The sequence below is a fragment of the Coregonus lavaretus genome (assembly GCF_964263955.1).
Source record: "Coregonus lavaretus genome assembly, chromosome: 20".
NCBI lineage: Eukaryota > Metazoa > Chordata > Actinopteri > Salmoniformes > Salmonidae > Coregonus > Coregonus lavaretus.
Window position 1 is genome coordinate 24946379 of NC_140007.1, and position 119801 is coordinate 25066179.

The window sequence follows — 119801 nt, forward strand, 5'->3', positions numbered from 1 at the left end:
AGTTACATCATTTAGACATGAGCCTCTAAGTAGTAATCGGTTAAAATTAGTTACCACCAGTTTTGTAATAGTAATTAGTTGAAATAAGTATCCTAATACCAAATTTAACAACTGTTACCATGTAATATGTAAGTAAATACCAGGCAACAGACGTTTTATGCCTATGTTCCCGAAGAAATTAAAGAATACATGTTAAGTAACCACTGATCCACAAGATGATCAAATGTCATGACAAAAAAGGGAAACTGATGCTTACAGAGGGAAAACAACAGAAAATAAATAGATAGGAAAGAAGTAGAGTTTAGCCATTTCAGGTATCGAGTGTCTGGAATGCCAACTGTTGACTCAACCCCTCCTCTTGCTTTCCTCTCCCCGGCTCTCCCTCTCTTAACCTCAAACCCACATTGTCCAAACTTTTCCGACCACAGACCCCCCCCCCCCCCCCCCTCTCTTTATCTCTCTCTCTCACACACACAGGAATAAAAAAAACTGTTGGGCTCCACATATATAAGATCCTGTGTGTGTGACTGACTGGCTATGCTCATGGACAAACGTAACCGACACACTTATCCAAAAGACGGACACAGACACATCTTCAAACAGTGGGAAAGAAAACATAGCATCTTACAAACCACCTGACAGGAGGGAATATTGTTCAACTGACAGAGGAGAAATATTCATCCTTCTTCTGGATCTGCCCATCCTTCACTTTCCCTCTGATGTAAACTGAGTGGACTGGGCCAGGACTGAACCACTAAAAGGATCTCCTCTGTTTCTTTCTCTCTCCCTTTAAAAAGCGGATACTTTTCCCACCTCTCCGGCAGACTTAGCCATCAATGAGTGTGACCAACTCCTCTGCCCACCGATCGGAGTGCAGCTTCCAGCAGACCTCTTCCTCCTCCTCATCCTCCAACAACCCATACATGGAGAAGAGCAGGGGGCTTTTTGCAGAAGACTTTGGCTCTTTCATGCGTCCTGAAACGGATGTCTTGGGATTTCCCAGTGAGTTGATTTGACATGAATTCCCAATTGTGGACCAGCATTATTATAATCGACTTATTCCATACATACAGTATCAAATTCCATTTCTGAGTGAATTTGTCTGTGGATAATTCATACTGTAGGAGATGTTCTTGTATGTTGGTTTGAACATACATGTACATTAAAACCAATCATTCTAAAAGACAGAGGTGTGTTTGTGTCTCTGTGTCTGTGCCACGTACATGTGTATTGATGTGTGTTGATTGCCTGCTGAACTCTCTATAAGGCTCTGAGCAAGTGCTTGATCCGACGGCTTCGCAACAGGGCAAAGGGGAGGGAGGGTTGGTTGTTGGGTTGTAGCAGTAGGGCAGAGCAGGGTATTTCAGTGCTGTGATTAGTATGCCCATGCCTCCGGGAAAAGGAGGAGATTGCTGGTGATGGAGAGAGGACAGGGTAGGATGGGAGGGGCTAGGGGGCGTCCACCCGTCGGGAATATTGGACACAGCCAACGCCGTGATCTCACACAAAGAGAATGACTGGGACGACGCCTGGGAGATGACAGGCCAGACTGTTGCATAGCAACCAGCATACACACACACTGTGACACTGGGTGTCATGTAGCCAAATCAGACATATACCTGTATGTTAAGTAAGAATCACCCAGGCATCTCACACAGTGGAATGCTCATTTCCAATTTGAGGACACGCCTTCTAACATCGCTTTTTTCTAATCAACAGAGACGGTAGACAAGCCCAGCAGGGTTTCATATACTAGACAAACCTTTGGACTGTGTGTGAATGTATTGTGCATATACATGTATTTAATGTGCATATAAGGTTAAGTAAGAGTTATGATCTTAGTTATTAAGTAAGGATAAGACTGATTGGGCTGCACTCCCCGTCTGTAGAAAATCTATTTGTCTATAGGTCAAGAAAGGCTAGCTCTCAGTAAGCACATTACCTGCTGAAACTTCAAAATGTCTTGGTTGTGTTTCTAGATCAGACGAGGACAGCAGGGAAGATCAAGACAATGGGAGACAGCTACCAGTTCACAGTGGACGTCCAAGACTTCTCTCCAGAGGACGTCATCGTCACCACCTCCAATGACCAGATCGAAGTCCACGCAAAAAGGTGGGCAAAACCCTTTTTTAGTGAAACTAAATTCTCTATGATTTTGAGAACTCTATCTAAAATGTCTGAGAAATGTATGAGATATGCAGAATATCTTGGTCATTTTCTCATGTTTATCATCTCTTCAACAGTTGGCGGCGGACGGTACAGTGATGAACACTTTTACCCACAAGTGCCAGCTGCCTGAGGATGTGGACCCCACCTCTGTGACATCAACATTGGGCGCCGAGGGAACGCTTACAGTTAAGGCCCGCAGACACCCATCCAAGCATGAGCTCACACATACCTTCCGCACTGAGATCAAGATCTAAGACAGACTGGACTCTCTCATGACCTCTGCTCCCTCGCTGCCTGTAATGTGTAATGCTATATACTGTGTTTCCCATTTCCTGTCTTTACTATTACACCTGTCCATTTTGTACGTATGTCTTCCTCTTCTGCCATACTACCTCCTCCCATACATATCGCTGCCTTGAATTGACAATAGTTAGCCTACTTTGTTCTTATGTTTTCACACATAGGGTTGCAAAATACCTGGAACTTTCAATAAATTCTGGTTTTCCAGAAAACCTGGTTGGAGGTACCCGGATTTCCTGCTTACTCCCTCCTGTTAGGGGGGGATTTCGGGAAAACCAAGGAATTTATTGCTACCCTAATCACACATCACCTCCAAGTGTGTGTACACGCTATCCCATCCATCAATGAAGTATTGCTTCTTCTTCTGAACTCTACAGTACTTCGTTTTGTGAATAAAGTAGTTGATTGATAATACATTATTTCCAATTTTGAGAATATAAACTGTTGTGTACATCAATGTATGGTGTTTGTCTATTCATGGCTCTGAAGTTCTAGGCCAGTGACAGAAAGAAAAAACTAATTCAAAAGTGCAAAGAAATGCCCATCGCTACATTTCTCACTTACCCCTTTCAAACATTTACGCCAGAGCTGTCCATTATTTTAGCATGTCCTTATGAGCATTAGAAGCACATATTATAAAAGTTTAGGGCAGCACAAAGTAGTAGTGAGAGAAGTTTATCACTGTGTCGAGAACCACATTGGAGAAGCATCTTGAATACGATCAGGCATAGTGCGCCATCGCGTGGCCATTTTAAAAACCATTCCATACGCAGGAATAAAACTGCGCCTGCGCAATATGTAAACTATCCACCCGGCCACTATCAATCGATCAGCGAATGGAAGATGGTGGTGAATCGAGTCTGTGTGGCTAGATCGATCACCGAAAAACTCGATTGAAGGAATTCAACGGATTGTGGGGAAATAGTACAAAACAACACCATAACAAGCGTTTGGAGCGGGGAACTCAGCTTTCTCAAGAGGTATTTTGAATGTACTTCTTTTGAAAGATGGCGTATGCTTTAAGCACACAAAGAAGCTCTAAGCACGGGCATAAAGGAAGGCCCCTCTTTCGCCAAACGCCATTTGTTTGTCCAAAACATGCATGTCTAGGCACGCTAAATTAATCCCGGATAGTGAATGTAGAAGGATATAGGATTCGTAATCAATCCGCTGCATCGTCACCCCAACAAAAATGCATTATATTCCTTGAAAACGTCAAACAATTTCATAAACATTATGTCTCGTCGGTGATTAAGCTAGGACTCTGATATTAATAATCGGTAGGCCATATAGGTGGTATAGGCCAACTCTTTTGATACATTGAATTGAGCTAATCTATAAATTGAATATTTAAAAATCTTTGTCCATAAAACAACACCACATCTTGTGAGCTCCCGAAGATTTAGTTGTCAGGCTATGTAAAATTATGAAATTGCATGTGATAAGTGGCGCAGTGGTCTAAGGCGCAGTGAGTGGCGCAGTGGTCTAAGGCGCCGCATCGCAGTGCTAACTGTGCCACTAGAGATCCTGGTTCGAATCCAGGCTCTGTCGCAGCCGGCCGCGACCGGGAGACTCATGGGCGGCGCACAATTGGCCCAGCGTCGTCCAGGGTAGGGGAGGGAATGGCCGGCAGGGATGTAGCTCAGTTGATAGAGCATGGCGTTTGCAACGCCAGGGTTGTGGGTTCGATTACCCCAGTATATATTTAAAAAAATGTATTCACTAACTGTAAGTCGCTCTGGATAAGAGCGTCTGCTAAATGACTAAAATGTAAAAAAATGTATAAATCAACCAGGAATACAACTAGCCGTAGGTGATTATACTATATCATCATATTAGTCACATTTTAAGTGAGAATCCCCTCCAGTCATGGCTTTTTACATTTCCAAACATTTAGATAAATTTGACAGTGGTAATGTGTTACCTCACCTGATTGACTAAATCCAACACAACCCATATTTACTCAGTGGTGTAAAGTACTTAAGTAAAAAATACTTGAAAGTACTACTTAAGTAGTTTTCTTGGGTATCTGTACTTTACTATTTATATTTTACTTTTACTTCAATACATTCCTAAAGACAATGATGTACTTTTTACTCCATACATTTTCCCTGACACCCAAAAGGACAGGAAAATTGTCTAATTCACACACGTATCAAGAGAACATCCCTGGTCATCCCTACTGCCTCTGATCTGGCGGACTCACGAAACACATGCTTTATTTGTTAATGATGTCTGAATGTTGGAGCATGCCCCTGGCTAGCCGTAAATAAAATAAAAACAAGAAAATGACGCCGTCAGGTTTGCTTTATATAAGAAATGTGAAATTATTTAGACTTTTACTTTTGATACTTAAGTATATTTTAGCAATTACATTTACTTTTGATTCTTAAGTATATTTAAAACCAAATACCTTTAGACTTTTACTGAAGTAGTAATTTACTGGGTGACTTTTACTTGAGTCATTTTTGATTACGGTATCTTTACTTTTACTCAAGTATGACAATTGGGTACTTTTTCCACCACTGCCCACTCTCACCAGGATGGACTTTCCCTGGCACAGTAGCAAGGTTTTGGAGCAGCTCAACCACCAGCGCCAGCTGGGCCTGCTGTGTGACTGTACCTTCGTGGTGGACGGGGTGGACTTCAAGGCCCACAAGGCTGTGCTGGCTGCCTGCAGCGCCTACTTCCACACCCTCTTCCTGGACCAGAAGGATGTGGTGCACCTGGATATCAGCAATGCAGCAGGTACATCCCACTGGGCACTAACTAGTTGAATCAATGTTGTTTCAACTTAATTTGTCATCAACATAAACTTGTTTTGAGGGTGAAATTTCAACCACAGGATTATGTCATCATGGTGACCAAATTTCAACACAGACAAATCTTGTATAACATTTTGAATTTGTACCTTTAAAACAATGTCAGATTTTCAACATTATATCCGCTATAAGAAATAAATACAGTAGACTGGACAGCACCTCCTACTGGAGAATTGATCTGTCTACAGCTACCCTTTGGTCTCCCATCCAATGATTTAACCAAGCCCAGCTTAGCTATGATACTTGTCAATGACTATTACCAATGTGCTGGCGTGAGAATGATTGTTGAGAGATCTCCACTTAAAAACAACACTGATTCCAAAGGGTAGAATAAACAGAGCAAATGAAATGTGACCATACATTATCAATCATCAATGATGCTATTTAGGCCTACAGTATATAGCATTTGCAAAGTCATCAACAGCAATTGAGCCCAGAATTCAGCTAAAAATAGACAATAAAATAGGACTAGGGTTTCCAGCTCTGGTTGATTTCAAATGTAATGATATTTAGTGATATTGAATTGTGTTTGGTTGTGAATGCAACCAAATATCAACATTTGAAGGAAATGTATCTTCTGCTTGGACAGTTCCATTTGTGCCCCTGACTTAGTCTTGCTTAGTTCCAGTTTATCTACAAATTAATAATTTATGTTGGATTTCACATCTTCATCTCAACCAAAAATCTAAGTTAAATAATGTTTTCTTTTATCTTTGTTTAACTAGACAAGTCAATTAAGAACAAATTCTTATTTACAATGACGGCCTACACCGTCAAACCCGGACAACGCTGTGCGCCGCCCTATGGGACTCCCAATCACGGCCGGTTGTGATACAGCCTGGAATCGAACCAGGGGGTCTGTAGTGACGCCTCAAGCACTGAGATGTAGTGCCTTAGACCGCTGCGCCACTCGGGAGCCCATCTACAGCGCACGACCGACATTCTTGTCAGCATGTCTTCCATCTTAGGGTTAATTTATTAACTCGGGAGCCCAGTAGGCCTAAATAGAATAGGGCTAAATCAAATCAAACTTGATTTAAAGTGTATTTAAAGTTTGATTTGATTTATAAAGTGTTCAAGATAGCATGCATAGGTCATCAGAGATCTGTGGAGATCTTCACAATTGCTGTTATAATCTGTGCAGGATCTTGAACTGCATTGATCATGTGCACCGTGCACTTTTAATGTAATCTAACTGCAGTCCAGGCCATTTGGTTCTGCTATTAGATGAAGCACAGTGATATCACATTAAGCTGTTGTATAAACAAACAAATTATCTGACATTGTATTCCCATTTGAACTTTGCTGTGCTTTTAAATGGTTGAAAGCACAGTCATAGACATTTGGGTGACAACTAAACCAAAAATCAGACATTGTTTTTCCATTGGAATTTGGTTGTGCTTTTAGATGGTTGAAAGCATAGTGATAACACATTGGAAATTCAACTAACTTTTAGCTGTCTTTTTGAGTGGGTGAATATAGGTTGTAATCGCATTGATCAAAGTGTCAACCATATAATACCCAATTATCCACGTTGAAAATACGTAGTGTGCCCAGTTAGGATGTCTGCCATAAGTGGATGCCTGAGACTCAGTGACCCCACCCCCACGCAACACTTGAACAACATCTTTCCAACTTATTTGTTGCTGTTGCCACCTAAAAGCCTTGTTCGAAAATGTTAACACTATAACAAATTATGATATTCCCCTGCATAAGACAAACATATAGGGAGGGAAAACACTGAACTCTATTTGCTTTACCTTAATATCCAAGACCATGTTGAACATCATGCTTGGGTTATCTGCCTCACAGTCACAGCAGGGCTCATGGATCCATCCCTGTGTGTATTCTGTAGGTCTGGGCCAAGTCCTTGAGTTCATGTACACGGCCAAGCTGAGTCTGAGTTCTCAGAATGTGGAAGATGTGGTGGCAGTGGCCACGTTCCTTCAGATGCAGGAGATAGTCAATGCCTGCTCTGCCTACCAGTCTCTGGCAGTCTCCACAACATCCCAGACAATACAAGACTTCAATGCCAGTGAGTACAGTACAGATCAGTACACAAACAGTGGTTATTAGTACACAGAAATATCCATCAATCATTAGTATGCTTGCTTTAACAAGCCCACTAATGTTATCCGTCATACTTTTGCACAGCTGAAGCAAGCACACTGATTTTCTTCAGGAAATGTACATTTTGTAGTCTATATTGTTCTCTCCCATAATCTCTTCCAAATCATAAAGACAAGATTGAGGAAGGAGAGCAGAACATGGAGAAGGAGCCATCGGAGACAAGGTCACATGACGAGGAGATTCTAAAAACCTCAGCAGAGGACGGAGGGTATAAGGGTGTTCAGGAGGACCCGAACGAGACCACCCCAGACGATGGACAGATGGACAGTAAGACCCCCGACAAACCCACCCCACAGACCCCGGGGAGAGGAAGAACCCCCAAAACCTCCACCCCACCAAGAAAAGCCGCAGCAGAGAGAGCGGAGATGGAGGTGGAGAACCCTGCTAAAGATGTGCCTGAGTTTCAGGATGACCCCTCGGATGCGGACTACACGCCCAGTCAGTGAATTGGTCTTCGTACTTTTCATTGGTGATCTGTATGTTTAATATTGCTGTGCGGATAAAGATGTATTTTGTTCTTACAGAGTTTCCATTCAAGTCTGCAGCCGGTAGGTCTTACATGAGTACCAGGAGAATAAGGACAAGGAGAGCTCCTCGTCGCAACCACTCACAGGGTAAACAAACAGCTTGACTGACCTTCCTTCCTAGGAGTAATCACTAATCTGCCATGCTTTCTCCTATCCAATCATGTTGGATCAGTGACTACTTCGAGGAAGGGAAGATGGACGGCTACATTTTCTAAATATTTGACTGCAGTGGGTCACAGTGTCTGATGGTTATACAATTCCTCTTCATAGATAATGACTCCGATGAGGGGAACAGCGCATCAAAGACGGTAAATGAAGAGAAAGAGGTTGAAGAGGGTGAGATGGAGGAGGATGAAGAAGAAGAGGAGGATGATGAGGGAGAGGGAGAAGATGGCCAGGGGACGGAGAGCGGAGAGGAGAAGAAGCAGCTACAGTCAGGTGCCATCACTGACCGCACAGAGTCACGGTCCTACGGCTCTGTGACGCACAAGTGTGAGGTGAGGACCGTGTTTGCGTGTGCTAGCTTGAGTGTGTGGTTACTTTGCACACTGCAATTAGAAATGGAAACGATTTAATGTTTTTGGATGACCCATTCCCTATTAGAGGAGTGCTTGAACTTTGTATGTATCTTTTCCTAAACCATCAAATAGGCAAAATTGTCTTCAAAAACAAAGGAGGACCAAGGCACTCTTTGTATAATTAATTAAAATGCCTATATGTATTGTTTTTGTCAATGGAACCAAGATTTCTTTTAACTGACTTGTTTCGGTTGCATGGCCTTTGTCAGGGAGTACGATGATACAATGTCTTCTTTTGAACAAAGCATTTTACAATCAACCCTGATTGAAGAGGGAATGGTTACAGAATAGTTAATAGTCACTGGAAAACACCACTGAACAAAAATATAAACGCAACATGTAAAGTGTTGGTTCCATGTTTCATGTGCTGAAATAAAAGATCCCAGAAATCTTCCATAAGCACAAAATGCTTATTTCTCTCTAATTTTGTGCTCAAATTTGTTTACATCCCTGTTAGTGAGCATTTCTCCTTTGCCAAGATAATCCATCCACCTGACAGGTGTGGCATATCAAGAAGCTGATTAAATAGCATGATCATTACACAGGTGCACCTTGTGCTGTGGACAATAAACAGCCACTTTAAATGTGCAGTTTTGTCACACAACACAATGCCACAGATGTCTCAAGTTTTGAGGGAGCATGCAATTGGCATGCTGACTGCAGGAATGTCCACCAGAGCTGTTGCCAGAGAATTGAATGTTCATTTCTCTAACATAAGCTGTTCATTTCTCTAACAATGTCGTTTTAGAGAATTTGGCAGTATGTCCAACCGGCCTCACAACCGCTGACCAGGTGTAACCACGCCAGCCCAGGACCGCTGACCACGTGTATGGCGTTGTGTGGGCGAGTGGTTTGCTGATGTCAACGTCGTGAACAAAGTACCCAATGGTGGCGGTGCGGTTACGGTATGGGCAGACGTAAGCTACGGACAATGAACACAATTGCATTTTATCAATGGCAATTTGATTGCACAGAGATACAATGACGAGATCCTGAGGCCCATTGTCGCGCCATTCATCCGCCGCCATCACCTCATGTTTCAGCATAATAATGCACTGCCCCATGTCGCAAGGATCTGTACACAATTCCTGGAAGCCGAAAATGTTCCACTTCTTCCATGGCCTGCATACTCTCCAGACATCACCCATTGAGCATGTTTGGTATGCTCTGGATCAACGTGTATGACAGCGTGTTACAGTTCCCGCCAATATCCAGCAAGCAATTAAAGAGGAGTGGGACAACATTCCACAGGCCACAGTCAACAGTCTGATCAACTCTATGCGAAGGAGATGTGTCGCGCCGCATGAGGCAAATGGTGGTCACACCAGATACTGACTGGTTTTCTGATCCACACCACTACCTTTTTTTATAAAGTATCTGTGATCAACAGATGCATACCTGTATTCACAGTCGTGTGAAATCCATAGATTAGGGCCTAATTTATTTATTTCAATTGACTGATTTCCTTATATGAACTGTAACTCGGTAAAATCTTTGAAATTGTTGCATGTTGCGTTTATATTTTTGGTCTACTAGAGGATATTGCATTCACATTCATGTATTCGGGGTTGAGCATATCTAACTCACTATGTTGCCATGTATTTTCTAGGACTGTGGAAAGAAGTTCACCCACACGGGTAACTTCAAAAGACACATCCGCATTCACACAGGAGAGAAACCTTTCAGCTGCCGTGACTGCCACAAGGCCTTCTCAGATCCGGCTGCCTGCAAGGCTCACGAGAAAACACACAGGTTAGTATCAACCTCATCATCTGTCTTTCTGTGTCTCATGGGCCCAATGCCAAACTAATCCCTTAGTGTTCAATAACACTAGACGATACACATTTGTGGAACACGTCCTCTTGTAAAATAGTTATTAATTGATAATAACAATGATCAAATTTATAGTAAATTAAAATTAAAACAGTCATAGGAATCACAGTTTCATAGCATCAACATCCTCTCGAACCTCAGCAAGTAGCTATATCTTACTTAAATATCTTATGTCTCTCTCTGTAGCCCCCTGAAACCCTACTGCTGCTCCTCGTGTGGGAAGTGCTACCGGCAGATCAGCCTGCTCAACCTGCACCGGAAAAGGCACACAGGTGAGGCCCGATACAGCTGCAAGGACTGCGGCAAGCTCTTCACCACGTCTGGCAACCTGAAGCGCCACATTCTGGTGCACAGCGGCGAGAAGCCATATCACTGCGGCTACTGCGACCGGGCCTTCTCCGACCCCACCGCTAAGATGCGCCACCTGGAGACCCACAACGCCGACAAGGGCCACAGGTGTCCACACTGCGATAAGCGGTTCAACCAGGTTAGGACCTCTTCTACACTGACCAAAGTATTGGGGATAGTAGGGAGAATTTCACCTGCATGTAAATAGTTTGGAGATAGTGTGGCTATCTTTTTTTGTGTTTGATCAGTGGTGGAAAAAGTACTCAATTGTCATACTTGAGTAAAAATATAAATACCTTTTTACTCAAGTAAAAGTGAAAGTCACCCAGTAAAATTATACTTCAGTAAGTCTAAAAGTATCCGTTTTTAAATGTACTTAAATACAGTGGTGGAAAAAGTACTCAATTGACATACAGTTCAAAAGTTTGGGGTCACTCAGAAATGTCCTTGTTTTCGAAAGAAAAGCAATTTTTTTCCCCATTAAAATAACATCAAATTGATCAGAAATACAGTGTAGACATTGTTAATGTTGTAAATGGCTATTGTACCTGGAAACGGCTGATTCTTAATGGAATATCTACATAGGCATACAGAGGCCCATTATCAGCAACCATCAGTCCTGTGTTCCAATGGCACGTTGAGTTTGCTAATCCAAGTTTATCATTTTAAAAGGCTAATTGATCATTAGAAAACCATTTTGCAATTATGTTAGCACAGCTGAAAACTGTTGTGCTGATTTAAAGAAGCAATAAAACTGGCCTTCTTGAGTATCTGGAACATCAGCAATTGTGGGATCGATTACAAAACTTAGTTACTTTACACCACTGTGTTTGATTTCATGAAATTGAAAGAAGTAGCCCTAATCTGTACAATCCAGTATGTAGTTGCTCTCTATCCTTGCATTGAAATGGTGAACTGTATCTAACCTGGCTATTCCTCTGTCTGGACAGACTGGAAATCTAAAGGCTCACCTGAAGATCCACATCACAGACGGCCCTCTGAAGTGCAAAGAGTGTGGCAAACAGTTCACCACCTCCGGTAACACCAGACAAGGACTTCCGGGCCTATATTCATAAAGCATCTCAGAGAGTAGGAGTACTGATCTAAGATCAGGTCCTCGCTGTCCATGTAATCTTATTCATTATGATCTAAAAGGCAACACTGATCCTAATAAGATTAAATGGACAGGGAGGGGACTTGAACATAGATCAGTACTCTTACACGCTTTATGAACACAGGCCCTGGTCTCTCTGTGTGTTGATACAGTGCCTTCGGAAAGTATTCAGACCCCTTGACTTTTTCCACATTTTGTTACGTTACAGCCTTATTCTAAAATTGATTAAATAAATAAAAATCCTCAGCAATCTACACACAATACCCCATAATGACAAAGCGAAAACAGGTTTTAGAATCTTTTGCAAATTTCAGAAATACCTTATTTACATAAGTATTCAGACCCTTTGCTATGAGACTCGAAATTGAGCTCAGGTGCATCCTGTTTCCACTGATCATCCTTGAGATGTTTCTACAACTTGATTGGAGTCCACCTGTGTTAAATTCAATTGATTGGACATGATTTGGAAAGGCACACACCTGTCTATATAAGATCCTACAGTTGACAGTGCAATTTAGAATAAGGCTGTAACGTAACAAAATGTGGAAAAAGTCAAGGGGTCTGAATACTTTCCGAAGGCACTGTATATAACTAGTGTCTGGTCTTCGCATTGGTATATAACTGTAGTCTTTGATTCCCAGGGAACTTGAAGAGACACCTGCGCGTGCACAGTGGGGAGAAGCCCTATATCTGTATGCACTGCCAGAGAGCTTTCGCTGACCCAGGGGCACTGCAGAGACACGAGCGCATACACACGGGTAACAGTCCTGGAAATGGATTTAAATGAATATGTTCACATTGACCTCTTTCTTTGTACTGTGAAGCCTAAATATGTGCAAAAAGAACAATGCCTGTGCATTGCATCATAGGTTGGAGACTGTAATGTAATTGTTGTGTCTGTCCGCATGCTTGTGTGTGTGTCCTGTAGGGGAGAAGCCATGTCTGTGTCTGATCTGTGGGAAGGGGTTCACCCAGGCCAGTTCACTCATCGCTCATGTCCGCCAGCACACCGGAGAGAAGCCGTATGTCTGCGACCGCTGTGGCAAAAGGTAAACACACACACACGCACACTATAATCCTATTGATATAACAGAGACCTTTTTGTCTTGATGTCCTCTCTTCAACTCCAGGTTTGTCCAGTCCAGTCAGCTGGCCAATCACATCCGTCACCATGATAACATCCGGCCACACAAGTGTCACATCTGCAAAAAGGCGTTTGTCAATGTCGGGGATCTCTCCAAGCATATTGTCATTCACACAGGTAGGAAGACATGGAATGTACAACTAACTGTGAGTGAGAAAGTAAGGTTCCCTGGGAGTAGTGGATATTAATGGTTGGTCAAAAAAAAGAGTCTATAATATAAGTCACCATGTTGTGGAATATAGGTATCTTGTATATATTTATCCAGTTAAGAAAACAAAGCTGTTGGGTATCTGGGTACATTATTTCCCCTTTAGCTTTAGTGTGCCTCCAACCTCCTTCCCTTGAGGTATAACATCAACTGCATTAGTCTACATTCACCCTTCAAGTAATTCTCCCCCACGGGTGGTGTCAGAGGTATCGTGTGTGACTAATGTATTAATTGGTCAAATAATTGGGGGGGGGGGGTCCCATTTCACACATGTAAAAGTGTGTAACCTGGCCACTAATTCGATACAGTTGACAATTACCCACGCACTAACCGCGGCAGGTAGCCTAGCAGTTAGAGCGTTGGGCCAGTAACCGAAAGGTTGTTAGTTCGAATCCCTGAGCCGACTAGGTGAAAAATCTGTTGATCTGCCCTTGAGCAAGGCACTTAACCCTAATTGCTCCAGGGTCACCGAGCATTAAATCACATTTATTGTCCCCCATGATGAAATCATGGGGAGGGGGACGGACGGACTATGGATCCGTAAGTCACACGCGATATCAGACACCACTGGCCCGATTTTTGACTAAACTTACAAAATTACACTGATTGGCCTAAGGGGGGTGCTGCATCATTCGTGGGGGACGGCATGTTTACTGTTGCCTTGTTCTCTTTTTTTTAACCATCCCCTAGGAGAGAAGCCCTTCCTGTGTGACAAGTGCGGTCGCGGGTTCAACCGTGTCGACAATCTGCGCTCCCATGTAAAGACCGTACACCAGGGTAAGGCTGGGATGAAGCGCCTGGTGGTTGCCGGGGGTGACAGCGACGACGGGGGTGACGGGTTCCACGGCGGGTCGGCCTCAGAGATGGACGAAAATGAGATCAACATAGTCACTGTCACCACCGAGGACATCGTCACCCTGGCGACGGAGGCCCTTGCTGGCAGCACCGTGTCCCAGCTGACAGGTCAGATGGAGCACATGCTGGGTAATGTAGTTCAGACAGGGGTGGGAGAAGGGTAGTATGCAATGGATGTGACTGTAAAAGGAAGAGGATGAAAAGAAGGTGGCTGTGTAAGAGTAAGAAGGAAATGGACTCAGAACAAAGGGAATAATAAAGAACATTCTCCTGCCGTGTGTTTATATGGGATTCTGTCTGTTTCCAGTGGTGCCTGTGGCTGCATCACTATCAGCAGACGAGACAGAGGCTCTGAAAGCTGAGATCACGAAGGCTGTGGAGAAGGTGCAGGAAGCAGGTGAGACTGGCCACACACAGCGTTGAATAGCTTTTACTATTCATAACTTCCCTCACACATCCTCACTGTCAATCTCTCCCTCCCAGACCCCAACACTCAGATCCTGTATGGATGCGACTCATGCGGTGACAAGTTCCTGGACGCCAGCTCACTGGCCCAACATGTGCGAATCCACACGGCCCAGGCCCTGGTCATGTTCCAGGCCGACTCTGACTTCTACCAGCAGTACACCACTGCTGCAGCTGCCACCGCCGGGGGAGAAGTTGTTACCACAACCTGGCAACCCACTTCCGAGCAGGTCATCCAGGGAGGGGAGCTCGTCTTCCACACCCGCGAGGCCGAGGCGGAGGGGGATGAGGTGACTCATGAGGAGGGAGGAGAGGGAGAGGTGGTGGCCCAAGCTGACCCCCAGCCAGAGGGGAAAGATGAGGCTGTGACAGAGGGATAAGGAGAAGAGATGAAGTGTGGAATATGCAGTGATGTTGCACTCAAGAATAAGAATAAAATGCAAAGCAGTCAAGACCATACTGGGGTCTAACTATACCTTATACGAAGCTGCCTGTCAGTCTCTGGGACTAGAGTCTCTGCATCAGTGACATGAACATCTGTGTCCAAAGTTTGGGAAGAAGCTGTTTGGCTTGTTTTTTGGACATTGTATAAAGTAAAAAAAAAAAAAGTTTAAATAGCCTATTTATGCAATACGCATTGCATTAGGCCTAGCTGTGTGTTTTACCTTGAAAATATGCGTTTAGAGTTAACTAAGTTCGTTATTTGGTGTGTGGCCCGCGATGCACACTGAAATTGTCAATGTGGCCCCCCGGTGAAAAATATTGCCCACCCCCCCGCTTTAGAACATTCAAACTGGAGACCTTTGAATGTGGGGGTCGGCAACAAGCAACAGCAATATCTTTTGGCCTCCCAAAGCCCCCCCATATTATTATTTTTAATGCAAAATGTCCCAAAAGTAATGTCCCAAGAAGGAAGTTAACTCATCTAAATAATGCATGTTATTTTAACTGTAGACAGCCAACTAAAAAGGCAAGTGGGAAGACAGCTTTGGAGTGCTGAAACTTGAAGCAGTGGCCGTGACATAATCAGAGGTGGACAGCAAATGGTGCTGAATCTAATTCGAGTAGCCTAATTAATTTCAACAATTGTCTTCATTAGAATTAGACTTCACTAACAACAAGAGGTCTTTGTTGGAGCCTATGTCTTCCTATTTAAAAAAGAGGTATGCTATCTGACACTTCAGTTGTAATTAATTAATTGAAATAAGAGTAGATGACATTGTGGGGACTGGGCAGGTGATCAATGTGGGGACCCAAGAGGAAACTCCTTATTTGGGTATCAACAGGAAGTCCCATCTGGGGACCAAGTTCCCACCAACTAGTGCCATCTGGGGACTAACTAGTGTAGGCTATTGTTTAGGGGCACAAGGGGAAAGATGGATTATAATCTAGATAACTGGCAAAGTTTGTATTGGTAGTTGAAGCCCCTCAGTTATTTTGGGTCGTATAAAATAAGGAGATATAGCTTTTCATTAACAATATGATTTTAAGTTAATGTATTTATCCAGCTCAACTTCAAGAAAGAACCTGAAAAAATGTACTTCAAATGCCAGCAAGACACTGAGAAAGCTCTGGACACAACCAGACCAAGTCAGTTCAGTGCTCTGAGCTTTGTCAATCAGCGGCCACTAAACTAAATCAACCAGCAGAGGTCACCCACCTGATCCAGACAGCAATCAAGGTAATGGGTGTGAGTTAGCACCATCCCTTCAGACTGTTTATGAACAGACAGAGACGAAAGAAGAAACTGAGACACTCCAGTCATACATTATTTTTGGGTTGGGGCGGGGCCATGATCTGGTCTGCTTATTTTCCCTGCCCCACAGAAAAGGTGCCCTTGTCAAGGGAACCTCCTCTGCGGGGCGGGATATCTTTGTTATCCATAATCTTTGAAACAATCATGAGACAGGCCAATCAAATCATCCCAGACTCATCCCATATACTCCACCCAGAGTTCCATACGGTTCTTCTATGGACAGTTAAAAGACCAGTATTCATTCATTAGTATTTGATTTTCTGTTTGTTTCTTTAAATAGAAGTAAGCAGACGAAGTCATGTGGACACAAAATTGGTAAATCTAGGAAGTCTAGATATTATTGTTACGTATTCGGTACATAATATAGAGAATGCAAACAAATACTGCATTCAACTAATCTGTGCACAATTCAAAGTTGCTTAATTTGGCTACAATTTGTTAATCAAAGTTGATTTAATGAACTTGCTGGTGGTCCAATATGATGCGTCAGCTTGCCTGCCTGTCGTCCTTCTGCTTGTCAGTCAGTTTAGCTGCGACTACAGCTGACCAGTGGTTCCTACAGATTGCCTTCTTGTTATGCTATTCATGTACTCGAAGATAGAACTCTAGGAAACCTTGAAAATAACTGCAGTAGTGAATAACACATGGTAAAGTTAAAAGAAAGCCATCATGTTTATTTGTACAACAGTTCTTGGCCTACATTTCACGAGTGCATAAAATGTCTTGCGTCGCAGAGGTGCCAGGCTATGGGTGTAGCCTATACTCTCGTATATTCTTTACAGCAAATGTACTGCAAAATTCAGACAAATACATCAGTCTACACCATTTAGGAAGAAAAAGTTGTGACCAAGATGTTTGATTTAGTTATGAATTAGATTAGACATTATTATTAGTATCTTTGGTAGAGCACGCATGCCTTGCCTCGCTCCGTCCGACAGTGCATCAAAGTAACAAAGTAACAAAGTAATATAACGTTACTTTCTATGCAAAGTAATATTGTAACATAACGCATTACTTTAGTTACATGTTCAAGTAACTAATCACAACACTGCCTAGGACTAAATACCCTTAAAAAAAAAAAAACATGTTTGATAAATAAACAATCTGCAAATTATGAACTTTTACATTATTGGGGGTAATTGTGTGAATATTAAACATTGTACATAATATCCTATTTCGTCTTGATTACAACTAGGGAGTTAGGAGGCACTGCATTTCAGACAGGCAGAGGCACAGACTGACAGGCAGAGGGACAGAGGCAGGCAGGCAGAGGGACAGAGGCAGGCAGGCAGAGGGACAGAGGCAGGCAGGCAGTCAGAGGGACAGAGACAGACAGGCAGAGGGACAGAGGCAGGCAGGCAGAGAGGCAGAGAGGCAAAGGGACAGACACAGGTAGGCAGACAGACATGCAGGTATGGGAACAGACAGAGGCAGGCAGAGGGACAGACACAGGTAGGCAGACAGACATGCAGGTATGGGAACAGACAGAGGCAGGCAGAGGGACAGAGACAGACAGGCAGAGGGACAGACACAGGTAGGCAGACAGACATGCAGGTAGGGGAACAGACAGAGGCAGGCAGAGGGACAGATAGACTACATCCTTTTTTGGTAGTCCTGCTCACATGCTGTAATTCTGTTCTTGACATAATACTTCACTGCACGCCAGTCCCGCTCTCTGAGGGCTTGTGGCGCTGCCTTGATGCATGCAAGAGTCTGCTTTCCCTGGAGTAGCTCCAGAGTCCATGATTATTATAATTTTTTCTTCCACTGCCCCTTTCTCCTCCTCACTCCACTTCCTCTTCTTAGAACCTTAGGACAAGTAAACACAACAATTAAAAAATATTTGAGGCATTTAAGAGCACTTCCATTCTGATGCTGCCTGACAATGCACATCCTTTCTGCTGCATCACCATACATGTTTGTTGTTTGAATTTTATGCATGTGCTTTTGCTGCTTAACTAAAGTCATGTTATAATGTTGCATGCTGTTTACAAACTGGATACTAAATGCTTATTTTTTTTATTAAATTTTTTAACATTTTAGTCATTTAGCAGACACTCTTATCCAGAGCGACTTAAAGGAGTATCTACAGATTTTTTCACCTTGTCAGCTTGGAGATTCGAACCAGCAACCTTTCAATTACTGGCTCAACGCTCTAACCGCTACGTTACCTACCGCCCTTTTTGTTCTGCATCCCCTACCTCCAGTCTCCGCCTGCTTTGGGTCTGCTCTATCCCTATGGGGAATGAAGATTATTCCATTCTCTACCTATTGTTTCGTTTAATTGTTAACTTTTATGATGCTTTTGTTGTAGCTAGTACCCCGAAAGGAGCAAAGCCAATACTAAATATATTGCCATTTATATTTGATTCAATAAATTGTTAAATGGCCAAATCTTCTTAGTTTTCCTTACAGAATTAAGTTTGAGCCTGTAGTTTTGGAGATCTCAGAATAGGAGAGACTATAGAGGAGGCCATGGCCTCCCGTATCCTATGACATGCCGTTTGCATGCCGTATACAGGATCTATTAAACTGTCTACTCATATCTTACCTGCAGAATCGTTGTCTGAATTGTATGATGTGTTGTTCTCCACTCCTGAAGCCCCTGAAACACATTTCCTTGCCAATTATACACCACCAAAGGAGACAGTGGTGTGACATATCTGGAACTGAAGATTAATTTCTCCAACATGTTTAGAAAAAGAGGGGGTATGAGCAACTGTAGGCACACAGATTACATTGTCACTGGGATGGCATAAGCCCACCCACTGGGGAACCAGGCCCAGCCAATCAAAATGAGTTTTTCCCCTCAAAAGGGTTTATTACAGACAGAAATACTCCTCAGCACCCCCATCAACCCAGCCCTCCTCAGACGATCCCGCAGGTGAAGAAGCCGGATGTGGAGGTCCTGGGCTGGCCTAGTTACACGTGGTCTGTGGTTGTGAGGCCGGTTGGACATACTGCCAAACTCTCTAAAACGACGTTATGGTAGAGAAATGAATATTAAATTTTCTGGCAACAGCTCTGGTAGACATTCCTGCAGTCAGCAGGGTGTTGTGTGACTAAACTGCACATTTTAGAGTGGCCTTTTATTGTCCCCAGCACAAGGTGCACCTGTGTAATGATCATGCTGTTAATCAGCTTCTTGATATGCCACACCTGTCAGGGTGATGGATTATCTTGACAAAGGATAAAATGCTCACTAACAGGGATGTAAACAAATTTGTGCACAATATTTGAGAGAAATACGTTTTTTATATAAATGAAAAATGTCTGGGATTTTTTATTTCAGCTCATCAAACATGGGACCAGCACTTTACATGTTGCGTTTATATTTTTGTTCAGTGTAGAAACAATAATGTTTACTCACTCTCTTACTTTCATGTAGGCTATTTTTGCTTTGAACACATTCATTCGGATGCGGTCTCTCGCGTTCCGCAACTGCGAGTTGTAGTTGCTATTTACCAATGGGAAAAACAAATGCTATTTGTTGAGTATTAGGAGTACAGTAATACTTCTGGCATTTCTGTTATTTACACCCTTGATGGTTATGATGGTGAGAAAAATGACTGATATGTGGTTGTCCCACCTAGCTATCTTTAGATGACTGCACTACCTGTAAGTCGCCGTGGATAAGAGCATCTGTTAAATGACAAAAATAATATTACATTTAAAAATGGCTGTGATTAAAACTACACTAAAATTGTCCAGTTTTAGTAGATTGATAATAACTAAAACTAACGAGAGATGAAATGACTAAAATGTGACTAAGACTAAAAGACTAAAACAGCTGCCAAAATGAATACTGGTCTCGCCGCTTGTTTTGTCCGTGACGTCACATCAATGAGTCTCCCTTTAAAAATTGGAACATTGCATTTTCAGAATGTAATTGTTGGAGCATGAGTAATGAAATCACGAGTGTGTGGATTACTTGTTAATTTTTAGAACCACAATTTGGGACTCCTTCAGCAAAGTGGCTGAGTACCACTTACTAAAGAAAAGAGCTGAAAGATCTGGCTTGGCAGGAAATATAAACCACAAATTCACAGACCACAGTCTACATGCAAGGACTAATATGTCTATACTAACACTTTGTGGTAGTAAACAATCTAGTGTAAAACTATTTTGATATGACTAAGTGCTGGAAATGCATGCAGACAACAAACACAACAATAAGATTCATCTGGGCAGTTTCTTTACCTGATCTTCCTGCCATGGCCTCCCGTGTCCTCTCTGGTGAGCCAATGGAGACACATGAATACAAATTCCTAAATCCCACGGGTCAGTATTGAAATCCTACGACATGCTGTTTACATATACAGTATCAATTAAACTGTCAGCCCAAAGGTACAGTATGTTTGTGTCATTAATTAATATGTTATGGCTGGAAATGAAAATTGAACAAGTTTCTAAAACCTGCTGTGCCTTAAATACTTTCATTCCACATCAAAATGTTTACCTTGTGGCTCACATGACCTTCCAGGAGTTTCTTCAGTGAAGTCCGTATCACTCTCTTCATCCAGCTCAACACACTCTGAAATACAAGCAAGCAAGCATATCACTTAGCAAGGAGGGAGAAATAGACAGGTTGCTCAGAAGATGTCACCATGACAGGGTTGAGGTACCAGGTTCAACTTCATTGACAAATTGTTACATACCCGCTGGACTGATGTCTATCTGGTCAAGACCTTTCCCCTTGAATTCGTTTAGCCTTCCCTGCTCCATCGCCATGAGGACTTTGGTGATTTTTGCCAGCTGAAGTGTTCCCTCAGGTAACCTGTAATATTTCCTGTCTATCCGTAGATCATGTCCCAGGAAATCAGCTAGCTGGTCCATGTCGGTGTCATTTAAGTTGAGTACAGTAGACATCGTGGTGATGCGTTTACGCAACTTGGTGGACGAGAGGGATTCTGGACATTTAGCCCCACACTTCTTGGCAAAGAGACGCAGGCAGTCTGATCCGCTGAATGATGTTGGACAGCCTGGAATGGCGAACATATATATGTTCTCCTTCAGAACGCCGCAATGTTCGCGCTTCTCCGCAAGCAGCTCCATTGATTTGATCATTGTAGGTGATAGAAGCACTGCGACTTTTCTTGATCGCTTTCCACTTATTTCTATGTGACTAAAATGTTGGCATAGTGCCCGTTCAACATCTGAGAGGGAGTTCCCATAATCGTCATGTAAAGCAGTTTTGTCTCGAGACACGAATGAGGCCACTGTCATCAGGGAGGCTTCCCCTAGTCTTTTTCGGTTAAAGACCGTCATTTGTGACAGAGTGACTTTAGCGAGCTGTGCCCACGTCTTCCTGTTAGGTTCTTTGGAAAGTTGGCTGTAGCATGTTTTCTGTTTTTCTTCAAGGTGGATATGCAGTTTCTTGACATCTTCAGCAAATGGCAAGATCAGTGGAGCGCTGAACTTATTTTCTTCAAATGATTTGTGAGCATGACACGAGATGTGCTCTCTCCAGCATGTCTTATAGATATGTTTGAAGTCCTCCACCTTCTGAGCCTTTTTCTTGTTACCGGAGACCCTAGCCTCACAACTAACTATGTCTGCGACCTTCTGAAGGCTATGGCCAAGTTTTAAGGCTAGTGAAGGTGTCTTTAGTGTGTTCTTTTCACTGTCAAAGCCACAAACAGCTTTCACTGCACTGATTGTGAGGAAGAAGTTGGCTGGATCAATGTATTCATCCAATCTCGTAAGAGGTGACACCTGCTTCCCTTTCAAAACCAGTCTCCCCAGCTCACGCATTTTCTGCCGTATCAATTCATGATTGGCACGTCTGTGTCCCATGATGTTGTAATGTTGCTCCCCGAACTGGATGATACATTTGTCTCTCTTTATGACATCTACCACCTCATCTTGTGTCATATCATTGACAAGTTTCCACAGTCCCTTGCTTATCCCATCTGGCACAGGTTGTGCATGGGCACAAATAGCCTGCACTCGTGTTTTACCAGGTTTCAGACGTACACCTCTCAGTGGGCACCTTTTCATGTGTTTCCATAGGAATTTTCTTTTAAAGAGTCCTTGGCAGTTTGCACAGTGCAAGAAATCTTTTGGATTTCCATTTGGGGAACTGGTTTGTTTACAAGGAACTATAACACCTTTGCCTTCTCTTATGACTTGCATGTTGTGTGCTCTGTCCCCTCGTTTTCTCAGTATAGTCAGTTGGAGCTTTCTGTCCTTGGAGTTCTTTGGGAAAGAAAGGGCCTTTGCGACTTCAGCTTCACTTTTATGAATCATTTCCAGATGCCGGGCTATTTTTGATTGTGGTTTCTCACAAAAGAGACAGTAATGTTTTTTGGTGTATCTTCTTGAGCCATCTTTAGTCTTTGTAACGTGCATGACTTCAAGTGAACTTGTGGATTCTTGCACAGAGGTGTCAGATTCTGTATTTCTATGTCTCTTATAGGTATTTTTTGGGCCATCTTTAGGAGCAGATCTTGCTTTGGTGGGGCCTTTGTTCTTCAATACAGTGCAGTGCTCTAAGCTGCTCTCACTGCCACTTTCTGTTCCTGACACACATTCATCTCGTGTTATTTCTGTGCTGCTGATTGAGTCTTCAGAATTATTTCCAAGCATGTCTTTGTCAAGTTGGCCAGCTTTAGGTGCAGATCTTGCTTTAGTGGTGCATTTGTCCTTTAATGCAGTAAAGTCCTCTAAGCTGCTCTCACTGTCACTTTCTGTTCCTGGCACATATTCATATTCTGGCACATATTCATATTCTGTTATTTCTGTGCTGCTGATTGAGTCTTCAGAATCATATCCAAGCATGTATTTGTCAAGTTGGCCAGCTTTAGGTGCAGATCTTGCTTTAGTGGTGCATTTGTCCTTTAATGCAGTAAAGTCCTCTAAGCTGCTCTCACTGTCTGTTCCTGGCACATATTCATATTCTTTTATTTCTATGTTTCTGATTGAGTCTTCAGAATCATATCCAAGCATTTGTTTGTTGAGCTGAAATCATAAAAACAAATCAGAATTGATACTTTGTTTTACTAAATGCATTGTCTGATCACTGAAAACCTGAACTGTTTTACTCCAACATATCAACTCGTTTACTAAACCAATAACTGTTCAATCATGTCTTGATTATTCTGAAAATGCCTATTTCATGCAATCAAGTAATAAATAAATAATGCTCATTCCTTATTTGTAATCATTCCATTACCTGTTCTGTATGCTAGTGTACAGAGTAAAACATGTATCAGGTCTCTAAGTTCCTGATTAACTCCACAGCTAAAGGGATGCTGGGATACTGAGACAGATTTGGTCCTTGTGAAAGGAATGAGACCAATTTCATCCCTGTATGACGTCCATAAGTCAGAGTGGCCCTAGAAATATGAATCCACAGTATTTTGGCCTCAGCTCGGTCTTGCTCGACCTCTCCGGACTGTGTCACAGCCAGAAATATCAACTTCAGACCTTAAAGTTTCAGGAATGGTGACTTGCCCAGGTAGATACATTTTTTAGATAGGCCTAATTGAGACATTTAGCTATGTAATACATACAGTAACCTAAAAAATGGATTGGCACCCTTGATAAAAATGAGCAAAAGAAAAGACTGTATAAAATAAATACAAACACTGAGCTATATTGTATGCTCCAAAAAGTTTGATTGTATTGTATTATTTTATACTGATACAATTGCTCAGTGAAAGAGATTTTGTTTCAATAATATTTTTTCCCTTAAAAAGATAGGGATAAAATTAGTCAAAAGTTTAGTATTTAGTCCCATATTCCTAGCACACAATGACTACATCAAGCTAGTGACTATACAAACTTGTTGCATTTCCACTTTGTTTTGGTTGTTTCAAAAATCATACCCTTAAGACATGCGAACCTCACCATTAGCAGTAACAGGGGAGGTTGGCTTTGATCTTTGTTCCTCTAACGTTCTCACTTATTATTCACGATTCATTCAGGATTATCCGTAATCATGGTAATATCCACATTAATGTAGAAGTGTTTAGAAACATATTATATTCTTATTTACAATCAAAGTGACTCCAAAATGACAATACATTATTTACCTTTCCATTTCTACTGGGCACAAAATAATCTGAAACACAATCAAAACAAACTGCAAATGCATCCAACAAGTTTGTACAGTCACAAGCTTGATGTAGTCATTGCGTGCTAGAATATGAAATAAATACTGCTTTGACAACAGGGGCTGCCAATAATTTTCTTTGAGAAAAAATATTACTTGTTAAACAAAATATTTTTCTCTGAGCAATTGTATGACTATAAAATAATATAATTTCCCAATTTTGGGGGTCATACAATATAGCTCAGTATGTTTTATTTTATAGTCATTTTTCCTCATCTTTATCAAGGGTGCCAATAATTTGTGGTGACTATACTGAACAAAAATATAAAAACGCAACATGCAACAATTTCAAAGATTTTTTACTGAGTTACAGTTCATATGACGTCAGTCAATTGAAATGAATTCATTAGGCCCTAATCTATGGATTTCACATGACTGGGAATACAGACATGGATCATGCAGCGCAACACATTTCCTTCGCATAGAGTTGATCAGGCCGTTGATTGTGGCCTGTGGAATGTTGTCCCACTACACTTGTTGCTCGATATTGGCAGGAACTGGAACACGCGGTCCTACACGTCGATCCAGAGCATCCCAAACATGCCTGGTGAGTATGCAGGCCATGGAAAAACTGGGACATTTTCAGCTTCCAGGAGTTGTGTACAGATCCTTGCGACATGGGGCAATGCATTATCATGCTGAAACATAAGGTGATGGCGGCTGATGAATGGGCCTCAGGATCTCATCACGGTATCTCTGTGCATTCAAATTGCCATCGATAAACTACAATTGTGTTCGTTGTCCGTAGCTTATGCCTGCCCATACCATAACCCCACTGCAACCATGGGGCACTCTGTTCACAACGTTGACATCAGCAAAATGCTCACCCACATGACACCATGTGGTCTGCGGTTGTGAGGCCGGTTGGATTTACTGCCAAATTCTATAAAACGGCATTGGAGTCGGCTTATTGTAGAGAAATGAACATTACATTCTCTGGCAACAGCTCTGGTGGCATTCCTGCAGTCAGCATGCCAATTGCATACTCCCTTATGGTGGCATTTTAGAGTGGCCTTTTATTGTCCCCAGCACAAGGTGCACCCGTGTAATGATCATGATGTTTAATCAGCTTCTTTATATGCCACCCTTGTCAGGTGGATGGATTATGTTGGCAAAGGAGAAATGCTCACTAACAGGGATGTAAACAAATGTGTGCACACAATTTGAGAGAGACGCTTTTTGTGCATATGGAACATTTCTGGGATCTTTTATTTCAGCACATGAAACATAGGACCAAAACATTACATGTTGCGTTTATATTTTTGTTCAATGCAGTCGGAAAGTATTCAGACCCCTTGACTTTTTCCACATTGTGTTACATTACAGCCTTATTCTAAAATTGATCAAATTGTTTTCCCCCCCATCATCAATCTACACACAATATCCCATAATCACAAAGCAAAAACAGGTTTTTAGAAACTTTAGGAAATGTATTTAAAAGTATTCAGACCCTTTACACAGTACTTTGTTAAAGCACCTTTGGCAGCAATTACAGCATGGAGTCTTCTTGGGTATGTATTTGGGGAGTTTTTCCCATTCTTCTCTGCAGATCCTCTCAAGCTCTGTCAGATTGGATGGGGAGCGTCGCTGCACAGCTATTTTCAGGTCTCTCCAGGGATGTTCGTTCGGGTTCAAGCTGGGCCACTCAAGGACATTCAGAGACTTGTCCTGAAGCCACTCCTGCTTTGTCTTGGCTGTGCGCTTAGGGTCGTTGTCCTGTTGGAAGGCGAACCTTCACCCCAGTCTGAGGTCCTGAGCACTCTGGTGCAGGTTCTCCTGACTAGTCTCCCAGTCCCTGCCGCTGAAAAACATCCCCACAGCATGCTGCCACCACCATTCTTCACTGTAGGGATGGTGCCAGGTTTCCTCCAGACGTGACGCTTGGCATTCAGGCCAGAGTTCAATCTTGGTTTCATCATACCAGAGAATCTTGTTTCTCATGGTCAGAGTCCTTTAGGTACCTTTTGGCAAACTCCAAATGGGCTGTCATGTGCCTTTTACTGAGGAGTGGATTCCCTCTGGCCAGTCTACCATAAAGGCCTGACCCACTTCAATTTGCTTACCGCCCGAATAGATCCACAGACGATGCAATTGCCATCACACTGCACACTGCCCTATCCCATCTGGACAAGAGGAATACCTATGTAAGAATGCTGTTCATTGACTATAGCTCAGCATTCAACACCATAGTACCCTCCAAGCTCATCATCAAGCTCGAGGCCCTGGGTCTGAACCCCGCCCTGTGCAACTGGGTCCTGGACTTCCTGACGGACCGCCCCCCAGGTGGTGAAGGTAGGAAACAACATCTCCACTTCGCTGATCCTCAACACTGGGGCCCCACAAGGGTGCGTGCTCAGCCCCCTCCTGTACTCTGTTCACCCATGACTGCGTGGCCAAGCAAGCCTCCAACTCAATCATCAAGTTTGCAGACGACACAACAGTAGTAGGATTGATTACCAACAATGACGAGACCTCCTACAGGGAGGAGGTGAGGGCTCTGGGAGTGTGTTGCCAGGAAAATAACCTCTCACTCAACGTCAACAAAACAAAGGAGATGATCGTGGAGGGTGCACCACCCTATCCACATCGACGGGACCGCAGTGGAGAAGGTGGAAAGCTTCAAGTTCCTCGGCGTACACATCACTGACAAACTGAAATCGTCCACCCACGCAGACAGTGTGGTGAAGAAGGCGCAACAGAGCCTCTTCAACCTCAGAAGGCTGAAGGAATTTGGCTTGGCACCTAAAACCCTCACAAACTTTTACAGATGCACAATTGAGAGCATCCTGTCGGGCTGTATCACTGCCTGGTACGGCAACTGCACCACCCGCAACCGCAGGGCTCTCCAGAGGGTGGTGCGGTCTGCCAAACGCATTACCGGGGGCAAACTACCCACCCTCCAAGACACCTACAGCACCCGATGTCACAGGAAGGCCAAAGATCATCAAGGACATCAACCACCCGAGCCACTGCCTGTTCACCCCGCTATCATCCAGAAGGCGAGGTCAGTACAGGTGCATCAAAGCTGGGACCGAGAGAATGAAAAACAGTTTCTATCTCAAGGCCATCAGACTGTTAAATAGCCATCACTAGCACATTAGAGGATACTGCTGCCTATTGAAATCACTGGCCACTTTAATGTTTACGTATCTTGTACTACTCATCTCATATGTACAGTGGGGGAAAAAAGTATTTAGTCAGCCACCAATTGTGCAAGTTCTCCCACTTAAAAAGATGAGAGGCCTGTAATTTTCATCATAGGTACACGTCAACTTTGACAGACAAAATGAGAAATAAATTCCAGAAAATCACATTGTAGGATTTTTTATGAATTTATTTGCAAATTATGGTGGAAAATAAGTATTTGGTCATTAACAAAAGTTTCTCAATACTTTGTTATATACCCTTTGTTGGCAATGACACAGGTCAAACGTTTTCTGTAAGTCTTCACAAGGTTTTCACACACTGTTGCTGGTATTTTGGCCCATTCTTCCATGCAGATCTCCTCTAGAGCAGTGATGTTTTGGGGCTGTCGCTGGGCAACACGGACTTTCAACTCCCTCCAAAGATTTTCTATGGGGTTGAGATCTGGAGACTGGCTAGGCCACTCCAGGACCTTGAAATGCTTCTTACAAAGCCACTCCTTCGTTGCCCGGGCGGTGTGTTTGGGATCATTGTCATGCTGAAAGACCCAGCCACGTTTCATCTTCAATGCCCTTGCTGATGGAAGGAGGTTTTCACTCAAAATCTCACGATACATGGCCCCATTCATTCTTTCCTTTACACGGATCAGTCGTCCTGGTCCCTTTGCAGAAAAACAGCCCCAAAGCATGATGTTTCCACCCCCATGCTTCACAGTAGGTATGGTGTTCTTTGGATGTAACTCAGCATTCTTTGTCCTCCAAACACGACGAGTTGAGTTTTTACCAAAAATTTATATTTTGGTTTCATCTGACCATATGACATTCTCCCAATCCTCTTCTGGATCATCCAAATGCACTCTAGCAAACTTCAGACGGGCCTGGACATGTACTGGCTTAAGCAGGGGGACACGTCTGGCACTGCAGGATTTCAGTCCCTGGCGGCGTAGTGTGTTACTGATGGTAGGCTTTGTTACTTTGGTCCCAGCTCTCTGCAGGTCATTCACTAGGTCCCCCCGTGTGGTTCTGGGATTTTTGCTCACCGTTCTTGTGATCATTTTGACCCCACGGGGTGAGATCTTGCGTGGAGCCCCAGATCGAGGGAGATTATCAGTGGTCTTGTATGTCTTCCATTTCCTAATAATTGCTCCCACAGTTGATTTCTTCAAACCAAGCTGCTTACCTATTGCAGATTCAGTCTTCCCAGCCTGGTGCAGGTCTACAATTTTGTTTCTGGTGTCCTTTGACAGCTCTTTGGTCTTGGCCATAGTGGAGTTTGGAGTGTGACTGTTTGAGGTTGTGGACAGGTGTCCTTTATATTGATAACAAGTTCAAACAGGTGCCATTAATACAGGTATCTTGCTTGTTTGTAGGTGACCAAATACTTATTTTCCACCATAATTAGCAAATAAATTCATTAAAAATCCTACAATGTGATTTTCTGGATTTTCTTTTCTCAATTTGTCTGTCATAGTTGACGTGTACCTATGATGAAAATTACAGGCCTCTCTCATGTTTTTAAGTGGGAGAACTTGCACAATTGGTGGCTGACTAAATACTTTTTTCCCCCACTGTATATACTGTATTCTATAATATTCTACTGTATCTTAGTCCATGCCGCTCTGTCATTGCTTGTCCATATATGTATATATTCTTAAATTCCATTCCTTACTAGATTTGTGTGTATTGGGTATATGTTGTGAAATGTTAGATATTACTGCACTGTCGGAGCTAGAAGCACAAGCATTTCGCTACACCTGCAATAACATCTGCTAAACACGTGTATGTGACAAATAACATTTGATTTGATTTGCTGCAGAGATGGGAGAACCTTCCAGAAGGACAACCATCTCCACAGAGGAACTCTGGAGCTCTGTCAGACTGACCATTGGGTTCTTGGTCACCTACCTGACCAAGGCCCTTCTCCCCCGATTGCTCAGTTTCGCTGTGCAGCAAGCTCTAGGAAGAGTCTTGGTGGTTCCAAAGTTCTCCCATTTAAGATGGATGGAGGCCACTGTGTTCTTGGGGACCTTCAATGCTGCAGACATTTTTTGGTACCCTTCCCCAGATCTGTGCCTCGACACAATCCTGTCTCGGAGCTCTATGGACAATTCCTTTGACCTCATGGCTTGTTTTTTGCTCTGACATGCACTGTCAACTGTGGGATCTTATGTAGACAGGTGTATGCCTTACAAATCATGTCCAATCAATTGAATTTACCACAGGTGGACTCCAATTACGTTATAGAAACATGTCAAGGATGATAAATGGAAACAGGATGCACCTGAGCTCAATTTCGAGTCTCATAGCAAAGGTTCTGAATACTTATGTAAATAAGGTATTTCAGTTTTTTATTTTTAATAAATTTGCAAACATTTCTAAAAACCTGTTTTCGGTTTGTCATTATGGGGTATTGTGTGTAGATTGAGGAAAATGTTTTATTTAATCAATTTTAGAATAAGACTGTTACGTAACAAAATGTGGAAAAAGTCAAGGGGTCTGAATTCTTTCCGAATGCACTGTATATACACCAAATGATTGGCTGAACATACCGTGCCTTGAGAACGTATTCATACCCCTTGGCTTATTCCACATTTTGTTGTGTTACATCCTGAATTCAAAATGGATTACATTTATTTTTCCTCACCCATCTACACGCAATACCCCATAATGACAAAGTGAAAACATGTTTAGAAATGTTTGCAAATGTATTGAAAATGAAAAACAGATTATTATTATTCACACCCCTTTGCTATGACGCTCCAAATTGAGCTCTGGTGCATCCAATTTCCTTTGATCATCCTTGGGAGGTCACTACAAATTGATTGGAGTCCACAGAGCATGTCAGAGCAGAAACTCTACCATGAAGTCCAAGGAACTGTCCGTATCTCTCCGAGATAGAATTGTAATGAGGCATACATCTGGGGAACGGTATAAAACAATTTCCAGATTGTTGAAAGTTTCCAAGAGCACAGTGGTCTCTATCATTGGGAAATTGAAAAAATATGGAACTACCCAGACTCTGCCTAGAGTTGGCCGTCTGACCAAACTGAGAAACCGGGCAAGAAGGACCTTGGTCAGGGAGGTGACCAAGAACCCAATGATCACTCTGACAGAACTACAGAGTTCCTTAGCTGAGATGGGAGAACCTGCCACAAGGACAACAGTCTCTACAGCAAAAAGGCATGTGAAAAGACAGAGCATAAGGCAAAAGATTCTGTGGTCTGATTAAACAAAAATTTAACTTTTTGGCCTGAATGCAAAGTGCTATGTCTGGAGAAAACCAGGCACAGCTCATCACCTGTCTAATACCATCCCTACCGTGAAGCAAGTTGGTGGCAGCATCATGCTGTGGGGATGCTTTTCAGCGGCAGGGACTGGGAGAATGGTAAGGATAGAGGGAACAATGAATGGATCCAAATAAAGGCAAATCCTTGATTAGAACCTGCTTCAGAGTGAAAATGACAGACTGGGGTGAAGATTTCCATTCCAACAGGACAGTGACACCAAGCATACAGCCAAAGCAAAGCTGGAATGGCTTTAGAAAAATAATGTGAAAGTCCTTGAGTGGCCCAGCTAAAGCCAAGATTTGAATCCCATTGAAAATCTTTGGAAAGACTTGAACATTGATGTTCACCGCCGCTCCTTATATAACAACAGAGCTTGAGAAAATCTGCAAGGAATAGGATAAATCCCTAAATCTAGATGCGCAAAGCTGATACAGACATACCCAAGACGGCTCAAAGCTGTAATCGCCGCCAAAGATGCTTCTACAAAGTATTGACTCAGGGATGTGAATACTTATGTAAATTAGATATTTATGCATTTAATTTTCTATAAATGTGCAAACATTTCTAAAAGCATGTTTTCACTGTCATTATGGGGTACTGTGTGTAGATGGGGAAAAAATAAAATAATTCAGGCTGTAACAAATCAAATCAAATGTTATTCATAACATGCGCCGAATACAACAGGTGTAGATCTTACAGTGAAATGCTTACTTACAAGCCCTTAACCAACAATGTAGTTTTAAGAAAAATAAGAGTTGAGAAAATATTTACTAAATAAACTAACATTTAAAAAAAAGTAACACAAAATAACAATAATGAGGTACCGGTACGGAGTCAATGTGTGGGGGTACAGGTTAGTCGAGGTAATATGTAAAGTGACTATGCATAGATAATAACAGCGAGTAGCAGCAGCGTAACAAAATGTGGAATAAGTCAAGGGGTATGAATACTTTCTGAAGGCACTGTATGTCAAGGGTTTTTGAAAATCAGGAAGGCAGAAATCTCTGCAGAATTGCAGTTCACAGTCAGCCTAAAATATGGCATAGTTGCTGCTGACACTCAATGGAAGTGGAACAAGCTCCAAAATGGCTATTGTACAAGTATCCCCAAACATTTTTCCCCAAACACAAGTGGTTAGAACTTGTGCAGGACTGAAATAATATCAGCCATTTTGCATTGTGATATACAATGATACTTACAAATACACTCTCTGTTCTTTGCAGTTGAGGAACCACTTCTCTGGTTGAAGAAGATGTATTGTCCATTTCTGAGCTTGACTGAAAAGAAAATCTAATAAGAACCATTTCAGGTAATGAAATGACCACACTCATATCAGTGACTTGCATCTTATGAGAGGTTGAATTAACTGTCTTCCAAAATAAAAAGGAGGCAAAGCTCCTTACTAGCAAGAGTGGCACAGACAAGCTGAAATCTTGGAACACATTTTTCAACATCTATGTTAGGGCTATTCAAATGGTGGCCGGCGGGCAAGATGCGGCCTGTTTATCAATTTAGAATGGCCCTTTGATCAATTCTGAACATTCATTTAAAAATCAGCAAAAACATCCATGCAGAAATCTAATGTTTAGTGCCAAAATGAGCCCTTGTTCAATATTCTCTAATGGGAGAATCTGTTTTCCTATAGTCCTGCCCATTAAGTGCTGTCAATCAATATCACTAACATACCAGTTACAGCCAATCAGAGCTGCAAACAGGGGTACAGGGTCTGTCTGCCCGCCTATAGGTGGTATGGACTCTTTCACTGCAGATAGAGAGACTACACTGCATGAGCGTGCTTTGCGCTTAACTCAGCGGTGAGTTAAAGAACGCAATGGACTCAGTTATGGCTATCATAAACTTTATCCGATCAACATTTAGCCTTCAACATTGCTTGTTTCTTAGTCTGCTGAGCATCATGATTCAGTGGTTAAATAAGGGTAGGCCTAACGCTCTCGAGAGTATGTGAGCTTAGGGAGGAGAGAGTTGCTTATCGCCGCGATTGCCGTCACAAGAAACCCATTACATCACATACTAGCGAAAATGCTTGATGAGTTCGTAGCTGAGGTTTGTTTTTTTAGTGATATCTTCAATCACTTGAATGGACTTAATTTGAGACTACAGGGGAGGGACAAAAGAGTTAGACATAATTGAAAAATTGACTGCTTTTCCAAATAAATTTGGGTAACACTTTACTTGACACCCAGCATCATAACACGTTATGACACGGTCATAACCATATCAAAATATTTCATAACAGCTGACATAACTGGTCATAAAATGGCTCATATATGTACACCTGTTGTGATATATTGCATTATTTTATGGCTGGTTATGACACCTACATAAGAGTGCCAAAACCCACATTTATTCAAATGTGTTTTTTCCCTGCCAAGAACTTTCCTTTCATTTGACAGTTTGTTTCTTAAGTTCTTTGTTGTTGTTGTAATGAATTATTTAGTCATGTTTTATTTCCCATCATATTTTAAATAACTTGTAGAAAATACACTTTATGACACTGTCATAAAGCATTATGACCATACTGTGTCACTTTACTTGGACTAAGAAAAGGCACTTTATGACACTGTCAAGAAGTATTATGACCATCATAATCATATAAGCCAGATAGGCCTATCACATACATTCCCTTATGTCAGTCATCAGTCAAAAAGAGGGTGTCTTGTCCTGCTCCTTAAAATCTGCTCCTGCATGCATCCCAGTCATCAGCAACAGAGCATTTGGGTAGGTGCATGTCTGACATCAATGTGTGCACAATTACAATGATAATTTAATATGGTCAATTTCAGAAAATGTTTGCTAACATAAACATACTATTGACAAGTAGGCTATGGTGTAATGAAATGTTTTGCTTTGTGTGGTAGGTTTTGTGGGTTTTGGCACTCTTATGTAGGTGTCATAACCAGCCATAAAATAATGCAATATATGTCACAACAGGTATAAATATGCCAGGTTATGACAAGTTATGTCAGCTGTTATGACATATTATGACATGGTTATTTACATTTACATTTTAGTCATTTAGCAGACGCTCTTATCCAGAGCGACTTACAGTTAGTGAATACATATTTTTTTATACTGGCCCCCCGTGGGAATCGAACCCACAACCCTGGCGTTGCAAACGCCATGCTCTACCAACTGAGCTACATCCCTGCCGGCCATTCCCTCCCCTACCCTGGACGACGCTAGGCCAATTGTGCGCCGCCCATGAGTCTCCCGGTCACGGCCGGCTGCGACAGAGCCTGGATTCGAACCAGGATCTCTAGTGGCACAGTTAGCACTGCGATGCAGTGCCTTAGACCACTGCGCCACTCAGGAGACTGCATTTCATAACGTGTTAGGATGCTGGTTGTCAAGTAAAGTGTTACCGAAATGTTGTATTTTCTCCTCTGATATGAGCCCAAACAAAATGCTCAATTTCCATACACTGCGCAACTATATTGAGTCATCATCAGCACAGATCACTCCTGTGATGTCAGAGTTTTAGATAAACTGAAAGCTAACTTTGCAACGAGATTTGGTGAGTTTAATCTCCCCACAGAGGTGATGCATTTTGTTAGGGACCTGTTCTATACTGATGTGGGGGGGGACTTCTATGCGAAAGGTGCCGATGTCACTCTTATCTGAGGCAGGTGCTTCAGTCTGTGGGCTGTGCAATGTTTTGGACTGAGCATATTACTGCAGAGTAATTCCCAAACATGACAGCATTGGTATTTTTTATTTTAACGATGTTTGGATCAACATACACATGTAAATCCAGCTTCTCGCACATGAAAATGAACACTGTTCTTCCCTGTCAAATGTGCATCTTCATCCCTGCGAGTTGCCCTGAATTCCTATGTGCCAAACTTCTTTGCTCTTTCACAATCTAAAAAGTGCATCCAATTTGGAATTTTAACTCGGAAACTCTGGCATCTTTCTACACCTCAGACTTTCCGACCTGAAGATTACTGACGTTGTGATTTGACCTTGTTTTTTTCCCCAAGTTCCCAGTTGTCTTGAAAGCACCAGTATTGTTTCTGCACTTCAATGTGCCATCATTATGCAGTTTTACATATTCATAAGCTTGATCATTTTATACTTCAAAACATTTTCTTCATAACAATTATCAGATTATCTTGAACCATCATCATAACATGGCCTGTACATTGTCACAGAATTAATAAACCCTTACATTATTATTGTCAGGTTAATAATTTTACTGATAAAAGTCTTTACAGTATGAGTAGAATAACTTTGCCTTTTATTGACAACTATCTGTCAAATAGGACACAATGCGTGATTTCTGATTGTGTCTAGTCTAGTTTTCTGGATATTACAAAAGGTGTACCACTGGGATCAGTATTGGGACCGGTTCTCTTTCCCATTCACATAAATAATATTGGTCTCTGTTAAAACTTGTAATATTCATCGGTATGCAGACGAAACTTATGTATGCCATTGTCCCAACTGTTGACCAGGCTATATTAGAGCTGCAATCTGACTTTGTTGCCTTACAGAAAAGCCTGGTTGGTTTAAAACGTGTACTTAATGCGGGCAAGACTCTATATGTTGTTCTCTAATTCTTGCAACAACAACAATCAGATAGACTACATATTTATTCATTGGATGGTTCTCCCATCGATCTGGTTCCTGCCAATAAATATCTGGGCATTTGGATTTACAAAGATTTAATGTTTAAAAAACATATGGATGAGCTAGTTAAAAAACTAAGATTTAATGTGGGCTTCTTTATAGAAATAGATCTTGCCTCTCCCTAAATAGCAGGAAGCAGATTGTACAGTCAACTTTCCTGCCAGTTCTTGATTATGGTGACACTATTTACCAGATTGCAGCAGCCATTACTCTTAAACCTTTGGATGCCGTGTCTATCAGAGCACCCTTCGCTTTATCACAGGTGACAGCTTCAATACTCACCACTGAATCCTGTATCAAAAGGTTGGCTGGTCCTCATTAAAGTCCTGATCACTTCATTACTCCCTTTTTGTTTACAAAGCTCTACTACACAAGCTTCCGACTTATCTAACTTCACTGTTAAAATATAAAAACATGAGATGCCAAACCCGTTCACAAGGTTGGTTGAATCTTGAGGTTCCTCGGGTCAATCCGCTTTTAGTTTTAAAGCACCTCATTGCTGGAACCAACTATAAAATACATTACAATTGGATGTTCTGGTGCCACTCTGGCAATTTAAAATATTGATTGGGGACCTGCTTATTGAGGAATGTAATAGTTTTTCTTGAATATTTGTGTAGTACTGTATTTTATGTGTTTTATATTGTATTTGATTTTAGATTTTGTCTTATGAAATGATATATAGAGGGCTCCCTTGTGAAAGAGACCCTGGTCTCAATGGTGACTCCCTGCTAAAATAAAGGTACAATTAAATCAAATTAACTGGCAACATTGCCCAGCCCCTCAACCCAATACAGAGAGAGGTAGGGAACTGACAGTAATCAGACACTGAATGCATGTATTCACTAGGAAACAACATTAATAAATGTAGCTAAGGATGCACAACAACATGAAGCAGAAAACAACTAGCTGAATTTCTAATGTTTTTAATCAGATAATGTTACAATTTCTTACCTCCACAGCAGTCGGGAAAGAGTGCTTTGTCCTGCTAAAGAGTCAATTGGCCTGTTTAGTCCCTGAAAGAAAAGATTGAAAAATATGATTTGCAACATTTTCCATTAGCTGGCTAGCCAGATCACCAATTCAGGATTTAAAAAATGAGCGGTTCTTCGTAGTTTACATGAATTTGAAAATTAACTAGTTAGTTTAACTTAGGTTGTTTGTCTAAACAGCTGACAAGACCGCCTGCTGGCGATCATTAGGGACATAAACGTTCAGCCTGCTGCACACACCCTATCTATGGTCGCTCTAGTCTAGAGCCCTAGTTAAATTGTGTTTAGGAGCATTTTTTACATCTCTAAATGGATAAACTTGTGAGAAATATGTGATTATTTAACAAATCTGTGAGTTTGCTTCAGGTACTATCATCCTAAATTAAGATATTGAATTATTTTGCCATATCTAATTAATGTATATTACGCTATTTTCCATGCTGTGGACAGTATATAAACTATATGTGTTACTACATTACACAAGCTGACGTTTTGACCACATCGAATTGGGGGGGATTACACATGCTTTTTACCTCAGATTGGTGATGTTAGTATAAAAGTTTATCGTCAACACGATGACAAATGATCAATTGCTTAAAAAAGCATGACTTAGAACGCTACTAACATTTTTTTTCTCAAATGGAGCAGATAATTCGAGGCAGTCTACATAAAAGTAGCTGGCTACACACCAATACACAAACTTGAAAGTCTAACTATTACTTAAATAGCAGCCAACCGTTGTCAATGTTGATACCTTATGGCGGGTCGTGATTCGTTATAAATTAACTAAACAGAAAAAGTGGTGTATTCCCTTTTCTATGATGGCAGCCTCCCGAAATCAACATCCGCTATTCCAAAATATAGACAGAAGCCTTCTACAAATGATAATCTAACCAACCATGTATAGGTTATTCCAAGTTTCTGTGTGGCCTTTGAATAGCGTTAGCCCCCTGTTCTATTGATTTCAGTATGATATTGATGGCAGTGATTAACAGAAAAGGTGTTGTGTTACACTTACCTCGTTGGCGACCCACTTGAATCAAAATGCAACACTTCAAAATGTAGCTAGCTGTCTTCTACAAATTGTCCTCTAACCAGTGATTATTCCCAGATTCCGTGTTGTTTTTGAGTGTGAGATTTAACAGGACGTGCAACCTCATCTCCCCCCTCTCGCGCAATTGATTTCAACATGATAATCGATTGGAGTGATTATATCCAAATGCAACATTCCAAAATGTAGCTGACTGTTGTGAAGTGTGTCCTCTAACCAGTGATGTAAAAATATTTCCATTTGCCATGTGATTTTTGTGTTGTGGTAGTTTGAACAGCTCATACCCCCCCATTGAATTATGTATTACCACTTGACAAAACAGAGTTTTTGGTGCGTGTGCAGTTTATAGGGTGCTCGTTTAAAAAAAGACAAGTCATATGATTACTATTGTTGCACATGTATGTGTAGATAGTAAATTGTATGTTTAGGTTTTCAATATATCACGAACTGTTTCTGCATATTAGTTATTGATTTGGACACTTTAAAACTGTTGGACATCGGGCTATTTATTAATGTCTTGTAAACAGGAAGCAGCGACTGCATCATTTTCAACTTAAGTTAGAGGAATATAAATTGAACTTTCAACATTAATTTAATGGTATTGTACCTATTTTAGGTACAAACTGCTGAATGAGTCCAAAAACTTGCAGTGATTTATTTTGATGATATACCAAGAATCACCAAAACGGGTTTTTCCTGCCTACGTTACTATTCGGACCGTAGTGTCCAACAACGGTAGCGTTAGCTAGCTAGCTTGGTTAGTGGGCTTATGTCGAAAACACACTCGGCGTTGCATGCCCCAATGGTCGAATTAAACATTCAAATGAAAGTCATTTGTTGAACAGTTTAACATAATTTGTTGAATAAATAAACGTTATACTCACATTTCATGAAGTTGTTCTTTATTATTCTAGCTAGAAAGCGTTCTCCCAAGAAATCTTCTTCTTCAAATTAGTATTGGCGGATCACAACCAACTGATAGGTGCATACACCGCCACCTGCTGTACTGGAGTGTGAGCCTCCCTATTCATCGAGGCTATTAATTAATGTATTTCTCTTATCTAGGCCCTGTGTTTCTGCCTACTGTTCTGGAATGTGAATTCATTACACTTTGTGACAAAAAGGGAAGGGAAAAAGGACTAACCCTACACCCATAAAACCGCACCACTATTCCACTACTTTGCCCTATCTGATCCTACACCAAGCCGGCAGCCTGGGGGACGCGGGACAACTATAGTTCAATATGAGTGTAACGGCAGCGTTTGTAGGTTTTGTCTAGAAGGGATAGAGCTTTTGTCAAAATTGACTTTTTGTAGCAGGTTTAGGAGAACTAATAAAAAATACGAGGTCAAATCATGAAGTCAGTGATTTTGAGGTCGGAAAGTCGGAGCTCTAGAAAGAGGCCCGAGTGGGATGACCTTGCAAAATGATGTTTTTCCAGTCGGAGCTGGGGGGTTTTCCGAGTTCCTAGTTGTCGTGAACGCACTGAATTCGGAAGTCGGAGATTTCCCGAGTTCCCATTTGTTTTGAACAAGCCATTAAAAGCGCCAACAGATAGCGGTGAATGAGTGAGGTTTCTTGCACATTGTCATCCCAAACCTGACATTTTTAAAGAGACAGTGTACAATGTTCTGTGTAATGCATCTCAATAATAATATAGTGCTTTAATAAAATGTAGAAACCTAAAATTCCACAAATGATTTTGTAATTTAAATAACAGTTATTCGTATCAACATTTTGGCCTTTATAATAAGCTGATGTATTTACAGTGTTACATATTTGTTTCTAGGGCACAACATGTGCTTCAAAAGTAGCTAGAATTCATAGAGTCCCAAAATAGGCTGTATCTCTAAAGAAAAATCGTATTTTCTGGTGCTCCTAAATTTCATGTGGGGCTCCTAACCTTCTTAAAGAAGGGAGCACCAGTGCTACCAATATATAAATAAATAAAAGTAGAGCCCTGAATGCAGCTATAATTTTCTTTCTCAAATAGCACAGATAATTTGGGGCGGTCTCTCTATAAAATTCGCTGGCCACACAACAATGCACTGATTTGACAGTCACACTATCACTTAAATAGCAGCCAACCATTGTCACTGTTGATATCCTATGGCGGGTCGTGATTAGTTGAAGTTAACTAACAGAAAGAGTGTTTTAAAATCAAATCACATTTTATTTGTCACATGCGCTGAATACAACAGGTATTACAGTGAAATGCTTACTTACAAGCCCTTAACCAACAATGCAGTTTTAAGAAAGAATACCAAAAATAATCACAAAAAAATACAATATAAAATAATACGAAGTAAAATAACAGAAACTAAAAAATAACAAAAACTTAAAGAGCAGCAGTAAAAATAACAATAGCGAGGCTACCGGTACCGAGTCAATGTGCGGGGGCACCTGTTAGTCGAGGTAATTGGGGTAATATGTACATGTAGGTAGAGTTATTAAAGTAACTATGCATAGATAATAAACAGAGAGTAGCAGCAGTGTAAAAGAGGGGTGGGGGGCAATGCAAATATTCTGGGTAGCCATTTGATTAGATGTTCAGGAGTCTTATGGCTTGGGGGTAGAAGCTGTTTAGAAGCCTCTTGGACCTAGACTTGGGGGTACCGCTTGCCGTGCGGTAGCAGAGAGAACAGTCTATGACTAGAGTGGCTGGAGTCTTTGACCATTTTTAGGGCCTTCCTCTGGCTGGTATAGAGGTCCTGGATGGCAGGAAGCTTGGCCCCAGTGATGTACTGGGCCGTACGCACTACCCTCTGTAGTGCCTTGCGGTCGGAGGCCGAGCAGTTGCCATACCAGGCAGTGATGCAACCAGTCAGGATGCTTTCGATTGTGCAGCTGTGGAACCTTTTGAGGATCTGAGGACCCATGCCAAATCTTTTCAGTCTCCTTAGGGGGAATAGGTTTTGTTGTGCCCTCTTCACGACTGTCTTGGTGTGCTTGGACCATGTTAGTTTGTTGATGATGTGGACACCAAGGAACTTGAAGCTCTCAACCTGCTCCACTACAGCCCCGTCGATGAGAATGGGGGCGTGCTCGGTCCTCTTCTTTTTCCTGTAGTCCACGATCATCTCCTTTGTCTTGATCACGTTGAGGGAGAGGTTGTTGTCCTGGCACCACACAACCATGTCTCTGACCTCCTCCCTATAGGCTGTCTCGTCGTTGTCGGTGATCAGGCCTACCACTGTTGTGTCATCTGCAAACTTAATGATGGTGTTGGAGTCGTGCCTGGCCATGCAGTCATGGGTGAACAGGGAGTACAGGATGGGACTGAGCATGCACCCCTGAGGGGCCCCCGTGTTGAGGATCAGCTTGGCAGATGTGTTGTTACCTACGCTTACCACCTTGGGGCGGCCCGTCAGGAAGATTTTACTGAGTTACAATTCATATAAGGAAATCAGTCAATTGAAATAAATACATTAGGCCCTAATCTATGGATTTCACATGACTGGGAATACAGATATGCATCTGTTAGTCACAGATACCTTTTTTTTTTTTTAAGTAGGGGCGTGGATCAGAAAACCAGTCAGTATCTGGTGTGACCACCTTTTGACCACATCTCCTTCGCACAGAGTTGATCAGGTTGTTGATTGTGGCCTGTGGAATGTTGCCCCACTCCTTTTCAATGGATATGCGAAGTTGATGGATATTGGCGGGAACTGGAACACGCTGTTATACACGTCGATCCAGAGCATCCCAAACATGCTCCATGGGTGACATATCTGGTATGCAGGCCATGGAAGAACTGGGACATTTTCATGCTGAAACATGAGGTGATGGCGGCGGATGAATGGCACGACAATGGGCTCCAGGATCTCGTCACGGTATCTCTGTGCATTCAAATTGCCATTGATAAAATGCAATTTTGTTCATTGTCTGTAGCTTATGCCTGCCCATACCATAACCCCACTGCCACCATGGGGCACTCTGTTCACAACGTTGACATCAGCAAACTGCTCGCCCACAGGATGCCATACACACTGTCTGCCATCTGCCCGGTACAGTTGAAACCGGGATTCATCCGTGAAGGGCATACTTCTACAGCATGCCAGTGTTCATCGAAGGTGAGCATTTTCCCACTGAAGTCGGTTACGACGACGAACTGCAGTCAGGTCAAGACCCTGGTGAGGACGACGAGCACGCAAATGACCTTCACTGAGATGGTTTCTGACAGTTTGCGCAGAAAGTCTTTGGTTGTGCAAACCCACAGGTTTATCAGCTGTCCAGGTGGCTGATCTCAGACAATCCCACAGGTGAAGAAGCCAGATGTGGGGGTCCTGGGCAGGCGTGGTTACACGTGGTCTGCGGTTGTGAGGCCAGTTGGACGTACTGCCAAATTCTCTAAAGCGACGTTGCAGTCAGCATGCCAATTGCATGCTCCCTCAAAACTTGAGACATCTGTGGCATTGTGTTGTGTGACAAAACGGCCCATTTTAGAGTGGCCTTTTACTGTCCCCATCCCAAGGTGCACCTGTGTAATGATCATGCTGTTTAATCAGCTTCTTGATATGCCACACCTGTCAGGTGAATGGATTATCTTGGCAAAGGAGAAATGCTCACTAACAGGGATGTAAACAAATTTGTGCACAAGATTAGAGAGAAATAAGCTTTTTGTGCATATAGACCATTTCTGGGATCTTTTAATTCATCTCATGAAACATGGGACCAAAAATATGTTGCACATTTCCCTGAGATCAAGTAGCACAAGCACCATCCTGTGGTAGGAGAGATCAGGAGCAATCAGCCTACATAATGTACTTTTAGGACTGACTGAGAGATATGTTCTGTTTACAGAGATCTGTTGTGTAATTATCTTATTGCTCACTTTATAGGCAGCTCAGATCCGTGAGCCAGTGGACCCAACCATAGAGAGGCACATTGAAAAATGTGTATTGGCTGGTGCTAGGAAAGTGAGTGAAGTCAGACACATCTCCATCTTTGTATCTTGAAATGTTCAGAGGAGAGGGTCCCCCCTCCACCAACAAGGAGGAGGTTTTACCCCCTAGATTCTCAAATGACTGCCTCGCCTGGTTCACCAACTACTTCTCAGATAGAGTTCAGTGTGTCAAATCGGAGGGCCTGTTGTCTGGACCTATGGCAGTCTCTATGGGGGTGCCACAGGGTTCAATTCTTGGGCCGAAATTTTCTCCGTGTATATCAATGATGTCGCTCTTGCTGCTGGTGACTCTCAGATCCACCTCTACGCAGACGACACCATTTTGTATACATCTGGCCCTTCATTGGACACTGTGTTAACAAACCTCCAAACGAGCTTCAATGCCATACAACAATCCTTCAGTAGCCTTCAACTGCTCTTAAACACTAGTAAAACTAAATGCATGCTTTTCAATCGAACGCGGCTAGCACCCGCCCACCCGACTAGAATCACCACTCTCGACGGGTCTGACCTAGAGTATGTGGACAACTACAAATATCTAGGTGTCTGGTTAGACTGTAAACTCAACTTCCAGACTCACATAAAGAATCTCCAATCCAAAGTTAAATCTAGAATCGGCTTCCTATTTCGCAACAGAGCCTCCTTCACTCATGCTGCCAAACATGCCCTCGTAAAACTGACTATCCTACCGATCCTTGACTTCGGCGATGTCATTTACAAAATAGCCTCCCAACACTCTACTCAGCAAATTGGATGTAGTCTATCACAGTGCCATCCGTTTTGTCTCCAAAGCCCCATACACTACCCACCACTGTGACCTGTACGCTCTTGTTGGCTGGTCCTCACTACATGTTCGTCGTCAAACCCACTGGCTCCAGGCCATCTATAAATCACTGCTAGGCAAATCCCCGCCTTATCTTAGCTCATTGGTCACCATAGCAGCACCCACCCGTAGTCTGCGCTCCAGCAGGTATATCTCACTGGTCATTCCCAAAGCCAACACCTCCTTTGGCCGCCATTCCTTCCAGTTCTCTGCTGCCAATGACTGGAACGAATTGCAAAAATCTCTGAAGCTGGAGACTCTTATCTCCCTCAATAACTTTAAGCAGCAGTTGTCAGAGCACCTTACCGATCACTGCACCTGTACACAGCCCATCTGAAATTAGCCCGCCCAACTACCTCATCCCTATATTGTTATTTATTTTGCTCTTTTGCACCCCAGTATCTCTATTTGCACATAATCTCTTGCACATCTAGCATTCCAGTGTTAATACTATTGTAATTATTCTGCACTATAGCCTATTTATTGCCTTACCCCCATAACTTGCTACATTTGCACACACTGTATATATATTTTCTGTTGTATTTCTGACTTTATGTTTTTTTTTTACCCCATATGTAACTCTGTGTTGTTTTTATTGCACTACTTTGCTTTATCTTGGCCAGGTCGCAGTTGTAAATGAGAACCTGTTCTCAACTGGCTTACCTGGTTAAATAAAGGTGAAAAAAAATAAAATAAAAAAATAGATAGAGACATCGGGAACATAGTCAGGAAGACAAAGGACAGAACGAGGCGATCAAGCATTGACCACGTCAATCTGCAGGTAACCATAGCTTTTGGTAGATGATTTTATAGGATTGAAACAACATTGGAGAGAATGGACCCTTGCCTTCTGGCTGATCCATATGTGGTGTCAGGATGGGTGAAGAAGAGGTTGGGGACTGTTGAATCTGTGAAATTAACTTGAAGTGGACTTGTGAAGATTTCTTTGGTGTCTTCCATCCAGAGGGAGCAGGCGCTCTGCACCACGTGCCTCGGGACAAGACCTGTGACTTGCTCTGCTCTCTGGAGCAGGGTGCCATTGAAAGGAGTGATAACTGGAGTGATGTTAAGTGTTGAGGAGGACCAACTGAAATGGAAGATTCCCGGTGTCTGTAATGCTCGCCGTTTGGTGCGACACAGACCCGGTGGAGAGTGTGGTGAAACAGAGAAGACACTGTCTGTCCTGCTGAGTTTTGATGCAGAGTGTTTACCTGACAAAGTCAAGTTGGGATGTCACTTATCCCGTGAGAGCTTTTATGCTGAACCCATTACGGTTCTTTAGGTGCCAAGCTTATGGTCATGTTGCAACAGTGTGTAGGAGGGAGATTCCTAGATGTGAGAAGTGTGCAGGAGGGCATGAGACAAAGGAATGTGTAGTATTGGTGGAAAAAGCTGTGTGTGTTAACTGTAAGGGTACCCATGGTCCTGGAGATCAGAAGTGTCCGGTGAGAGAAAGGCAGGTCGAGGTTGCCAGGATCAGAGTAGTTCAGAAGGTGTCGTATGCTGAGGCAGTGAAGAGAGTAGTAGAGGAAGATGTGTCCAGGGCAAGGGATCCTAAGAAGCTCCCTGTGAGTAGGCTGAGGCCAATAGAGAGTGATAGGAATAAAATGTGTTTCATAAAGGTTGGCTTCTTAGCTTTCATAGCCATGGTTATCAACTGTACTGCAGAAATGGAACGCAAATCACAGAAAATATATGTTGTTTTGGCAGCTGCAGAGAAGTACTTGGGTGTACGAGATTTTACTGCAGAGGAGTTACAAGGTGTGTTGAATGATAGTGTCGGATCAGATAGGGCCAAGTAGTGGAATAGTGGTGAGGTTTTAATGGGTGTAGGGTTAGTTGGTAGGGCAATTTTTCCTGTCCCTTTTGTGTCACAAAGTGTAATGAATTCACGCTCTATAACAGTAGGCGGAAAACACAGGGCTAGAGAAGAGAAATTGATTAATAGGGCCTCACACACTCCAGTATAGTAGATGGCGGTGTGTGCACCTTTCAGTTGGTTGCGATCCGCCAATACACATTTATTTTAAAAAGAAGAAGAAGAACGCTGACGTCGACTTCTTCCTGAAAATGGCGAAGTGGACACCAGACATGCAAATGAATTGGTGCAGTTCTACGTTATTGTTAAAAAAACGGACAGTAAGCATGGCTCAGACAAAATCCAGATTGTTGGGGAACAATTTAATTTTATTCTTGATGATCTCGTCCATGATGCACATGGCATTGGCTGACGGAAAGACACTCGTTTTGTTGGACAACCTCAACATCAGAGACACCCATTCAATCTTCTTCCGCAGTCTGGCAGGTGGAAGGAATACGTGTTGTTTTCTCAGTCATTGGCTAGCTAGCTAGCATATTTACAATTATACGTTTCATTTTATCCATAACAAAAATGTGTTTTCATTCATTTGTTTTCGTTCAGTTAGTAAGCTAATGTTAGCATAGTTAGCGCTCGTAACTGTCAACCACTAACGTTAGCTAATCTTAGCTAGCTAGGTTGCCAACGCAACGTTGCATAGTAATAGGTGTCACTCCTGGGGCGTGTGGCATTGCTTTTGGTCAAAAATAGAAGCTAGCTAGCTATCATTGTCAATGTTGAAGGCGAAGAAAGGTCTTATCAGCCCACTTGCACAGCTACGTGCCTGGGGCACATTAGAATGTTAGCTTTTGCATTGTGATTTTACTACTGTTCTTCCTACACATTTATCAGACCCTACTGCGCATGTGCTGTTACATGGTGTATAACCCAAAATGATGCATTACATTTAACATTTTAGTCATTTAGCAGACGCTCTTATCCAGAGCGACTTACAGTTAATGCATAAGTGTGTATTGTTTGTACGCTCTAGAAATGCTGTGTTAACCCATCCTAGGGCATCAAAATAGTGTAAAACAAAGTAACTTAGCCGACTTATTTCCACATCAATTTCCACCAGGCTGATGTAGCTTTATGTTCCTTTTTGCAGATCGTGGCTTTGACCTTTCATTCAAGACTGCAGATGATCCTTCTCTTTCCCTGATCAAATATGGCCAATTTCTCTATGACCACCTCATCATCTTCTCCCCATCTGTGGAAGGTTAGTTACCTAACATTGCAGTTATAATTTTTTACATTTCTTATCTTGCATCAGTCATTTTTGTTACAACAAAGTACTAAATATTTAATGCAACTTTTATCCTTTTAAGACTTTGGTGGCAACATTAATGTTGAGACAATCACTTCCTTCATCGATGGTGGAGGCAATGTCCTGGTTGCTGCAAGCTCTGATATTGGTAAGTGCAAAATAGATTATTCTTACTCGTGTAAAAACCACAGACTTGGTTTCTACTACATTTACATGCAGACCAAACTGACCAAAACGTTGCAAAATAAATGTACACATGTTATTTAATCATTTAATCCAAACTGCTTGCACACATCAACAAACTTCGTTCTATTTTAGTTGCTTGACCCGCTACAAGTCCCGCCTCTCCCATGTATTCATTGGTGTTTAGGAGCATACTAACCCACGTGGGTGATTGAAAGATGAACAAGGTCCACACTCCAGTCCAGTTGGTGGCGGTAATTCACCTTAAAGTTGGTTGCCAACCGCCATATAAAATCCACAGAAGAATAAGAATGAACGAGGAGAGATTAATCAAAGAAAACTAAAAACTAACTAGGTTTCCCCTTTTATCTGTGGATGAATTGTCAGAGTAGAGAACACACGATTTTGTGTGACTCAAAATGGGTCAAAATTCTATAGATCCAGCAGAAAAAGGACCATATGCATTTCAGGTAAAATAACAACCCAATGTTTATCTCCCAGGACAAATTAGCTAGCAACAGCAAGCTAGCTAAATGTCCATGAATGTTTCATGTGTGTTTCGACCTGTCCCCAAATGAATATAGTTGGTATTTTAACCTGCGTGTCATGAGCACGTCTGGTGGGGATAGGCAAAACATTTGTGCGCTGAGTTGGTTTGGTCAGCATGTTACACAATAACTAATGCCATTGTTCTGTAATCTCCTTTGCCCTAGGTGACCCTCTGAGAGAGATAGGCAGTGAATGTGGGATTGAGTTTGATGAGGAGAAGACTGCTGTCATTGATCATCACCATTACGATGTGTCAGACCCCGGTGAGGTAAGCAGAAGAGGAGAGAACATTCTAATGTGAACCTTTTAGCTTTAGTTTTTGCAATTGCTTACAGAGGCATGTGTCAATGCACTTCTGTCTAATAATGTAGAATTCAAATCAAATCAAACTTTATTTGTCACATGCGCCGAATACAACAGGTGTAGACCTTACCGTGAAATGCATGCTTACAAACCCTTAACCAACAATGCAGTTCAAGAAAGAGTTAAGAAAATATTTACCAAATAAACTAAAGTAAAAAGTAACACAATAAAATAACGAGGCTATATAGGTACTGAGTTAATGTGCAGGGGTACAGGTTAGTCGAGGTAATTTGTACATGTAGGTAGGGGTAAAGGGACTATGCATAGATAATTATTATTATTATTATTATTATAATAGACAGGGGGGGGGGGTCAAAGTAAATAGTCCGGGTGGCCATTTTATTAATTGTTCAGAAATCTTATGGCTTGGGGGTAGAAGCTGTTAAGGAGCCTTTTGGTCCTAGACTTGGTGCTCCGGTACCGCTTGCCGTGCGGTAGCAGAAAGAACAGTCTAAGACATGGGTGACTGGAGTCTTTGACAATTTTTTGGGCTTTCCTCTGACACCGCCTAGTATATAGGTCCTGGATGGCAGGAAGCTTGGCCCCACTGATGTACTGGGCCGTACGCACTACCTTCTGTAGCGCCTTATGTCAGATGCCGAGCAGTTGCCATACCAGGTGGTGATGCAACTGGTCAGGATGCTCTCGATGGTGCAACTGTATAACTTTTTGAGGATCTGGGGACCCATGCCAAATCTTTTCAGTCTCCTGAGGGGGGAAAAGGTGTTGTCGTGCCCTCTATACAACTTTCATGGTGTGTTTGGACCATGATAATTTGTTGGTGATGTGGACACCAAGGAACTTGAAACTCTCGACCCGCTCCACTACAGCCGTGTCGATGTTAATGGGGCCTGTTCGGCCCGCCTTTTCCTGTAGTCCATGATCAGCTCCTTTGTCTTGCTCACGTTGAGGGAGAGGTTGTTGGCCTGGCACCACACTGCCAGGTCTCTGACCTCCTCCCTATAGGCTGTCTCATCGTTGTCGGTGATCAGGCCTACCACTGTTGTGGCGTCAGCAAACTCAATGATGGTGTTGGAGTCGTGTTTGGCCACGCAGTCGTGGGTAAACAGGGAGCACAGGAGGGGACTAAGCACACACCCCTGAGGGGCCTCAGTGTTGAGGATCAGCATGGCAGATGTGTTGTTGCCTACCCTTACCACCTGGGGGTGGCCCGTCAGGAAGTCCAGGATCCAGTTGCAGAGGGAGGTGTTTAGTCCCAGGGTCCTTAGTTTAGTGATGAGCTTTGTGGGCACTATGGTGTTGAACGCTGAGCTGTAGTCAATGAACAGCATTCCCACATAGGTGTTCCTTTTGTCCAGGTGGGAAAGGGCAGTGTGGAGTGCGATTGAGGTTGCGTCATCTGTGGATCTGTTGGGGCGGTATGCGAATTGGAGTGGGTCTAGGGTATCCGGGATGATGCTGTTGATGTGAGCCATGACCAGCCTTTCAAAGCACTTCATGGCTACCGACGTGAGTGCTACGGGGCGGTAATCATTTAGGCAGGTTACCTTCGCTTCCTTGGGCACAGGGACTATGGTGGTCTGCTTGAAACATGTAGGTATTACAGAATCGGTCAGGGAGAGGTTGAAAATGTCAGTGAAGACACTTGCCAGTTGGTCTGCGCATGCTTTGAGTACACGTCCTGGTAATCCATCTGGCCCTGCGGCTTTGTGAATGTTGACCTGTTTAAAGGTCTTGCTCACATCGGCTACCGAGAGCGTTATCACACAGTTGTCCGGAACAGCTGGTGCTCTCATGCATGCTTCAGTGTTGCTTGCCTCGAAGCGAGCATAAAAGGCATTTAGCTCGTCTGGTAGGCTTGCGTCACTGGGCAGCTCGCGGCTGGGTTTCCCTTTGTAGTCCGTAATAGTTTTCAAGCCCTGCCACATCCGACGAGCGTCGGAGCCGGTGTTGTAGGATTCAATCTTAATCCTGTATTGACGCTTTGCCTGTTTGATGGTTAGTCTGAGGATGTAGCAGGATTTCTTATAAGCGTCTGGATTTGTGTCCCGCTCCTTGAAAGCGGCAGCTCTAGCCTTTAGCTTGGTGCGGATGTTGCCTGTAATCCAAGGCTTTTGGTTCTGATATGTACATACGATCAATGGGGATGATGTCGTCGATGCACTTATTGATGAAGCCGGTGACTGAGGTGGTATACTCCTCAATGCCATTGGATGAATCCCGGAACATATTCCAGTCTGTGCTAGCAAAACAGTCCTGTAGCGTAGCATCTGCGTCATCTGACCACTTCCGTATTGAGCGAGTCACTGGTACTTCCTGCTTTAGTTTTTGCTTGTAAGCAGGAATCAGGAGGATATAATTATGGGCAGATTTGCCAAATGGAGGGCGAGGGAGAACATTGTATGCGTCTCTGTGTGTGGAGTGAAGGTGGTCTAGAGTTTTTTTCCCCTCTGGTTGCACATGTGACATGCTGGTAGAAATGAGGTAAAAGATGAGACATCTCTTGGTAGATAGTGTAGTCTACAGCTTATCAGAAGGTACTCTACCTCAGGTGAGCAATACCTCGAGACTTCTTTAATATTGGACATCGCGAACCAGCTGTTATTGACAAATAGACACACACCCCTGCCCCTCATCTTACCAGACGTAGCTTCTCTGTCCTGCCGATGCATGGAAAACCCAGCCAGCTTTATATTATCCGTGTCGTCATTCAGCCACAACTCAGTGAAACATAAGATATTACCGTTTTTAATGTCCCGTTGGTAGGATATTCTTGATCGTAGATCATCCATTTTGTTTTCCAATGATTGGACGTTGGCCAATAGAACGGATGGTAGTGGAAGTTTACTCTCTCGCCTATAAATTCTCAGAAGGCATCCCGACCTCCGCCCCCTTTTTCTCTGTCTTTTCTTCACGCAAATGACAGGGATTTGGGCCAGTTCGCGAGAAAGCAGTATATCCTTTGCGTCGGACTCGTTAAAGAAAAAATCTTTGTCCAGTGCGAGGTGAGTAATCGCTATTCTGATGTCCAGAAGTTATTTTTGGTCATAAGAGACGGTAGCAGCAACATTATGTACACAATAAGTAAAATAAATAAGTTACAAACAACGCGAAAAAACTAACAAAATAGCACAGTTGGTTAGGAGCCTGTAAAACGGCAGCCATCCCCGCCGGCGCCATTATATCCCAAGTTTAGTCTCAAGAAAAGGCGTGAAATGGGTCTTGAGTGACCATTTTGAATTGCAGAGCACTTGAGGTGGGTGGATGAGGTGAATCATAAGAGGTAAACTTTCTCCCTCATCTTTTCTTTCCCCTCTTCCTTCCCCTAGCATACCCTGATTGTTGCTGATCCAGAAAATCTTCTGAAGGCTCCCACTATTGTCGGGAACCCCAGTGACAAACCCATCCTCTTCAAGGGTGTTGGGTGAGTCTACCATACAGTTGAGAACAAGTATTGTCACTTCTAAACAAGGGAGTTACTACACTGGTATTGGGTTGTTATTCCCCTATGTACAAAGTTATCTATGGTAAAGGATTGTTATCATCTTCTCACCTTCTCCCAGCATGGTGGCAGACCCAGATAACCCCCTGGTCCTGGACATTCTGACTGGCTCCTCCACCTCCTACTCCTACTTCCCTGACCGACCCATCTCTCAGGTAATACTATCACTGTTTCCTTCCTTATCAATCATTCTCCTTTGAAAATGGACTAACTTATGTGTGTGTATAAGGTGTTTATAACTGAAACTTTCTGGACAGTACCCCCATGCTGTTGGAAAGAACACTCTTCTGATCGCTGGGCTCCAGGCCAGGAACAACGCCCGAGTGGTATTCAGTGGCTCACTGCACTTTTTCAGCGATGCCTTCTTCAACGCCGCTGTTCAGAAGGCTACACCTGGCTCCCAGAGGTAACCCTCTCTCTCATTACATTTTACATTACATTTTAGTCATTTAGCAGACGCTCTTATCCAGAGCGACTTACAGGAGCAATTAGGGTTAAGTGCCTTGCTCAAGGGCACATTTACGTCATTTAGCAGACGCTCTTATCCAGAGCGACTCACCAATTGGTGCGTTCACCCTATAGCCAGTGGGATAACCACTTTACAATTTTTTTGGGGGGGGCGTTAGAAGGATTACTTTATCCTATCCCAGGTATTCCTTAAAGAGGTGGGGTTTCAAATGTCTCCGGAAGGTGGTGAGTGACTCCGCTGTCCTGGCGTCGTGAGGGAGCTTGTTCCACCATTGGGGTGCCAGAGCAGCGAACAGTTTTGACTGGGCTGAGCGGGAACTATGCTTCCGCAGAGGAAGAGGAGCCAGCAGGCCAGAGGTGGATGAACGCAATGCCCTCGTTTGGGTGTAGGGACTGATCAGAGCCCGAAGGTACAGAGGTGCCGTTCCCCTCACTGCTCCATAGGCAAGCACCATGGTCTTGTAGCGGATGCGAGCTTCAACTGGAAGCCAGTGGAGTGTGCGGAGGAGGGGGGTGACGTGAGAGAACTTGGGAAGGTTGAACACCAGACGGGCTGCGGCATTCTGGATGAGTTGTAGGGGTTTAATGGCACAGGCAGGGAGGCCAGCCAACAGCAAGTTGCAGTAGTCCAGACGGGAGATGACAAGTGCCTGGATTAGGACCTGTGCCGCTTCCTGTGTAAGGCAGGGTCGTACTCTCCGAATGTTGTAGAGCATGAACCTGCAGGAGCGGGTCACCGCCTTGATGTTGGCGGAGAACGACAGGGTGTTGTCCAGGGTCACGCCTAGGCTCTTCGCACTCTGGGAGGAGGACACAGCGGAGTTGTCAACCGTGATGGCGAGATCATGGAACGGGCAGTCCTTCCCCGGGAGGAAGAGCAGCTCTGTCTTGCCAGGGTTCAGCTTGAGGTGGTGATCCGTCATCCATACTGATATGTCTGCCAGACATGCAGAGATGCGATTCGCCACCTGGTTATCAGAAGGGGGAAAGGAGAAGATTAGTTGTGTATCGTCATAATGCTTTTCATATTCTGCTCTGCAGTTGCCGGCCCTATTTTTATCCTGATTTTCATTGTCCAATAATCACCCTTATATTTTAAGAAACGGAATAACTGTGTTTTAATTCCAGTCTTGGATCTCTTGCAGGTACGCTCAGACAGGGAACATGGAATTGGCCGAGGCTCTGTCCCGTTGGGTGTTCAAGGAAGCTGGTGTACTCCGGGTGGGAGCCGTTACACATCATCCTGTGGGGGAGAGCGCCCCTCCTGCAGCCTACACCATCACAGACCTTGTGGTGAGTCACTATTTAATCCATCAACATCTCGTGGTGAGACATTATTTTATCCATTATGACAGTATTTAGCCATTTTTCTGCTTATTTAACAAAACATTCAAATGTGAAAATATGCCAATTGAGCTCGTGAATGAAAAAAGGCATGAAGATATTTGTTTTTTCTTCACTCCATGAACTGTGGCCATTATGTTGTTTCTGTCCTTTTCCTCCGACACAGGAGTACAGTGTTGTTATTGAGATGCTGTCTAAGGGCAGCTGGGTTCCCTTTGATGGGGAAGACATCCAGTTGGAGTTTGTGAGAATCGACCCCTTCGTCAGGACGTACCTCAAGAAAAATGGTATGAACATTTCAGAGATTACTATTTTTTCATGATTATTTACATTGGTGAAATTGATTGTTGTAAGCCTCATAATAAGGGAAAACAGTTTTCCATGTCAACCAAATCAAAGAGTTGTATTTCCCTTAATAGGAGATAAATACAGCGTCCAGTTCAAGTTGCCTGACGTGTATGGAGTGTTCCAGTTCAAGGTGGACTACAACAGGCTAGGCTACACACACCTGTACTCCTCTACTCAGGTGAGAGAACTGTTTCATGTTTTCATTTGTTTTGAAATGGAAGGCTCTTGAGTATATCAAGGGCTACACCAGCTAATTCATTGTACGTGTCACATTATAAGCAAACACAGTATAGTACTCAATTGCTAATGTGTACATGTCCTCTCCCATAGGTGTCGGTGCGTCCTCTGCAGCACACCCAGTATGAGCGCTTCATCCCCTCAGCGTTCCCTTACTACGCCAGCGTCTTCTCCATGATGGGAGGACTCTTTGTCTTCAGCATAGTCTTCCTTCACATGAAAGAAAAGGAAAAGTCAGACTAGGGAGATAAAACGTTTAGAGAAAAGCTTATTATCTGGCAGAGCCTGCAAGAACAGTTGGTGAGAATTGAATATGTTCCTTCTCTATTGGTTCTGGGGGCATTTAATGAGGGCTTTGCAGGCAAACTAACTCAGCTGTGGCTGAGAATTTTTGTACTTCTAAAAAAAATAAGTCAGGAATTGGATATGGTTGCTTCGAAATTTCAATATCAGATGGAGCACTTGTTTGGAAAACTCCCATGAATTTATGTTTTTTCCCACCCACTTGTATGAGGATAAAAACATCTTGATGTGGTACATGCACTGAATATTTTTGTTTTGTCTGATCAAATAGTGTTTCTATTGGTAAGACTAACATATTTGCTTAGAGTTACAACTCCTTGGAAACTACCAATAAAATGTTGACATTCCACTCTGTAGAAGTCTTATAAGTCTCCTTAATATAATTGAGTAACCTGCAGCTGGATCGATTGTGTATATATAAATCATTGAGCTGGATAGGGTAGAGAAAATGTAGCTACTACTATATATATATTTATTTTTATTTTTTGGGGCGTAAAACTACAGCAAAAAAAATGTTACTCACATTTTTTGAAGGCGGTGATATTAGTGGGTCACGAGCTCGTTGACAGGCATTTAGTGACGTATTAGTCAATTATATAACTTCATTTGGCTAGCTGCTAAATTTAGCCAAAGACAGTACAGTATGAAGATGGGCAGTAACTGCTTCTCGAATAGAGATACCCGATCACGCTAGTAGGCCATGTCATGGCGACGTTGGCTAGCTAAGCTCATGCACAGAAACACGTCTTCGGCTCGAACGTTCGTCTCACGCCGAAATGCGCATGTACAGGCCGTCAACTCAAAGGCACTCCTTCAATATAAAGTACTTTTTGAAAAAAATGAAAACGTGTCAGTTTGTGAATTTCACGAGGTTGGAGTAATAACGTGTTCAATTACATAAGAGATTGGCTCAAATCTAGGTTGTGTCTAGATTTCTAGAAAAGTAACAACTAAGGAATAGTTTTTCACTTCTCTCATTGACTTCTTAAAACTCGGTCTGATCTGCTTGCTCTGTTTCGCAAGCGTTCCCAGAAGTCTCGCGATGTTGCACCTCTGGGTTTAGAAACTGGTTTAGCATTGTCTGGAATTTATTCCTCCGGACTAAACATTGAGTTTATTAAAACTTTGTCATGGTTTCTACATTTTACAACGAAAAGTTGAACTACAACAAAAGTAAGTTCGAACAAGTTGACAATTCGGCTATTAAAGTACTAGCTAACTACACCGAAAGTAAAAGCTACCGGCTACGACGACAGCAGGATATTTATTCTCTACTTGCGCTGACGCTAGCTAACGTGCTAGCCAGTTCAGTTGACTAACGTTAGCCATTCGAAGCGTAGGAGGACTAGTATGCGGGAGGACGACGTTGCTAGTCAACGTTAGTAGCCATGGCCATTGTTGTCTTGTGCTAGTTGTCGTTACATTACCTAGCCAGCTGCTTGTTTGATGTTATGTTGAAAATATATGGATGGCTAGCTTTGGGAACATCAACAGCAGACAACATTGAGACCTCTGGAAATCAGCTGACAGCTGCAGGCAGCCAAGGAGACCAGTGATGGATCAACTGAAAGTCATGGACCGAATATTGGAAAACATTAATTTGTCTGTCAAGAAGGTAAGACTGATATCAAGTCTATGCACATAGCTAGTTAGCTCCTCTTCATGTTAGTAAGATCAGCTAGCTCTAACTTATTTGAAGATAGTAAACATGAGTATTACTCTGCTTGCCATGATAAGTGGGCCTGACTCATGGTAGAAAACAGTTGCTGACTATCTGTAAGGTCCTTGAAGATTGTTTGTTGTTTAGCTAACGTTAAACACATGGATTACGTTTGTATTGTCATGGGTGTTTTGTTTACTAGCTAACGTTATCTAGCTAGCTGACACTGTTGTATTGGCCAATGCTGTCATGTAAACAAACACTATTTCTTGCTACTAACATTCTGAGTCACGGCCAATTCAGCAACCCTCGGGTAGCTAGGTCTATTTGAAGGCCAAAATAACTTTTGTTGCTTATAGCATTTGACTTATGGGTTACTTAATAAATTAGGCTAAACCCTGTTTGAATGTTGACATTCATCCTTTGCATAAACCTGTGCGGTGTTAACGTTCAGTCCCATCCTTCCAAAGTATTTGCACTGTGCAGACTGACAGTGTTTAATAGACCTTGCCTGGTGTGATTTTCTAGTCCTCTCTTACTTATATTCTGTTTGTTCCTGTTCCCAGTCTAATGGTCACATGATCATCATCAGGTGACTGGAATTTATTAAGATTCCACATTCCTGTATATTCAGTCAGTGCTGTTAAACTAGTATTTTCAGAGGTTACGAACAAAAGTCTGATTTAATGCTTTTAAGTCAGTCATAGTAATACCATTTAGTGGATCAGATGTACTGTAGCATTTATCCAATTTCAGGCTCCATGCTTGTCGAGATCTGTCAATATTTGATGTATGAGGTACTCCTCTCAACATCTCATGAAGAAGATATCCCCATATTTCTAGTTCGGCTGTGGGCCTAGTACTCTTATCAGCGCCACATGTTTTGTGCCCCGACTGCAGTTGCAGAGCTACTTTGCTGCCTGTGAGGATGAAACTCCAGCCATCCAGAATCACGACCGGGTCCTACAGCGACTGTGCGAGCACCTTGACCATGCTCTTCTCTATGGGTAAGAAGACTGAGAGCCAAATCTGCACAGTGCTTTAATACATCCTAACTCTGAACTCTCATGTTCTGTACATTGCAGGCTGCAGGATATCTCCTCAGGTTACTGGGTACTGGTCCTACACTTCACCCGCAGGGAAGCGGTCCGGCAGGTCGACGAGCTCCAGCACATAGCAACCAACCTTGGGCGAAGTTAGAACAACATAATTTTTACAGCTTTCTTACGCACACATCAACATACATGGTCAGTCTTGTGGGCAACCTGAGAGACAAACGTTTCACAGCAGTAAACCCTAATACACGCATACATGCCATTTCTGTCAATCAATTCATACACCTCCATTTACTGTGATAAAGTGAATTACAATTGTTAGCCAGTGGTTTGGCAAATGTAAGTTCCTCTTGTGTAACATGCCAGAAATGTAGCACAAGAGAATGTTGTTGTTTGAGGTCAGGATTACAGTAATTACCATTGGGGTTTGCACATGTATGTTTCTCCTTTTACAGAGAGGTTTCTTTGCAGGCCTACTTATTTGCAAGTTCAGGCAGGAAATAAATAATACATGGTACAAGTAAATATGCCCACGTTTGTTTCTATTTCTTTTCTGTGCAGGTCGTGCCTGGCTATACCTAGCACTAAGTGAGAGCTCCTTAGAAAGCTACCTCCGTCTCTTCCAAGAGAACCAAGGATTGCTGCAGAAGTATTACTTAAAGTGAGTGTTCTTACACAAAGAGCGCTATATTATGCATTTAGACTAAAATCGAATCAAATTCTGTCACGTGCCGAATACGACGGGTGTAGACTTTACTATGAAATGCTTGCTTACGAGCGTGTCCCAACTATGCAGAGTTAAAAGATAGTAACACAAGGAATAACAAAAACACAATAATTAATATATATATATATATATATATATAAATATACACATACACTACCAGTCAAAAGTGTAGACAAACCTACTCATTCAAGGGTTTTTCTTTATTTTTACTATTTTTTACATTGTAGAATAATAGTGAAGACATCAAAACTATGAAATAACACATATGGAATCATGTAGTAACCAAAAAAGTGTTAAACAAATATATTTTATATTTGAGAATCTTCAAAGTTGCCACCATTTGCCTTGATGACAGCTTTGCACACGCTTGGCATTCTCTCAACCAGCTTCATGAGATAGTCACCTGGAATGCATTTCAATTAACAGGTGTGCATTCTTAAGTTAATTTGTGGAATTTCTTTCCTTCTTAATGCGTTTGAGCCAATCAGTTGTATTGTGACAAGGTAGGGGTGGTATACAGATGATAGCCCTATTTGGTAAAAGACCAAGTCCATATTATGGCAAGAACAGCTCAAATAAGCAAAGAGAAATGACAGTCTATCATTACTTTAAGACATGAAGGTCAGTCAATCCGCAAAGTTTCTTCAAGTGCAGTCGCAAAAACCATCAAGCGCTATGATGGAACTGGCTCTCATGAGGACCGCCACAGGAAAGGAAGACCCAGAGTTACCTCTGCTGCAGAGGATAAGTTCATTAGAGTTACCAGCCTCAGAAATTGCAGCCCAAATAAATGCTTCAGAGTTCAAGTAACAGACACATCTCAACATCAACTGTACAGAGGAGACTGCGTGAATCAGGCCTTCATGGTCGAATTGCTACAAAGAAACCACTACTAAAGGACACCAATAAGAAGAAGAGACTTGCTTGGGCCAAGAAACATGAGCAATGGACATTAGACCGGTGGAAATCTGTCCTTCGGTCTGATGAGTCCAAATTTGAGATTATTGGTTCCAACTGCCATGTCTTTATGAGACTCAGAGTAGGTGAACGGATGATCGCCGCATGTGTGGTTCCCAACGTGAAGCATGGAGGAGGATGTGTGATGGTGTGGGGGTGCTTTGCATGTGACACTATCAGTGATTTATTTAGAATTCAAGGCACACTTAACCAGCATGGCTACCACAGCATTCTGCAGTGATACGCCATCCCATCTGGTTTGCGCTTACATTTCTGCACAAATCGTCTCAGGGAAGCTCATCTGCGTGCTCTGTGTCGCCATCCCATCTGATTTGGGCTTAATGGGACTATCATTTGTTTTTCAACAGGACAATGACCCAACACACCTCCAGGCTGTGTAAGGGCTATTTGATCAAGAAGGAGAGTGATGGAGTGCTGCATCAGATGAACTGGCCTCCACAATCACCCGACCTCAACCCAATTGAGATGGTTTGGGATGAGTTGGACTGCAGAGTGAAGGAAAAGCAGCCAACAAAGTGCTCAGCATATGTGGGAACTCCTTCAAGACTGTTGAAAAAGCATTCCAGGTGAAACTGGTTGAGAGAATGCCAAGAGTGTGCAAAGCTGTCATCAAGGCAAAGGATGGCTACTTTGAAGAATCTAAAATCTCAAATATATTTTTTGGTTCCATATCTGTTATTTCATTGTTTTGATGTCTTCACTACTATTGTACAATGTAGAAAACAATAAAAATAAAGAAAAACCCTTGAATGAGTAGGTGTGTCAACTTTTGACTGGTAGTGTGTATATATATGCATATGCATGCATACGTACAGTGCATTCTGAAAGTATTCAGACCCCTTGATTTTTCCTACATTTTGTTAACATTACAGCCTTATTCTAAAATGGATTAAATTAGGTTTTTCCCTTATCAATCTACACAAAATACCCCACAATGACAAAGCAAAAGAAAAAAACTGGAAATATCACATTTACATAAGTATTCAGACCCTTTACTCAGTACTTTGTAGAAACACCTTTGGCACTGATTAGGACTCAGTTGGTAGAGCATGGCGCTTGCAACGCCAGGGTTGTGGGTTTGGTTCCCACGGGGGGCCAGTATGAAAATGTATGCACTCACTAACTGTAAGTCGCTCTGGATAAGAGCGTCTGCTAAATGTAAAATGATTACAGCCTCGAGTCTTCTTGGGTATGACGCTACAAGCTTGGCACACCTGTATTTGGGGAGTTTCTCCCATTCTTCTCTGCAGGTCCTCTGTCAGGTTGGATGGGGAGCGTCGCTGCACAGATCTTTTCAGGTCTCTTCAGAGATATTCGATCGGATTCAAGCCCGGGCTCTGGCTGGGCCACTCAAGGACATTCAGAGACTTGTCCCGAAACCACTCCTGCGTTGTCTTGGCTGTGTGGTTAGGGTCGTTGTCCTGTTGGAAGGTGAACATTTGCCCGAGTCTGAGGTTCTGAGCGCTCTGGAGCCAGGTTTCCTCCAGACGTGACGCTTGGCATTCAGGCCAAAGAGTTCAGTCTTGGTTTCATCAGACCAGAGAATCTTGTTTCTCATGGTCTGAGAGTCCTTTATGTGCCTTGCAGGCTATCATGTGCCTTTTACTGAGGAGGGGCTTCTGTCTGGCCACTCTACCATAAAGGCCTGATTGGTTGAGTGCTGCAGAGATGGTTGTCCTTCTGAAAGGTTCTCCCATCTCCACGGAGGAACTCTGGAGCTCTGTGAGAGTGACCATCGTGTTCTTGGTCACCACCCTGACCAAGGCCCTTCTCCCCCAATTGTTCAGTTTGGCCGGGTGTCCAGCTCTAGGAAGTGCCTTGGTGGTTCCAAACTTCTTCCATTTAAGAATGATGGAGGCCACTGTGTTCTTGGGACCTTCAATGCTGCAGACATTTTCTGGTGCCATTCCCCAGATCTGTGCCTCAACACAATCCTGTCTCGGAGCTCTACGGACAATTCCTTCGACCTCATGGCTTGGTTTTTGCTCTGGCATTCACTGTCAACTGTGGGACCTTATATAGACCGGTGTATGCCTTCCCAAATCATGTCCGATCAATTGAATTTACCACAGGTGGACTCCAATCAAGTTGTAGAAACATCTCAAGGATGATCAATGTAAACAGGATGTACCTGAGGTCAATTTCGAGTCTCCTGGCAAAGGGTCTTAATACTTATGTAAATAAGGTGTTTTCTGTTTTTTTCCAACCTGTTTTCACTTTGTCATAATGGGTTATTGTGTGTAGATTGAGGATTATTTAATAATTCATTTTAGAATAAGGCTGTAACGTAAAAAAGTGGAAAAAGGGAAGGGGTCTGAACTTTCCGAATGCATCATTACATACATATGCAGGGAGTATACAGTACCGGATCGACTGGGATATTCTGTAAGGATGTCAGTGATCACTGCAATTGCTTGTGTTAGAAATACAAAAATGACAAAAGGCATACCCAGTTATATTTTTTTATTACATTTTAGACAGTTTGATGAGCAGGCGTTCTTACATGATCTGTACCATAATATTGACAGAGTAAGTCTGATTCCCGATGTTGACACTGCCTGGGACTATTTTTATATGAGATTTGTGTCCATTTGTGATAAGCATGACCCTGTGAAGAAATGTGGAATCGGTGGAAGGGACAGTCCCTGGTTTTCAGATAACTTGACAGAATTAATTAGAAAGAGAAATGTCTCTTGGGCTCAAGCTAAACATACAAATGCTCCTGTTGACTGGGCCTCCTTCAGAGCGCTAAGAAACAAATGTACAGGATTGATCAGGAAGTCTAAATCAGATTTCTATCTAAATGCAGTCACAGAGAACCTAAACAACCTTACCAAGTTCTGGAAGCTATTCAAATCAGTGTCAGGTCATAATGTATTCTCTGGCCTTCCTGACCATTTAATGATGGATTCTAATGAAGTGAAGGATAAAGCTGATATTGTAGGGGTATTTAACAAGCACTTCATGTCTGCTGGTTCAGTTTTTGATAATGGTGGGGCCCAGGCCTCTAATGTAAGCGCTGTTACAGTAAACTATGATATAGGCCCTCATGTGAACCATTTTAACTTTGAGCCTGTTTCTTATGCTAAGGTCTATAAAGCACTAAAGGCAATAGACACTAAAAGGTCTGCAGGCCCAGACAACCTGGATCCCTACCTCTTTTAAAGACAGCAGCTGGTATTAATACTGAACTTGTAGCTCACATTTTCAACTTGAGTCTCTTGACCAATTCCATACCCAGCATATGGAAATCGGCTTATGTCCTCCCACTGCTAAAGGGTGGAGATCCCTCAGATGCTAATAACTGTCGTCCGATCTCCAAACTCCCTATCCTGGCCAAAGTCTATGAATCCCTAGTGAACTCACAGTAAAAAACGTCTTAATTGAAAATAGCATACTGAGCGGGGTTCAGTCTGGCGTTAGATCGGGGCACCACAACTGCAGCTATCGGGCCTTCCCATTCTAGAGAAACAGGCGCCTCACAGGTCCTCAACTGGCAGGTCCTCAATAGTACCCGCAAAACACCAGTCTCAACGTCAACAGTGAAGAGGCGACTCCGGGATGCTGACCTTCTAGGCAGAGTTGCAAAGAAAAAACCATATCTCAGACTGGCCAATAAAAAGAAAAGATTGAGATGGGCAGTCTGAGATATGGCTTTTTCTTTGCAACTCTGCCTAGAAGGTCAGCATCCCGGAGTCGCCTCTTCACTGTTGACGTTGAGACTGGTGTTTTGCGGGTACTATTGAGGACCTGCCAGTTGAGGACCTGTGAGGCGCCTGTTTCTCAAACTAGACACTAATGTATTTGTCCTCTTGCTCAGTTGTGCACCGGGGCCTCCCACTCCTCTTTCTATTTTGGTTAGAGCCAGTTTGCGCTGTTCTGTGAAGGGAGTAGTACACAGCGTTGTATGAGATCTTCAGTTTCTTTGCAATTTCTCACATGGAATAGTCTAATTTCTCAGAACAAGAATAGACTGACGAGTTTCAGAAGAAAAGTATTTGTTTCTGGCCATTTTGAGCCTGTAATCGAACCCACAATTGCTGATGCTCCAGATACACAACTAGTCTCAAGAAGGCCAGTTTGATTGCTTCTTTAATCAGCACAACAGTTTTCAGCTGTGCTAACATAATTGCAAAAGGGTTTTCTAATGATCAATTAGCCTTTTAAAATGGTAAACTTGGATTAGCAAACACAACGTGCCATTGGAACACAGGACTGATGGTTGCTGATAATGGGCCTATGTAGATATTCCATAAAAAACCTGCCGTTTCCAGCTACAATAGCCATTTACAACATGAACAATGTCTACACTGTATTTCTGATCAATTTGATGTTATTTTAATGGACAAAAAAATTGCTTTTCTTTCAAAAAGAAGGACATTTTTAAATGACCCCAAACTTTTCAACGGTAGTGTACATAAAAGCAGGGTGACTAGGCGTAAGGATAGTTCATAATAAGAGTAAGATAAAGAACAGAGTAGCAGCAGCATATGATGAGTGTGAAAGTGTGTATGACTAATGTGTGTAACTAGTCCCCTTATTGTAAATAAACCATCTGCTTTGAATCTCTCCCCCAGAAATGCATTGGTTTGCAGCCATGATCACCTCACACTCTTCCTCACGTTGGTTTCGGGACTGGAGTTCATTCGCTTTGATCTGGAGTTGGTCAGTATTAGACAGTGCTTTGAAACAATTAGAATTCATATTAAATCACTTCATTTACAAAAGTCCAACAAGAAAATGTAAGAAGAAAAAAAAAAAAAGTACCATCATGCTCAACCAAAGAATCTAAACATAGTCTTTGGATTGTGTGTAAAACCAATAAATAATTCAGTCAAAAAGAGATATGTAATGTAACATCAACAACACTCTCAAACCCCCATTGTTTTCTGGGTGTTAGGATGTCCCCTACTTGGATGTGGCACCCTACATGCCGGAGTACTACAAGCCCCAGAATCTGCTGGACTTTGAGGAGTGCCTCCCCAGCTCGGACAGCCTTTCTCTGCACTCCTTCACCTCCCTCACCTCTACCAACCTGGAGTGGGACGACAGCGCCATCGCCCCGTCCAGCGAAGGTCAGAGGCTCCACCTCTTCTCTGTCTTATGCTGTGTCACTAGCTTAATTCATAGGCTGGTTTGTCAAGTAATGGAGTATTGATGCTAAAGTTGGATCGATTAGGAAGACACTTGTGGCTCATGGGTTATTATGTAGAAATAATAGCCTAGCACTCACGTTGAAGTGCTGTTCATTGAGCACATAGCACAGTATATGAGCTCCATTGTGTGAATGCTTTATCTCCTGTCACTTTCCATAAACCATTGAGCCACATTGAGCCCCCATTTATGTGTAGTTTTCTGTCTGCCTTGCCATACCAGTAACTGTTCTCATCATGTGTATCATATTTCTCTCATATGTCACATTTTCTATGTATGTCTCGGGCCTTCCCGTTCTAACGTTGAGTCTTATCCCTCCTTTTTTAGATTATGATTTCGGTGACATCTTCCCCGTGTTGCAGCCAACTGCAGACTGGGAAGGTGGGACATGGTACCCCTCCCCTATCCTCCCTTCCTCCGTTCTCAACTCTTCTCCACCCTCCCTCCCCGCTCACAGCATCATGCATGTCCTCCATCCCACAGTGTGTGCTGAATGCATGCTGGTCCTCTGTGTGTAGTCAGTGGTTTAATTTGAGTATCTTAATTGCAATATCAATACTGATAAAGAACAAGCAGCTAGCTAATGCTAAGAGGGAAATGGTAGAGAAGGCAATCAAAGGGCTTCTGATTTATGCACTTTAGTTTATTGGGAAGTAGGCTAGATGGATTTGTAATAATATTAAAATCCACTGTCGCTGTGCTTTTACACTTATCTTTTAAGACACTACTGAATCAAACGTCAATTGTCCTCAATATTACATGTGTAGAGTATTAAGGGATAAATTGCATAATGATGCTTAGTTGTAAAAAATATTTAATTTTAGGGGCATTTTTGGCTCACTATGCAAGAAAATATGATGTGGCACTATTGCCAACATTTCATGCGATTTTATTGACAGGTAAGTTACAGTGGGGGAAAAAAGTATTTAGTCAGTCACCAATTGTGCAAGTTCTCCCACTTAAAAAGATGAGAGGCCTATAATTTTCATCATAGGTACACGTCAACTATGACAGACAAAATGAGAAAAAAAATCCAGAAAATCACATTGTAGGATTTTTTATGAATTGATTTGCAAATTATGGTGGAAAATAAGTATTTTGTCAATAACAAAAGTTTCTCAATACTTTGTTATATACCCTTTGTTGGCAATGACACAGGTCAAACATTTTCTGTAAGTCTTCACAAGGTTTTCACACACTTTTGCTGGTATTTTGGCCCATTCCTCCATGCAGATCTCCTCTAGAGCAGTGATGTTTTGGGGCTGTCGCTGGGCAACACAGACTTTCAATTTTCTATGGGGTTGAGATCTGGAGACTGGCTAGGCCACTCCAGGACCTTAAAATGCTTCTTACGAAGCCACTCCTTCGTTGCCCGGGCAGTGTGTTTGGGATCATTGTCATGCTGAAAGACCCAGCCACGTTTCATCTTCAATGCCCTTGCTGATGGAAGGAGGTTTTCACTCAAAATCTCACGATACATGGCCCCATTCATTCTTTCCTTTACACGGATCAGTCGTCCTGGTCCCTTTGCAGAAAAACAGCCACAAAGCATGATGTTTCCACCCCCATGCTTCACAGTAGGTATGGTGTTCTTTGGATGCAACTCAGCATTCTTTGTCCTCCAAACACGACGAGTTGAGTTTTTACCAAAAAGTTCTATTTTGGTTTCATCTGACCATATGACATTCTCCCAATCCTCTTCTGGATCATCCAAATGCACTCTAGCAAACTTCAGATGGGCCTGGACATGTACTGGCTTAAGCAGGGGGACACGTCTGGCACTGCAGGATTTGAGTCCCTGGCGGCGTAGTGTGTTACTGATGGTAGGCTTTGTTACTTTGGTCCCAGCTCTCTGCAGGTCATTCACTAGGTCCCCCCGTGTGGTTCTGGGATTTTTGCTCACCGTTCTTGTGATCATTTTGACCCCACGGGGTGAGATCTTGCGTGGAGCCCCAGATCGAGGGAGATTATCAGTGGTCTTGTATGTCTTCCATTTCCTAATCATTGCTCCCACAGTTGATTTCTTCAAACCAAGCTGCTTACCTATTGCAGATTCAGTCTTCCCAGCCTGGTGCAGGTCTACAATTTGGTTTCTGGTGTCCTTTGACAGCTCTTTGGTCTTGGCCATAGTGGAGTTTGGAGTGTGACTGTTTGAGGTTGTGGACAGGTGTCTTTTATACTGATAACAAGTTCAAACAGGTGCCATTAATACAGGTAACGAGTGGAGGACAGAGGAGCCTCTTAAAGAAGAAGTTACAGGTCTGTGAGAGCCAGAAATCTTGCTTGTTTGTAGGTGACCAAATACTTATTTTCCACCATAATTTGCAAATAAATTCATTAAAAATACTACAATGTGATTTTATGGATTTATTTTCCTCATTTTGTCTGTCATAGTTGTCGTGTACCTATGATGAAAATTACAGGCCTCTCTCATCTTTTTAAGTGGGAGAACTTGCACAATTGGTGGCTGACTAAATACTTTTTTTCCCCACTGTATTTTCTAAGCAGACATTTCTATGCACTGGTGAATTGTTAATGTTGTCAATCATGTTTTAATGAACCACGCAACATGTTTCTCTTTGGAGACATGATCCTAAAGCTCACGCAGCATTGATATGGAATAAAACTAGAGAACTGCAATGCCTGATAGTTAGTACTCACTCTGTTTGGTGTCTGCTGGCATATATGTGGAATGTCCTCTATTTCTCTTTGGAACCATTGGATTGCATGGCTTTGTTCAAGGTTCAACCCTGCCTTTATAGCTTCTGTCACCAACTGTAGCATGTACTGTAGCACTGTCACTGCATTCATTTGACATAGTTTAATGTACTGCTGATATGTCGTGTTGATAGACTTCAACAACACCAATAAAGCACCTGTTCGAACAGATAATAATAACAAATCCTTAAACAATTTGACAGACTGTGTGCCCTATATGAACGTGTAAGCTATGGTAGGAAGGTTGAACCAAGGCGTATGTCACTCAACAAGCTTGTCTTTTTTTCTGCCTGCCTGTCTTTGTCCTGTGCATCCTGTGGGAAATGTGTGGTTAGCCCTCACCCCTGTCCCTGTCAAAGGACCACCAGTATCCATTCTCATTTATTTGGACACAGTGTGTACAGTATTTGTGGCATACTGTATGTGTGATTGTTCTGCTATTTTGATTACCGTGTGTGTTTCTCCCGTCCTGCCACAGAGGGTGATCTCACCGACCCGGTCATCTGTCCTCGCTCCAGCGCCTCAGACTCTCAGACGGTCTTCAACGACTCTGTGATTCTCCGGGCGGCCGCTGCCGTCATCCCAGTGAGGGGAACGCCCCCGCCCCGCTGCCCCACCTTCAGACTCAACCCCTTCAACGAGGACTCGGACACCAACACCTCGGCCGACATCACGCCCGTCCACACGGCCAGCCGCCACCACCACGACACCACCACCACCGTGGATGACACGGAGAGCACCAGCAACGAGCTGGAGGTTATCAGGTACAGCACAGCACACACTCCTAACATTAGCCTCTGGCTAAAACTCCATGATATTTAGCCTAGTTAGCTGGTTAGCCACTAACTGGTTATCAGGTTTAGGTTGCCCTCACTTTTTCTCAGCCTCAACACACAGAGCTTGGAGTTCCAACTTAATTTTAGCTCACAGACATCGAGGTTATCAGATCAAGCGAAGCCCTCATTTATTGGCACACTCATACAGGTCAACATGTCCCCTAGCTTTTTGGCTTGTGAAATGTTATGAATTTATACAATGGACCTAGGAGGAGTACACATGGACTAACCATTATGACATGCTGCTTTCCATTCCACCAGGATGGCCAGACGAAGGAAGCCAGCCAAGAAGCGCCGTGTTGTGAAGGGCTCCAGTGACTCCACGGTGTGCGGTGAACAGAACACAGTGGCCTCCGAGCAAGCGGAGGTAGACGACGGAACCCAGGCTGGGTGTGAGGGAGAGGGGCTGGATGGAGACTCCTGGAGCCCCTCTGTGGGGCCGCCGCAGGGCTCAGGGGCCGAGACGGTGAAGAGAAGGAGCAGGAGAGGGACGGGTGAGAAGGAAGGCCAGGAGGAGGAGGAGTCAGAGGGTCTCCTGCGGCTGCCGGAGATGACGGACACCTCCATGGACAGTGTGGGCCAGCCCCTACATGACGTTATGGACCTGCTCAACGGAGCTCTGGACGGGGGGGGGGCCTGGTGGCAACCAGACGAAGAGGAAGAAGAGGGGGAGAAGACCCATCAGAGATCCCTCCCAAGAAGGTCCTCCTCCGCCAGTCCTGAGGCCAACTCCTATCCCCCGGGGCAGAAGCCTTTTCGAGGGGATTCGATTGTTGAGCCGCCTGATCCGGAAGCCGGGCCCCCCCCCCTGCTGTGCCCTGCTCTGGCCTCGAGCCCAAACTTCCTGCAGGCCCCTCCGGCCCCTGCAGACTTTTACTGCTTTATCCCCAACAGTCCAGATGCTGGTACCACTCGTGGTGGCCACCTTGACGCTGCAGGGCATGGCCAGCCGCAGGCTCTTCCTGGTGGCCATGAAGATGAGGGAGAGGCAGAGGCACCACCAGGACAGGACCCCTTCTTAGAGGAGGAAGAGGAGGCAGTGGTGGTCGAGAATGGATTGGCTGCTGGAGAAACTGAAGAGGAGGCGGAAGAGGACAGGCTCAGTCCAAAAGAAAACTGCCATTCTGCAGAATTCAAGTGAGTTGGGTGAAACATGAATGAAACCTTTTTAATACTTAAGAGTCTAAGCTGGGGGGGGGGGGGGGGGGTCTACTAAGCTAACATATAGAATTGTTTTAAGATGGTCATACCAAGGATAATTGAGCTATTTCATTTAGAATTGTAGGACCTATTTAGGTATCAAAAAAATATATACTTTTTTTATTTGAAACATTGAATTTGGTCTTAGTGTTATTAGCCCATAGAAACACATTGAATATCAGATTAATACATGGAAAAACAGATGGTCTGTCCTATATCTGAGCGATTATACGAAAAATCTAGATTATTATATATAATTTTTTACCAATATTTAACAAATGTTTTGGGGCACTAAACTACTTCCATAATACACTGAGTGAACAAAACATTAGGAACACCTGCTCTTGACCAGGGGAATCCATGTGAAAGCTATGATCCCTTATTGATGTCACTTGTTAAATCCACTTCAATCAGTGTAGATGAAGGGGAGGAGACAGGTTAAAGAAGAGTTTTTAAGACTTGAGACATGGACTGTGTATGTTTCAAGTACAGTGAAATGCCTTTCTTGCGAACTCAAAACCCAACAATGCAATAATCAATAATAATGTAATACTAGTAAAACACACGAGAAATAAGAAGGAATATGAAGAACACAATAACTAAGTAAGCATACTATATACATGGTCAGTTCCAATACCATATTTACAAGGTGTAGGGATACTGGAGTGATGGAGGGTAGATACAGTATGGATAGGGGTAAGGTGACTAGGCAACAGGATATAAGATAAACAGAGTAGCAGCAGCTTGTATGTGAGTGGGTGTGTGTGTGTATAATTGTATGTGCATATTATGTGTTAGTGAGCAGATAATGGAGTGAGTGTGTAGGGCCTGTGAGTGTGCGTATAGACAGTGTAAAAATAAAAGGTCAATAAAGATACAAGGTTAACTCAGTCCGTGTAGCTATTTTGTTAGCTATTTATCAGTCTTATTGCTTGGGGATAGAAGCTTTTCAAGAGCCTGTTGGTGTCAGACTTGATGAACCGGTACCGCTTGCCGTGCGGAAGCAGAGAGAATAGTCAATGGCTTGGGTGGTTGGAGTCTTTAACGATTTTCCAGGCCTTCCTTCCACACCGCCTGATATACAGTGGGGGAAAAAAGTATTTAGTCAGCCACCAATTGTGCAAGTTCTCCCACTTAAAAAGATGAGAGAGGCCTGTAATTTTCATCATAGGTACACGTCAACTATGACAGACAAATTGAGAAAAAAAATCCAGATAATCACATTGTAGGATTTTTAATGAATTTATTTGCAAATTATGGTGGAAAATAATTATTTGGTCACCTCCAAACAAGCAAGATTTCTGGCTCTCACAGACCTGTAACTTCTTCTTTAAGAGGCTCCTCTGTCCTCCACTCGTTACCTGTATTAATGGCACCTGTTTGAACTTGTTATCAGTATAAAAGACACCTGTCCACAACCTCAAACAGTCACACTCCAAACTCCACTATGGCCAAGACCAAAGAGCTGTCAAAGGACACCAGAAACCAAATTGTAGACCTGCACCAGGCTGGGAAGACTGAATCTGCAATAGGTAAGCAGCTTGGTTTGAAGAAATCAACTGTGGGAGCAATGATTAGGAAATGGAAGACATACAAGACCACTGATAATCTCCCTCGATCTGGGGCTCCACGCAAGATCTCACCCCGTGGGGTCAAAATGATCACAAGAACGGTGAGCAAAAATCCCAGAACCACACGGGGGGACCTAGTGAATGACCTGCAGAGAGCTGGGACCAAAGTAACAAAGCCTACCATCAGTAACACACTACGCCGCCAGGGACTCAAATCCTGCAGTGCCAGACGTGTCCCCCTGCTTAAGCCAGTACATGTCCAGGCCTGTCTGAAGTTTGCTAGAGTGCATTTGGATGATCCAGAAGAGGATTGGGAGAATGTCATATGGTCAGATGAAACCAAAATAGAACCTTTTGGTAAAAACTCAACTCGTCGTGTTTGGAGGACAAAGAATGCTGAGTTGCATCCAAAGAACACCATACCTACTGTGAAGCATGGGGGTGGAAACATCATGCTTTGTGGCTGTTTTTCTGCAAAGGGACCAGGACGACTGATCCGTGTAAAGGAAAGAATGAATGGGGCCATGTATCGTGAGATTTTGAGTGAAAACCTCCTTCCATCAGCAAGGGCATTGAAGATGAAACGTGGCTGGGTCTTTCAGCATGACAATGATCCCAAACACACCGCCCGGGCAACGAAGGAGTGGCTTCGTAAGAAGCATTTCAAGGTCCTGGAGTGGCCTAGCCAGTCTCCAGATCTCAACCCCATAGAAAATCTTTGGAGGGAGTTGAAAGTCTGTGTTGCCCAGCGACAGCCCCAAAACATCACTGCTCTAGAGGAGATCTGCATGGAGGAATGGGCCAAAATACCAGCAACAGTGTGTGAAAACCTTGTGAAGACTTACAGAAAACGTTTGACCTGTGTCGTTGCCAACAAAGGGTATATAACAAAGTATTGAGAAACTTTTGTTATTGACCAAATACTTATTTTCCACCATAATTTGCAAATAAATTCATTAAAAATCCTACAATGTGATTTTCTGGATTTTCTTTCCTCATTTTGTCTGTCATAGTTGACGTGTACCTATGATGAAAATTACAGGCCTCTCTCATCTTTTTAAGTGGGAGAACTTGCACAATTGGTGGCTGACTAAATAATTTGTTTCCCCACTGTACGTGTTAGTGAGAGTCTCACCTTTCCATAGAGGGGTCATATTAGTGTGTATCCCAAACTGCCCATGCAAAAAGCCCATGCAAAAAAAATAAAGACTGATTTTGATGGTGATTTTTGTTATTATGCTAATTCGATTTCCTCATGGGGCGCGGAAATCGATTCTGGCGGGTTTTAAAGGCACAATGTCTTGGAAATATGTTTTTCTTGAATGTCCGCCTGATTTCAGTTTGTAACATAACAAGCAGTGTAGAGAATCATTGTACCATCTTTTTCAATAACAAAAAATATATATTGGCCTATATCTAGTTTAGCTGTATGAGTTTTATGTACAAAACTGAATGTAAAAATAAATAATACATTAAACTTACTGAAGGGAAGCAATCAGAATTACAGATCTATAACTAGCAGTCGGATCGTACACAATTACATAATGGACTTTTAAGCCTTTTTTGGGGCAATTGTGATTCTGTGTGGCTTTTTCAGGGTGGACAACAATCACCTGCTACTGCTCATGATCCACGTCTTCAGAGAGACTGAGGAGCAGCTCTTCAAGGTAAGCCTAGTATATTATATTGGGTGGAGGGGGGTTGTAAGGGCATATATTGCGATACAAAACATGAGATAATAACAAACATTTAAGGATATGTTGTTTTTTACAACCAAATCTATATTTTTGATGTAAATGGCATGTTATATACAACTTTTTTGTGATTTCACGTTTTTGAGAAACTTACCCCAAACAGCAAATCCTTCGTCATCCTCGTTGTGTAGAAAAAACATGAACAAAGGCTCCAAAACCCCCCCAAATATATCATTTTAGAAATGGCAACGCTCTCAGTATAGTGATGCAGGTCTTTAGATGTTGTACACATTAAATTGTGTCATTCCAAACTTTATCCGCAACGTTATATTCCATTTGGTTGCGACTCGAGAGATACCTCTCCGTCCATTCTACAGGTAACTGCCAAAATAAAGGAAAAACTTGAGTAAATGAGGGATAAAATGTATATTGAAGCATGGGGTACTCCCACACAGGAACGCCCTATTAAGACACTGTGTTTCCTTTTTTTTGGGCAGTTACCTGTAGCAGCAGGCTACACGGAGAATCAAACAGCTGGATAGGGGAAACGGCTAGAGTCGCGCAAAAGGGAATATAACATTGCGGATAAAGTTCTGAATTAAACAATTTCATGTGTACAACATCTAAAGACCTGCATCACTATACTGAGAGCTTTGCCGTTTCTAAAAGGACGTACAGTGCATTCGGAAAGTATTCAGACCCCTTGACTTTTTCCACATTTTGTTACCTTACAGCCTTATTCTAAAATTGATTAAATTTGTTTCCCTAATCAATCTACACACAATACCCCATAATGAGAAAGCAAAAACAGGTTTTTAGAAAAAAATAAATGTAAATATCACATTTACATAAGTATTCAGACCCTTTACTCAGTACTTTGTTGAAGCACCTTTGGCAGGGATTACAGCATTGAGTCTTCTTGGGTATGACGCTACAAGCTTGACACACCTGTATTTGGGGAGTTTCTTCCATTCTTCTCTGCAGATCCTCTCAAGCTCTGTCAGGTTAGGTGCGGAGCGGTTCTGCACAGCTATGTTCAGGTCTCTCCAGAGATGTTTGATAGGGTTCAATTCCGGGCTCTGGCTGGGCCACTCAAGGACATTGAGGCTTGTCCCGAAGCCACTCCTGCGTTGTCTTGGCTGTGTGCTTAGGGTTGTTGTCCTGTTGGAAGGTCAACCTTCGCCCCAGTCTGAGGTCCTGAGCACTCTGAAGCAGGTTTTCATCAAGGATCTCTCTGTACTTTTCTCCGTTAATCTTTCCCTCGATCCTGACTAGTCTCCCAGTCCCTGCCGCTGAAAAACATCCCCACAGCATGATGCTCCCACCACCATGCTTCACCGTAGGGATGGTGCCAGGTTTCCTCCAGACGTGACGCTCTGCATTCAGGCCAGAGTTCAATCTTGGTTTCATCAGACCAGAGAATCTTGTTTCTCATGGTCTGAGAGTCCTTTGGGTGCCTTTTGGCAAACTCTGTGCGGGCTGACGTGCCTTTTACTGAGGAGTGGCTTCCGTCTGGCCACTCTACCATAAAGGCCTTATTGGTGGAGTGCTGCAGAGATGGTTGTCCTTCTGGAAGGTTCTCCCATCTCCACAGGGGTACTCTGGAGCGCTGTCAAAGTGACCATTGGGTTTTTGGTCACCTCGCTGACCAAGGCCCTTCTCCCCCAATTTCTCAGTTTGGCCGGGCGGCCAGCTCTAGGAGAGTCTTTGTGGTTCCAAACTTCTTCCATTTAAGAATGATGTAGGCCGCTGTGTTCTTGGGGACCTTCAATGCTGCGTACATTTTTTGGAGACCCTTCCCCAGATCTGTGCCTTGACACAATCCTGTCTCGGAGCTCTACGGACAATTCCTTCGACGTCATGGCTTGGTTTTTGCTCTGACATACACTGTCAACTGTAGGACCTTTATATAGACAGGTGTGCCTTTCCAAATCATGTCTAATTAATTGAATTTACCACGTGGACTCCAATCAAGTTGTAGAAACATCTCAAGGATGATCAATGGAAACAGGATGCACCTGAGCTCAATTTCGTGTCTCAGAGTAAAGGGTCTGAATACTTATAAAAACAAGGTATTTCTGTTTTAGAATTTTAAATGTGCAACATTTTCTAAAAAGCTGTTTTCACTTTGTCATTATGGGGTGTTGTGTGTAGATTGATGAGGAAAACATTTTATTTAATCCATTTTTAAATAAGGCTGTAATGTAACAAAGTGGAAAAAGGGAAGGGGTCTGAATACTTTCCGAATGCACTATATTTGGGTTTTTTTTAGTGCCTTTGTTCATGATTCTTCAGGGCCTCCATACTACAGGATGAGGAAGTTATTTGCTGTTTGGGGAAAGTTTCTCAAACGTGAAATCACAAAAAAGGTGTCTGGACCCTTCCAAAACATGCCATTTACATCAAAAATAGAGATTTGGTTGTAAAAAAAGAGTCTCCTTTAATAGACAAGGACAGAACTACGTACATTTAAAATGTCACACACAGCCTACATATCAGTACATACACACAATATCTAGGTCAAATAGGGGAGAGGCATTGTGAGGTGTTGCTTTATCTGTTTTTTAAACCAGGTTTGTTGTTCACTTCAGGAATCTCTGATGGGAGTTCCATGCAATCTTCATGGCTATATAATAATACTGTACATTTTCTTGAGTTTGTTATGGATTTGGGGACTGTGAAAAGACCCCTGGTGGCATGTCTGTTGGGGTAAGTGTGTGTGTTAGTGCTGTGTGTAAATTGACTATGCAAACAATTTGGAATTTCCAACACATTGTTTCTTATAATAACAAGAATTGATGCAATCAGTTTCTCCTCTACTTTTAGCCAAGAGAGACTGGCATGCTTAGTATTGATTAGGGCTGACCCCATTTAGTCGACTGTTCGATTGTTTGGTCGATAGGCTGTTGGTTAGTCGAGCCGTCACAAATTGATTTAACTGGTCCATAATACACCTGTCTGATTCACACCTGTCTCAGCGGACTAATCCATTGCGGAGGCCACAGGGTTGGCATAGTCATCACTCTAAGACATGTGCTACTGAAATTGTAATTGGTTATATTATGTAAGAATAATGGTGCAACACTAATAAATGTAATATTATTTTATAACAAACATGCTTTCTCCTGCGATGGATAGCGGTTGCTGTTCGCGGTTCTGAAACATAATCTAGAGTATGCCATTGAATTGGTGCCTTTCCCTGTATGTTGCTATGTGCATAATAGCGAACTTAACAAGCATATTGGTGATGAGAACAATGCGGCGGAGGCAGCAGCGGAGTGAGGAGACGAGGAAACAGCCCTTGCCTTAATTGTCTAAGAACATTGAGGAGAGAGTAAACCCCAACTTAATTAGGTCTATAAGTAATAGTCTAACTGTTAAGCGTGCCTGGCTTTATAAATCATCCATATACACTACCGGTCAAAACCTTTAGAACACCTACTCATTCAAGGGTTTAAGGGCTATTTTACCAAGAAGGAGAGTGATGGAGTGCTGCATCAGATGACCTGGCCTCCACAATCCCCCGACCTCAACCAAATTGAGATGGTTTGGGATGAGTTGGACGGCAGAGTGAAGGAAAAGGAGCCAACAAGTGCTCGGCATATGTGGGAACTCCTTCAAGACTGTTGGAAAAGCATTCCAGGTGTAGCTGGTTGAGAGAATGCCAAGAGTGTGCAAAGCTGTCATCAAGGCAAAGGGTGGCTATTTGAAGAATATAAAATGGTTACTACATGATTCCATATGTGTTATTTCATCGTTTTGATGTCTTCACTATTATTCTACAATGTAGAACATTTTTAAAATAAAGAAAAGCCCTTGAATGAGTAAGTGTTCTAAAACTTTTGGCCGGTAGTGTACAGTCTAGTCTAGTCTACAGAAATAAGACCGATCCTGCTTCTGTTGCGAGTTTGAGTGTTTAATAGCCTACTGATTTCGTGAGCATACATGTTTCACGTAAAGAGAGCTAGGGTTGAGGGAATAGGTAATGTTTTTCCCCAAAGATTTTGGTATTTCGGAAACAGAACGTTTCAGTCAGAAAAACAAGTAAGAAACAAAATGGCTGTAATTACGTTGCAGCTTCAGCGCGGAAAGTGCGACAAATACTTGCATATAGTTGATTTTATTCAAACACATAGGGTGTGTCTATATATGCAGAAGTACACGTTAAAAAATGTCCACTAATCGATTGGTCGAAAAAACGGACGACTCTTGGTCGACCAATATTTTTTTGGGTCTGGGACAGCCCTAGTATTGATATAAGCCCTCTGATTACATTGAAGAGCCAGACGTGCCGCTCTGTTCTGGGCAAACTTCAGTTTTTCTAGGTCCTTTTCAGCACCTGACCATATGACTGGGCAATAATCAAGTTGTTTAACTGCCACATTATTCATTATCAGATTCAGCTGAGGTCTAGAACTTAGGGAATAATTTGTACCAAATACAATGCTCTTAGTTTTAGAGATGTTCAGAACTAGTTTATTACTAGCCACCCATTCTAAAACTGACTGCAACTCTCTGTTTAGGGTTGCAGTGATTTCACTAGCTGTGGTTGCTGACGCATATAGGGTTGAATCATCAGCATACATAGACACACAGGCTTTGTTTTAATGCCAGTGTCAGGTCAGTGGTAAAAATACAAAAGAGTAGAGGGCCAAGAGAGCTGCCCTGCGGTACACCGCACTTTACATTTTTAACATTAGAGAAGCTTCCATTAAAGAAAACCCCCTGTTCTATTAGATAGATGGCTCTAGAGCTACGATATGGCAGAGGTTGAAAAGCCATAACACAAGTTTTTTTTAACAACAGGTTATGGTCAATAATATCAAAGGCTGCTCTGAAATCTAACAGTACAGCTCCCACAATTTTCTTATTGTCAATTTATTTCAACCAATCATAAGTCATTTGTGTCAGTGCAGTACATGTTGAGTGCCCATCTCTATAAGCATGTTAAAAGTCTGTTGTTAATTTGTTTACAGAGAAATAGCATTGTATCTGGTCAAACAATTTTTGTTGTTGTGGCTGAACGACGACATGAACGAGTCGACAGCAAGCTGATTGGTTGGCTGTTAGAACCAGTAAAGGGTGCTTTCCCGTTCTTGGGTAACGGAATGACTGGCTTCCCTCTAGGTTCGAGAACAATTATTTATTTTCTTCTTCTCCTAAATATGACAAATAGGAGTGGCAATATAGTCCGCTACCATCCTCAGTAGCTTTCCATTATATGTTGTCAATACCAGGTGGTTTCTCATTATTGATGGACAACAGTAGCTTTTCCACCTCACCCACACAAACATTTTTAATTACAATGCTTTCCCTTCATTATTAGGTATTTTATGCATGAATATGATGGCTCATAGTTGTTGGCATTTAATGCCTAAGTTTGCTTACTTTGCCAATTAAATATTCAATGAAGTGATTGGCAACATCAAAAGGTTTTGTGATAAATGATAAAATCTGATTAAATAAAAGATGGAGTTGAATTAGTCTTTCTGCCCCATAATTTCATTTATAGTATACCAAAGCTTTTTTCCATCATACATTGTCATTTATCTTGGTTTCATTAATACAATTTCTTCTTCTTTTTGTTCAGTTTAGTCACGTAATTTCTCAATTTACAGTAAGTTTGCCAATCGAATGTGGGGACAGACTTTTTTGCCACTCCTTTTGCCTCGTGCTTCTCAACCATACAGCTTTTCAATTCCTAATCAATCCACGAGCCTTATCAGTTCTAACAGTCTAATTCTGAAGTGTGCATTTAAACTCTCCCCGTTATGGATTTTACAATGGTGGAAATTCCTTCCAGCCAATGCTTTCATTAAATCTAATGCATTTAAATCCATGACAGGGAGTGTGCAAGCGCACACTTTAGGAGAAGCATGGATAATCGGGACGCTGCCACAGCCTCACAACCGTGTCCATTATGAATGCATCTTATGCATCTTTATGCACATACACTGAGTGTTCAAAACATTAAGAACACTTGCTCTTTCCATGACAAATCAAATTTGCAAATAGTCCGGGTAGCCATTTGATTAGCTGTTCTTATGGCTTGGGGTTAGAAGCTGTTAAGAAGCCTTTTGGACCTAGACTTGGCTCTCCGGTACCGCTTGCCGTGCGGTAGCAGAGAGAACAGTCTGACTAGGGTGGCTGGAGTCTTTGACCATTTTTTGGGCCTTCCTCTGACACCACCTGGTATAGAGGTCCTGGATGGCAGGAAGCTTGGCCCCAGTGATGTACTGGGCCATACGCGCTACCCTCTGTAGTGCCTTGCGGTCAGAGGCCGAGCAGTTGCCATACCAGGCAGTGATGCAACCAGTCAGGATGTTCTCGATGGTGCAGCTGTATAACTTTTGGAGGATCTGAGGACCCATGTCAAATCTTTTCAGTCTCCTGAGGGGGAATAGGCTTTGTCGTGCCCTCTTCACGACTGTCTTGGTGTGTTTGGACCATGATAGTTTGTTGGTGATGTGGACACCAAGGAACTTGAAGCTCTCAACCTGCTCCACTACAGCCCCGTCAATGAGAATGGGGGCGTGCTCGAACCTTCTTTTCCTGTAGTCCACAATCATCTCCTTTTCTCTTGATCATGTTGAGGGAGAGGTTTTTATCCTGGCACCACACGGCCAGGTCTCTGACCTCCTCCCTATAGGCTGTCTCATCGTTGTCGGTGATCAGGCCTACCACTGTTATGTTGTCAGCAAACTTAATGATGGTGTTGGAGTCGTGCCTGGCCATGCAGTCATGGGTGAACAGGGAGTACAGGAGGGGACTGAGCATGCACCCCTGAGGGGCCCCCGTGTTGAGGATCAGTGTGGCAGATGTGTTGTTGCCTGCCATTAGTCCCAGGGTCCTTAGCTTAGTGATGAGCTTTGTGGGCACTATGGTGTTGAACGCTGAGCTGTAGTCAATGAACAGCATTCTCACATAGGTGTTCTTTTTGTCCAGGTGGGAAAGGGCAGTGTGGAGTGCAATGGAGATTGCATCATCTGTGGATCTGTTGGGGTGATATGCAAATTGGAGTGGGTCTAGGGTTTCTGGGATAATGGTGTTGATGTGAGCCATGACCAGCCTTTCAAAGCACTTCATGGCTACAGACGTGAGTGCTACGGGTCTGTAGTTATTTAGGCAGGTTACCTTTGTTCTTGGGCACAGGGACTATGCTGGTCTGCTTGAAACATGTTGGTATTAGACAAATTCAGGGACAGGTTGAAAATGTCAGTGAAGACACTTGCCAGTTGGTCAGCGCATGCTCGGAGTACACGTCCTGGTAATCCGTCTTAATTGTGAATGTTGACCTGTTTAAAGGTCTTACACACATCGGCTACGGAGAGCGTGATCACACAGTCGTCCGGAACAGCTGATGCTCTCATGCATGCTTCATGTTGCTTACCTCGAAGTGAGCATAGAAGAGTGATTTAGCTCGTCTGGTAGGCTCGTGTCACTGGGCAGCTCGCGGCTGTGCTTCCCTTTGTAATCTGTAATAGTTTGCAAGCCCTGCCACATCCGACGAGCGTCTGTAATTTTCATCATAGGTACACGTCAACTATGACAGACAAAATGAGGATTTTTTTTTCCAGAAAATCACATTGTAGGATTTTTAATGAATTTATTTGCAAATTATGGTGGAAAATAAGTATTTGGTCAATAACAAAAGTTTCTTAATACATTGTTATATACCCTTTGTTGGCAATGACACAGGTCAAACGTTTTCTGTAAGTCTTCACAAGGTTTTCACACACTGTTGCTGGTATTTTGGCCCATTCCTCCATGCAGATCTCCTCTAGAGCAGTGATGTTTTGGGGCTGTCGCTGGGCAACACGGACTTTCAACTCCCTCCAAAGATTTCTATGGGGTTGAGATCTGGAGACTGGCTAGGCCACTCCAGGACCTTGAAATGCTTCTTACGAAGCCACTCCTTCGTTGCCCGGGCGGTGTGTTTGGGATCATTGTCATGCTGAAAGACCCAGCCACGTTTCATCTTCAATGCCCTTGCTGATGGAAGGAGGTTTTCACTCAAAATCTCACGATACATGGCCCCATTCATTCTTTCGTTTACACGGATCAGTCGTCCTGGTCCCTTTGCAGAAAAACAGCCCCAAAGCATGATGTTTCCACCCCCATGCTTCACAGTAGGTATGGTGTTCTTTGGATGCAACTCAGCATTCTTTGTCCTCCAAACACGACGAGTTGAGTTTTTACCAAAAAGTTCTATTTTGGTTTCATCTGACCATATGACATTCTCCCAATCCTCTTCTGGATCATCCAAATTCACTCTAGCAAACTTCAGACGGGCCTGGACATGTACTGGCTTAAGCAGGGGGACACGTCTCGCACTGCAGGATTTGAGTCCCTGGCGGCGTAGTGTGTTACTGATGGTAGGCTTTGTTACTTTGGTCCCAGCTCTCTGCAGGTCATTCACTAGGTCCCCCTGTGTGGTTCTGGGATTTTTGCTCACTGTTCTTGTGATCATTTTGACCCCACGGGGTGAAATCTTGCGTGGAGCCCCAGATCGAGGGAGATTATCAGTGGTCTTGTATGTCTTCCATTTCCTAATAATTGCTCCCACAGTTGATTTCTTCAAACCAAGCTGCTTACCTATTGCAGATTCAGTCTTCCCAGCCTGGTGCAGGTCTACAATTTTGTTTCTGGTGTCCTTTGACAGCTCTTTGGTCTTGGCCATAGTGGAGTTTGGAGTGTGACTGTTTGAGGTTGTGGACAGGTGTCTTTTATACTGATAACAAGTTCAATCAGGTGCCATTAATACAGGTAACGAGTGGAGGACAGAGGAGCCTCTTAAAGAAGAAGTTACAGGTCTGTGAGAGCCAGAAATCTTGCTTGTTTGTAGTTGACCAAATACTTATTTTCCACCATAATTTGCAAATAAATTCATAAAAAATCCTACAATGTGATTTTCTGCAGAAAAAAATTCTCAATTTGTCTGTCATAGTTGACGTGTACCTATGATGAAAATTACAGGCCTCTCTCATCTTTTTAAGTGGGAGAACTTGCACAATTGGTGGCTGACTAAATACTTTTTTTCCCCACTGTATTCCAGTCTGTGCTAGCAAAACAGTCCAGTAGCTTAGCATCTGCTTCATCTGACCACTTCTTTATTGACCAAGTCACTGGTGCTTCCTGCTTTAGTTTTTGCTTGTAAGCAGGAATCAGGAGGATAGAATTATGGTCAGATTTGCCAAATGGAGGGCGTGGGAGAGCTTTGAACACGTCTCTGTGTGTGGAGTAAAGGTGGTCTAGAGTTTTTTTTCTTCTGGTTGCACATTTAACATGCTGGGAGAAATTAGGTAAAACGGATTTAATTTTCCCTGCATTAAAGTCCCCGGCCACTAGGAGCGACTCCTCTGGATGAGCGTTTTCCTGTTTGCTTATGGCCTTATACAGCTCATTGAGTGCGGTCTTAGTGCCAGCATCGGTTTGTGGTGGTAAATAGACAGCTATGAAAAATGTAGATGAAAACTCTCTTGGTAAATAGTGTGGTCTACAGCTTATCATAGTGTGGTCTACTCTACCTCAGGCGATCAAAACCTCAAGACTTCCTTAATATTAGATTTCGTGCACCAGCTGTTTACAAATATACACAGACCGCCACCCCTTGTCTTACCAGAGGCCGTTGTTCTATCTTGCCGATGCTGCGTAAACCCCGCCAGCTGTATGTTATTCATGTCGTCTTTCAGCCACAACTCGGTGAAACATAAGATTTTACAGTTTTTAATGTCCCGTTGGTAGGATATTCGTGATCGTAGCTCGTCAATTTTGTTGATTGTTCGTTGGCTAATAGGACTGATGGAAGAAGCGGATTACCCACTCGCTGATGGATCCTTACAAGGCACCCCGACCTACGTCCCCGATATCTCTGTCTTTTTCTCCTGCGAATGACCGGGGATTTGGGCCTTGTCGGGTGTCTGAAGTAAACTGACCAGATGAATGCAGGTGAAAGCTATGATCCCTTATTGATGTCACTTGTTAAATCCAATTAAATCAGTGTAAATGAAGAGGAGGGGAGACAGGTTAAAGAAGGATTTTTAAGCTTGAGACTATTGAGACATGGATTGTGTATGTGTGCCATTCAGAAGGTGAATGGGTAAGACAAAAGATATAAGTGCCTTTGAACGGGATATGGTAGTAGGTGCCAGGCGCACCGGTTTGTGTCAAGAACTGCAACGCTGCTGGGTTTTTAACGCTCAACAGTTTCCCGCGTGTATCAAGAATGGCAACCCCACCCAAAGGACATCCAGCGAACTTGACACAACTGTGTGAAGTATTGGAGTCAACATGGGCCAGCATCCATGTATAACGTTTCGACACCTTGTAGAGTCCATGCACCGACGAATTGAGGCTGTTCTGAGGGCTAAAGAGGAGGGGTGCAATGCAATATTAGGAAGGTGTTCTTAATTTTTTGTACACTGTGTATATCTGGAACAAATTGATTTCAAATGTATTGGTAAGTAAATGAGTGGGATTAGTATGTTTTGCAGTGTATATGAAAAGGTGCAGTCCCGAGTCTTTAGTTATTTTTGTCTGTTCCCAGATGGTGAGGATGAGCACGGGTCACATGGAGGGGGACCTGCAGCCTCTCTACCTGCTGCTGACTGACTGTTACATCTACCTGCTGAGGAAAGGTGAGCGTTTACTGCTCACCACGCTCTCAGATACTCTTTATTTCTGTATCTCTCTAATGGTGGGTCCCGTGTGGCTCAGTAGGTAGAGCATGGTGCTTGCAATGCCAGGTTTGTGGGTTCAATTCCCACAGTGGGACCAGTACAAAAATGTATGCACTCTCTACTTACTGTAAGTCTCTGTAAGTATTAGATTTACATTTGGTGATGGCTTTTGACTTTGCTTGTCATGCTGTGTCTCTCGCTCTTTCAGGTGCTGCGGAAAAACCCTATACAGTAGAGGATGCCATCTTTTACAATGAGTTGGACTATGTATCTGTGAGTTGTCTATACTGCTGGGCTATCTTGTCTAGTGATTGTCATTGTTGTTTCTTGTAATGTCACATAGTTGTATTTTCTGCAAGGGCGCTATAGTTTTTCTTCAAGGTTAGCTTGAAGGTTGTCTTGGTCAATGTTTAGCTTCAGGGTAATGCTAGATCCTTAAATCACAAGGTTCATGAGGTTAGATGGTTCATGAGTTTACTAGGTTCAGGTCGTTCTAGTCGTTGTTTATGTGAATTCCAACATGGCCAACAATCACGCAACCAATTTGAAAGCCATTGTCTCTGTGACTGTCTGTCATTCAACTTCAACATGTTCAAAAACAAATTGTCGGTCTTATATGGACAAATGTGTAGCGGCTGCAATTTAACAAAGTAAAAGCCCAATTCTTATTTTATGGATTACAGTTATGGAATTGATTTTCCAAATAGTGTGGATGCCACCATATAATTTTAGGCTATGAAGCACTTTGGGCTGTATAATGGAAGTGCATGAAAGAAGCCTTAACAATTTAAAAGTTGGCTTTTATATAGCACATTTGCTTCAAGACCATCACCTAAAAAGCTGATTGACAGAAGAAGGAAAACAACAAGAAGGAAGAGTTATTGTCAATGTCCAGTCCGCTCAGTTGTGCTGTGATATTGTCCCTGTCCGTCTCTCAGGTGGGCGTGGACCAGCAGACGATCATGCTGGTCTGCACCAACAGACGACGCCAGTTTCTCCTGGACACAGCCGACTCCTCGTTGACTATGTGAGTGCTTCCTCTCCTCTGCCCTGCTCTCCTTCTCCCTGGCGGCATCTCCATAGTCTAAAGTGGCATCTTCTCCCATTTCCTTTCCTCCATCTGCTCTGACACTAAAGTGCTGGACCGGGAAAGCAAGTTCCTAGTTGGCATGCTCTCACGTAGCTCATGTTTTCATATCAGAATGGATGAAGGAGAGGAGACCAGTAGAAGAAGTCACTCTTTATCCCTCCCTCTCTTTTCTAATCCAGCATGCTCTCTTTTTCTTTATCTCTCGATCCTCCAGCTGGTTCCTGGCAGCCCTGAAGTCAGCCATGATAAAGGGGTGCAGGGAGCCTCCTTACCCCTCAGTGCTGACCGACGCCACCATGGAGAAACTAGCCCTCACTAAGTTTGTCTCCCAGGAGTCTCATTGTAAGGTGAGGAACACAGAGATCTAGCTAGGCCTGCACACTTCCATAATTTCTCAGGCGCAGTCATGTAAAATGAAAGACAAATGTCATGTTGAAAAATGCCTGGATACTGATTTATGCTAAGAAGTGAAGTATTATTTTGATTGGAATAAAATTACAATAGGCACTTAACCCTCATCAATTATGGATTACATCTGATGGAGTGGTTATATGCATCAGTCATAGGCATAGCCATGACTAGCCGTAGACATCACTAGCTCAGTCATATGTGTTCTACAGTATATATACTCAACACATGTACAACAATGAGTAATAGACAAATTATAGAATTGTTTATTGACACTGTGTGTCTCTGTAGGTGTCTGAAGTGGTCATCCGCATGTATTCTTTGGTCCACTGGGAGGACCCCATGGATGTGACTCTGGCCCCCCAGACAGCCTTGGTGGGTGCTGGGGACTCCTCCAGCACAAAAGAGGGCCCCCTACTCTACAGAGCAGGCACCACCTACCTGGGCAAGGAGCTGTGGAAGAGCTGTTACCTCGTACTGAGGTATGTATGGGCAGTCATAGGCTTTTAGTGGCGCAATATTCAGAAATTGCTCCGCCGTTGCCTGGTTTCCCTTATTTTAGTTTATGTGACAAAACAAGTAATGTATAGTGTAGAGAATCATTGTACCATCTAAACTGCTGTGAAATATATTTTCAATAGCCAAAAATATAGTATTTTCAGCTATTTGAAGCCGGTGTACAAAACTTAAGGACAGGAAGCATAGAAATAGCGCACATTGAACGGATCTACCACTTATCAGACTCTCTTTCGTTCAGAATGATACATCTATAACTCACATTTCTATGTGAATTTGTTTGGGTCGCCCACAAAGCTACAGATTGCGCCTTTAATATAAGCAATCAAATTTCAATCAATCAAATGTATTTATAAAGCCCTTTTTTACATCAGCAGATGTCACAAAGTGCTTATACAGAAACCCAGCCTAAAACCCCAAAGAGCAAGCAATGCAGATGTAGAAGCACGGTGGCTAGGAAAAACTCCCTAGAAAGGCAGGAACCTAGGAAGAAACCTAGAGAGGAGCCAGGCTCTGAGGGGTGGCCAGTCCTCTTCTGGCTGTGCCGGGTGGAGATTATACGAGTACATGGCCATTAAGGCCAGATCGTTCTTCAAGATGTTCAAACGTTCATAGATGACTAGCAGGGTCAAATAATAATCACAGTGGTTGTAGAGGGTGCAACAGGTCAGTAAATGTCAGTTGGCTTTCATAGCCGAGCATTCAAAGGTCGAGAGAGGGAGAGAATTAAAGGGAGCATACTTAAGTTCACACAGGACACCAGATAAGACAAGAGAATTACACCAGAGAGGACAGACTGACCCTAGCCCCCTGGCACATAGACTATTGCAGCATAGATACTGGAGATTGAGACGGGGGGGGACACTGTGGCCCCGTCCGACGATACCCCCGGACAGGGCCAACCAGGCAGGATATAACCCCACCCACTTTGCCAAAGCACAGCCCCCACACCACTAGAGGGATATCAACAGACAACCAACTTACTACCCTGAGACAAGGCTGAGTATAGCCCACAAAGATCTCCCCCACCGCACAAGCCCGAGGGGGCGCAAAACCGAACAGGAAGATCACGTCAGTGACTTAACCCACTCAAGTCGAGTACAGCAAAAAAAGCGTGGCACGACTTGACGCACCCCTCCTAGGGACAGCATGGGAGAGCACTAGTAAGCCAGTGACTCAGCCCCTGTAATAGGGTCAGAGAATCCCAATGGAGAGAGGGGAGCCAGCCAGGTAAAGACAGCAAGGGCAGTTCGTCACTTCAGTGCCTTGCCGTTCACCTACGCACCCCTGGGCCAGACTACACTCAATCATAGGACCTATTGAAGAGATGAGTCTTCAGTAAAGACTGACGTTTGCATTGTTTTCTGATGATGTCAGTTTATGTGTCTTTGTGAAGAATGCTAACAGGTGTAGATAGTGCCACGGCCAGTTCGCCACTGAGTGTGTTGACGAAACTTATGTTACTAGCCTGAGTTATAATACTCTACACCGCCATTCATTTTTACATTGTGAATTTTACAAATTCTAATTGTGTGATTGGTGTAGGCTTACCCTTGGCCTGACGTTTTTGATAGCCGTGTGGTTCTCTCTCGGACAAGTTGGGAGTTCCCTGTCAAGAGGAGAGACACGGAGGTCCGGCTGGCTTAGCTAGCCTGGAGCCTCAAATGGAGGATGCTAACAAACGTTTTCAATGCTGCAGTAGCTGTGTTTATTTAGAATTTTTCTGGGACAATGTGGACCGCCCTGACTTTCAATGTAGCAACTGTTTGCTTGCAGAGGGCTACAGGGGCGAGGTGGCTACTCTAAGCAAACAAGTAGAGAAGCTACACATTTTACATTTACATTTTTTGTCATTTAGCAGACGCTCTTATCCAGAGCGACTTACAGTTAGTGAATACAATTAGTTTTAAAAAAAAATTATTATTTTTTTTTTTTTTTTTTTTTTATATACTGGCCCCCCGTGGGAATCAAACCCACAACCCTGGCGTTGCAAACGCCATGCTCTATCAACTGAGCTACATCCCTGCCGGCCATTCCCTCCCCTACCCTGGACGACGCTGGGCCAATTGTGCGCCGCCCATGAGTCTCCCGGTCGCGGCCGGCTGCGACAGAGCCTGGATTCGAACCAGGATCTCTAGTGGCACAGTTAGCACTGTGATGCAGTGCCTTAGACCACTGCGCCACTCAGGAGTTAAGCCTACACAAGCTACTGGGGAATCCACGCCCGCCTACTTCTTCTTTCGCTTCTACTCCAGTAGCCGGACGCTGCTCTGGCCTGGTGGAAGTGTCGCTGCCATATCGGCTCTCCACAGCCGACTAGCCGGTACTCTGTGCTGATCTCTCCCCGAAGGGGTCTCCCCCTTCCCTGGAGAATGGAGCTAGCAGGATGCTTCCGGCTGGATGACTTGGTGGATGTTCCTGTTCCTAATTGTACCAACCAGCCATGGAGATATGTCACTCGCCGTGGAAGTCGAAACAGCGCCCCTGGCAACGGGGGCCTCCTTGGAGATGTTAAGCCTGGACCAGACACAGACCAGAAACTGCTTCACCGCCATGGATCCAGAGGTTCTGGCGCCTTCTTCCCTGGGGGCTTCCGATTCGAGATCGGATCCGGAGGTACCTGCGCTTTTGTCCTCTGTTCTGTCTCCCTCTCCGGTGGCTTCTACCTCGGGTTCAGATCCTCAGAGCTCCCACCCTCATCAGACCTGTCTCAGGCTGTCTGAGACTCCGGCCCATTCATCATCCACGATGTATACTACAGCTGGCTCGGGTCCATCGGGCCCCACCGCCCTTCGGTCCTCGAGGGGTTTGCGAAACCACTCGAGACAAAAGAATGGCCAGACCTCCTCAGCCATTGCACCAGCTGTCGTCATCGTCAGTTCTATTGTAAGAAACATATTGGTTCCCAGGGCAAAAACCCTGTGCTATCCTGGAGCATGAGTACAGGACATTATAGGGCTGCTTCCTACCGTTCTACGACAGATGCCGGGAGCTGATGCTGTCATCGTCCATGTGGGGTCAAACGACATTAGGACTCGGAACTTCTGAAAATGGAAGAAGCGGCCAATTATTTCAGGTCCGGTACCATCGTTGGGCCATGGGTGTGAAAGAATACACACCTGGCTAAAATATTACTGTAGCTCTGTTGGAATCACTTTTATAGATAACTTTGACACCTTCTGGAAACAGAATATGCTCTATAGGAATGACTGAGTCCATCCAAATAATCTTGGCTCCTGGATTCTGTCCACGCATTTCAAGGCTGCGTTGAGAAATGACTTATCAATGACCCAATACCAGCTCAGTTAATCCCTACCGTTGTGCTGCTGAGTTGTCATAATGCTACAGCAAATTTACATTATCCTAGCGGTGTTGGTAGACACAATGTAAGTAACTTAATTTATGTCCCTCTCACTGCCCTAAATGCCTCTGTTGATCCTACAGCTATTGTATGCAGTAATCATGTCCCTGTGAACCAGCGTTATACTGTTAGCACTGAGGCGGTGTGCCCTAGTAGGAAGTCCACTGTGTGCATCTCATCCTGCACTATCAGCTCAAACATAACTAACATGTACTTCTGATAACCTTCCCAGTAAAGCAATGAAAACAATCAAGCATCCCAGAAAAGTGCTAAAAATAGCCCACATTAACATATGTAGCCTAAGAAACAAGGTTCATGAAATTAATAACTTGCTAGTAAAAGATTACTTTCTCTGAAACGCACTTAGATAATACCTTTGAGACAGTGGTAGCAATACATGATTATAACATCTACAGAAAAGACAGAAATGCCAATGGGGCGGTGTTGCGGTCTATGTTCAGAACCACATTCCTGTAAAGCTTAGAGAGGATCTGATGTTAAATACTGTGGAAGTATACTGAACAAAAATATAAACGCAACATGCAACAATTTCAAATATTGTGCTGAGTTACAGTTCATATGAGGAAATCAGTCAATTGAAATACATTAATTAGACCCTAGCTATGGATTTCACATGACTGGGAATACAGATATGCATCTGTTGGTCACAGATAGCTTAGAAAAAAATGGGCCTCAGGATCTTGTCACTGTATTTCTGTGCATTGAAATTGCCATCAATAAAACACAATTGTGTTCGTTGTCCGTAGCTTATACCTGCCCATACCATAACCCTACCACCACCATGAGGCACTCTGTTCACAACGTTGACATCAGCAAACCGCTCGCCCACACGAGGCCATACACATGGTCTGCGGTTGTGAGGCTGGTTGGACGTACTGCCAAATTCTCTAAAACAACATTGGAGGTGGCTTATGGTAGAGAAATGAACATTACGTTCTCTGGCAACAGCTCTGGTGGACATTACTGCAGTCAGCATGCCAATTGCACTCTCCCTCAAAACTTGAGACATTGTGGCATTATGTTGTGTGACACAACTGCACATTTTAGTGGCCTTTTATTGTCCCCAGCACAAGGTGCACCTGTGTAATGACCATGCTCTTTAATCAGCTTCTTAATATGCCACACCTGTAAGAAGATGGATTATCTTGGCAAAGGATAAATGCTCACTAACAGGAATGTAAATAAATGTGTGCACAAAATTTGAGAGAAATAAGCTTTTTGTGCGTATGGGAAATTTCTAGGATATTTTATTTCAGCTCATGAAACACGGGACCAACACTTTACATGTTGCATTTATATTTTTCTTCAGTGTAATATGGCTACAGGTTAATCTGCCTCACCTAAATCCCATTCTTGTGGGAAGCTGCTATAGACCACCAAGTGCTAACAGTCAGCTTCAAACTGAAACCAGTGCAACCTGGTTCACGTTATTTGTCAAACTACCAGGGTAGTTACAAACAGCACAGGAATGAAATCATCAACATATATTGATCACATCTTTACTAATACTGCAGTAATTTGCTTTAAAGTAGTATCCAAATCCATCGGATGTAGTGATCACAATATAGTAGCCATATCTAGGAAAACCAAAGTTCCAAAGGCTGAGCCTAATATAGTGTATAAGTGGTCATACAATAAGTTTTGTAGTGATTCCTACAGTGGGGAAAAAAAGTATTTAGTCAGCCACCAATTATCCCACTTAAAAAGATGAGAGAGGCCTGTAATTTTCATCATAGGTACACGTCAACTATGACAGACAAATTGAGAAGAAAAATCCAGAAAATCACATTGTAGGATTTTTAATGAATTTATTTGCAAATTATGGTGGAAAATAAGTATTTGGTTTCTCAATACTTTGTTATATACCCTTTGTTGGCAATGACACAGGTCAAACGTTTTCTGTAAGTCTTCACAAGGTTTTCACACACTGTTGCTGGTACTTGGGCCATTCCTCCATGCAGATCTCCTCTAGAGCATTGATGTTTTGGGGCTGTCGCTGGGCAACACAGACTTTCAACTCCCTCCAAAGATTTTCTATGGGGTTGAGATCTGGAGACTGGCTAGGCCACTCCAGGACCTTGAAATGCTTCTTACGAAGCCACTCCTTCGTTGCCCGGGCGGTGTGTTTGGGATCATTGTCATGCTGAAAGACCCAGCCACGTTTCATCTTCAATGCCCTTGCTGATGGAAGGAGGTTTTCACTCAAAATCTCACGATACATGGCCCCATTCATTCTTTCCTTTACACGGATCAGTCGTCCTGGTCCCTTTGCAGAAAAACAGCCCCAAAGCATGATGTTTCCACCCCCATGCTTCACAGTAGGTATGGTGTTCTTTGGATGCAACTCAGCATTCTTTGTCCTCCAAACACGACGAGTTGAGTTTTTACCAAAAAGTTCTATTTTGGTTTCATCTGACCATATGGCCTGGACATGTACTGGCTTAAGCAGGGGGACACGTCTGGCACTGCAGGATTTGAGTCCCTGGCGGCGTAGTGTGTTACTGATGGTAGGCTTTGTTACTTTGGTCCCAGCTCTCTGCAGGTCATTCACTAGGTCCCCCCGTGTGGTTCTGGGATTTTTGCTCACCGTTCTTGTGATCATTTTGACCCCACGGGGTGAGGAGCCCCAGATCGAGGGAGATTATCAGTGGTCTTGTATGTCTTCCATTTCCTAATAATTGCTCACACAGTTGATTTCTTCAAACCAAGCTGCTTACCTATTGCAGATTCAGTCTTCCCAGCCTGGTGCAGGTCTACAATTTTGTTTCTGGTGTCCTTTGACAGCTCTTTGGTCTTGGCCATAGTGGAGTTTGGAGTGTGACTGTTTGAGGTTGTGGACAGGTGTCTTTTATACTGATAACAAGTTCAAACAGGTGCCATTAATACAGGTAACGAGTGGAGGACAGAGGAGCCTCTTAAAGAAGAAGTTACAGGTCTGTGAGAGCCAGAAATCTTGCTTGTTTGTAGGTGACCAAATACTTATTTTCCACCATAATTTGCAAATAAATTCATTAAAAATCCTACAATGTGATTTTCTGGATTTTTTTTCCTTAATTTGTCTGTCATAGTTGACGTTTACCTATGATGAAAATTACAGGCCTCTCTCATCTTTTTAAGTGGGAGAACTTGCACAATTAGTGGCTGACTAAATACTTTTTTTCCCCACTGTATGTTGATGATGTGAAGAATATTTGCTGGTCTGGTGTATGTAATGATGAGCAACCAGACGCTGCACTTTTATGCAATTGCTTATTCCAGTTACTAATAAGCATACATCCATTAAGCAAAGGACTGTAAAAACGGTTAAATCCCCTTGGATTGTTGAGAAATGTATGGTTGAGAGGGATGAGGCAAAAGGAATGGCAAATAAGTCTGGCTGCACAACCGTTTGGCTGCACAACCGTTACAGAGGCCAATTATCAGCAACCATCAGTCCTGTGTTCCAATGGCATATTGTGTTTGCTAATCCAAGTTTATCATTTTAAAAGGCTAATTGATTAGAAAACCCTTTTGCAACAGCTGAAAACTGTTGTGCTGATTAAAGAAGCAATAAAACTGGCCTTGAGACTAGTTGAGTATCTGGAGCATCAGCAATTGTGGGTTCGATTACAGGCTCAAAATGGCCAGAAACAAAAACCTTTCTTCTGAAACTCGTCAGTTTATTCTTGTTCTGAGAAATGAAGGCTATTCCATGCGAGAAATTGCCAAGAAACTGAAGATCTCGTACAACGCTGTGTACTACTCCCTTCACAGAACAGCGCAAACTGGCTCTAACCAGAATAGAAAGAGGAGTGGGAGGCCCCGGTGCACAACTGAGCAAGAGGACAAATACATTAGTGTCTAGTTTGAGAAACAAACACCTCACAGATCCACAACTGGCAGCTTCATTAAATAGTACCCGCAAAACACCAGTCTCAACGTCAACAGTGAAGAGGCGACTCCGGGATGCTGACCTTCTAGGCAGAGTTGCAAAGAAAAAGCCATATCTCAGACTGCCCATCTTAATCTTTTCTTTTTATTGGCCAGTCTGAGATATGGCTTTTTCTTTGCATCTCTGCCTAGAAGGTCAGCGTCCCGGAGTCGCCTCTTCACTGTTGACGTTGAGACTGGTGTTTTGCGGGTACTTTTTTCATTGGCAAGATTAACAGATTTAGGCATGACATGCCAGCAACAAACGCTGACACTACACATCCAAGTATATCTGACCAAAGTATGAATGACAAGCATTGTCATTTTGAATTCCGTAAAGTAAGTGTGGAAGAGGTGAAAAAATGGTCTATCAACAATGACAAGCCACCGGGGTCTGACAACTTGGATGGACAATTACTGAGGATAATAACGGAGGATATTGCCACTCCTATTTGCCATTTCTTCAATCTAAGCCTACTAGAAAGTGTGTGCCCTCAGGCCTGGATGGAAGGGAAGCAAAAGTCATTCCGCTACCCAATAATAGTAAAGCCCCCTTTACTGGCTCAAATAGCCAACAAATCAGCCTGTTACCAACCCTTAGTAAACTTTTGGGAAAAATGGTGTTTGACCAGATACAATGCTATTTTACAGTAAACAAATTGACATCAGACTTTCAGTAAGCTTATAGAATAAGAGCACCTCCTCCCAGCTGCCCACTGCACTGAGGCTAGGAAACACTCACCACCGACAAATCTACAATAATCGAGAATTTCAACAAGCATTTTGCTACGGCTGGCCATGCTTTCCACCTGGCTACCACTACCCCGGCCACCAGCTCTGCACCCTCCGCTGCAACTTGCCCATGGGACAAATCATTCACTAAACCTCAACTAAATCTTGTAATGAATAATGTTGAAATCAAGCAAATTGAGGTGACTAAACTGCTTGGAGCAACCCTGGATTGTAAACTGTCGTGGTCAATACATGTTGATACAACAGTAGCTAAGATGGGGAGAGGTTTGTCCATAATAAAGCGCTACTCTACCTTCTTAACAACACTATCAACATCAGGCATGTCCTACAGTCCCTACTTTTGTCTCACCTGGACTAATGTTCGGTCATGTGGTCAGGTGCCATAAGAGGGAAAATTACAGTTGGTCAGAACAGGGCAGCACAGCTAGCCCTTAAATGTACACTGAGAGCTAACATTTAATATGTTATATATGTCTATCTATCATGGCTCAAAGTGAAGGAGAGGTTGACTTCATCACTACTTGTTTTTGTAAGAAGTGTTGACAAGCTGAATGCACCGAGGTGTCTGTTTGAACTACTAGCACACAGCTCAGACACCCATGCATACCCCACAAGACATGCCACCAGAGGTCTCTTCACAATCCCCAAGTCCAGAACAGACTATGGGAGGCGGACAGTACTACATAGAGCCATGACTACATGGAACTATATTCCACATCAGGTAACTGATACCAGCAGTAGAATCAGATAAAAAATAAATAAAAAAAATACACCTTATGGAACAGCAGGGACTGTGAAGAGACACACACACAGGTACAGAGAAACACATACGCACACACACGCTAACACACAAACTCTACACAGACGTACATTGTAATATTGTTGTATGGTGGTATTATACATTTTGTATTGTAGATATGTAGTGGCGTGATAATGTTATGATGTATTGTTTTATATTTTGTTTTATGTGTGATGTAAGTGTCTTAATGTGTTTGGACCCCAGGAAGAGTAGCTGCTCCCTTGGCAGCAGCTAATGGGGATCCCTAATAAATACAAATACAAAGGTCAAAACCGAGTCTCACATGGATAGGCAGACCATTTCATAAAAATGTAGGTCTATAGGAGAAAGCCCTGTCTCCAGCTGTTTGCTTAGAATTTCTAGGGATAATAAGGTCTTTGTCTTATGACCGTATCATACGTGTAGGTATGTACGGCAGGTCCAAATCGGAGAAATAGGTAGGAGCAAGTCCATGTAATGCTTTGTAGGTTAGCAGTAAAACCTTGAAATCAGACCTAGCCTTAACAGGAAGCCACTGGAGTAATATGATCAATTTTTTTGTTCTAGTCAAGATTCTAGCAGCCGTATTTAACACTAACTGAAGTCTATTTAGGGCTTTATCCGGGTAGTCAGAGAGTAGAGCATTGCAGTAGTCTTAATTTAGAAGTGACAAAAGCATGGATTAGGTTTTTTGCATAATTTTTTGGCAAAACGTTTCTGAATTTGCAATGTTACAAAAATGGAAAAAAGCTGCCCTTGAAATATTCTTGATATGTTCATCAAAAGAGAGATCGGGGTCCAGAGTAACACCAAGGTCCTAAAGTTTTATTTGAGATAACTGTACAACCATCAAGATTAATTGTCAGATCAAACTGTAGATCTTTGTTTCTTGGGACCTAGAACTAGCATCTCTGTTCCTTATGTCTGAAACAGTCTTCCAGGGTAGGCAATTTTGGGGCTTCACCATGTTTCATCGAAATGTAAAGCTGTGTATCATCTGCATATTAGTGAAAATTGACATTCTGTTTCCGAATGACATCTCCAAGAGGTAGAATATATAGTGAAAACAATAGTGGTCCTAAAACGGAACCTTGAGGAACACTGAAACTTACGATTGATTTGTAAGAGGACAAACACTCCGAGACGAACCGATATCTTTCCGACTGATAAGATCTAAACCAGGCAAGAACTTGCCCATGTAGACCAATTAGGGTGTTACGAACCCCGTGGCTTTAAACGTCTAGGGTGGATGGAGAAGAGACCCGTAACATAATTCATGCAAATTAGAATGATGACATGGAACAGTGAGAACAAAAACTACACAACAACCATAAACTACCGTCAAACATAAAAGGTTTATTTTTAAACACACGGTAAAGGTTTGGGAAAAAGGGCTGAGCAGGACCCAAGAAATGAAACAATAGTGTAAAACACCCCTAAACTGATCTTGCCTGCCTCAAGAACTGCTAAGCTACTGCTAATCATACAAAAGTACAGTGGGTGGTCCGCTCAGGTCTAACTAGTGTTTTTAGACAGATTTCTTCCTACGGGTAATGTACGCCCAAGGGCAACTTGCTTAAATTCCTCTTTTCCCAGAAACACACAAAGTTACCAAACAGAGTAACCAGCAAATGAGTGTGTACACAAAAACACAGGACACCACAGTATCCATACTCACATACGAAAAGTAGTCTAACAAAGTTACCAAACAGAGTAACCAGCAACTTAGTGAGTAAACAAAACACAGGACACCACAGTATCCATACTCACATACAGAAATAGTCTCCAACAACAAACACAACTGACCGGCTTTTAAACAATGGGATGTGTGATTGAAAAACCAGCAACAGGTGGTGCAATGCAGAGGAATGTTCACTGATTGGTCCACCTTAGCAATCAGCAGACACCCCAACGACCACCAATCAGGAACATACAGGACACCTGTGATTAGGGCAGAAGGAGAGGAAAAACACAAAAAGACACAGGATACCTGTATCTGTAACATAGGGTTTCCAATCTCTCCAAAAGAATGTTGTGATCGATGGTGTCAAAAGCAGCACTAAGGTCTAGGAGCACAAGGACAGATGCAAAGCCTTGGTCTGACGCCATTAAAAGGTAATTTACCACCTTCACGAGTGTGGTCTCAGTACTATGATGGGGTCTAAAACAGACTGGATCCTTTCGTATACATTATTTGTCTTCAGGAAGGCAGTGAGTTGCTGCGCCACAGATTTCTCTACAATTGTTGAGAGGAATCGGAGATTCGATGTAGGCCAAAGTTTTTGTGTTTTTAATTTTTTATATATTTTTTAAATATTTGTATAGTTATTTTTTTTGTAAGTAAAATAAATATTATTATATTAAAAAATTTCCAGGTCAAGGTTTGGCTTTTTCAGGAGAGGCTTTATTACTGCCACTTTTAGTGAGTTTGGTACACATCCGGAGAACAGGGAGATGTTTATTATGTTCAACACAGGAAGTTGGTGCGGCAGGTAGCTTAGTGGGTAAAAGCGTTGTGCCAGTAACCGAAAGGTCGCTGGTTCTAATCCCCGAGCCGACTAGGTGAAAAAATCTGTCGATGTGCCCTTGAGCAAGGCACTTAACCCTAATTGCTCCTGTAAGTCGCTCTGGATAAGAGTGTCTGCTAAATGACTAAAATGTAATGTAAATGTAAGTAGTTATTTCAGTAGTTTAGTTGGATACAGGATAAATACAGGATTTAAAAAAACGAGTGTCTCCATTGATCCTAGGTCCTGGCAGTTCTGTGCAGACTCAGGACAACTGAGTTTTAGAGAAATACGCATATTCAAAGAGGAGTCCTTAATTTGCTTTCGAATGATCAAGACCTTTTCGTTGAAGTTTCGTTGAATGCTGCTTTTTTAGTTAGCTTTTTTTTTTTTGGGGGGGGGTGTTTTTATTCTCTTCAATCAGGTTGGAAAACTAGGCTGATTGAGCAGTAGTGAGGGCTCTTTGATATTGCACGGTAGTGTCTTTCCAAGCTAGTCGGAAATCTTCCAGTTTGGTGGAGCGACATTTCTGTTCCAATGTAAACTTAACGCAAGTTGGACAAAACCTACTGAGTCAATGATTGCTCCGAAAGCCTTTTGGAGTGGGTCTGTGGACTTTTCCAGGTGAATGTTGAAGTCACCAAAAATTTGAATATTATCTGCCATGATTACAAGATCCGATAGGAATTCAGGGAACTCAGTGAGGAACGCTGTATACGGCCCAGGAGTCCTGTAAACAGTAGCTATAAAAAGTGATTGAGTAGGCTCCATAGATTTCATGACTAGAAGACGAAAACGCGGTCATTTATTTTTTCTAGATCGAGGCACAGACACAGTCTCAATGGGTAAAGCTGTGCTGACTACACTGACTGTGCTAGTGGCAGACTCCACTAAGCTGTCAGGCTGGCTAACAGCCTGCTGCCTGGCCTGCACCCTATCTCATTGTGGAGTTAGAACCCTGTCTATGTTGATAGATAAGATGAGAGCACCCCTCCAACTTGAATGGAGTCCGTCACTCCTCAGCAGGCCAGGCTTGGTCCTGTTTTTGGGGGAGTCCTAGAAAGAGGGCCTGTTATCTACAAATTCTATCTTTTAGGAGGGGCAGATACAGTTTTCAACCAGCGATTGAGTTGTGCGAGTCTGCTATAGAGCTCATCAGTCCCCTTAACTGGGAGGGGGCCAGAGACAATTACTCGATGCCAACACATCTTTCTAGCTAAGTTACAAGCTGAAGTTATGTTGCGCTTGTTGACCTGACTGTTTCATCCTAACATCGTTGGTGCCGACGTGGATAACCATACCCCTATGCCATCTACACGCGCCAGTTTCAGCCTCAGCCAGCACCATCTTCAGATTGGCCTTTACCGCGGTAGCCCTGCCCCCGGTAAACAATGTATGATCGCTGGATTATTATTTTTTTAAGTCTAATATTGCGGATAATGGAGTCTCCAATGACTAGGGTTTTCAATTTGTCAGAGCTAATGGTGGGAGGCTTCGGCGGCTCAGACTCCGTAACGGTGGAGGAGAGATCTGAGAAGGCTCGGGCTCTGACTCTGACTCGTTGCTTAGTGTGGAAAATCGGTTGAACATTTCTATCGCCTTAGTGAGCAACACCAGTTGAGCATGCCGACACCATTTCTTTCCAGAAGCCGTGAGAAAATTATCCGGCTGCTGGGACTGTGCAGGGGGATTAACACTACTACCTGTATTTACTGGTGGCACAGATGCTGTATCATTCTTTCCTACACTTAAATTGCCCTTGCCTAACGTTTTGCGTCTGATGCCGAGCTTGCAACTCTGCTAAGGTGATAGTTATCCTGTATATTATGAGTACAGCGACTGCAATGAGAAGGCATAATGTTGCTTAGCTTTTTTTTCGGCCGGAGGAGGTCCTGCAGATCTATGTCCAGATAAAGTTGAATTAAAAAAGTTGTGTGAGGACAAAACTAAGTCTTTGGTAAACTTGTTAAATACAGAGTTTGATTAAATAGTTATTAAGAGTAAGAAGCAAAAAGGTTTGGCAGGTAGCCTAATATCAACAAACAGTACAGCAGTATGGAGACAACACCTTGTTATTAGACATTATAAAGGCTCATACATGCTTATAATAAGTAATAAAGCATTACACCTTGATGCTTTAAGTAAAGTGTTACTGATTTTATATATCTGCCTCTTACATTTGTTATAGAATGTTGCGTAACTTTACTTTAACAGGTTGAATTATGGCTACTGTACCCATTTAACAGGTTGTTCTTATTTTAATGCAACTGCAATATTAAATGTAATAATATAATGATAATCATACATTTCATATGAATAGTTCTTTCATACATTTCATACAATAATATATTTCAATATGTGATCCTCTTGGTCTTGTTCAGCAATGGGAATCTGTACCAGTTTACAGAAAAGACTGATGCGACACCACTGATGTCCATCACTATGGGGTAAGGCATGCATGCTGTGTTACTGCTCATCCTCATGTGTGACAAGTGGACTGGGTTCGAACATAGTTGATCACACTTATTTTGCTGAATCATCCAAAGTCATTATTTAATGAAATACCCGTAGATACTGTATCTATCGCTATGAAAATATGTTTTACCCTTATTTCAATGGAAATAGTAGGCTATGATTGACTTTTCATATTTTAATTGTTCTTCTATGTGTGCTCTCTCTCTTCATCCATCTCTGTCTGAGGGGTGAGCACTGCGGAGGTTGCCGGCGCTCCAACAGTACAGAGCTGCCTCATGCCTTCCAGGTGATCCTGACAGAGAGGCCTCCTCTGGAGCTGAGCGCAGACAATGAGGCAGACATGGCCGACTGGATGCTGGTGCTTTGCCAGTCAGTCTCCAAAGGGGTGAGGGTGAGGGCATACACACACACACCTACACGCATGCGCACACACACACGCTGCACTCTGACACAGATGCACGTTGCACTTTGACTCACACACACACCGTGTACACACATACTGCACGTAGACACACACACACTCACATATCACCTACATACTTCCCAGCACATGTTAAAATATCACCTCATGGCTGCTTGGCTTTGCTCACAGCCCCGTGAGAAAGATTTGTGAGCATGCATGGCTGTCCATGCAGATTTTGCCATACTATTGCCATGAGGAGTGGAATACCCTAGTAGTATTCAAAACCTCTGTTTGCATGAACTGTCCCACACCATGTCGTTCCTTCTCTCCCAACTTTGAGTACAGTTCCTCCAGGTTAAATCGAAGATTCACTGCAGAAAAGGGATCTTTCCATGATTTTAAATCAGGAATTCTAGATTATTGTTTAAAAGCAGCTCTAAAGTACATAGGCTAAATACGTCTGTATTTTATTATTAAAGTAGACTGGTTTCCCTAGATCCCCCCCCCCATAGATGTTTTTATTCTTTAAACCCTCTCTCTGTGTCTGCAGGTGATCCCCCAGGGAGTGGCGCCTACGCCTTGTATCCCCTGTTGCCTGGTGGTGACGGACAGGGAGCTGCTGACATGCCACCAGGACTGCCAGACCAGCTTCTTCCGCTCGCTGGGCGGAGCTGAGCTCTCTGACGTCAGTGCTGTCAGCCTGGAGAACGACAAGGAGTACTGTGTTGTTGTGAGTGACCTCACGCCTGCCTAACCTATGACAGACAAAATAAGATTTTTTTTTCCAGAAAATCACATTGTAGGATTTTTAATGAATTTATTTGCAAATTATGGTGGAAAATAAGTATTTGGTCAATAACAAAATTTTCTCAATACTTTGTTATATACCCTTTGTTGGCAATGACACAGGTCAAACGTTTTCTGTAAGTCTTCACAAGGTTTTCACACACTGTTGCTGGTATTTTGGCCCATTCCTCCATGCAGATCTCCTCTAGAGCAGTGATGTTTTGGGGCTGTCGCTGGGTAACACAGACTTTCAACTCCCTCCAAAGATTTTCTATGGGGTTGAGATCTGGAGACTGGCTAGGCCACTCCAGGACCTTGAAATGCTTCTTACAAAGCCACTCCTTCGTTGCCCGGGCGGTGTGTTTGGGATCATTGTCATGCTGAAAGACCCAGCCACGTTTCATCTTCAATGCCCTTGCTGATGGAAGGAGGTTTTCACTCAAAATCTCACGATACATGGCCCCATTCATTCTTTCCTTTACACGGATCAGTCGTCCTGGTCCCTTTGCAGAAAAACAGCCCCAAAGCATGATGTTTCCACCCCCATGCTTCACAGTAGGTATGGTGTTCTTTGGATGCAACTCAGCATTCTTTGTCCTCCAAACACGACGAGTTGAGTTTTTACCAAAAAGTTCTATTTTGGTTTCATCTGACCATATGACATTCTCCCAATCCTCTTCTGGATCATCCAAATGCACTCTAGCAAACTTCAGACGGGCCTGGACATGTACTGGCTTAAGCAGGGGGACACGTCTGCCACTGCAGGATTTGAGTCCCTGGCGGCGTAGTGTGTTACTGATGGTAGGCTTTGTTACTTTGGTCCCAGCTCTCTGCAGGTCATTCACTAGGTCCCCCCGTGTGGTTCTGGGATTTTTGCTCACCGTTCTTGTGATCATTTTGACCCCACGGGGTGAGATCTTGCGTGGAGCCCCAGATCGAGGGAGATTATCAGTGGTCTTGTATGTCTTCTATTGCAGATTCAGTCTTCCCAGCCTGGTGCAGGTCTACAATTTTGTTTCTGGTGTCCTTTGACAGCTCTTTGGTCTTGGCCATAGTGGAGTTTGGAGTGTGACTGTTTGAGGTTGTGGACAGGTGTCTTTTATACTGATAACAAGTTCAAACAGGTGCCATTAATACAGGTAACGAGTGGAGGACAGAGCCTCTTAAAGAAGAAGTTACAGGTCTGTGAGAGCCAGAAATCTTGCTTGTTTGTAGGTGACCAAATACTTATTTTCCACCATAATTTGCAAATAAATTCATTAAAAATCCTACAATGTGATTATCTGGATTTTTTTTCTCAATTTGTCTGTCATAGTTGACGTGTACCTATGATGAAAATTACAGGCCTTTCTCATCTTTTTAAGTGGGAGAACTTGCACAATTGGTGGCTGACTAAATACTTTTTTCCCCCCACTGTACTTCCAGTCCAATGGAAATTTATTTTAAAAGTAGATGAGCTATGATGGTCGACTGACCAAAAGCTCAGCTATAATTAAAATAAATGTGCATCTGACTGGAAGTGTGCAGATACTTTTTCCTGTTTCTCTGATATATGAAGAATGCCTTGGGTCCTCCTTGAGTTTCGATGATCAACTAACCACTTAACCAAAGAGCACCTTCAAACTGCAAAGATGTGCTTCCCATCCTTTTTTCTTCTCAATTCAATATGACTTTATTCATCCCTGAGGGGAAATTAGAAAGGCATTGACAGGCATTGGAGTTGACTGTTTATCTTGCCCCATACTCTCTTTTTCTCTAACATTCTTTAATTCTCCCTTTCTCTCTTTTTCTCTTCTCTCACTCTCTCTCTCTGTATGTCTCTTGTCTTGACCTCTCGCTCACAATCTCTCCCTCTCTCTCCCCATCTCTCTTTCTTTATGTAGGAGTTTGCATTGGACCGAGCTCAGTTCCTGCCTCCCTGGGTGCTGTACTTCAGTGGCTGTGAAGAGAGAGACCGCCTGCTGGAGGCGCTAGAGAGTGCCTGGAGAGACATTTTCCAGGTAAGGTAGAGAAGAATGGAAGAGGAAAGGATTTGAGACATGCAAGGAAAGGATTTGTTGTGACAGTAAAAGCATTATATCAATAACATGATTTCCTCTGTCGCATTCTCACTCTCTTTCTCTCACACTTTTTTTTCACCCCTCTTTTATTTTCTTGTGATGATCCAGGTGTGTCTGCCTCGTAGGAGGGTGTCAGAGCTGTCGGTGCAGAAGCGTTGTGGCGATGCCCTGGCTCTGATGAGGAGCGCCTGGCAGAGGAGTGACAGCCTTGCCCGGGGACGCGCCCAGAGAGAGCCCTGGTGCTGACGGACAAACAGACAGCAGAGCGACAGACAGGTGGACGGACATATAGGACAAAAGGCTTTCACTAGCACTCTTCTTCCTACTCTAAAGACTGGTCATTCAAATTTTGTCAATTCTGGAAGTGGATAGAAAATGAACAATTATTTTCAATGAGGATTTATTTCAATCGTTGAATTGAATTTGATTGGGAGACAGAGTTTTAATGGCATTCACACCAAACCTGTTACATATAATTATGACAATAGCCAAATAGATAGAGGGAAACACTCAGTTTTGTGTACATTATGAAGAGTGTAAGTTAAGTATACGAGGGGACGCGTCATCACGGGATGTTGCGAGACGAACATCAGTTTGAATCTCAGTTCACACTCCTGGCCTTCACAAATATGTATGTATGTTCTGCTTGTCTTTTCTCTTGTCGTTGAGACGGATGTTAGGGTAGTGGTCCTCTGTAGCTCAGCTGGTAGAGCACGGTGCTTGTAACGCCAAGGTAGTGGGTTCGATCCCCGGGACCACCCATACACAAACAAATGTATGCACGCATGACTGTAAGTCGCATTGGATAAAAGCGTCTGCTAAATGGCATATTATTATTATAAGTGCACTCCTTACTCTATAGAATAAGACGTTGTTCGCTAACAGCTTTAAGGTGTTATTTTGAACCGTAACGACTGCACTACATTTATAGTGCGTATGTACAGCGCAGTATAGTATTGACTTATATTATAAACAATCACTACCCAAATGTACATTGCCCATCTCTCCATGAATCCAGACCTACATTGGTTTCCTCTTTATATAGGTTTGTCTATTGAGAAATACCTCACAAAACTAAATCGTTCTCTCCGATGCACAGGTTGTGATAGTTATTTTGCTCAAGGATCGACAGTCACTTGAAGTGGCCAAAACTATGAAGGATGTCTATGGAGAGTTTACCACTTGGACTGTTAAAGTAACAGCACTCATCTATTGCCTTTGTCAGCCATTTTGGTTTACCATTGGGTTTTCCACTTTAAGTTATGATGGTTTGGCAGTTCAAAGTCAGTATTGGAGTATCAGAGCTGGGAATGGGCTAACCTAGCATTGATACACTTTTAACAAGAAGGATGAGAGGAGAGACTAACTTGCCATCGAATGCGAGATTGCGCCTTGCTTTTAAGTTGTTCATTCGTATCACGACTTGTTATGGGAGTCTAATTGTGTGCAATTTATAAAGGGGATATGTTTACTTAATTTTTTTGTTCTAGTCTTTGTTATTTTGAGTGAGTACTCCTTATATGGCGAGTGTCTGTCATTGCATTTTAGATGTTGAGAGTGGCCTGGTCAAGATGTGGGAAATGTCAATGTCAGTATGTTCTACGACTGGTGGAGGTGTTAGTGCATCCCTACTTTATTATACACCCTGAAGTTTTAACGTTGCTCTGAAAGCTCAGGAGAGAAGGTAGTCAATAGTTATCATGTCCCATTGGGAGAACACACAATGAAGTGGTAATATCGCTGTTGAGCCACAACAGACCATTGCGTGTAGTCCAGTAGTTATACTACAATCAGTCCATATGCATTAGGGAAAAAATCTAGTTGACTAGAGATTATACTACTTTATTCATATGATTTGTCATTGCATTAATCCAATTTACCTGTAAAGAAATGTATCCCCCACCTCATCTTCTCTTCATGCATAAGTAAAAGCAAATCATCCTCACAATCATTATTTTGACAATGTAGATAATTACTAGATTTTTGTGTTGCTATTGACGAGAGGGGAATTTAGCGAATGCCATTCCTATCCTGGAATGTCTCCCATCAGGAGAAGGTTTCTGGAGGCTTTCAGCTTCATTGCCAGTTGCTCCTAATAATCATGTGGCCTTTTTCATTACCTTAATTTGATTGGCGATAATGGCCTCAGGCCCTGTTTTTACCAAATAAAGCATTACTCTTGAATGTGGCCTTATAATGCTGTTGAGAATTGGGCTTCTGACAAGTCATAATACACACTCTGTTTAAGTGTCAGTAGAAGACCTACACTGTGTGCACAATTATTAGTCAAGTTGTATTTTCGAGGATACATTTTTTTATTGAACAACTACAGTGCTCTCGGTCAATCCAAAATGTTAATAAACCTCAAACCTGAATATTTAAGAAAGTAGAAGTGAGGTTTTGGCTTTCTTTGGAGAATATCTATGTGTGCACAATTATTGGGCAACTACTAGTGTGCAGAATTATTATGCAACTAAATGAAAAACGAAAAGTTCCCCATCTCACTTGTTTATTTTCATCTGTTAAAGTGAGAATAATAAACAAACAACTCAAAATTTACAAATAAACATTTCTGACATTTCCACAAAAAAAAATCAGTGACCAATATAGCCACCCTTCTTTTCAATAACAGTCATAAGCCTTCCATCCATGGAGTGTGTCAGTTTCTTGATCTGTTGACGATCAACTTTTTGTGCAGCAGCAACCATAAAATCATGGTCTTCTTGAACGATGCAGACTTTTTCCTGTACCACTGCTTGAAGAAAGTGTCTTCTAAAAACTGGCAGTAGGTTTGGGAGTTGAGTTTGAGTCCATCTTCAACCCGAAAAGGTCCAACTAGCTCATCTTTAATAATACCAGCCCATACCAGTACTCCACCTCCACCTTGCTGGCGTCTGAGTCGAAGTGGAGCTCCGTGCCTGTTACTGATCCAGCCACGGGCCCATCCATCTGGTCCGTCAAGAGTCACTCTCATCTCATCAGTCCATAAAACCTTTGAAAAATCTCTCTTCAGATATTTCTTGGCCCAGTCTTGACGTTTCAACTTATGTGTCTTATTCAGTGGTGGTCAGGTTTCAGCCTTCCTTACCTTGGCCATGTCTCTGAGCACTGAACACCTTGTACTTCTGGGCACTCCAGGTAGGTTGCAGTTCTGGAATATGACAGCACTGGAGAATAATGGGTTCCTTGTAGCTTCACGTTTGATTCTTCTCAAATCTTTGGCAGTTAATTTGCGTCTTTTTTTCTCAACACGGTTCTTGCGACCCTGTTGACTTTTTGCAACAAAACGTTTGATGGTTCTGTGATCACGCACCAATATCTTGGCAATTTCAAGAGTGCTGCGTCCCTCTGAAATACTTTTTAAAAATTTTGACTTTTCAGAGTCCGTTAAATATATTTTTTGGCCCATTTTGCCTGAGGAAAAGAAGCTGCCTAATAATTATACACACCTTGATATAGGGTGTTGATCTCCTTAGGCCAAACCCTCCCTCATTACACAAATACACATCACCTGATATGCTTCAATCCAATAAGCATTCCAGTTTATACAGCTTGGAGTTGGGAAATATGCATAATAATGATGATATGGTCAAAATACTGACTTGCCTAATAATTGTGCACACAGTGTATATGTGTTCCGTGTCTAACCATTTGCATTATAGTAATAGTAGTAAACATATTCTCTGCTTTGAGCGTTGTGGTCTTGCCTCTATTCTACTGTTTCTGTAGGCGTGGGAAGCCAACATCCTAGCATTTTGCATCTCAGGTTAGAAATGGTACAAATAATTTAAATGTAGTAGCCTAGAACCCATGCAGAAAAGACACCTCAAGCCAGGGTAACCGTGTCCTACATTTGAGTTTCAACTGACTTGTCATTTTATATCCCCTTTCTTTTGTCTTTTGTTGGTACCTATCTGTTCGTTTTCTAAGCAGTGGATTTATGGTGAGAGCATATGAAAAGTCTATCCTAGAGAAATTTACAATTGCGATACATATATGTATTTGAAAAGTTTGTCAATATTTGATTGAGGAAAGGAAATATGAAACATCTTGGAATCGTAGGCAGAGTTAAGTGAAGTTTGTCGTTATGAATGGTAATTTGAATGTTGGACGTTGCTGGCCAATGGTGGATTACATCTTTTGACTAGTTTTTACATATGTTTTTATGTCTATTGTTTTGGCATTTTTTTTATTATTTTTTTATATCAACGGTAATGGGATGAATCTGTTGTATGCAAACCCATGATCACACTAAAACCTGCATGTATTGAATGTTTTTATATTGTACATATGATAACGAATGTGCTAAAAAAGGCTTGTGAATAGGACTACATTAATAAAATAATTCAAACCATAACCTTTCAACAACAAGTCTTAGTTACTTTATTGTTTTAATGACCTGATTACAGGTGTTCTAAGCAAAGTTATTGAACAAAGTCCCTCCCGTTTGTCGATGGATGGCTTATTGCAACAGAGACTATGGATAGTAAGGACTAGGCTATTCCCTCAACAGCCTTCTATTTGATTTTATTTCCTGTTTTGCTTCTGTTTAGTATTTTTGTTGTTTCTTTAAAATTAATGTAAGAGGTGTCTTTGGAAAGCGCTATGTAAATCACATGTATGAATGTATGTATGTCTTCAGAAGGTATTCACACCCCTTGACTTTTTCCATAATGTGTTGTATTACAGCCTGAATTTTTTTAATGGGTTAAATTGAGATGTTTTTTGTCACTGGCCTACACACAGTACCCCATTATGTCAGTGGAATTATGTTTTTTGACATATTTACAAATTAATTAAAAATGAAAAGCTGAAATGTCTTGAGTCAATAAGTATTCAACCACTTTGTTATGGCAAGCTTAAATAAGTTCAGCAGTAAACATATCCTTAACAAGTCACATAATAAGTTGCATGGACTCTGTGTGCAGTAATAGTGTTTAACATGTTTCTTTTATGACTACCTTATCGCTGTACCCCCCACATACAATTATTTTTCAAACAGATTCAACCACAAACACCATAGATGTTTTCCAATGCCTCGCAAAGAAGAGCATCTACTGGTAGAATGGTAAAAAAACAAACAGATATTGAATATCCCTTTGAGCATGGTGAAGTTAGTAATTACACTTTGGATGGTGTATCAATTAGGGCTGACCCCAATTAGTCGACTGGTCAATTGTTTGGTCGCTAAGCTGTTGGTCTACAGAGATTGTTTTAGTCAAGCAGTAACACACATACATACATACATACATACATACATACATACATACATACATACATACATACATACATACATACATACATACATACAGAGAGGGAAAAAAGTATTTGATCCCCTGCTGATTTTGTACGTTTGCCCACTAACAATGACATGATCAGTCTATAATTTTAATGGTAGGTTTATTTGAACAGTGAGAGACAGAATAACAACAAAAAAATCCAGAAAAACGCATGTCAAAATTGTTATAAATTGATTTACATTTTAATGAGGGAAATAAGTATTTGACCCCTCTGCAAAACATGACTTGGTACTTGGTGGCAAAACCCTTGTTGGCAACCACAGAGGTCAGACGTTTCTTGTAGTTGGCCACCAGGTTTGTACACATCTCAGGAGGGATTTTGTTCCACTCCTCTTTGCAGATCTTCTCCAAGTCATTAAGGTTTCGAGGCTGACGTTTGGCGACTCGAACCTTCAGCTCCCTCTACAGATTTTCAATGGGATTAAGGTCTGGATACTGGCTAGGCCACTCCAGGACCTTAATGTGCTTCTTCTTGAGACACTCCTTTGTTGCCTTGGCCGTGTGTTTTGGGTCATTGTCATGCTGGAATACCCATCCACGACCCATTTTCAATGCCCTGGCTGAGGGAAGGAGGTTTATCAAGATTTGACGGTACATGGCCCCGTCCATCGTCCCTTTGATGCGGTGAAGTTGTCCTGTCCCCTTAGCAGAAAATCACCCCCAAAGCATAATGTTTCCACCTCCATGTTTGACGGTGGGGATGGTGTTCTTGGGGTCATAGGCAGCATTTCTCCTCCTCCAAACACGGCGAGTTGAGTTGATGCCAAAGAGCTCGATTTTGGTCTCATCTGACCACAACACTTTCACCCAGGAGCCCATGGAGCCCCAGGCCGAGGGAGATTGACAGGTCTTTTGTGTTTCTTCCTTTTGCGAATAATCGCACCAGCTGTTGTCATCTTCTCACCAAGCTGCTTGGCGATGGTCTTGTAGCCCATTCCAGCCTTGTGTAGGTCTACAATCTTGTCCCTGACATCCTTGGAGAGCTCTTTGGTCTTGGCCATGGTGGAGAGTTTGGAATCTGATTGATTGCTTCTGTGGACAGGGGTCTTTTATACAGGTAACAAACTGAGATTAGGAGCACTCCCTTTAAGAGTGTGCTCCTAATCTCAGCTCGTTACCTGTATAAAAGACACCTGGGAGCCAGAAATCTTTCTGATTGAGAGGGGGTCAAATACTTACAGTGGGGAGAACAAGTATTTGATACACTGCCGATTTTGCAGGTTTTCCTACTTACAAAGCATGTAGAGGTCTGTCATTTTTATCATAGGTACACTTCAACTGTGAGAGACGGAATCTAAAACAAAAATCCAGAAAATCACATTGTATGATTTTTAAGTAATTAATTTGCATTTTATTGCATGACATAAGTATTTGATCACCTACCAACCAGTAAGAATTCCGGCTCTCACAGACCTGTTAGTTTTTCTTTAAGAAGCTCTCCTGTTCTCCACTCATTACCTGTATTAACTGCACCTGTTTGAACTCGTTACCTGTATAAAAGACACCTGTCCACACACTCAATCAAACAGACTCCAACCTCTCCACAATGGCCAAGACCAGAGAGCTGTGTAAGGACATCAGGGATCAAATTGTAGACCTGCACAAGGCTGGGATGGGCTACAGGACAATAGGCAAGCAGCTTGGTGAGAAGGCAACAACTGTTGGCGCAATTATTAGAAAATGGAAGAAGTTCAAGATGACGGTCAATCACCCTCGGTCTGGGGCTCCATGCAAGATCTCACCTCGTGGGGCATCAATGATCATGAGGAAGGAGAGGGATCAGCCCAGAACTACACGGCAGGACCTGGTCAATGACCTGAAGAGAGCTGGGAACACAGTCTCTAAAGAAAACCATTAGTAACACACTATGCCGTCATGGATTAAAATCCTGCAGCGCACGCAAGGTCCCCCTGCTCAAGCCAGCGCATGTCCCATCTGAAGTTTGCCAATGACCATCTGGATGATCCAGAGGAGGAATGGGAGAAGATCATGATGAGACAAAAATATTGCTTTTTGGTCTAAACTTCACTCGCCGTGTTTGGAGGAAGAAGAAGGATGAGTACAACCCCAAGAACACCATCCCAACCGTGAAGTATGGATGTGGAAACATCATTCTTTGGGGATGCTTTTCTGCAAAGGGGACAGGACGACTGCACCGTATTGAGGGAAGGATGGATGGGGCCATGTATCGCAAGATCTTGGCCAACAACCTCCTTCCCTCAGTAAGAGCATTGAAGATGGGTCGTGGCTGGGTCTTCCAGCATGACAATGACCCGAAACACACAGCCAGGGCAACTAAGGAGTGGCTCCGTAAGAAGCATCTCAAGGTCCTGGAGTGGCCTAGCCAGTTTCCAGACCTGAACCCAATAGAAAATCTTTGGAGGGAGCTGAAAGTCCGTATTGCCCAGCGACAGCCCCGAAACCTGAAGGATCTGGAGAAGGTCTGTATGGAGGAGTGGGCCAAAATCCCTGCTGCAGTGTGTGCAAACCTGGTCAAGACCTACAGGAAACGTATGATCTCTGTAATTGCAAACAGGTTTCTGTACCAAATATTAAGTCCTTGAAAACATACATGAAATGAAATGAGTTTGAATAGGAAATATAGCAAAATGCATAGGAAATGTAGTCATTGACAAGATTAGAAATAATGATTTTTAATTGAAATAATTGTGTCCTTCAAACTTTTCTTTCGTCAAAGAATCCTCCATTTGCAGCAATTACAGCCTTGCAGACCTTTGGCATTCTAGTTGTCAATTTGTTGAGGTAATCTGAAGAGATTTCACCCCATGCTTCCTGAAGCACCTCCCACAAGTTGGATTGGCTTGATGGGCACTTCTTACTTACCATGCGGTCAAGCTGCTCCCACAACAGCTCAATAGGTTTGAGATCCGTTGACTGTGCTGGCCACTCCATTATAGACAGAATACCAGCTGACTGCTTCTTCCCTAAATAGTTCTTGCATAGTTTGGAGCTGTGCTTTGAGTCATTGTCCTGTTGTAGGAGGAATTTGGCTCTAATCAAGTGCCGTCCACAGGGAATGGCATGGCGTTGCAAAATGGAGTGATAGCCTTCCTTCTTCAAGATCCCTTTTACCCTGTACAAATCTCCCACTTTACCACCACCAAAGCACCCCCCCATACCATCACATTGCCTCCAACATGCTTGACAGATGGCATCAAGCACTCCTCCAGCATCTTTTCATTTGGTCTGCGTCTCACAAATGAACTTCTTTGTGTTCCAAACACTTCAAACTTTGATTCGTCTGTGCATAACACATTTTTCCAATCTTCCTCTGTCCAGTGTCTGTGTTCTTTTGCCCATCTTAATCTTTTCTTTTTATTGGCCAGTCTGAGATATGGCTTTTTCATTGCAACTCTGCCTAGAAGGTCAGCATCCCAGAGTCGCCTCTTCACTGTTGACGTTGAGACTGGTGTTTTGCGGGTACTATTTAATGAAGCTGCCAGTTGAGGACCTGTGAGGTGTTCAGTTGTGCACAGGGGCCTCCCACTCCTCTTTCTATTCTGGTTAGAGCCAGTTTGCGCTGTTCTGTGAAAGGAGTAGTACACAGCGTTGTACAAGATCTTCAGTTTCTTGGCAATTTCTCGCATGGAATAGCCTTCATTTCTCAGAACAAGAATAGACTGACGAGTTTCAGAAGAAAGTTCTTTGTTTCTGGCCATTTTGAGCCTGTAATCGAACCCACAATTGCTGATGCTCCAGATACTCAACTAGTCTCAAGAAGGCCAGTTTTGTTGCTTCTTTAATCAGCACAACAGTTTTCAGCTGTGCTAACATAATTGCAAAAGGGTTTTCTAATGATCAATTAGCCTTTTAAAATGATAAACTTGGATTAGCAAACACAATGTGCCATTGGAACACAGGACTGATGGTTGCTGATAATGGGCCTCTGTACGGCTATGTAGATATTCCATTAAAAATCAGCAGTTTCCAGCTACAATAGCCATTTACAACATTAACAATGTCTACACTATATTTCTGATCAATTTGATGGTAATTTAATGGACAAAAAAATTGCTTTTCTTTCGAAAACAAGGACATTTCTAAGTGACCCCAAACTTTTGAACGGTAATGTACACATACACACACACACACACACACACACACACACACAGTACGAGTCAAAAGTTGGTTACCTACTACCTGGTTGAGAGAATGCCAAGAGTGTGCAAAGCTGTCATCAAGGCAAAGGTTGGCTACTTTGAAGAATCTCAAATATAAAATATATTTTGATTTGTTTAACACTTTTTTGGTTACTACATGATTCCATATGTGTTATTTCATAGTTTTGATGTCTTCACTCTTATTCGACAATGTAGAAAATAGTAAAAATGTAGAAAAACCCTTGAATGTGTAGGTGTTCTAAAACTTTTGACCGGTAGTGTATATAAAATCTAGAATGTGCCCATCTCAGTGAACTAATCCATTGCGGAGGCCTAGACTCAAAGCCAATTTATGCTAGATTCGAAAATGTGGTCGGAGGGTCCAAATTGAGGGTGTGACGCAATTGCGGAGCCTCCAGAGGCATGCAGAGGCCAAATCGAGCTCTGTACCACATCGCCATGCGCCTCCCAATAGTTTTGACAATGCGAAGGGCTCTGTATAGCTCCGCATTGAAATAATTATTGGTTGACGGTAGGTGGGGGCGGTACATCCTGTATAAACACAAACTCGCTTCCTTGACAACAGCTCTGCACTGCTCAGCGAAGTGCAAGAAGGATGAATGCCATGACTTCTGCTGAGGCCGTATCACCATAAATGCTGCATGGCCAATGCTGACGTCAGATTGACCACGTGCCCAGATGCACAGGGCACTTTTCTCTCCAGAATGCGCTCTCTCCCGCCAATTGGTGCGCATTCATTGTTTCATAACTTCATTGTGTGAATTGTTTGTGTTTGATTGTTAATGTATATCAATTCCCCATTACATACAGTGCCTTCGGAAAGTATTCAGACCCCTTGACTTTTTCTAAATTTTGTTATGTTACAGCCTTATTCTAAAATGGATCAAACAAAATAATAATCCTCAGCAATCTACACTCAATACCCCATAATGACAAAGCGAAAACAGGTTTTTAGAAATGTATAAAAAATTTAAAAACATACCTTATTTACATAAGTATTCAGACCATTTGCTATGAGACTCGAAATTGAGCTCAGGTGCATCCTGTTAACATTGATCATCCTTGAGATGTTTCTACAACTTGATTGGAGTCCACCTGTGGTATATTCAATTGATTGGACATGATTTGGAAAGGCACACACCTGTCTGATTCCTCCTTAAAAGCAAAAACTAAAGCAGGAGGCACCAGTGACTCGATTAATAAAGAAGTGGTCAGATGACGCAGATGCTAAGCTAAAGGACTGTTCCGGGATTCTTCCGATTGCATTGAGGAGTACACCATATCAGTCACTGGCTTAATCAATAAGTGCATCGATGACGTCGTCCCCACAGTGACCGTACGTACATACCCCAACCAGAAGCCATGGATTACAGGCTACATCCGCACTGAGCTAAAGAGTAGAGCTGACACTTTCAAAGATCGGGACGCTTATAAGAAATCCCGCTATGCCCTCCGACGAACCATCAAACAGGCAAAGCGTCAATAAAGGACTAAGATTGAATCGTACTACACCGTCTCCGACGCTCAGTCTAAGGCACTGCATCTCAGTGCTTGAGGCGTCACTACAGACCCCCTGGTTCGATTCATTTACATTTTAGTCATTTAGCAGACACTCTTATCCAGAGCGACTTACAGTTAGTGAGTGCATACATTATAATTATTTTAATTATTTTTTTCCATACTGGCCCCCCGTGGGAATCAAACCCACAACCCTGGCGTTGCAAACACCATGCTCTACCAACTGAGCTACATCCCTGCCGGCCATTCCCTCCCCTACCCTGGACGACGCTGGGCCAATTGTGCGCCGCCCCATGGGTCTCCCTGTCGTGGCTGGCTACGACAGAGCCTGGATTCGAACCAGGATCTCTAGTGGCACAGCTATCACTGCGATGCAGTGCCTTAGACCACTGCGCCATAACCGGCCTTGATTGGGAGTCCCATAGGGCGGCGCACAATTGGCCCAGCGTCTTCCGGGTTTGGCCGGTGTAGGCCGTCATTGTAAATAAGAATTTGTTCTTAACTGACTTGCCTAGTTAAATAAAGGTTAAAAAATTATAATAATTAAAAAAATAATTTTAAAAATGGATCGGGTTCTTCAGGTGGTAGAACGCCTGGAGAGGAGAGGATCCGATCTATCGAGACCAGCTGGTCAACCGGATCCAGACACCTACACCCCAGCCCCTGGAGGGATCCAGATATCCCGGCCACCGGCGTTTGATGGGACGGCAGCGCGATGTAAGGGATTCCTACTCCAACTGGAGTTGTATTTCTCCAGCATCAGGCCGGAGCCCCGGGTGCGGGAGAAGGTATCCGTCCTCGTTTCCTGCCTTTGTGGGAGAGCCCTGGAGTGGGCCAACGCGGTGTGGAACGAGGGAGGTACCGCGTTGGAGGACTACGGGTAGTTTGCTCACCTCTTTTGGGACGTTTTTGATCACCCGCCTGAGGGTCGAGAGGCGGGCGAACGACTGGTTCATCTGAGGCAGGGGACGAGGACCGCTCAGGACTATGCGCTGGAGTTCCGGACGCTGGCAGCGGGGTCCGGGTGGAACGAGCGGGCCCTAATCGACCATTTCCGGTGCCACCTAAGGGAGGACGTCCGATGGGAGCTAGCCTGCCGGGATGCCGTGCTATCGTTCTCCCAACTGGTGGACATGGCCATCCGGCTTGACAATCTGCTAGCAGCCAGAGGACATCCTGGTAGGGGTCTGCCCGTTCCCACTCCGGACGACTCTGATCCCGAGCAGACGGAGCTGGGGGGAGCCGCCGGTCAAGAGAGCGCAGGTTGGTTAAGGAAGTTACGGTACCAGTCACCATGATTACGCAGGGGACACATGTTGAGCAGATCACCTTTATGATTGAGTCTCCTGCTTACCCTGTAGTCTTGGGTATCCTGTGGTTAGCCCTTCACAATCCCAATTTCTCATGACCGCAGAGGGTTCTTACGGGGTGGTCGCGTGGGTGTCCGGGTAGGTGTGTAGGTGTTTCTGTTGGTGTGACCACGGTGGAAAGTCCAGACGGTACCCCCACCGTGCGCATTCCCCCCGAATACCATGATCTGGCGCTCGCGTTTTCCAAGACGCAAGCGACTAAATTACCACCTCATCGGGAGGGGGTTGCGCGATAAACCTTCGGGTAGACGCTGTACCTCCCAGGAGTCATGTGTATCCCCTGTCGCAGGCTGAAACGGAGGCTATGGAAACATACGTCACCGAGTCCCTGCGCCAGGGGTATATACATCCCTCCACTTCACCTGCCTCCTCGAGTTTCTTCTTTGTGAAGAAGAAAGATGGCGGTTTACGCGCATGCATTGATTATCGACCACTGAATAATGTGACGGTACGATTTAGTTATCCTCTTCCCCTCATTCCTTCAGTGATTAAGTCAATGCATGGGGCCCGCTTTTTCACCAAATTAGACCTCATGAGTGCCTACAACCTGGTGCGTATTCGGGAAGGGGATGAGTGGAAAACAGCATTCAGCACAACCTCGGGACATTATGAATACCTGGTGATGCCCTACGGTTTGATGAATGCTCCATCCGTTTTCCAGTCCTTTGTGAACGAGGTGTTTCGGGACATGCTTGGTCGCGGTGTGGTGGTCTACATCGATGATATCCTGGTGTATTCCGCTACGCGCGCCGAGCATGTGTCCCTGGTTCGCAAGGTACTGGTCCGACTGCTGGAAAATGATCTTTATGCCAAGGCAGAGAAGTGTGAGTTTTTCCAGCAGTCAATCTCCTTCCTCGGATATCGCATTACCACCACAGGTGTGGAGATGGAGGGAGACCGCATTGCAGCCGTGCGTAATTGGCCGACTCCAACCACGGTAAAGGAGGTGCAGCGCTTCCTTGGCTTTGCCAACTACTATCGAAGGTTTATTCGAGGCTTTGGCAAGGTCGCAGCTCCCATTACCTCCTTGTTGAAGGGTGGGCCGTCCCAGCTCCGCTGGTCTGCTGAGGCTGATTTGGCCTTCAGTAGATTGCGGGGTTTGTTCACCTCAGCCCCGGTACTGGCTCACTCCGATCCATCACTACCGTTCGTAGTGGAGGTGGATGCGTCCGAGGTAGGGATAGGAGCTGTCTTATCCCAACGCTCGGGCACGCCACCCAAGCTCCGCCCCTGTGCCTTCTTTTCTAAGAAGCTCAGCTCGGCAGAACAGAACTATGGCGTTGGTGATCGGGAGCTGCTGGCTGTTGTCCGAGCTTTGACGGTGTGGAGACATTGGCTCGAAGGGGCGAAACACCCTTTCCTCGTCTGGACAGACCACCGTAATCTGGAGTACATTCGGGCAGCGAGGAGGCTGAATCCTTGCCAGGCCAGGTGGGCCCTCTTCTTCACCCTGTTTGATTTCACACTCTCATACATTTCGGGTATGAAGAACGTGAAGGCAGACGCACTGTATGACACAGAGGAGAGGCCCAGAGACAACACCCCCATACTCCCGGCCTCATGCATTGTGGACGCAGATATAGCGCAGGCATTACACACAGATCCATCTCCACTGCAGTGTCCAGCTGGGCTGCAGTACGTGCCTGCGCTTATCCGTGATCGTCTGATCTACTGGGCATACACGTCACCCTCCTCTGGTCATCCAGGTATCGGTCTTACAATGCGCTGCCTGACCAAGAAGTACTGGTGGCCTACCTTGGCTAAGGACGTGAGGGTGTATGTTTCCTCATGCTCAGTGTGCGCCCAGAGTACGGCACCTAGGCACCTCCCAGCGGTTAAGCTACAACCTTTACCAGTTCCACAACGACCATGGTCTCACCTGAGTATCGATTTTCTCACTGATCTTCCCCCCTCCCAAGGTAACACCACTATCCTGGTCGTTGTGGACCGCTTTTCAAAGTCCTGCCGCCTCCTTCCTCTGCCCGGTCTCCCCACGGCCCTACAAACTGCGGAGGCTCTGTTTACTCACGTCTTCCGGCACTACGGGGTACCAGAGGATATAGTGTCCGACCGAGGTCCCCAGTTCACGTCTAGAGTCTGGAAGGCGTTCATGGAACGTCTGGGGGTCTCGGTCAGCCTGACCTCTGGATTTCACCCCGAGAGTAATGAGCAGGTGGAAAGGGTGAATCAAGATGTGGGTAGGTTCCTGCGGACCTACTGTCAGGACCGGCCGGGGGAGTGGTCGGTGTTCCTGCCATGGGCAGAATATGCTCAGAACTCTCTCCGCCACTCCTCCACTAACCTAACACCCTTCCAATGCAAATTAATTACTTAAAAATCATACAATGTGATTTTCTGGATTTTTGTTTTAGATTATGTCTCTCACAGTTGAAGTGTACCTATGATAAAAATTACAGACCTCTACATGCTTTGTAAGTAGGAAAACCTGCAAAATCGGCAGTGTATCAAATACTTGTTCTCCCCACTGCACATCACTTTATATGACTGGAGTTTTCAGCAGAATATTTTTTAATACCGCACGAATGATCGAAATGACAGGCTATTTTGACACTGACAAACTGAGATCAATATAAATTACCTTCTCTTGAATCGAGAGGCTCAACTTTGGTTTTAGAAGTGGGGGCACATCATTTTATTTTATTTTTTATGTATGCAGTCGGATAATCACTCCAAACAGCCTATCCGACCGCTCGAAGGCGTCCACATGGTCCTAAAGCACATTGTTGCCAGCTCACTCGCAGGCGATGGCCGATACTCTCGTGCCAAAAGGATATCTGTCTTGTTTTATTCAAATTAGTCTAATCTTTTTAAGTAGGAGCCATTTGCTTTCCAACCTGCGTTTTCCGGTGATTTTATCTGAAATATTGCGAAAGGCTTGTTCTGGCTGCATGCTGTTCACTGACAGATTTGCAGCACTTACCCGGGCTACAGTGCATTTGGAAAGTATTCAGACCTCTTGACTTTTTTTGTTGTTGTTACGTTACAGCATTATTGTAAAATGGATTACATTCTTCATCAATCTACACACAATACCCCATAATGACAAAGCATAAACAGGTTTTTAGATGTTATACCTTATTTACATACAGTACCAGTCAAAAGTTTGGACACACCTGCTCATTCAAGGGTTTTTCTTTATTTGTACTATTTTCCACATTGTAGAATAATAGTGAAGACATCACAACTATGAAATAGCACATATGGAATCATGTAGTAACCAAAAAAGAGTGTGCAAAGCTGTCATCAAGGCAAAGTTTGGCTACTTTGAAGAATCTCAAATATAAAATATATATTGATTTGTTTAACACTTTTTTGGTTGGTACATGATTCTGTGTGTTATGTCATAGGTTTGATGTCTTCACTATTATTCTACAATGTAGAAAATAGTAAAAATAAAGAAAAACCCTTGAATGAGTAGGTGTGTCCAAACTTTTGACTGGTACTGTAAGTATTCTGATATGATCTGGAAAGACACACCTGTCTATATAAGGTCCCACAGTTGACAGTGCATGTCAGCAAAAAACAAGCCATGAGGTCGAAGGAATTGTCCTTAAAGCTCTGAGACAGGATTGTGTCGAGGCACAGATCTGGGGAAGGGTTCCAGCAGGATCCAGCTCAAATTAAGCACACAGTACCACTCTCCATATTTTCAAACATAGTGGTGGGTGCATCATGTTATGGGTATGCTTGTAATTGTTAAAGACTGGGGAGTTTTTCAGGTTTAAAAAAGAAATGGAATGAAGCTAAGCACAGGCAAGATCCTATAGGAAAACCTGGTTTAGTTTGCTTTCTACCAGACACTGGGAGATGAATTCACTGTTCAGCAGGACAATAACCTAAATCACAATGCAAAAATATACAGTGAGGGAAAAAAGTATTTGATCCCCTGCTGATTTTGTATGTTTGCCCACTGACAAAGAAATGATCAGTCTATAATTTTAATGGTAGGTTTATTTGAACAGTGAGAGACAGAATATCAACAACAAAATCCAGAAAACACATGTCAAAAATGTTATAAATTGATTTGCATTTTAATGAGGGAAATAAGTATTTCACCCCCTCTCAATCAGAAAGATTTCTGAATCCCAGGTGTCTTTTATACAGGTAACGAGCTGAGATTAGGAGCACACTCTTAAAGGGAGTGCTCCTAATCTCAGTTTGTTACCTGTATAAAAGACACCTGTCCACAGAAGCCATCAATCAATCAGATTCCAAACTCTCCACAATGGCCAAGACCAAAGAGCTCTCCAAGGATGTCAGGGACAAGACTGTAGACCTACACAAGGCTGGAATGGGCTACAAGACCATCACCAAGCAGCTTGGTGAGAAGGTGACAACAGTTGGTGCGATTATTCGCAAATGGAAGAAACACAAAATAACTGTCAGTCTCCCTCGGCCTGGGGCTCCATGCAAGATCTCACCTCGTGGAGTTGCAATGATATAATAATAATAATATGCCATTTAGCAGACGCTTTTATCCAAAGCGACTTACAGTCATGCGTGCATACATTTTTTGTGTATGGGTGGTCCCGGGGATCGAACCCACTACCTTGGCGTTACAAGTGCCGTGCTCTACCAGCTGAGCTACAGAGGACTGGGAGTGAGAACGGACTCATGAGAACGGTGCGGAATCAGCCCAGAATTACACAGGAGGATCTTGTCAATGATCTCAAGGCAGCTGGGACCATAGTCACCAAGAAATTGATAACACACTACGCCGTGAAGGACTGAATTCCTGCAGCGCCCGCAAGGTCCCCCTGCTCAAGAAAGCACATATACAGGCCCGTCTGAAGTTTGCCATTGAACATCTGAATGATTCAGAGGAGAACTGGGTGAAAGTGTTGTGGTCAGATGAGACCAAAATGGAGCTCTTTGGCATCAACTCAACTCGCCATGTTTGGAGGAGGAGGAATGCTGCCTATGACCCCAAGAACACCATCCCCACCGTCAAACATGGAGGTGGAAACATTATGCTTTGGGGGTGTTTTTCTGCTAAGGGGACAGGACAACTTCACCGCATCAAAGGGACGATGGACGGGGCCATGTACCGTCAAATCTTGGGTGAGAACCTCCTTCCCTCAGCCAGGGCATTGAAAATGGGTCGTAGATGGGTATTCCAGCATGACAATGACCCAAAACACACGGCCAAGGCAACAAAGGAGTGGCTCAAGAAGAAATACATTAAGATCCTGGAGTGGCCTAGCCAGTCTCCAGACCTTAATCCCATAGAAAATCTGTGGAGGGAGCTGAAGGTTCGAGTTGCCAAACGTCAGCCTCAAAACCTTAATGACTTGGAGAAGATCTGCAAAGAGGAGTGGAACAAAATCCCTCCTGAGATGTGTGCAAACCTGGTGGCCGACTACAAGAAACGTCTGACCTCTGTGATTGCCAACAAGGGTTTTGCCACCAAGTACTAAGTCGTGTTTTGCAGAGGGGTGAAATACTTATTTCCCTCACTAAAATGCAAATCAATTTATAACATTTTTGACATGCGTTTTTCTGGATTTTTTTGTTGTTATTCTGTCTCTCGATGTTCAAATAAACCTACCATTAAAATTATAGACTGATCATTTCTTTGTCAGTGGGCAAATGTACAAAATCAGCAGGGGATCAAATACTTTTTTCCCTCACTGTACACTGAAGTTGCTTACCAAGAAGACAGTGGAATGTTCCTGAGTGGCCAAATTACAGTTTTGACTTAAATCTGCTTACAAATCTATGGCAAGACCTGAAAATGGTTGTCTAGCAATACTCAACAACCAATTTGACTGCGCTTGAAGAATGTTGAAAAGAATAATGTGCAAATGTTGCACAATCCAGGTGTGGAAAGCTCTTAGAGACTTACCCAGAAAGATTCAAAGCTGTAATCGCTGCCAAAAGTGATTCTAACATGTTTTGACTTAGGGGGTTGAATACTTATCTAATCAAGTATATATATATATATATATATATATTTGTAATCCATTTTAATCCCACTTTGTAGCGCAACAAAATGTGGAAAAAGTCAAGGGGTGTGAATACTTTCTGAAGGCACTGTATGTAACAGGATTAACTGAGTCGTTAGTGCTTAAGCACCCTCGTGACTTACATCATGAGGGATATCGTGTACAGAAGCCCCACCCCATTGGCACTTGTAGATCAGGAAGGATTAGGTAGCTAGGTATATGGCACAGAACAACTTTGTTACGTTACAGATTGGGATAATTGTATAGTGAACAAAAAAATAAACCCAACAATTTCAAGGATTTTACTAAATTTCAGTTCATATAAGGTTGACGACATCCGATCCTCGTTTGTTAAGTCAAATGACACTGCTGGTCCTGCTCACACTGCCCTACCCTATGCTTTGACTTCTTTCTCCCCTCTCTCTCCAGATGAAATCTTGCGACTTGTGACGGCCGGCCGCCCAACAACCTGCCCGCTTGACCCTATTCCCTCCTCTCTTCTCCAGACCATTTCCGGAGACCTTCTCCCTTACCTCACCTCGCTCATCAACTCATCCTTGACCGCT

At 43.1% G+C, this 119801-nt stretch overlaps 4 protein-coding genes and 1 pseudogene across 8 annotated transcripts; 4 read left to right on the top strand and 1 right to left on the bottom strand.

The window, feature by feature from the left end:
* Positions 1–616: 616 nt before the first annotated feature.
* Positions 617–2792, top strand: LOC311147531 (heat shock protein beta-7-like; annotated as a pseudogene). Its single transcript, XR_014615634.1, has 3 exons — positions 617–1002; positions 1980–2112; positions 2244–2792. The product of XR_014615634.1 is annotated as a heat shock protein beta-7-like (transcript).
* A 494-nt stretch (positions 2793–3286) lies between these two features.
* LOC311147399 (zinc finger and BTB domain-containing protein 17-like) lies at positions 3287–18799 on the top strand. Its single transcript, XM_084184096.1, has 16 exons — positions 3287–3449; positions 5012–5217; positions 7147–7326; positions 7533–7859; positions 7946–8035; positions 8219–8445; positions 10136–10278; positions 10546–10846; positions 11658–11745; positions 12463–12579; positions 12750–12870; positions 12952–13082; positions 13864–14136; positions 14336–14425; positions 14512–17641; positions 17702–18799. The coding sequence occupies exons 2-15, from the start codon at positions 5013–5015 to the stop codon at positions 14871–14873; spliced, it is 2655 nt and encodes an 884-aa protein (XP_084040222.1). The 5' UTR covers positions 3287–3449; position 5012; the 3' UTR covers positions 14874–17641; positions 17702–18799.
* On the bottom strand, positions 16898–38450 carry LOC311147400 (uncharacterized protein). 2 transcript variants are annotated; one of them, XM_084184097.1, is made up of 8 exons: positions 38373–38444; positions 36400–36461; positions 31995–32072; positions 20908–23209; positions 20709–20783; positions 20450–20482; positions 18801–18854; positions 16898–18058 (listed from the first exon to the last, which is right to left on the bottom strand). In XM_084184097.1, the coding sequence occupies exons 3-8, from the start codon at positions 32058–32060 to the stop codon at positions 17868–17870; spliced, it is 2721 nt and encodes a 906-aa protein (XP_084040223.1). In that variant the 5' UTR covers positions 32061–32072; positions 36400–36461; positions 38373–38444; the 3' UTR covers positions 16898–17867. The 2 variants fall into 2 exon arrangements, with proteins under 2 accessions (XP_084040223.1, XP_084040224.1); XM_084184098.1 differs by lacking the exon at positions 18801–18854 and having other exon boundaries at positions 38373–38450.
* A 6827-nt stretch (positions 38451–45277) lies between these two features.
* LOC311147997 (dolichyl-diphosphooligosaccharide--protein glycosyltransferase 48 kDa subunit-like) lies at positions 45278–53947 on the top strand. Its single transcript, XM_084184871.1, has 11 exons — positions 45278–45522; positions 46184–46294; positions 46404–46490; positions 47239–47342; positions 50728–50822; positions 50962–51055; positions 51158–51306; positions 52514–52661; positions 52879–52999; positions 53132–53238; positions 53391–53947. The coding sequence occupies exons 1-11, from the start codon at positions 45288–45290 to the stop codon at positions 53538–53540; spliced, it is 1401 nt and encodes a 466-aa protein (XP_084040997.1). The 5' UTR covers positions 45278–45287; the 3' UTR covers positions 53541–53947.
* Positions 53948–54646: 699 nt separating this feature from the next.
* Positions 54647–103533, top strand: LOC311147787 (pleckstrin homology domain-containing family M member 2-like). Of its 3 annotated transcripts, none has more exons than XM_084184565.1 (20): positions 54647–55215; positions 56161–56267; positions 56346–56455; positions 56877–56976; positions 62598–62685; positions 62921–63095; positions 63502–63555; positions 66371–66656; positions 66990–67865; positions 71097–71166; positions 81740–81830; positions 82081–82145; positions 82811–82899; positions 83177–83309; positions 83662–83852; positions 97597–97662; positions 97916–98081; positions 98644–98823; positions 100763–100879; positions 101048–103533. In XM_084184565.1, exons 1-20 carry the CDS (start codon positions 55156–55158, stop codon positions 101183–101185), a joined length of 3162 nt encoding a protein of 1053 aa, XP_084040691.1. In that variant the 5' UTR covers positions 54647–55155; the 3' UTR covers positions 101186–103533. The 3 variants fall into 3 exon arrangements, with proteins under 3 accessions (XP_084040691.1, XP_084040692.1, XP_084040693.1); XM_084184566.1 differs by having other exon boundaries at positions 97916–98075; XM_084184567.1 differs by lacking the exons at positions 54647–55215; positions 56161–56267; positions 56346–56455; positions 56877–56976; positions 62598–62685 and having other exon boundaries at positions 62926–63095; positions 63502–63565.
* The last annotated feature ends 16268 nt before the right edge of the window (positions 103534–119801 follow it).

Coding starts and splice junctions, on each gene's coding strand:
- LOC311147399 (XM_084184096.1), top strand. CDS start 5,013: ATGGACTTTCCCTGGCACAGTAGCAAGGTTTTGGAGCAGCTCAACCAC. Junction 5,218..7,146: donor GGATATCAGCAATGCAGCAG/GTACATCCCACT, acceptor TGTATTCTGTAG/GTCTGGGCCAAGTCCTTGAG. Junction 14,137..14,335: donor CACCGTGTCCCAGCTGACAG/GTCAGATGGAGC, acceptor GTCTGTTTCCAG/TGGTGCCTGTGGCTGCATCA.
- LOC311147400 (XM_084184097.1), bottom strand. CDS start 32,060: ATGGACAATACATCTTCTTCAACCAGAGAAGTGGTTCCTCAACTGCAA. Junction 20,483..20,708: donor AAGGTCATGTGAGCCACAAG/GTAAACATTTTG, acceptor TTGGCTCACCAG/AGAGGACACGGGAGGCCATG. Junction 18,059..18,800: donor TTCAGACAACGATTCTGCAG/GTAAGATATGAG, acceptor ACTTGTCCTAAG/GTTCTAAGAAGAGGAAGTGG.
- LOC311147997 (XM_084184871.1), top strand. CDS start 45,288: ATGGCGAAGTGGACACCAGACATGCAAATGAATTGGTGCAGTTCTACG. Junction 46,295..46,403: donor CTTCTCCCCATCTGTGGAAG/GTTAGTTACCTA, acceptor TATCCTTTTAAG/ACTTTGGTGGCAACATTAAT. Junction 47,343..50,727: donor ATGTGTCAGACCCCGGTGAG/GTAAGCAGAAGA, acceptor TCCTTCCCCTAG/CATACCCTGATTGTTGCTGA.
- LOC311147787 (XM_084184565.1), top strand. CDS start 55,156: ATGGATCAACTGAAAGTCATGGACCGAATATTGGAAAACATTAATTTG. Junction 56,268..56,345: donor GACCATGCTCTTCTCTATGG/GTAAGAAGACTG, acceptor TGTACATTGCAG/GCTGCAGGATATCTCCTCAG. Junction 100,880..101,047: donor CCTGGAGAGACATTTTCCAG/GTAAGGTAGAGA, acceptor GTGATGATCCAG/GTGTGTCTGCCTCGTAGGAG.